Raw genomic sequence first — 113,911 nt, forward strand, 5'->3', positions numbered from 1 at the left:
TTCCAGCAGTTTCAATCAAGTTTGGTGCAGAGATAGGTGGCTTGAACTACTTTTGGCAAACTATATTTCTTGCCCCTTAGATTTGATCAGTTACTCCCAACCTGTCTGGTATGAAATTTCTATTGGAGTGATTGTTTAGGAAATGGATATTGTTTCCTGTAAACAGTGCAATATTTACATTAAATGTTGCACTGTTTACAAGAAACCTACATTTGCCATTTGTTTTCTATGGTTTCTTGGTAAAGATTTCCCCCATCTGCCATGCTCAGTTCAAGTTGTTACTTTGCTACATTTGCTAAAGCAGTAAGTACACAGGACGTATCTTAGGCCTGGTCTACACTTGGGGGGGGGGTCGATCTAAGGTACGCAACTTCAGCTACGCGAATAGCGTAGCTGAAGTCGAAGTACCTTAGTTCGAATTACTTACCCGTCCTCACGGCGCGGGATCGACGTCCGCGGCTCCCCCGTCGACTCCGCCACCGCTGTTCGCGGTGGTGGAGTTCCGGAGTCGACAGGAGCGCAGTCGGAGTTCGATATATCGCGTCTAGATGAGACGCGATATATCGAACTCCGAGAAATTGATTGGCGGGTAGTGAAGACGTACCCTTAAGATCAATATACACTTCAGAGCTTTGGCTCATGTAGGGCTGCTTCAAGTACCTGGCAAGTTGACAAAGCCGCATATCTACTACACACGTGTATGTATTGGTTCACAAGTGTTCATGGGCTGGGCAAGTCTAGACTGAACCAGTGCTGACTGGAGCAGTTAAACTGTCGGTACAGTAGATGGACAGTACTGGTTTTGCTGCCACCCTACGTCAAAGGGTCCTGCTCCTGTACTCAAAGGCTTTGCTTACACTTCCATAACCACTCTGCACCAGTTATATTTGCAACTTATATTCACCTCGTGAGGCATTCTGTGGGATAACTTTAAGACACTTCCCAGTAATCTCTTATGCTTTAAGATAGTTATGTCCAAAATTGACTGAAGAGTTGCAATAGAGATTTCACGTAACTGGGCAACAAAATGGCAGATGAAATTAATGTTGTGAAGTGCAAAGTAATGCACATTGGAAAAAAATTCTAACTGTTCAAACAAAATGATGGACTAAATTAGCTGTTACTACTCAGGAAAGAGAGCTTGGACTCATCATAGATAGTTCCCTGAAAACAGCTTTTGTGACTGCCATTGCATATTGATCAGGTGAAATTAATAGCAAGTTTCAAATAAAAGGAAGTACTTCACACAATGCACAGTCAATCTGTGGAACTCCATGCCATGGGATGTTGTGAAGGCTAAAAGTATAATTGGGTTAAACACAGAATTAGATAAGTTCATGGAGGATAGGTCCATCAATGACTATTAGCCAAGATGGTCAGGGATGCAGCCCCATGCTCCAGAAGCTGGGAGAGGCCAACAAGGGATGGATCACTTAAATTGCCATGTTCTATTCATTCCCTTAGGAGCATCTGACACTGGCCACCATCTGAGGCAGGATACTGGCCTAGGTGGACCATTGATCTGACCCAGTGTGGCTATGTTCAATTAATATACTTTCTCCCTAGCAACTGCTTCTGAGTGCTTCTTTCTCACTCTGCTCCCAGCTCCATGCTAGTCCACTACCTGGTCACCACCACCACTCCCCATGCTTCTTTCCTTTCTACTTTGGAGATGCTCCTCAGCCACCTGGTCTTATTCTCCCCCTGCAAGCCTGACCTGCTTCCTCTTTCCCTGCTCCCCTTGACATTCCTTTCCTACTGGTGACCTCTGTTCCTTGAGGTTAACTCCAGTTTCTTTGTCTGCTCCCAGCTTACAGGCCCCTGGCAGTCATGGAGCCGTAGCTTCTCTGGCTGCAGCTATGGGGCCAATTACCAAAGGCCAGCCTTAGACACCTACAGCTACTAGTAGGGTTCCCAGGTGTGTGGTTTTTGACCCAAATGCCCAGTCAAAAAGGGACCCTGGCGGCTCCGGTCAGCACTGCCGACCAGGCCACTAAAAGTCTGGTTGATGTGCTCTGGGTCCAAGGCAGGCTAGTCCCTACCTATTCTGGCACCATGCTGCACCCCGGAAGCAGCCAGCAGGTCTGGTTTCTAGAGGGGGGGGGAGGGGCTCCACGTGCTGCTCCCACCCCGAGCCCTGGCTCCACACTCCCATTGGCCAGGAACTGCAGCCAATGGGAGCTGGGGCGGGGGCAGTGCCTGCAGGTGAGAGCAGTACACAGAGCCTCCTGCCTAGGAGCCAGACCTACTGGCCACTTCCAGGGTGCAGTGTAGCACCAGGACAAGCAGGGACCCTGCCTTAGCCCCACTGCTCGGGAGCTGCCTGAGATAAGCCTGCGCTCCAACCCAAGCCCCTGCCCCAGTCCTGAGCTTGCCCCCCAAAGCTCCCTCCTGCATCCCAAACCCCTCATCCCTGCCCCACCCCAGAGCCTGCAACCCCAGCCAGAGCTCTCACACCCCCACACCCCCAGCCCAGAGGCCCCTCCCACACCCTGAACCCCTCATCCCCAGTTCCACCCTAGAGCCTGCAACCACTGCCCAGAGCCTGTATCCCCTTCTGCACCCCAACCCCCTGCCTCAACCCACAGCCCACTCCCACACTCTGAATCCCTCTGCTCTATCCCCCAGACTGGAGCCCCCAACTCCCTGCCCCAGCCCAGAGACCCCTCCCACACCCTGAACCCCCTCTTTCTGGCCCCACCCCAGTTGAGCCTTCACCTCCTCCTGTGTCCCAACCCCCTCCCCCAGCCCATGAAAGTGAGGGGGGGGGAGAGAGTGAGCCACCGAGGGAGGGGGAATGTAGTGAGTGGGGTGTGGGGCCTCGGGGGCGGGGCGAGGCCAGGGCTAGGGTGTTTGGTTTTGTGCAATTAGAATGTTGGCAACCCCCAACCCTAGCTACTAGCCCTAGGAATGGAGGCAATTCCCAGCCTGAGCACGTTTGAACCTTCCAGCCCTAGGGACTCAGAGAATCTACTACTACAGTGAATTCTTTCCTAGGCGCTGGCGGGTGAGTCTTGCCCACATGCTCAGGGTTTAACTGATCACCATATCTGGGGCCGGGAAGGAATTTTCCTCCAGGGCAGATTGGCAGAGACCCTGGAGGTTTTTTGCCTTCCTCTGCAGCATGGGGCACGGGTCACTTGCTGGAGGATTCTCTGCAGCTTGAGGTCTTCAAACCACGATTTGAGGACTTCAGTAACTCAAACATAGGTTAGGGGTTTGTTAAAGCAGTGGATGGGTGAGATTGTGCGGCCTGCATTGTGCAGGAGGTCAGACTAGATGAGCATAATGGTCCCTTCTGACCTTAAAGTCTATGAGACTCCCAATGCTCAGCGCTGGCCCTAGGCACCGGGAGACTCTGCAGTTAGGTGCTTCTCTCTTCCAGGCCATGGGTTTAAGTACCTGAGAGGCCCGTCCCATGCACGGCTCAGCTAGCACTTATTCGCGCAGAAGGGGCAGCCTGGATGATTTCAGAGGCTGTTCAGCAGCTCAGCGGGACTGGGGCGGGGAGAATCTCAACAGCCCTGGCAGCTTCTCCACTCCCTCCCTCTCCCGTTGAGAGCCACCGAGGGAATGCTGGGAGATGTAGTTCCTTTCCTGCTCCAGAGCCGGCTCTGCGAGCAAGGAACTGGCCAAGGAACTACAACTCCCGGGGTTCCTGGGGACCGCGGCTCCTGGAGTCCCGGGCAGGGTGCCTGCGGCCCGAGGGTGAGAGCCGGAGCGTTGTGGCCTGTCTCGGGGGGGAGGGGGCTACACTGTATCCAGGGTTCTGATACATTGTATCATACCCGGGGAGGGGGTGGCGGTCTGCCCGCCCCGGGAGTGGGGGAGGGGTGTTCTCTGGCGCTGGAGGCTGGGCGCTATGGTAACCAGGGGGCTCCCCGCCGCGCTTCGGGCGTTATCCGGGGCGGCCCGGTGCCGGGCCATGGAGCCTGAGCCGCGGGGGTGCAGTGAAGCGGGGGAGAGCCCCCCTGCTAGTGGGTTGGTGTCTGAACCCCTGGAAACCCTCCAGCCCTTCCTGCTGCTGGAAGGGGCTTTTCCCTCTGTTCCCCTCCTCCCACCTGCTGCTCTTCCCTCTCCACCCCTCCTCGGTGCCTCTTCCTCTGCTGCTGCTGCTCAGAGCTTTCCCCAGCAGCAGCAGGCTGAGTGACACCCATGCCAGTGGCCTCAGTTTCATTGCTGCCCTGGATAGGGTGACCAGACAGCAAGTGTGAAAAATCAGGACAGAGGGTGGGGGGTAATAGGAGCCTATATAAGAAAAAGCTCCAAATAGCGGAACTGCCCCTATAAAGTCGGGACATCTGGTCACCCTAGCCCAGGGGGTTCTGAAAAGCCCTGGTGGAAATGGAGGCGACTGGAACATGGACGGCCCGGAGCAGTAGCCGGGGCAATGGACCTGTCTGTCTGCAGACTCAGGAAGAGATCACTGATCCGGGGGCTAGAAACCCTCCTGAAAGTTTGCACAAGCTGCTAAACCAGATTCCTCCATTCACCAGAGAAAGTTGCTGCTTGCCACTGGCAAGTGGACAGTGGGTTTTAACTCCTGTGGGAGGCACTTGCCTCCAGTCGAGATGGCAGCAATAATGACTCGAATGAAGTGTGATCCAAATGTTGTCTGCAGGGCCTGTGTTTACTAAAGAGGACATAGGTCACAGACAAGACCAAGGCCCAGCATTCAGGATGCCACCCTGAGCCAAGCTGTATGTGGCCATGTCAGGTCCCAGCATGCAGTGCTCCATCCTGATCCAAGCGGTAGATGCATGTCGTGCTTGGGAACTTGAAGCCAACACCCCTGCTTCCGGGTTACGTGAATCAAGATGGAGCTGAGCAGGGCCTGCTCTATTCTGTGCGTTAAAGGGCTGCTTGGCTCCAGGAGCATCACATGCTGGGACCTGCCGTCTTTTCAGTCCACATCTGTGAATTACTAGACTGATCAGGTCAAGAAGCAGCATTGCATGCTGGGATCTGGAGTTTCTGTGGGCTCTACCTCTTTAAATCAAATCAAAGATGATTATAATCTGCTCCATTTTATACAAATTGAATGTGACCTTCCCGATCCTGGCAAGGTGCCCATGGGATTCACAGCTGAGTGAAGTTTGGGTATGTCTACCTTATAGGCAATCAAAAAAATGCTTAATTTAACGTGAGAGGAAGGATACTCTGGGGTTTTGGGCACAGCAGATAATGTGGATTATATTCCCACCCCTGCCCCTGCCCCTGCCCCTGGCTTGCCGTTTGACTTGATTTACTTAGCACCCAGATATTAGTTTGGTGAGTATTTGACAAGCAATCCAGAAAGATAAGCAGACAGGCAAATCACTGACACACTCTCTGTGCCTAAATGTACATGTATGAAACAGGAATAATCACTTTTACTCACCACACAGGTGTATTTCAAGGTTTAATTAACTTGTTAATGGCTTTGAAGCATTTTATGGTTTTCCTAAGGAAATCACTTTATTCTAATGAGTGAGTTTGAGAAAGCAGAGAGGTCAAAAAGTTGACCTGTCTCAATTGCAAAAGGAATTCCATTTCACAAAGCTCCTGTTGAACATGAAGGTGAATCAGGACGTTTTAACTCTCTCTTTCCCTAGGTGAGGCTCAAGTATATATGAGCGCTGTACTAAAGGATTCTACAGCATGTGAAGGTGAAGACGGAAGGGCTGTATAAACTGAATCACCGGCGAGGGAGAACTGTTGGAAGCCATGAGATGGTAAGGATAAAGTAAACACTATTGGATAGCAGTCTCATGTCCTCTAGAACAGAATCACTTTGATTTCCGTGACATGCACTGGCTCAGGTGTGCTGGCAGGTTTTGATGGCAAATCCTGTCTGCTCAGAAGGAACTATGCTGGTTGCAGTCTCCTATAGTAATTTTTGTTCATTACCTGGTGCAGACTCCATTGAGGAGGATTTCTAGTGTTATTTGGGGTTGTGTGGAGGAGTCTGACTTCCTAGATGGATGACCCAGAGTTCGCTGTGGTGATTGTGACATTTCAGATGTGGGATGAATCTGGCCCTTGAACTATCTGAACTGCAGTTCTGTGAGGCAGAGAATTAACATCTTGCATGAAAAGTCCAAGTTAGACAACAAGTCTTGCTTTCAGTGCTTTTATTCCTGTAACAAGGGAACTTTTCTTTTTCTGTTAGGCTGCAAAACCCAAGAAAGGTTTAAAAGGTATGTACACTTGTGTGTTTCTCACTACGATACCCTTTGGGCTGTTTGAGAAGAGGTGGGGTAAAGGTACACCAATGCTGAGGGGTCACTGACACACCCACAGGTACAAGGGGGAATCCTGGCTACTGGCCTCAGGTTCCTTGTCTCCAAGATATGAACATGCAAAGTGTTCGTATTGCTTGTGCTAAGGCATTGCTGAATCAGCAGTGAAATTCAGCTTCCTCTTAAATCAGGCAACCTTGCACATAGGGGCATGTTTCCCCTCCCATGAGGAATTATGCAGATCCAGTGGAGACTATACCTTTATCAACCTCAACTTGCTCTTTTCCCCCATCAGTCTCAATTCCCTGTTGATGTGACAGAGGCTGGCCCCCCCCCCCCCCCCCGTTGTATGCTGATACAGTACAGAACAGCTTCTGGCTTTCTAAGCCTTTGTGGGTCCTTCACATATTTTAGAACGAGAGCCTCATTAGATTACTTTAATCTCTGCATGTGCCCAGTGGCTGAGTGGGGGGGGGGGCATCTCGCAAATCCAATAAATAAAGAAATCCCCTACTTTGGGCCAGGTGAGGGCAAACTTCTCTGTTGAGAGCCCCATCTGGGCCACACTTTCTTAGGTTCACAAGATATCGGCTGCAAACTTGGCCCCATTGAAGTCAGTGGAAGTTTTGCCATCGACTTCAGTCGGGCCAGGATTTCATCCATCATCTTTAGGCTGACCAGGAGGACCCCCAAACCTTATGCTGATGATGCATATGTGCTTGAGATTGGAGGCTCTCGATTAGACCAAATGCTGTCTGCATGTCTGCTTTTATCCACGGGTTGCCCAGCTCCCCTGATGGGATGGCCTTGCTCTGTTTCATTCTAGGTTCCATCCAGGACATGCTCAGTGACCTCCTGGGAGATGATGGTAAATGCTCTTTCACTGACATTGAAAAGGTGTTTTCCCCACTCTGCCATGTGGATGTAGAGCTGGTGAGACGTGCTGGCTTGGCAGCCTTGGAGAATGAAGCCTTCTCTTTATTCATAGAGCAGCTACAGCACTGGCTGTGGAAGCACAAACTTCCCCTGCCACGGTGCATCAACCCTGTCCTCTAGGGACCCCCTCTGGGTAAAAGGGATGTTTAATTTCCATGCAGTCCATTCAGTCCTTGGCTCCTCAGCTGACATGGACATCCGTGCGGGGGGGGGGTTAGTAGTGAAGGTGGTACTTGAATATATGCAGCTTTTGGAGCAATGGTCTGGAGCAAGTTCCATATTCTCCATGATTTATTTCTAGATGAAACCCCCATTCAATCCAACAAGCCTTCCCAGCACTCTGGGGGCAGTGGAAGGAGACCCAGGGACATCGTCTCCAAAGCCAGCAAAAAGTGAGTACGTCTGAATCACACTATTAAATAAGAGATCGAAGAGGGAGACTTGGCTGCTTGCTGGTGTCCCTGCACCCACGAGCTCCTCAGCCATGTCCTATGTTTCACTTCTTGCCTCTAGTCATTTATTTTGGGACTTTACAGTTATTGCTTTAGGGGCAGATTTTTCAAAGGCACAACTAGGAGTTTGGTGCCCAGATCCCACTGGCTCTCAAATCTCCATCCCTCTGATGGGTGTATTCTTCCCTCACCTGCACCAGCCTACTGAAATAATAGGAACCCATTTAATAAGGTGATGCAGGTGATGCTGAGGGCAGCGTTTACTCTGTCTGAAGAAATAGCATCCTAGCACTAGCATAACTCCACCTACACTCCTCTTGTAAGGGTCAGAATAACTCCCGCCCTGCAGGGATGTCTCCCAGTCTTCTCTCCCTGTGAGTGTCCCAACTTCAGACTGCAGATGGCTTTGGTAGTAACCTCCCGCCTGGCCGCCTTTCTTGGGATTGTGTGCCGCAAGTAGCAGGGCAGTTTCTAATCCTCCTGTGTCTGTTGCAGCTCCGTTTTGGAGGATGGTGTCTTCAGCAAGATGGCTGCAGAGGAAGGTGCAGGAGCAGAGGTGAACAAAGGCCTGGCAGGGGTTGGGAAGGAGGAGAGAGGGTGTGTGAGTGAGGGGAGTTCCTAATCAACACACAGAACCAAATTCTGCCCTGCCAAAATGTCACTGAAGCCAGCTGAGTTCCCATAGGGATTCATTTAATTCTAGGAGTCCCACTGACTGCAGATCTTATTTGGACGTCCCTTTAGTTGTTGTAAAATGGGGATGGATGGAGGGAGAATGAGAAGCAAACATCCTAGTTGGTGCTGAGCTCTGGTGGATGACTTACTTTGTCTGACGAGCATTAATTGTATTCCAATGTATCACAAAGCACTGTTTGGTGATAAGAAAACCTGGATTTTTGCTTTGCTTCCTGGTGTGGTGTCACTTCCACCAATCAGTCAGATTTCAGCAAGGAAACAAAAGTTCCTTGGCTCAAGGATTTCCCAAACACCCATGTTCTCCTAAGGAACTGAAAAATTCCCAAGCCTCAGGAGACGCATAATGAAAGGCTCTCAAAGCACTTTACAAACAGGACTGAAATAGGCCTTACAGTGCTTCTGGGAGTTGGGCGTGTATTATTACCCCTGTATTACACATGAGGAAAGCTGAGGTGCAGAGAGCTGAAGTGGATTTCCCAGGATCACAGTGAATGAGTGGTAGAGTCAGGAACAGAACGCAGAAGTCATGACTCCCAGGCTCCTTGTGTAACTTCTGTAGACACGCTACCTCCACTGTAACCTGGTCAGTCTGAGTCCCTGGTGCTGTATTTTAAACGCAGACAGGACAGCCTGTCTGATTTACTTACTGGCTCATTTCCACTTTGGACTAGATATAGAATAGATGGCATTTAACAACGAATGCAGAGTGTGCCAAGGCAAGTGAAAATACGTAAGCAAAATAAAAACATGCCTTTTATGTGGATTGGGCTTTCTTGAGCCTCCCCTGGTGCTACATGCTTCCGACGGCGTGTTAGTGTGATCTCATCTCTCCTGACTTTGCATGCAGGGATCCGACCTCTCAGATGTAGACCCACAAGCTTTGCTGGAGACCCTGAAGGTAAGTGAATAAAACATCACTAGTCTTAAAACTGCACTGACCGTGGCTGTGACATGCTAGAACTAACCTCTGACTTCTCCCTCTTGGGGTATGCCTCCACTGCAGTCAGAGGGGTGACTGCAGCACATGTAGACATACCCAGGCTAGCTTTGATCTAGCTAGCTCAAATAATGATAGCAGTGAAGCCACGGCAAGGCAGGCTAATGGCTCGAGTACATACACAGGAACCCAGGCAGGCTTGTACAGTCCCTGTTGCCACCTGTGCCCTCACTTCACTGCTGTTGTTACTTGATCTAGCTAGGTCAAAGCTAGCTTGGGTGTATCTGTCTATGCTGCAGTCACACCTCTGATTGCTGTATAGACACGCCCTTGGTCTGCCACCCTGTGTCTGTGTTTAATTGTAACCTCTTCCTCCAAGAGCTTTTCTTCATCGAGACCCATGTTGTGTCCTTGGTTTCTGGGACCTCTTTAGATCAGCGCTTTGAGACCTGGCAATGAGCGTTATGTGTATGCAGAAGACTCGCAGCATTAGGCCTCGGTTTATTTTTCCTCCTTAAATATTTCCCAGCCACATCCAGTTAAAAACCTCCTCACTGGTGAGCATTGAAAAATAGGGAGGCTAGTACATTTGTTGGCGTTGACACGTGCTTTTTGTGGCACAGTCTTTGCCGCGCCCTGTGGCCACCCAAGGTGAAGAATGCAGGCTGGGCAGATCTTCTCTGGGGAGTGATTTGGACTAGAGCTGGACTGAGAACCAGGTATGGGATGAAGGTCCACTGGCCACCCTGTGGATAAATCCTTCCAGAGCGGACAGCAGGCCCTGAGAACACCGTCCCTGGCCAGCAGATCAGAAAGGTGGCACATGCTGCAGCCTAGTTTTAGTTTAAATGTCCATATTCATGTGTTCAAGAATATCATGTCAAAACAAGGCGGTCTTCACGTGCTCTACTGCCTGAGCACCAGGGCATCAGCTCAGTTCTTCATGCTCCCATATATGTGCTTGTTATCCCCAGGAGATGGATGACATGGAAGCTGATCTCCTAGGCATAAAGAAGTCTAGTTCTGGGGCTGGGAGGACAATGGCAAAGGGTTCCGAGAAACTTGACTCCTCAAGTGATCTGGCAAAAACTTCAGGGAAGCTAACGACTGTTGAGAAAGGTGAGTGCGATGAGCTGCCCCTCTGCTAACGCTTCCTTTATACCTGGCCTGGCCGATTGCGAAAGGGCTTTGAATGAAGCGGTTGCCCTCTGGGGTTTGAATATTTGATTCTAGAATATCCTCTGGGACAGGGACTGTCCCATGACCAAAGCTGGATTTGATCTGTTTTACACCTGAACCGAGACCTAAAAATATGTTCAGCGGCTCGCGTTTGTGAACATTAAAAACAAGGAGTTTTGTGTGCCTTCGTACAGCGCCTAGCACAATGAAGTCCTGGGCCATGTCTGGGGCTGCTCGGCACTACAACGTTATAGTAAAATAGTGACAGTTCCCTACCTAGAACCAGACCTTGCTGCTCACTTACGTGCAGTGATAAATCTAGGGGCGCCCAGACTTTGCCCAGCCAAGGGCCACACAGGCTACTTGTCCAGAGTCTGTGGGTTGCACCTTAGTGAAGCAGACTCTAGCTGTCATCCTCTTCAGACACAGGTGCCACCCCAGGAATCTACAGGTCCCAGTATGCAGTGATCTCTGCCTGCATCCAATCAGACAGGCTGCCCAGGCGGGGACGGCACATGGCTCATCGAGACCTGTAGACTGTGTGGCACTGTACACCTGCGTTAAAGATGTGTGTGGCTCTGGATCACATTGTAGCACTATAGGTGGCATACGACCTGCCGGCATGCATTAGCTGTGCCTGGGAACACTTATAATAAAGCTCCATGGAGACTGATAGGGTGGGGCTGCTCCCAAACAGATCGTGTTCAAAGGGTCCTTTTTGAGCAGTATGGCTGCAGCCTACTGTAGAGACAGCTGGAGGCACAGATTATAGTGAGAGACGGACTGGAGCTGCTGCATTCAGCCTCACAGCAGAGCGTTACCCAAGTTGGTGGCCAGGTTTTTGGCCTCACTGGTTACAAAGGATCCGTCTACAAACTAAGGATCAGAACACCACAAGAGAGGAGATGTTTGCATGAAGAGCCCTCGCCAAAGATATTCCACCCCTTGAATCCCTCGGGGAAATTGTCTTGTTGTGTGCATGCTCAGGTTACTGCAGAGAGTAAAATAGGCTCCTAGCTGGAAAGGTTAAACCTGTATTTACTCTGAATAGATTATTTCCATACGTGGGGGGTGGGTGGGGGAAGAGAGCATGGACAGTGAAGAGGTTCTGCCTGTCTGTCTGCAAACCCCCCTATCTGATGGTTTTTGTAGGAGAGTCTGCCACTGGAATTGAAAAGAAACCTCTCTCCACTCCCACCATCCCCCAGCGGCAGTACAAGAAGTTTTCCTTTGAAGGTAGGATTTGGGCGGGTACAGTTGTGCGCTCTCAGCTCTCACGGCTTGACTCTCGCCTTTAATTCACTGGGAAACTAATAGCTCTTCATCTCCTTTAAGGATAAGTTTGCTGCAAGAGTCAAGGGGTAACAGGGCACAGACAGAGTCTTTCTCCTCTAGCTCACCAGTTTAACCCTCCTCCAGCTCAAAGTGCGATGAGGGTGACCTGTGGGAAATGAGTTGCTGATCTCCTACTGCGGTTCCTAATGTGTCCATAGCACAAAAATCAACACTAGGATTGGTAGAGAGGCCAAGGACTACATGGGCCATGAACACCGAGTACCTTCTCATGCCCAACAGTGCCCTCTACAGGTCGGGGTTGAGACAAACTTGGCTCATGGGGCAATGTGAGAATCTCATACATCGGGGTAGGCAACCTATGGCACGTGTGCCGAAGGCGGCACGCAAGCTGATTTTCAGCGGCACTCACGCTGCCTGAGTCCTGAACACCAGTCCAGGGGGCTCTGCATTTTAATTTAATTTTAAATGAAGTTTCTTAAACATTTAAAAAATCTTATTTACTTTACATACAACAATAGTTTAGTTGTATATGATAGACTTATAGAAAGAGACCTTCTAAAAACGTTAAAATGTATTACTGGCACGTGAAACCTTAAATCAGAGTGAATAAATGAAGACTTGGCACAGCACTGCTGAAAGGTTGCTGACCCCTGCCATACATGTTCTCTAGGCACCACTCTCCAGCACTAAATTCACGTAAATCTCGCTGCCAAATGTATATGTGGGGAACATAAGGTAGAAAGAACTCTACAGCAGCTTGTCATGGTAACGCGAAAAAACATGCCACAGAGATAAAGGAATGTGGGGGTGTGAATTTGGCTTCAGTTCATTACTCTGCCTTGCATCTTCTCTCTCCCATTTCTCTTTACTCAACAGACGACGAGGATGAGTCTAAAAAGCAACCACGTAAGAGAATAGGGAACCTGGCTTAAAAAATATCCTATAGTGGGGTGTATGGGTGGGCTCTGGTCTTTGGATGGGATTCCTGGGAGTACCGTATTTAGGGTTTTATTGTCACATGTCTTTTTAAATTATGATCTGTGTAACACAGGGAGATCTTTGTATAGAACGTTTTATAGAAGTATGGTGCTTGACAAGCATTAATAATTTAAATGCCCCCCACCCCTGTGAGCTAGGTAGGTATTATACCAGCTTTATAGATGGTGAAACTGAGGCATAGCACCTGGAAATAGAATCCGTGTCTCCTTATTTTTCCAGTCCTATGCTTTAACCAGGAGGCTATGCTCCCTGTTCTAGGGCCTACTGAAATCAGTGGAAAGAATCCCAGTGACTTCACTGGGCTTTGGATCAGGCTGTCTATGGGGCTGAGATAATGTGAGAACTGGCCTCGTGGCATTTCCATCCCTGGACAGGGCAAGTGCAAACAGAGGGCCCAATCTCAAGTGATTTCAGCCCCATAAATGATCCCTTAAGGGAAGACAATAGGGTAGAAAATCATGAACATACACAGAACTCTTGAGATACTGGAGGTCACCCAAATCCAGAGAGATTCAGATATAACGGGATCCTTGCAGAATCTGAATTCACAGCTGTGTTTTATCACCAGTGGAAGCTGCCATCCAAGAAATAGGCATTTTGAGACTGTCCAAATTCACGACATTGACATTGAGGTCATAGGAGAAATCCAAGACTTTATGGCAAAAATAGGCTAAACTGTCTTTCCCAATGACAATATAGCTCAACCTGCAACTCCAGGTACCCTTAGGAGGAGTTCGCTCCCAAGCACTAATACAAACATAAGAACCCATTGGATTTTACCAGTGACTCCAACAGGAGCAAGATCTGGCTCATGCAGAATCCCCAGTTATAGATGGTGGTCTCGATATTTAGCTCTTTGCAGATAGTCCAGCTCCAAGAAGACAGTTTCCAAATGCCAATTGTTTTTTCCCCTTTTATTCCCATGGGCTGATTGCCAGATTTAGACGATCCTTTGGCAGGGCTTTTATCGGATGAGGAGGAAGATGCTGCTAAGAAGTTACCTCCAACAGGCACCAAAAGTAGCCCTGAAAGACATACTGGACCAGCCAAAGGTATGGAGTCAGGCTAGAATTATACTCTCTCCGCAGAACTAGTTTGGGCTTCTCTGTAATTTGCTTCAGTAGGATGAACACCCTGCTTTTCCCACCTTTTAAATCACTGACCTGTCAATTTTATGGGGACTCCCTGGGTATCAGACATTCTCACTATCAACAAGCAGCACAGTAGATTCATGAACTGACCTTTCACCTCTGTGGACTTGGGTTCAAATCCTAGCTTTAGTCTCACCCTTACTGGATTTTTAATCAAGGCATATTTGGTATCTCTGGGGTGGCCCAGGATTGAGATAGTGAGGGCACCGCAGGTCAAGCTGGGGTTCTGGTGGTAAGGCAGCTGGGAAAGAGGGGAACATCCAGGACTAGTATAGCGGGAGGTGCTGGGAGCGTGGAAACAAAGTCTGGAATAGCCGAGGCTGCCATAGGTCTGAGATGCGTTGGTAGGGCTGGGGGCAGACTGGGGTAGCAGGAATCCTACAAAGCAGGATTGAGAGCCTGTAACATCCTCAGCGCTGGCAAGTGCTAAATAACGTCTCTGTGCTAATGGTCACCAAATTCGTCCAAAGATGCATTTTACAAAAGAGCAAGAGAATGTGCAGCAAAGCAGCGCACTAATGCTTTGTTGCTTCCCAGTGATTTGTTCTTTGGCTGCAAAAGAACCATTTACAGGCGATGGCGTCAAAGATCCCAACAATGGGACGAGCGTCATGTGTGATTTCAACTAGTGCTGTAGACCCAGGGGCCTCTGCTAAGAAAGATCTTCCTTCCGTTTAACAGGGATCTCTCTCTCCTCAGCTCCTGGCCGTGCTGTTGCTCCCATGCGGAGGAGGGAGGAGCTGACATTTGAAGATGATGGGGATGACCTGATGGACGCGCTGGGGTTTGGCGAGAGTCCGAGGGGAGAGCTGAAGCAGGAGAGGAAAGGAGAAGAGTAAGGAGTTGCTAGGAAATCAAGTACAGAGTGACTCATGAGCTAGTCACGCTGGGGTTCAGGCATTAAGTGCCTGGGATTGAAAAAGAGCAGAAGAATATTACAAGTACTTTGTTACCCCAGAGCTACGTGGCCATGAATCACCTGAGCTGAATCACTGCTATGACTATTCTGTGTCGCTGGAGTGGTCTCGAAGGCCAGGTCTGCACTTAAATTAGATCAACCTAGCAACGTCCCTCAGGGCTATGAAAAATTTTGTCCCCTGAGCACCGTAGTTAGGTTGACCCAGCCCCTACTGTAGGCACAGCTAGCTCAGCAAGAGACCTAGCTACTGCCTCTCCGAGAGCTGGATTAGCTACACTGACAGAAAACCCCTTCCCTCAGCGTAGGAAGCGTCTGCGCTACAGCAGCTTTGTTGCAGCACTACAGCTGTGCTGTTGTAGCGCTTGTGCAGACAGGACCGAAGCCATGGACACAGGGGGAAGGGAGAAGGAGGGGCACGGTACCGAAGTTCTGATCACATATCCAGTTCTACTGTGGGATTATCTACTAAAATGAGCAGTGATGAAATAGTTAACTTTGTTCCCATGTAAACTGTTGTGATTGTTAATTATTTATATTGCAGTCGCATCTAGGAACCTCACTTATGGTGGCCCAGGACCCCATTGTGTCAGGTGCTGTACAAACACAGCACAATAGGACAGCCTCTGCCCCAAAGAACTTCCAGTCTAAGTAACACCCTGTTGAGATGAACAGGAGCAAATCTCACCCTTCAGAGCTTTATTGTTTCAGGCTAGCTGGCTGCAGACTCATTCCGGCCGTCCTGCAATGGGTCAGCTTTGGAAATATTTCCTTGCAACTATAAGGGCTAGAAATTTAATTTCATAGATATCTAGGTATTTAAAAAAAAAAAAAAAAAAAAAAGAACCAGAAGCAGCTCAGACTGAGAGAGACATGCTGGAAGGTCATGCCAGCCAGTCCCACGTCAGCTCCTCAGCGCAGCCTCGTTTGCCCGCATAGGGAGACAGACGGTGCTTCAATGATTTCTGCCCCCACCTAGACACTTGTAACTCTTTTTGCTCTCTGGCAGAGAAGAGCTCCGCCCTGCCCGCTCCAAGCTGGAGGAGTTGTTGGGCAATGGGACTGCAGCCAAACTCCTGGAGAGACCGATCACGGGAGAACGCAAGGAGTTCAAACTGGATACAAAATACCAACAGCAACCTGGTGAGTAAGGCCAGAAACCTGCTGGTTTAGCAACACTGTGAAGGGTGGCAATTTTTTGCGACGTTGCTATACTGGTAATAGCCCTAGTGTAGTCACAGTTATAGCAGCATAAAAGTGCTTTTGCTGGCATAGCGTATTTTGCTCGGGGAACCAGTATAAACTATACCAGCAAAAGCACTTTCGTGACTGTAGATCTGCATTCACACTGGGAGGGTGTGACCTACCCAGGGTATAATCTAGACTAATGAATAGCTGTGTCACCCCTGCTCTCTTACCTGGCGTGCCTTTCACATTGCTTTGCTGCTGTCGCCTCCAGGCTGGAGTGCTCCCAAACAGCCGCCGGCATGTAAGTTACTCCCAGCTGCGTCTATCTGTGAGCTGCAGCCAAACAGCCACATCTGGGCTCATACTTGGGCTCATACCAGCCTTGGGTATAGTACAGGGTGACCCCAACTCACTCCCAGTCTTTGATTTTTCCCTAGAAATGTATGTCCCATGCTGCCCAACCCGCTCCTGGACAATACATGTGTATTTAGTCCTTTAACGCTTTAAGATGATAATATGCCAGCTTATTATTTCAAATAGCTTTTCAGACACTTCTATTTAAACACACTGGATTAGATAAAACGGTAAAACAAATGTATTAACTACAAAGAGAGAGATTTTCAGTGAATAAAGTAACGAGGCATAGAAGCCAGAAATAGTTACATGAAAAGTAAAGATAAAACGCAACTAGTGCCTAACCGAACAACCTGTGTTAAATTCAAAGCAAAGTTTTTCTCGCCACATGCGCTCAATAGTCTTACTGGCCAAACTTCGTAGGCCAGGACCCCTTCTTCCGTTTAATGGCTGCATACTTTGTCCCTTCTTGTGCGGTGAATCGATGAGCAGAGAGGAGAGGGTACCTCGGGCGCTTATTCCTCCTTTTTATAGTGTCAATCCCCCTCTTGGAAAACATTTCCTGCTGAGATTCAGGAGACAGAGTATCTATATGTAAGGATATTTCCTGCTGGTTTTCCCCACCTGTTTGAAACTCCCTTTGTCTCTCTTCCTGCTTGATGACTCTGTTGATTGCTTAAATGCAAATTAAGCAGAACACGCATTCCTTTGTTTGAGACAGAGCTGTTTGCTAACCTCAGTTGGAACATGTGTTGTTAACAGCTTACAGGGAAATCTGATAACTTCACATACAATGTTGCCATGCATATTTTATCAAGACAGCATTGACCAGCAAATTATGAGCCTTCAAATGATACCTTACAGGACATCCCTTGTACCGAGATAGTTGCAGTAGGGTGTGGGCATGGGGTATGTTCTGTACTGGTTTGCCAGCATAACAATACCAGTATAGCTAGAACAGCCAACTTTTCTAGTGTCGGCAGGGCCTAAGCGAATTACAGTGAAACTCCCAAACGAGAGCATAGGAGGGGGTGGTGATGCAGCCTGCTTGCCTCCTGGGGACCGACTTTAGTCTCCACGTCTTTAAACAGATAAGGAAACTCTTTGGGGCGATGAGGATTTCACCTTCGGGGCCTACCAGCCCACCCTGGCCTCCACACCCGAGGGCCGGCAGTCAAGACGACAGTCTGTCAGGTATGTGTTTGTATATGATGCCCACCTGTGTCTTTTGCCACACTAATCACCGGGCCGTGCTGCCTCCCAGCAGGGAGCTGCCGAAGTCCTAACGCTCTCAGCTTTAAAAAAAACAGGAGTACTTGTGGCACCTTAAAGACTAACAAATTTATTTTAGCATGAGCTTTCGTGAGCTAAAGCTCACTTCTACGGATGCATAGAATGGAACACACAGACAGGAGATATTTATACATACAAAGCTCTCAGCTTTGTGTGTCTGTGTCTCGCTCCCGTTGCAGGTTTTCAGCCGAGAATATCCATGAACTGAACATGGACCAAAGGTCCAAACCAACCACTCCAGCCACCACGAGCCCCATGCGAGGCAGTAAGACCGGCGCTGACTGGCTGGGCTTGAAAGACGAGGACTTTATCGATTTGGACCCTCCATCTCCGGCCAAGGATGCCGCCAAAGGTAGTCCTGCGGCAGCCCCTTTGAACATGCCATCCAGCTCCTCCGCCACCAAGCAGCCCAGCCCAGCCAGCCAGCTCCTTCCTGGGACAAAGTCAGCAGCAGAGGAAGCAGCAGCGAAACCCAGACCACAGGAGGAGGAGGAGGATAGCTGGCTGAACGACGCCTTGTCTCGAAAGAAATCCCAGTTGCAGGGGAAGGTCAAGGAGAAAAGGGCTGGGCCCTCGGGCTCCCTGAGACAGGATGACGAGGTGGACACGGTTACTGTTACCAGGTAAAGACGTGCCAGTGGGCTGCTTTTCAGAGGTGTAGAGCTCCTGCAGCTCCTACTGGCTTCACTTGGGGTCGCGAGGGTTCAGCACCTCTGAAAGTCAGGCCAGGTTTAAGGGCCTAACTTTAGGCACCCAAATGTGACTATTTTTGCCAACAGAAATAGAAGTGGGATAAGAGATTAGGACTTCCTAGTTTCCAGGTCAATGCGGAGTCCAGACCATGCTGCCTTTCATTGCAGCTGCGAGGGACATTACGCAGGCTGCCATTGTAACTGTGTAAAGGCTACAGTGATTTACTCCGGGAAGCCTGGGTCAATGATCCAGAAGCCACCAAAAATTCAAACCAATTCTGTTTTCTCTTCTGCCTTTTTCTGATTCAATAACTCTTGCCCTTAACTTGTAAGTTACAAGCAATGTTCCTCCACCCTTTTTCAGTTATATGAGTGTAGTTGCTATGGTAATATAAATAATAAGATTAACGAGCATGAAAAATATAACAAAACTAAGGAAATTCCCAGGCAAAAATCTTCATGAACATAGAGTTACAGCTGAGAACAAATTGGCTATGGCTTTTGTTGCCCAAAGCAGGATTGATGGCTATAATTAGGAAGAGCCTGTTAGACAAAAATGAAGTATCTTGGTAGTGTGTAGCCACAGTTTACTGTTGTGTGCATTTGCTCCTTCAGTCTTTGCAATTAAGGACAAGTCTACATTGCGAAATTAAGTTGATTTAATCGACGTTGACACAGAGCCACCGCAGTAATTAAATCGTTTTTGTATGTCCACACTAGCTCCTTCTGTTGGTGGTGCGTGTCTTCACCAGGAGCGCTTGCTCAGTCTGTCAGCGTGGGGCACTGACAGCTGGAGCCCCACTGCCCGGGGCTGACAGACGGAACAGTCTGATGTAAGCAGCACAGTGTCTACACTGACACTGCATCGACCTAACTACATCAACCTAAGCACTACTACTCTCGCGGAGATGGAATTATTAAGTTGGTGTAGTGGGCAACTGACGTCGGCGGAAGCAACATTGTAGTGTAGACGCTTACAAAGTTAGGTCGATGTAGTAAGCTGCCTTACATCGACCGAACTCCGTAGTGTAGATCAGGCTTAAATGTTTCAAACCAAGTGAATGCTGAATACTTCCATAGCTCTGTTAGGACGGGGAGATTGCTTTTGACGGAAGGGAGACCTTCATTGTCTTTGAGGTTGCAAGATAGAGTTGTAGCTGACACTGGAGGATTGCGGCCCCCTCGCTGTCCATTTATATTAATATTCTTTGCTCTTTCATATAAGTGACTCTTGTTTTCAGCCAGCCAGCTCCCTCTGTGAGAGAACCTCAGCGGTCTGCTATCCCAGAAGATAAGTCCACCAGGATGGAAGACTCAGGGTATGACTTCACTATACCTATACCTGCTAATCAGCCTTTTCAACGGGAACTGCTGAAATGAATTAAAATGGTGTCAGACATGAGAGTGGTGCGGGTCGAAATGGGGTAAATAAAAAAACAATTTTAAAAAATTAGGGTTTTTTATATAAATCGGATTTTTAAACTTAAATCAGATGTTTTTGATTTACGTTAAATGCATATTTTTTAAAATAAACCTATTTAAAATTAAATGTGAAACAGATCATTTATGTTAATGCTTAAACTTATAATTTATTAAAATCATTTACATTAAATACAAACAGAATTAAGCAGTACATGTTTGTTGTCAAATTTTAAAGAAAGACCACTGAACTGGTGGAAGTCACTGGCTAAGCGCATGGAACCAGACTTTGTTGAAGTGCTAAACCAGCTTTTGACAGCAGTGTAGCCTCTTCTGCATGTGCAGAGAGAGTATTTTCTTCATTTCAGATTATTCAACTAGTTTAATTCAATGACTAGTTCATTCAAAATTAAGAAACTTTCAACTTTTGGGAGTTGAAAAAACAGAAAACTTGTTTTCCTCTTTCAATCTAGGAATAAAAACTAGGTGTTGAGACAATGAGATCTACTAGTTCTAAAATCTTGCAGGACATGGTGACCAAAAACAGTCAGTTGAATTCACTAAATACAGATAATACTTGCTTTGTTTAATAAATTAGTTAGTTTGAAATGCAAAATATGTTGTGATTTAAAAAAAAAATTCTTATGTATCCAGCACATTTAAGGTCATTTTATTAAATTAAAACCAATTAAAATTCTGGTTTTGCACATTTTTAATTAAATTTAAATTTCCATCCAAACAGAACTTGATACAAATCACAAGTGAAAAATTAATCATCAGCTAATAAATAAGTAATGCATCATTCACCATTTTCTAAGATAATAAAGAAATGTAAAAATTAAGACTCTCTGAATAAATGTAAGTGTAAGCTATATAATTGCTTAACTAAATGTGTACAGATCCTCCTGAGTGGCAAAAAGAAGCACCAAATTTAGAGTCAAGCCTATGCAATTCAATATGTTTGGTTACCAACCAATGAGAATCAACTTTTCTTTAGGAAAATAACGAAGAAGTACAAATGTAAAACATGATTAAAATCAATTATTTAAATCAAAGTTTCCTGCTTGCTCTGATATAAATGGGCGATTTTAAATACTTTCATTTTGATTTAAATCAGTCCACCCTGAATAAGGGTAGGCAGGAAGAGAACTTTGTGGTGGCTTTTGATTGTTGTAAATCTGCGATGTCCATGAACAGTGAGATCGGGTGCAATATGTTTTAAAGAAAAATCACCTTGGATTGACACCTCCAACTTTTGACCTTTGAACACCACCCCTTTGTGACTCCGCATGTAGGAATCCATAGGCCTGGTGCTGTAAAAAACTGCTGATCGATGTTTTGTGAAACTCTCTTCTTACAAAAGCGATGCATGTTAACTGGAAAATACCCCTTTAATCTCTCTTTCCACACACGCCCTGCTGTGGGGCTATAATGGCATTCCTAGTTACTTATCTACTCTATGCATCCCACAGGTATCCCGTTCCATGGCTAACCACTCAGAAACAAGCCTCATCTCTTACATCTGAGTCCAGGAAAGGGGCACCTCCTGGAGACACCAGTAACGCAGGTATGTGTCACATCCCAAATCGGCCCAGCTATTGGGGAGGCAACACACACTGCTGATGCTCCTAGCTGAGTGATCAGGAGCCATAGAGAGACATTGTGTAACCTGGAGGATTCCCAAATTACACTCTCTCCCCCAAGATGGGGAATACAGAGTTGTATCTTTTAAAGTGAAATGATCTCTGCATCATTGCCCTTGAAGGTGAGATGAAAATGGGGAAAAGATGGACCTAGCAAGACTTCCGAATTGTGTATCAAAAAGGTCTCATTACGAAATCCCAAAAGCCCTAACATGTTTGCTGTGCTGTCTGTAGGGACCTTTGAGGCTTGTCCCACAAATGAATGGTAGATGGATGTGTGGCTGATCACACGTTCGTATTCTCTCTCTGTCTCAGCGGGAAGTCTCAGCCCCCTGTCACCCCCACACTCTCTGAGTGTGGACAGAGTCCTCTCCAATTACAGCCCATGGGTGCTAGTTTAGTGTCTGGCATAGCTTCTTTCCATGGCTCCTCTGGTGTTGAGGAAGGGCCAGACCTGTGCAGCCATGCTTTCCTTGACACGCTAGCAGCCTTCCTCAGTCACCTCTGCTCTTCATCCTCCACTTCCACAGTCCGCTCACCTCCTTGGATTACCCCACCTAAACATTCAACCTCATCCCTTCACCGCTTTGCATCCTGGTGTTAGCCCCTTAGAGTATGTCTACACAGCAAAGAAAAACCCACGGCTGTCCTGTGCCAGCCGACTCAGGCTCACAGGGCTTGGGTGCAGGGCTGTGTCACTGCTGTGTAGACATCTGGGCTCTGGCTAGAGTCCAGGCTGTAGGATCCTGCAATGAAACAGCCTCACAGCCTGAGCCAAGTGGGCCAGCCGCGGGTGTCTAGTTGCTGTGAAGACACACCCTCATTGTCCTACCCACCCCGTCACATAGCATGCAGCGCAAGGATGCGGGGAGGTGGGTAACCGTCAGCCATCTGCAGCCACCCCGTTATTCCCATCTCAGTGCCAGCTGTTACAGAGCACTGCCCCCTGTTGGCTCAGATGTGTAACTTTTCTCCATGAAATACACAGTAGAACCTCCGAGTTACAAACTCCTCAGGAATGGAGGTTGTTCGTAACTCTGAAATGTTCGTAACTATGAACAAAACATTATGGTTCTTTCAAAAGTTTACAAGTGAGCATTGACTTAACACAGCCTTGAAACTTCACTATGCAGAAGAAAAATGCTGCTCTTAACCATCTTAATTTAAATTAAGTAAGCACAAGACACAGTTTCCTTACCTTGTCAAATCTTTTTTTTTAAACGTTCCCTTTATATTTTTAGTAGTTTACATTTAATACAGTACTGTACTGTATTTGTGTTTGGGGTTTTTTTGTCTCTGCTGCTGCTCAATTATGTACTTCCTATTCCAAATGAGGTGTATGGTTGACCGGTCAGTTGGCAATTCTGGTGTTTGTAATGCTGAGGTACTTCTGTATTAAAAGAGGTTGGATACTATGCAGTCGGGAAGTAGCAGACAGTGGCCTCAGTCATGTGTCAAAGGGATGACATCAAAGCCAATGGGGATGGGAGGTATTTCCCATTTAAGTGGCCAGGTGATGTTGGGTTGGAGCCTGGAAGGAGCACATAACGTGAAGGGTTCAAAGCAAATACGTGTGGTCAGTTGTGTGACTTAAGAGCAGCAGTGCAGGCTGTGGGAGCCAGATGCTGGTGAGAGCCAGATGCCCCTTTCTCTCGGTACTGGCAGAGGGCTGGCCCGTCGCAGAGGAAACGCACTGGGCTTCTGCATGGAGGGTGATGACAGCTGGTTCAGTCTCACATGAGGTCAATAATCTGCCTCCTGTCTGGAGGGTGAGCACCATGATGAGGCTGGCCAAGCAGGAAGGAGTTCGAGGGGGGAGTGCAGAAATGGTGGCCCTTGGGGTGGAGGGGGAGAGCTTGCTGACTCTGCCAGGACCTGCACTGCATGCCTGGGTCCTAGCCTGATTTCCTAGAGGTGCTGAGCACTTGTGGGTTCTAGTGATTTGAGGGGTGTGTGTGGATGAAAACCAAGCCAGTGCTGCATATCGAGCACCTCTCATATGTCAGTCCATATGCACAGAGTAGAAATCTGCCCCAGGCAGTTCCTTGGCAAGGATGTAGAAAGGCAGGTGAAGGGACGAATGTGCATAAAGCATTCAAGGAGGCACTTGCGGGGTCCAAGAGTTTCATTAAAGATGCATCTTTCTTTAGTGCCTAGAGGACCTTCCAGCCCCTCATGGCTCCACTCTGCCCATGTGGTCTGGAGTATCTGTGCCCCCCCCCCTCCACTGTTTCAGTGGCTGGAGGGCTTATGACACTAGCAGGTTCTCCTCATGCTGAAGCAGCACACCTATGGTTAGATGTGGAAGGGCTTCATTTATTTCTGCCAGGCTTCCAATGCTACTGTCTCACTGCTCGTTACACTGAAAATGCCTAAATCCACTGCCATGTCTGAGTGTTAAATGTGTTGAATTTGCACCACCTACAGCTTCTCTCCAAGGACATCCAGAGGGTCTGGGGTTTCCCACACTAACTCAGGTAGGTGTGTGATGCTGCAACACCGACCATGGTGTATTGGGGATAATACACCCCTACCTGTACAGTCATTTTTCAATGGCTAAAATGCAGGAGTAGAAGTGGGAATCAGGAGTCTGGGTTCTGCTCTCTGCTGTCTCACTGACTGGCTATGTAATGTGACCTTGGGCAAGTCACTTATATTCTCCATGCCTCCGTTGCTTCAGCAGTAGAAGGGGTGAAATAACAAACCCTTACTTCCTTTCCAGGAGTCCTGTGAGGTTTTAATTAGTGTTCACAAAATGCTTTGAGGCCCTTGACTGGCAGTGCTCAGAATACATGTGTGAGTGTAGTAATTAATAATGAGACTTGGATTCTAGGTAATTATTGGGTTTTACATTGCCACGTTTTCTTAGTTTTGAGGTGAAAGGTGTGTGTTTAAAATGTATTTATTTTTTAGCAATTTAAGGGGGGAAATTATCAAAGCTATTAAAAAAGAGTGTGTCCCGCAATCCTTACTTAGCTTTTAAGCCTCACTGAGAAGCTGAAACTAGACCTTCTAGGTCCTTTTCATTTCCTGCCCTCCATTGTGGGTGGGTGTGTTTTAATTAAAAGGAATTGATCCTATTACTCCTGAGCCCATCTCAAGCCATAAAACCAAACTAAACACCGAGTCTGTTCCATTGTCTGCTCTGGGGCAGGTGGGAAGTCTCCTGTCCTGTCCATGCTGCCTTCTGGGACAGGAGTCTTTGGAGGTTTCATAGAGAGAGAGTCTTCTGGGAGAAAGGATCCAGATTTGCTGCGGGGTGAGACCAGAGAAGGATTGGCAAGCCTAGAGGAGGGGCGCAAAGTAGGACCAGAATTAATGGCAGCCATTGTAGGGGTTTCCCAGGCTCAGTAGAGTTAAGATGTTCCCCACAGGGGTGGAGGCCATTTAGGAGGAGAAGGTGGCTGAGCTTTTCCTTGTTTGATTGCAGGTTGCCATGTCTGGAGCTCCTCTCCAGCAGGTTCTATTGCCGCAGCAGGTGAGGACAGGGCGTGGCTTCTGCAGAGGAGGACACTGCATCGTGCTGGGCTGACAGGGTGCTTCTGCCACTCTTCATTCTAAAAGGGCTTGGTTTTGTTTCCCCCACCCCTCGGTGCTCTCCCCTTGCAGCTCCGGCAGGCCGAGCCCCTGGCCCTGAGCTTGCTGAATGCCAGTGAGTACGAGAAGAGGCTGGTGGCTTTGCAGGCACAGCTGAGGGAGAATGCGGCAGGGCACCAGGCAGAGCTGCTGAGTGCCCAGACTCGCCTCGCCGAGCTGGAGAGCCAGGTGAGGGACCCAGCCTGCTGGGCTGAGGGCAGAGGCAGGACTGGTCTCTCTGTATTCACACCGTTCTTTCCACTGGGGCCAAGCTAGGCTAGGAGTGATCGTACTGGGCTGTGATAGTAACAGTTAGGAAGGAAATACCTGGGCTCCAAAGGGCAGCAGGATTAGGGGTGCCAGAGACGTGGTTCATCCCTGCCCAGAGAGGAACTGGGTAGGTAACAGAGGGTCTGTCTGCTGAGGGCCGCAGGGAGGGCTCACAGAGATGTTCTAGCCACACCCCTTGTAGTAAAGCCTCAAGATTCCTGCTTTCTGTGCACACCTGCTGGCTGCCACCCAGTGAGCTACCCCTGCCCTGAGGGTGAATGCTGACGTCCTCCATGTGCACTGGTTTGCTCTGCAGGGACCTGACTGCAAGCCAGCTGGCATCCCCCAGGGTACAGTCTGGACTGTTGAACCACTGGGTCCCTTTAACTCTCCAGCCCCGGGTGCCTTTTATGCTGCTTTGCTAGTGACAAGCAGCCTCTCCAGGTTCTGCTCACATGCAGCCGTTAGCAGGAATGCTCTCCCAGCCACTCACAAATAGCTTACGTACAGGGCAAATTCCCCAGCCTGGTGCCCCAGGAATGTGCATCTGGCACTGCTCAGGAACCTCCACCCCCATAACAGTGCTAGCTTGTGAAAAGTCCGTTATTCCATCAACGGGAATGATTATGCACCAGCCTTTGTTAACCTGAGTAGAGATTCCCCAAACACTTCAATCAAAACACACTGGTTTAGGTAAAAGAATAAAACAAGTTTATTAACTAAAGAAAGATAGATTTTAAGTGAATATAAGCGGTAAAGGCATAAAAGTCAGAACTGGTTACAAAAGAAATAAGAGAAATACGCAAGCTATTTCCTGACCTAAACGTTATCAAGTTAAATCAGATTTGAAAGCAAAAGGATTTCTCTGACCCAAAGCTTTCAGCAGTCCATGCTGACTGGAAAGCCTTCCAGTTTGGATCACTCCCCCCAGTTCAGTGATGGGTCTTTGTCTTTCAAGTGATCTAGCTGCTGTGAGTAAAGATGGGGGAGGAGAGGTGGCCAGGTGCCTTTCCAGCGTTCTTATATCCTGACCCTTTTCACTGGAAAAGTCCTTGCTCATGTAACCCCGGTGGGCAGGATCGAAGCTGGGACCTCTGGAGCTTAGTGCACAAGCCGCTACCGCATGAGCTAAAAGCCAACTGGCTGTTAGCTAAGGCTGTAGAGCAAACTCATTGTATCTCTCTCTAAGTGGTCTCGGTGTCACTAGAACACCAGACCCAGGAGGTGTGTGGGTTACACTGGGACATGGAGCCATGCAGTTCTGTTGCATACGTGCCCTGCCAGCTGTCCTTCAGATGAACTGTAAATACTTTGTTTATAACTCTCCTGCTGGTGAATTTCTAATTGAACAAGTAATGGCCTTTTAGCACCTACCTGGTGTGCCAGTGTGCCTTTGTCTTTGAGAAAGTGGTCTGTTTAATGAAAGTGATGGTCTCAAGAAGGAACTGTTCCCATTACATGGCATTAATTCATATGGCATCAAGTATTACAGTACCCAGTTACCCGGAACTACAGTATATTTCAGTAACAATCCTAAGTAAACTCTCATAGCTCCATGTACAATGCTGATATACACATTTTAACATGACAATGATGTGCAGTAGATTATGCATTTTCAAATGATACCTCCCAAGGCATACTTTGTACACAATATATCATCATCCTATAGAAGTGGTGAGCATGGGGTACAGTGTCTCACCCCAGCCAAGAAGGGTCTTCTTTAGCCCGTCTTGGTGACTTTCCACATCAGGTGCGGAAGCTGGAGCTGGAGAGGAATCAGCAGAAGCTGCTCCTGGAGAGTCTGCAGCAGCGTCATCAGGAAGACGTGGAGCTCATTGAAAATGCACACAGGTATCGTGGGCCTACACCCCAGGTACATGCACACCAGCAACATGGACCTTTGCCCCCACACTCGGGGTCCTGCCTGATGCACAGCGTTCCTGGGGTGTGTAGTGCCCCGCTTACAGCACTTGGCCCAGCGTATAGTTGGAGCAGGGGACCGGGCATCAGGGTGCTACTTCCAGATCTCCTGCTGACATGCCGTGTGACTTTGAGCACGACACGTCACACCTCTGTGTCTCAGTTTCCCAATCCGTAAAAGGGGATTTGATCCCCTTTGTCAAGTGCTTTGGGATCTAGTGGTGAAAAGCGCTACATGCTATATATACAAAAATATAAAGAGCTGGGTATTATTATTTATATACTATTAAATCAGCAGCAGGCACCAAAACTGGCACTTAAATTAGGGTTCTGCATTTGAAAATTGACCCCTAAGCATCATATTTCAGATCAGAACCACCCATTAGTGCCCCAGCCCAGCAGGCACCGTGCAAACAGCTCCTCCAGCCTCCGTGTCTCTCCTCGTGGGCAGGAGCCGTGTGAAGGTGATGGAGGAATCTTCCCGGCAGCGCGAGGCGAGGCTGCGCCAGGAGAACGAGGAACTGGCAGCGCAGTACCTGTCCCACTGCCAAAGCGCAGAGCGGGCCAAGTCGGAGCTCCTGGCACAGCAGCAGCGCAGGCTGGCAGAGCTGGAGCAGGAGAAGGTCCAGGAGGTGGAGAGGCTGCGGGAGCTGCAGCGGTAAGGAGGGCTAGGGGAGGGGACAGCCAGCCTGGCGGGGAGCATCTGGGGTCCAACATTGTTCACCTCCCAAAGGGGCCGAAGCTCTTGGAAAGATATTGAATCTGTGTCTGAGCAGATGGGAAACTGGGCCTGGCCGGGATCATGGTGTCAGAAAAAGGCTAGTGCAATGGTATGAAATAACCCCAGCCATGGTGGAAAGTGATTAAAGGTTTGTCCCGATCTCCTGAGTTATGCAGCTAGCCACGAGCATTTGCATCTGCTTGTGAGGAGGCTGAGTACTCTCACCGGCAGGCAGCAGGCCCCTGAGCACAGGCTCCACCTGGCCCGCATCACCCAAGGCAGGTACGCGTGGGACTGTCACTGCAGGGCACAGGGACTTGCACTGGTGTAGAGTCCTTTGGGGTTCCCGGCCGTTATTCTCCCCCTTCCACCCATGCCTGGGCAGGAATCAGCAGGTTTCCTCTAGGAATGAGTTGTCCCCACGAGCTTATCCAGTGACCATCCACCATCGCCTGCAGCCAGGGGCTGAGATCAGCCGGCTGCTCCCGATCGGCTCTCGCTGTGTGTTTCTCTGGGCTCTTGCGGTGGCAACGAGGGCCATGTGTCTGAGCACCGACTGCGGCATAGGCTGCAGGGTACGTAAATAACTAGACATGGTTAACGGGCTCCTCCCCTCTGGGTCCTACAGGGCGTCCATTCTGGAGATGCGCAAAGACCACGAATTGCAGCTACAGAGGTTGAAACGACTGAAAGATCAGGAGATTGACGCGGTAACCAGTGCTACCTCCCATACCAGGTATCGGCTGCCACCTAGCACAGCCTCCTCGCCTTGGTCCTTCAGCTCCCCACCCACCGCACGTAGACCGTGACAGAGGTTGAGTTCCTCTTCCGGTTCTGAAGGAGAACAAGAAGCAGCTGAGTAGGTTGCTTCTTCCCTTCGTGGCTCGGAGAGTCTCTGAAAAACAGAGCTGCTACAGAGCTGGGACACTCCCTCACAGCAAGCTCCATAAACCTGACAGCCCTCCATGGGACAGCTGGGGAACAGTCACACACACTCAGACTAGACGGTCACAGTGGTCCCTTCTGGCCTCGGAATCTATGGGCACAGTCCCCAAGCAGGGGGCTGTCTGCAGGGGAAGGTGGAGTTGGGGTGTTGGGTGGATCCCAACCAAAGGGAGAACACCCGACATTGGTGATGTGTTTGCACAGAAGCCACTGGCTCAGCAAGTAAATTGCCCTCACCACCTCTCAAGCTCTGTCAGTCAATAAATGAGCTTTGTTTACCTCTGAGTAAAAGCAGCTCCTGTCCTTTGCTGCTACCGAGAGGAGGGGTTAACTGAGCAGGAGAGGTTCAGGACAAAGCTATTGTACCCACTCAAGCTCCTAGGCAAGGTGGTGCATATTTATAGCCCAGGGAACCTGCTGCGGAAGCCACAGATTGGGCTCAGAATCGAAGGTTTTGTTGTAAATTAAATCTTTCTAGCCCCTCGTCACATGAGGATAACATTGAAAACATGAACCCAGTGTGAATCGATGCAGCTACCGCATAACTGTGGCCCCACCCCTTCCTCTTGCAGGTCTCTGAACGGCGTCATTGAGCGGATGGAGAAGTTTTCCAGTAACCTGAGTGACCTCTCCTATAAGGTGGAGGCTACTCACCACAACACGTCGCAGGAGCTTGAGATTGGAGCCCGTCAGCGGGACGAACAGCTCAGGGGTACCTGCTTTTTATTTTTTCTAGCAATCACAGTCATGGGTATTTATTACTGTAGCAGTTAGGGGCCCCAGCCTCAATCAGAGCCCCACTGTATGCACACACAGTCACTGCCCCAAAGAACTTACAGTCCAAAAGGAGATGTGTATTGTGGAAGCATCTATGAGCCCTAATCATGGACCAGGCCCCATTGTGCTAGGTGCTGTACAAACAGAGAGCAAGATGATCCCTGCCCCATTTACGCACAGGGAACTGAGGCACAGAGAGAGATTAAGTGACTTGCCCAAAAGCACATAGGGAGTCGGTGGCAGAGAATTGGACCCAGATCCCTGCCCAGTGTCTTAATCACAAGATCATCCGTCCACTCCAGCAGATGTTCCCATTTGTGGCTCTCCTACGCACTTACCTTTCTGAAAAGAATAGTGCCTTGTCCAGGGCTGTACCTGAGCAAGACAACTGCGCCAAAGATCCTCTGTGCTGAAAGCGGCTCCCCGGTAATGTCCTGTAGCCAGACAACACTCCCAGCCAGCCAGACAGGTCAGTTCCCAGCTGTTGTAAACCAGCGCAGCACCATTGGAGTGACACTGATTTAAATCAGCTGAGGATCCGTCCCTGCAACTTTTTTGCAAGACGGACACAATGGTGGCTTGCGCTGGACTGTGGGATTGGCCTGTGAATGGCTGCAGTTTGCTGCACAGTGGTTTTTCTCCCCTCAGTGCTGCAGGACAGACTGATGCGACAGCAGAGGGACATGGAGGAGGAGCGGAGCCGGCTGCAGGAGGTCATCGCTAAAATGGAGGCCAGGCTGAGTGAGCAAACTCGTCTCCTTGAGCAGGTGAGGCGAGGCCGACAACCTGTGTCTTCAGCCTCTGTCTGATAATGGCTCTGACGCGGGGCGGGCCCTGCATGTTCTGTATCCAGTATGGGAACTCTCCTCAACCTGCGGACAGTCATGGTGAGAGGCCAGTTTTTTTCCACAGGTGAAAAACTGTCTTCCTGCTCAGTGGGGAAAAAATCAGGGCAGGGCCTGAACCTCCAAGGCTCAGGCCCTGCCTTGAAGTCAAAGAAAACGGAGGTGGTGGTGGGAAAATATCGGCTTCAGTTTAAGGCACGATTGTACCATAGGCTCGCGTAACCCATGCATTGCTTTCCCTCTATCTGCTGTCATCTCCGTGCTCTAGGAACGCTGGAGGGTGACAGCAGAACAATCCAAAGTGGAATCTCTACAGCGCTCGCTAGAGGAGCAGCGGAGGGTGATGACCCAGCAGCTGACCATGGAGAGGGAAGAGCTGGAGCGGGCAAAGGTCCGGTGTTGTCATGTTTAATGAACGTGATGGTCTCAAGGAGGAAGTGTTCCCATTATGTAGCATTCATTCAGATGGCATCAAGGCCAGGAGAAAAATCCTTTTGCTGGAGGACAAAGGGCAGGATGGAAATAAATCCCCGTAGAATTCAGCATAGCTCAAGGATATTAATCTAATAGGAGTAGAAGATTGGGGGCAGGAAGCAGTTCCACTTGGAGATTAACCACTTGGGGCTTCAGTGAGGCATCACAGTACCCTACGCTTTACTTGGCAATATCTTGGCCTCCTGCTCAATCAGAACCATAAGCCAGCACGTGAGCCTGTCAGACATCACTTGTCGCTCTTGGGCAAGGCGCATGTGCTCCTGGAGCTGGAGCATTTTGTGTTTGCTGGGGTAGCACCTATCTGCTCTTCCCAGAGATGCGGCACTGTGATCAACAGCGTGAGTGACCGAGGCAGCGTTGGGATGGCACGAGGTCAGCAGGAAGGTGGTAGGCTTGTCCAGGTTTGGCAGACATTGGTTGTTGCACAGAGTAACAATGACACACACTAGGTCACGTGAGCGAGAAAAGCCACAGATTGTGGCTGAAGGCAGGAAAATAATGTCAAGTGGAGGGTACTAGTTGCTCGGTACTTTTAAAACCCATTGCTGTAACACTCCCCTCCTGAAAATCACTCCTGTTTAAACTCTGTAGATGTTTGATAGAGACTTCACCACAGGGTGGTGAGATCTACTGTCACTACCTCTGCTTCACTGCCGTGTTGTGGGAACAGTGCAAAACCCTGCCTCAGGAGTACAGAGAGGGGGTTCCACTGTCTGGGTACAAGAATAATACCCAGTTCCCAGGAGCAGCAGCGGGAATCTTAGTAGCAGGAATCCTTTTCACTCTGAAGAGCAGCATAAGGAACCCCCTTTCCATGCTTTCCTGATGGAATGGGTACTCTCTGTGACCTCAAGCCAACCTTCCCTACATCTCTCTGGTTTGGAGGACTTGGTTGCATCTCTCATGCTTTGCTCCCGCAGAATGTCTTGCTGGAGGAGCAGAAGTCGGTCATGCAGAAGTGCGCGGAGGAGCGTCGAAAGCTCGCCATGGAGTGGTCGGAGTTCCACACCCAGCAGAAGCTGAGCAAGGAGCGGACAGAGCGTGATGTCGACCGCGCCCTGCAGATAGACTCCCAGAGGGAAGGGGCCATCATGACCCTGGCAAAGGTACCCCGGCAAAGCATGTTCCCGTTTCAGTCCTTCAGGGCTTGAATTCAGCTTTGTCAGCTGATGGGCTAGAGCAGCTGGACAGACCTTCGCTGACATGTTTCCTCCCCAGCCACTCAGTGATTCCACATGGTAAGGATGTAAATTCCTTCCTGCATCCTCCCCACCCCCGTGTGGTCCCTGCTCCACCCCCTTTGCGCATCACCATGAGGAAATCTCTCTCTCTCTCTCTCTCTCCAGGTATACAGATGATGGCAGCGTAAGAGCAGACCTGATTGTCGGAGTATTTTATAAATCACTGGGCAGTGACTAATACTATTACTGCCAACAAATGACCAGTATTGGTGCATGTTCTCGGCATCAGGACGTAGCTGCCGGGGCAGGGAAGGAGGAGTGCAGTGCGTGGTGTTCTCTCACCCCACTAGCTGTGGGTTGTTGAGCATCACAGCAGTCTCAGTGCAGCACTTTGCCTATAGCATGTGTTCCTGCTGTAGGAAGGAGTTTTCTATAGGGGGACATGGAGCCCTGAATAATGTAGGCAAAGGGAAACCTTCCAAACCTTCCTCTGACTGGCCCAGATTCCTGAGCCAGCTGTTTTGTCTGGGCAGGGCAAAGGAAACAACCTGCATGCTAATGCTTGGGGACCTTCCCCTGCACAACAAAGCCAGCGCTCTAGTAAATGTACAGCAGGGAACAACCCTCCAGTGGGCCAGAAGTTTGCGGGGGCTCTTCTATCACGGATCTCTCTGAGCACTTGGGATGCGTGCTCGGGAGAGGAGCCGATATAGAGCCACCATTGATGCTCTCTTCCTAGGAACAAGCGGATCTGAAAATCAAGGCCAGTGAGCTGAGGGCTAAGGAGGAGCAGCTGGCTAGAGAAAGGGAATCTGTGGAGCAAGAGAGGCAGGAGCTGAGGCTCGAGAAGGAAAGGGTTAATGCGGCCGCTTTGCACGTCAAACAGAGGGCAGAGGAGATTGACAGCATGAGCAAGGTAGGAAGGACAATGACTCCTCCTCTCTTAACCCCTTGCAGTCAGTGCCCCCACAATCCTTCCCCATTAGGATCCAGGAATGGCCATACAGGAAGTGGAGGCCGCAGTGGTGTAAAGACTTGAGAATGGGACTTCAGTTCCCCGTTCTTCCAGTGACATCCTGCGGTTAACCTTGGGCACCTCAATTATCTCTCTGTGCCTTGGTTCTCCCTGTGTGATGGGGGAGAGCGATATCCCCCTCCCTTGATAAAACACGTCGGGATCTCTGGCTGAAAAGCTATAGAAGTCAACAGCCAGGAGCAATGGTTCTTACATGAATGTTTGTTAGTGATTTAGCACTTTAAAACAAAAAAGGGATACAGAGACCTGCTTCATAATACAAGGATCTGTGTGACTGATCCATAGTGGGGGAGGGGGAGGAGAGTACCCGGATGGCTCAGGAGGTAGGAGATGGGATACAGAGCCCTCCACCTCTGAAAGAGATTCAAATCCAGGCCAAGTCCCTGGCAACCATGAGCCATTCCTATCTGGTGGCTGTTGGGTGGCCTGTGTGAAATGAACTTGGTCTCACTTGAGTTCCCAGTGGAACAAGCCTTGGCAGAGGAACCATGGAGATGGAGTAACCCACTCGATCCTTGAGAGATCCACCCCCCAGGTCCTGGTTGAGACCCATGAATGGGATGGCCTAGGGGAAGCTTGCCCTGCTGCTGCACCTGCCTTACTAGCGTGGTGGGTAAGCAGAGGAGGGGAGTGTCCAGGATGTCGGTCTACAAAAATGGCCTGAGGTTTCCAGAGGCACTTACATGGCTCTTTCTCCTCCCCGCTGAGCACCGTCACACCCTTGCTCCCCCACCCCCTACTCACGCTCTGTGTTGCTGTGTCCCCCAGCTGTCCTCACAGAAGTACGAGGAGGGGGAGAGAGCCCTGCTAGAGGCGAAGAAGGTGGAGTCAGAACATCAGACGAGGCTGTGTACCGTGCAGCAGCGGCTGGAACGGCTGAGGCAGCAGGAGCAGCACCTGCACCAGGCAATCAGATCCTCGCGCTTCCCCTCTCATTTTTTTTCTATGTGCCACAACATGCCAGACCCTATTAAACCAGCCTTTCTCCCTCTCTCTCCTCGGGCGGGGTAGGAGCGCCAGAACCTGGCTCATCAAAGGAGACAGCTTGAACAGCTGCGAGAGGAGCTTCCAAACAGCCCGGTGCAGTTCCTGACCAAGCCCTGGGTGCCACACCCAGGTGCTCAAACCAAGGGCCTCTCCACCACGCACTGTAAGCTGCTCCTCCATGCCTGCCAACAGAAAAGCTCTTGAGTGGTTGTTCTCAGTGATTGCTCTCTGTAAATACATCAGGGGGAAGCCCAGGAAGGAAGAAGAGCTATTTAACCTAAAGGACAACGCTGGCTCTAGAATAAATGGGAATAAACTGGCCATGAGGAAAGTTAGGCTGGAAATTTAGAAGCAGGTTTCTAACCATCAGAGGCAAGGGGTTGGGGAACAGTCTCCAATAGGAGGAGTGGAGGCTAGAAACCAAACTGGTTTTCAGGTGGAGTTTGATAAATGTATGAGCAGAATGACGTGCTGGGGTTGCCTGTGATAGCAGGTGACTGGACTCAGTGACCCAAGAGGCCCTCTCCAGTCCCGTGTTCCTGTGAGCAAGGAAATGAGAGGAAAGGCATGTCTACGCTACAGCTGCTACAGCGGCGCAGCTACGGCACTGCAGCTGTGACACTGTAGTGTAGACGCTTCCTATATCGACGGAAGGGGGTTTTCCGTCAGCGGAGTTAGCGACTCGCTTTTGGAGAGATGGATTAAGTCAACAGAAAAATTCTTCTGTTAGCCTAGCCGGGTCTACACCAGGGGTCAGGTCGACCTAACTACAGTGCTCGGGGCATGACATTTTTTGCAGCCCTGAGCGACATCACTGGGTTGATCTAATTTGTAAGTGTGGACCAGGCCAAAGGGACAGCACCCCCTGCATCTTTGTCTCACAGAGCAGGCGGGGCATCTCTGTGGTTCATCTCTCTGGCTTTCAAAGAATAAAGACCTGAGTTGAGTTCTCAAGTCACCTCTTCACAAGAGGGAGCTGGGCTCATGGTCAGAGCAAGGGATTGGAGTCAGGAGTCCTGGTTTCCTGATTTGCTGCATTGGACAGGGAAAATTGGTTAACTTCTCTCTTTCCCTTCTGTAAAATGAGTCTAATGAGTTGCCTACTCCAGAGGGTTAATTAAATGTTTGTAAAGTGCTCTAGGATCCTTGCATGAAAGAGGCTATAGAAGTGCCACATAATCATTATAATTAATCCCCACAATTTCCTCAGGTCCCAGGCTGGGAAAGGGGACTGCCATGCTCCCCCAGGACGTGGAAACACAGGCACAGCAATAATATTAGGAAAGCTCAGTGGGTCCAACTTCCCTGCCTCCCTCTGAGTGTCTCTGTATAGAATACCCGGATGTCCCACGTTGCTCTAACCGCGTGTGTATCCTGCACTATTGTGCTTTCGTTGCAGATTTCCCCCCTCCTGTTATTGACTTACCTTGGCACAACTCTGGCAGTATGGGGGGCACCCAGGGCACAGCAGGAGCAGGACCCGCTGAATCGTATGCCAGACTAGTGCTGCTGAAGCACACAGCGGAGCGGGTAAGATGAGGTTCCGTAGCATTTGCTCAGATGTAAAAGGGACCCAGCCTCAGGTCTGCTACTGAGCTGGGCTTTGGCTTTGGCACCATCTGGACTCTCCCAGGAAGAGAGACAGCGAGGGCTCAGTGCCACCTGCCGATGGATGGGTTTTTCTCTGAAGGTTGTTGCTGGGCAGTAAAGCTGTTTGTTCCATGCTGCGCTGCGAAAAGGTCACTTTAGAGAACAGACATGCTGGTGTTTCCCTGCTACACTTAAAGCAGAAGTGGATGAACAACAGAAGCAATGACGGTCATAAATTTTTGGCCAACCAGATTGTCAAAGCTCCTCGTTTGCTTGCCCCACTTGGGCTGCTAGTTAACAACCTTGTTCACCACTGGAGTGGGGTGTATGTCCTGCTCCAGACCCAGTTTTCTGAGATCCTCAGATAGAAGGTGCTATATCAGGGTGGTTAATCCTTGTTCTTTTGGTGCTTGGTCCCACTCTCTCCAAATTCTCCCATCACTCACCTGCTCTTCCCCCAACACCCCTGCATAATTGGGATTCTGCGTTGATCCCTTAGAATGCTCATGTTCCTATCTAGGAAAGAAAGGTTATTCAGGTTGTCTGTGTGGATCCCATTCAAGGTGCACATGTACCTCAGGCATGCCTTAACCGGGATCCACACAGACAAGACATTTTGGAGAACCATAGTTACAGTGCTGGTGCACTCACCTCTCAAAGCCTAGGCTCTGACTGCTTCTGATACTTACCTTATGTGTCAGTTCCCAAGACAGTGATTATCTACCAGGCATGTGGGCATCTGTACTCTGCCCTCAGGGAGTTCCAGCCACAACCAGTGATGGCCCTTCCCCCCTCTCTCTGCAGGACCGGGATTTCTTGGAAGACGAGCAGTTCTTTCTAGAGACCCTGAAGAAAGCTTCCTACAACATGTCATCCCAGACAGCATGAGGAGTTCAGCCCCACGCAGCGCTGGTTGAGCTGGCGTTTTCTACGAAGACAATGCGGGATTTTGTCATTTATAATCTTTTTTTAAAAATCCAAAAATGAGTGGCTGGAAAAATATAAATGGTCAGATACATTCAGTCAGGCAGCAGCTAGTTTAAAAAACAAAACAAAAAAATAACCCCTTTGCGTGTGAATTTTTAACTATGTCTGACTGAGAGCCCTACAGCCTAAAGTCTTCCATTACTTCAGCTGTGAGCCCTTCAGAGCCTGGATGGTCTTTTCATTATGCCCATCTCTCTCTCTCTCTCTCTCTCTCTCTGGGTTTTATGCTGTTGCCTATCGCCATAGTGTTGAAGCACCTTCCGCGTACAACAGCCTGGCAACAGTGAAGTCCTAGGGATCTCCCGAGACACTTTGTTTACCTGAGCGTCCGCAGGTGTAGCTGCAGTTCACCATTCCCGGCCAATGGGAGCTGTGGGAAGCGGTGCCCTGGCCTGTTTGGACCCACTGATCTATTGGCTTTCCTTGTAAAGAGGATCCTCCCTGTGTGCTCCTTTCTTGTCGACTTGACAGTCTCTGCAGTAGCATCAGGCTCAGTCAAGCAAATAGACTTACAGTCTATACTGCAATACACAGTGACCAGCCAGAGAGACAAACATTACTCCCCTCTGCCGGGCCAAAATCTGCTTCTCACCTTCTGGTGACCCGTTTTAATTTACATACCTTAAGAATATAGTTTTCAGTACAAATACCTCTTAACTATCCTCCGTACGTGCATTTGCAATGATTATGGTTCCCAGTGGGCTACTGCCTCTCAGTAGAGACCTTACATGCCACCCTTTGGCAAACAGTTATGCGTGTACCTGACGCCGGGGATCCCTGTAAAACTGTGAGTATCCCTTACGCGCACTGCCACTTAGCATCAAGAGGTCCCTGGGTCACAGTCAGGTTTGGGTGGAGTCTGAACCACAACCCGACACTCTTGGGCTTGGGTCAGGGCGTCTCTGATCCCCTTCTCCTGCCCCGGGGGGGTCAGTGCAGCAGTGACTGTATGACCTGCTGCTGCTGGCCACCACCATTGCTGGCTGTGCTATGCCTGCTGCAGAGTGTGTTGATGAGTCCCAGCACAGCAAGGCAGTGTCATGGCACATACAGCTGCGGCTGCGTTCCCGTCCCCGACAGGAGGCAGTTGGAGACAGATCACTAGCCCCAGGTGTGGGGAGGAGGAAGCCCCATCAGGCTGAGCCCCAAGGGCGAGGTTCATGGGAAGGGTTGGGTTCGAATGACTCAGGGTTGGGTCAGGTTCGGGTGACTGTGCTCTAGTCGGGTTCATGTCAGACTTTAGGCCTGAGCAGGCTAGCAGAGATGCTGTGGGGCGCTGGCAGGTTCCGTACCTTTGGAGAAGAAGCTAGTTCAGTTGGGAAGGGGAATTATGTTATTGGGGTTGGTAAAGGCGCATAGAGCCTTCCGATGCTGGGTCGCTGGTTAAAATCCAGCCTAGGACGCTAGCGGCTGCAGAATGTTGTGGATTCTCTCTCAGCCATGCAGGTTCCGATTAGCCTTGCTCGCTGGCTGCTGATGCAGCGTGGGAGGTTTGTGTCTTTGTTGCTGTTGTGAGTGATTTAGTCAAAGAGCAGTGGTGCAGCTCTCACATTAATACCAGAGCCGTTCTCCCACTCTGCTGTAAGAACACAACGACCTTAGATAAAGAACACAAGAGCCTCTTAGCTGCTGACGGAGGAGAAGAGCGCTAGCAGTGCCAAATGTTTTCTGCTTGTCTTAAGACAAGCTTCAATTTTCATTACTCTCAAATGCAGCATGTACCCAAAGGGAGAACTGGTCTCTTTGCATCTGCTCCAACACCACCCCCAGCATTTGCTTTTATATTTTAAATAATATAGTAAAATCTGAATGCCTTGTAAGAAGAACAAAAGCCCTCACCACTGAACAGAATCTAGCGAAAGAACAGCACCGTGTCTTTTTCTTGGCTGCCCTATGAGTAATTTACAGAGGGCTGTGCATTTAACCGCCCTTGTCATGCTCCATTATCATCCATTTGCCAACCCATCAAGGAGAGAAATGCTGCTTATCTGGGCTGCCATTTATGTGCTGAGAGATTGGAAGGAAAGAGAAGCTGAAGATAATGGGGACGGACAGCGCCAAATACCACAGATTGGATTCTTATCTCGTTACATCAGTGTAAACCTGGAGTAATTCAAATTGACTTCAGCAGGATAACTCCAGATTTACATTGGTGTCGGATCAGAATCTAGCCCTGTGCTTCTGTCAGGGAGTGAATTAAGGTGCAGCAGGGGACTAATGGGGCTTGGATAGCACCATGATCAGCTTCTGTGCCTGTGTGTTGTTATCGATCCCAGTCCTCGAGCACTGTGGTGGCACTGGCATTGTTCTGTTGGAGACAAAGAAGGAGACCGTGGGGGGTGGAAGAGAGGAGGATTGACCTTTTTGGAGACAAGGCTGGTTTAATTCAGGGTCTAAATTGTTTCAGTGCCTCCTCCTGTAATTGAGCTATTTGTGGCCTTTGTTGCAAAGATGAGCCAGAGAGGATGTCAGGTGCTGCGCTCGGTGATGTCTGTGCAATGCCACTGAAGACTGGGAGAGGTGGAGTCAGTGGTGGAGCTGAGAAAATAACCCAACGGGCTCATCTAAATCCATGTGCACCAACACATTAAAAATTAATCCAGATGCTACTTTTTGCATTCCGCCCCCACTCCCTTGTGCTGGGGTGCTGCATCTTGCCTGCTACTGCATGCTCACGGCTAAAGGAGGCTGTGTTGCCTAGGAGTTACAGTACTGGACAGTGAGGGAGGCAGCACTCCTGGGTTCTAGTCCCAGCTCTGCTACTGATTCACAATGCGACTTGGCTCCCCTTACATGCAAGAATGTCCCAGTCAGGTCACATCCCCCCCACAGCCTGAACCAATGGCACATCAGGCTGATGCGGTTAAGGCACATCAGTTTCAAAGCCACCACTGCACAAGGAAGTGATGTGATCAGCATCATGCCCACCTGCCTTCAACTGCCCTAAGTCAATGAGTCGAGTACCCATTTTGCAAGTGGGTGAACTGGAGGTGGTCTTGCAGCGTGAGATCAAGTGAGACTCGAACCCATGACCTACAGGCTTGTTGGTGAGGTCTAACCCACTCAGTGTTACCTGAGCTTAGATGGGGGGTTTTCTCATTATGTTTCTGCTCTTTACACACAGCTGAGCTGTGGGAAAGCCCTAATCCCCTGCTCTAGCCCTTCCATGGAAGGAGCTGAGCTGATCCCCAGTAATCCCCTATGGGCTATTCCATGGAGAATCAATGGCACCTCCTCAAAGCAGACAGCAGGCTGGCCTGAATTCCCTTCCTGTTGCTGCCAGGAGACACACTAGCCATCTGAAGCGGTTATATAGGCTAATGTAATCATACGCCAGCCCAACTGTAAAACAAGAATGGGTGCAAAGACGACACAAGCATCTCAGCTGTTTCAGTGTGTAGCTCTGCATGAAGAACGACACTGTACCTTGACATTCTAGCCTTAGGAAGATAGGCATTGACCATGAAAAAGCATGCTGGATACATCTTTCCAATCCTGCTGTCTGGACTGGCTCGCCTTCTCTTCCCTCATCCAGTGCAGCCTCCCCGGGTTCAGCATTCATTTTAAAGTGCTGGGGATCCCACCTCTTCCCAAGGGAAACTAATCCACCCTCTCACTGTTAGGCACGACTTGCTGATGGGCCCCCTAGATTTACCCATCACGTTACAAACAATCCACTTTCATAAATTCAAGGGGAAAGTGGCTGGTTTCACTCAATTCCCCCAGTCCAGTGAAGCAACTGTACTTCTGTCTTTTAGTAGAAGGTTGGAACTGATAATTAGGCTGGAGCGGAGAATGCCTATAACATTGGTCTCTGACTATAAATGCCGTAGTGTGGCCTCTCGCTCAGTCCTTTGGAATGTTCTGTTTGCAATCTGTACCTCTCACTGTTACTGTGCTGAGCCTGGCCTCCTTTGCAAAGCCCTTTGAGATTTACTGATGAAAAGTGCTAGCTGAAAAGTCTTTTCTTCTCTGTGATTCCAGTTTCTCAGCTACCAACGTTCCGGTTCCATTCCTGCTGTTGCACTGACCTCTGGTGGCTTGGGAAGAATTGGAAAGGACAGCTAGCCCATGTCCCTTCTTTCAAAATATTCCTCAACTCTGATTCACACATAAGCTTCTGCCCAGTTCAGGAGCCGGGCTGTGATGATTCCCCTCGGCACCTTGCACAGATGGATGTTCTTGTGTGAGTGGAAGCTCGCCAGCATAGGATGTCATTTTACTAATTCTGGCCCCGATCCATGGGTGTGGACCGCAGCACAGAGCTCCACTAAAATCAAAGGGGCTCTCTGCAGGTGCATGGGTCCCATTTCAGGAGCCTTAGTGCACAGAACTACAAATATAACCACACCGCAGTTAAACTTTGATGCATGGAGGGGACCTGTGTCCCCCTTATTTATTTCTGTAACGGGCCTCAAGGGAGATGGTTTTGCTCTGAGTAGTTCCTCACATTGCTCCCTTCATCTCAATTGACTAACTCTTCATTTAATTGCATCCCTTCCTTGCTCTTTTTATTTCTAATTAAGACAACTTGTTAAGTAATTACAATCATGTTTGTCTTTGAGGCACTCAGTGACCTGGGCCCAGGGCATCCAAAAGATGGGAAAGCTCCAGGATGAAGACCATGGTTGTCAACGGCACTCCTCTGGCTCAATGGTTGCACTCACTTCACATTTTCAAGGTTTTCTTTTGGAAAAAAAGTCACAAGGACTAGAAACTTACTTAAAAAAAAAAAAAGCAAAGATTCTCACGTGATCACCTGACTCCAGCAGTTAGAGCTTTACAAAATATATTAAAAATGGTGGGATTGGCGATACAATCATAAGAGCCAGCAATGCTGGAAATGGCACCATCATCTTTACCAAGCGTATTACAGGCAGCAGCTAGTAGCCCTGCTTGTACGTAAGATTGCCCAGCAGTTCCCTTTATAATATAGCAATGAGAATGGCTCCAGCAGGGTCCCTGGAGTGGTCCCCACCAGCAAGCCCGCTGCCCTTCACTGCAGCCTGCCAGCCAAACTCCTCCTGTGAGTGACACACCAGGCTGCAGCTGTTAATCAGGACCCCATTTTGTAGCTGGCAATCATATTTGCCTTGGTAAAATAAATACATGGCCGCTCGCTGCCCGGGGTTGGAGTCTCTAGTCCTTCACCCCATGATGAGGAGGTACCTCATTTTGAGGTCTATTTTGTAACATTTTCATTCAGGCACTAGCTCGGTCAGCCCTTCCGGGCCCGTCTCTGGCAAACGCAATGCGGGACATGCTGTGGCCCGGGCGGGGCTTCCAGTGCTCGGCGTCGCAGCGCTGGCAAAATGGCGGCGCCCATCCTGAGCGCGGCGCTGTACGGAACACGGGCCGGGCGGGCGTTCGGTACCGCTGGTGGGTGACCGCTCTTACCCCCGGAGCCTCTCGGGCTCGGGCCCCTGGGGCTGAATGGCCGGGCGCAGCGGGAGCACGGGGGCTGAGGTCTCGGATGCCTGGGTTCCCTGCCTGGCTCCCCAGATACATTGGGGGGGCAACCGTCTGTCCTGGGATTCCGGGGTGGGTGGGCTCTCGGACACCTGGGTTCCCTTCTCCCCCGCTGTGTGGGGCAGCTTTGTGTCCCAGGGTTTCAGAGAGGGGCAGCGTCTCGAACGCCTGGGTTCCCTTCCCAGCTGTCACTCGCTATACAGAGCAACCATCTGTCCCAGGGTTTGCTGTGTGGGGCAGCTGCCTATCCCGAGCTGCCCCAGTCCCTACTTATGACAGACATGCAGCTTGCTGGGTCTTCTGGGGCCTGTAACCCCCTTTAGGGCCATGGTGGTGTTAGGCCTGAATAAAGATGTAGCACAAAAACCAGTTATGTCAATCTGACTGAAGTCAGCATGTTTCATAAAGCCCTGGGAAAAAGTGAGATACGAAAGGGAGGTGCATTCCTCAAGTTACCAGCTGCGTTAACTCCTGTCTTCCAGTGTCTGGTGCTTGGCAACTATGCTGATAAAAAAGTTGCTGGGGCATCACAACTTGCTTACATTATAAAGAAAGACAGATGTGCTTTGTTATTAGGGTTTGTTACTAACCAAAGGGGGGTGGGATATGGGTTGTGTGAAGTGAATAATTTATGACGTAATAAAACTGTCTATATAAGCTATACTAAGCTGTAAAGGGGGGGCTGGTTCTTTTCGGATACGAGCTGTTCTTTACTGATACGTGCACTTATCAATAAAGAACTTTTGATCGGACCTTGCTGGTGTTGCCTGGTCTCTCTGCGGTCAGACAACGAACTTCGCTGTTGGGGTTCGAGTCCCCGACAGTGGCATTAGGGTGCTAGCTCAGTGTGGTGGTGACTGCAAGTGACAGCAGTTGTGCGGTGGGATGGGGAACTGATGAAGCATCTCAACACATGGTCACCCTGTTGCTGTGCTGGCCGTTGGGGACTCCCTTCCTTACCCATTTGTGTATAACGAACACTGGCCTGTGCTGCTATCAGTAGCGTTCCCACTTGCCCTGAATTTGGGGGGTAATACCAAACTTACTGCACTGATCCCCTGGTGTGCTGGATCACCCCAGAAATTACTAGGGGCTGAGAATAAGCAACATTGTGTTTTGGCTTTAACATAAATTCAAAGCCCTCCACAGAACTGACTCAGGTTACTGGAGAAACAATCCCTTTCAGTGTGGCCATGACTATCTTCAATAGTTATGTAATGGAAAGGTCCATTTGCAAGCATGAGGAGCGGCGCTTTCTCAGCTGCTGGCCCGGGATGGTGGAATTCAGTCCTGGACCCATCGGAGTGTTCATTTATTTCACTGCCTTGAAAACAATTTTTTTAAAGTGTAAAAGGGAAGAGGGGTAATTTAAAAACACACGAAGGAGAAAAACTTAACCTACTCTTCCCCCAAAATTAAACTGCCCAGGTACCATGGTGATGAGCAGAGTATATAAACCTCAGTAGCGTGTGTTGGAAATGGTAGAAATTTGTCCTTGATTTCAAACAGTTTGCTTTTATTAGCACTCTTCCTTTGAAGATGTTAAAGTACTGTACAAAGATTAATGGATTGAGCCTCGCATGCACTGCTGTATATCATCATCTTCATCCTACGGTTAGGGAAGCTGAGAGAACATAAGTTAAACTGCTGGCCTGAGGCTACAGCAGGCTGGGGGTACATCTGGGAATAGAACCCAGGTCTCCTAACTTTCAGGTCTATGCTGTAGTCACAAAATCATCCTTATACTCTTCGTCCAGTCTAAGCCCCCTCTGATCTTGTCTATCTAGCATGTGATTGTCAGTGTCTTTGTAAAATGAAAACCTCCTGTGTTTTCAGCTGCTCTCTGCAAGCGGGCAGCCCCTCTAGGACCAATGCCTAATGAAGACATAGATGTCAGCAACTTGGAGACACTGGAGAAATACCGCTGCTTCGCTCGCTATTTCAAAGTGGCTGAAAAGGAAAGTAAGAAGACTCCTTGGTGGCAAACGTACAGGAAGCATGTCACACCAGAGCAAGGTACCCAAGGGGAGGGAGATGAGTTACTTTTGACTTCTGTTGCTCGAGGGAAGGGGGAGCTATCTGTAGGCCAGTAGTTATGCATTTAGCACCAAAATGTGCTCCATGAGGGATTGATCAAATACTTGTGTGGGTAGTAGACCCCTTGCTGCTGTAGAAATTTGCAAAGGCTATGCTCCCTTCAGGGAAACTGACTAGAATCTTCCTCTTAAAGGAAAGGGCTTGCCAGATGCAACTAAATCTTTGGCTTCCCTTGACTCAAAGATTAGGGAGGAGAGTAAGGAAGCTATTTCCTGGGGCTCCTGTAATACAAAGGAAAATAAACCATAAGGTCTCCAAGCTCTCCTTTTGAAGTATGCAGGAGTTTAGTTTCTAATGATGTATTATATTTATTTTAATTCATAAAATGGCTAGTAAGCACCCACCCTATATTCTCAGGCCCAGATCCTCAAAGATAGAAGCCGAAATTCCCTTGGGTCTGAGTGCCTTTGTACCACTTAGTTTTCAGTTAACCAAGCCAGATGAGCTGTGTTTCACGATACAATTTAGGTGATTGGAAAGCAGGGAGTGGAAATATCCATGGGTGTATCTGTGGACCTGTTTAACAGGCTTGATACTTAAGCAAAACTCAGTCTCAAATGAGCTTCAGCGAGAGTGCGAAGTACTTTTTATCCTTAGATGTCTCCAAATCTTTTACAAAGCATTGTTAGATACTGGGGTTGTAATGGCTGCATAGACAGAATAGCCAACATGCATGCACTAGCTCCCCTATAGGCAAGAACATCAGAATCAGTTGTACTGAGAAGTCGTGGCTAACGTTCCACTTGAGTTATTCCCTATGTGCTTTCTGGGAAAGTGCCTTGTGATTTTTATCTTGTACGAGAGATTGGCAGAAGGGACCGTGTTCCATGTTCCACTTGAAGGAGGGCCCCTGTAACAGGATTATGCTGTAGTAGTACCACTGACAACACTAAACGTTTCAGTGGTATCAGAGTTACTCACTTGCCAGGCAGCTAGATTATATGGTGTGGACAAAATACTGTCCCAGCCTTGTTATGCGTTCCATGCGCGCACAGGGGTCTGTCTGCACAGAGCTCATTGCAGGATCAGGGCTTATGCCTGTAATTCATCTGATTATTTGTATCCCTCATGCATTTTTGGTTTGTCTGTCACAGTTGCCCATGACTGCTGGACAGAAAGAACAGAACGGGGCTTATTTTAGGTTTCTCACTTACATGATTTTTACCTTAGATGAAGAGGCAAAGATAGACATTGGCCTGCCTTACTACAGACCATCACGGGCAAAGCAACTGAAGGAGAGAAAAGAGATATTGAAACAGAACCGCCTGAGCGTGGAAATGGAAAGAGCATCCCGCCTCAAGACGTGTATGTACCCTGCAGTCTTGGTTTCCTCTTCTTCTGTATCTGTGGTGGCTTAGACAACCCCTCCACGTGTCTCTCAACTCCTTATTTGCAATTGCAGTGGTGATTCCACTTGACGAAGTCAAGGCAGAGTGGGAGAAAACCAATGGCCTGTTGCATAAGCAGCGTGTCGCCGAGCACTACGGGATATACCGCGATATGTTTAATGAAGCCACGTTCATCCCCAGAGTGGTTCTGCGGATAGAATACAACCTAGATGACGAGCATGTCATGCCAGTATATCATGGGAACTTTGTGACACCCACCGAGGTATCTTATACTTGATCACGAGGAAGAATATTAAAGTGTGCCCAAGTTAATCAGAAGCCACACAAGTTTTAACTGGCCTAACAGCACAGACACTTACTGTAAGAGGAATGTGCTTTTCAAAGAAATCCAGTGGAAAATCATATGCTTTGGAGATACTTCTAGTTAAGATAAGGAAACAGTATTACAATGGATTCATTTTTAAATGAAATGGTGAACTTGCTTTTAATAAAACTCCTCTACCTTTCCTGGTGGAAATTGGTTCGCTCTGTGGCAAAGCCAAATTTGATTTGTTCTGTTGGGGCTGTTTTTAATTGTACAGCCAGGTTATGTCTGAGTGACTCATTCAATTTCTCTGTTTTTCAAAAAATACATAATTTTAATGCAAACAATCCTTGGGAGCATTCACGTTCACGACTGTCTCTTTACATTGCGTATTTAGGCTTCCAGTTCCCCAGAAGTGATATATGAGGCAGATGAAGGCTCCCTGTGGACTCTGCTGCTCACTAATCTGGGTATGTATCAAGACTTTCAAGAACTGCCTTAAACTGGCTGTTGCTACCCTCTTTTGTTTTGAAAATCGTATTAGCTTGGGCTGCATAACCTGAGTGATGCAGTGGGGTGGTCATTCCATAGGGATTGTTCAGCCACACCTGCAGAATCACACCAGAAACTGTGCATAGAAGGGTTAGAATGGAAAGATCTGCTTGGCAGAAGGTGGTGGAGCTGGATGAAGGAATACCAATACTCTGCTCCTCTGACCAACCTTTAATTAGAGGGATTAGTTATTTTGCAAAGTGCAGTGTGAATGCTAAATAGTGTCACAATATTCTTTACATACACTGGAGAGTTCAGCCTTGCAAAATTTCTCTGAGGGTGGCAGTACTATGCCCATTTTGCAGGCAGAGAAATAGAGTGGTGAAACGATTTGCCTAGTGTCTGACACACTGCAAGGGAAGCCAGGAAAAGAGAGCTGGTTTCCTGACTCCCAATCTTATGCATAACCACAAGACTGTCCTCCTCTGCGCATCTCATACACAAAGCTTTATATTTCCAAAGTGTTCTTACAAACATTAACTGATTTCCACAGCATTCTTGTGAAGTAGGTAGGTCAGTATCTCTGTCCCCGTTTTGTAGATTAGGGAATCAAGGTGCAGCAAAGTTGAGTGACTCACCCAAGGTCACGCAGTGAGTCGGTATCGACACAGAAGTTGGAACTCGGGGGTTGCCGGCTCGCACCCTTGAACTCCATCCTCTTGGGACTTGTTCCAGTTGTTTTTCTGACACAATAAAGGGTTGGTAGAGAGCAGCTGAGAGGTCTGGAGGCATCATCCCCTTTTCCTGTTGGACTTAGGGAATTCTGATTTTGGAGTAGATCCTATCAATAAAGCAGCAGGCAAACGCACAGTACTTGTCATTAAGATGTGTTTTTCTCTGTGTGCGCGCAGATGGACACCTGCGAGATGCTGATTCTGAGTACATCCACTGGCTGGTGTGAGTATTGCAAACCAATACATCTGCGTAATGCATATGCTTTAGGGACGGCAGCCCCAGCCTCCTAAGCCCTGTGAGAGGAAAAATGGCCAAAGGAATGGGGAAAGAGCTTCCCAACACAGCTTTGAAATGTAGTTGCCACAAAGACAAAATCTGGCAAATGTCGACTTGGCTTTTCCCTGATCATCTGGCCTGCATAGTGCTGGTCAGACATCAGTCCTGAAGCACTGTTATCACTAAAGCTAGAGTAGTTCCAGGAATTGCTACTCTTTTCTGTTTAGCTCTCTGGATGTGATTTGCTGCTTCCCCTGACTAGGTCTGTCTCTAGTAGCTGCATGCTTGCTATGGCAGGGAATAGCCCAAAGCTACACAAGGGGAGAGCATGCCGCAGATCTTCCCACGCACGACTTCAGTGCTATGATTTTGATCAGAGATGTCAAAAAGAAACTAAAGCCAGCCACTTGGATAATGACTGAAAAACGTCTTGCACTTCACAGGACCAACATTCCAGGCAACAACGTAGATTCGGGGACAGAGATTTGCCATTACTTCCCCCCATTCCCTGCCAAGGGAACTGGCTACCACCGCTTCGTCTTCCTCCTCTTCAAGCAGGACCGACCAATCGATTTCACTGAAGATGTTCGGCCGACCCCATGGTAACGTTGAATCTCGAGTCCCTGCCAGGTTCTTGTGCCCTGGATGATCAGAGCGGACAAAGCTGAAAAAATCCTGCTGCTCTCTGAAAACAGTTTACCCCCTGAGATTACTTGTAATAGTAACTGACTGTAACTGAAAGGTGATTTTCCTCTGTTTCAGCTTGTTTCCTTTGCACTTTGGACAGCGCTGGGGGCATCGTCACTTTTGCTGTTTCCCTTGCTTACTTGTTTCCACTAACAAAACAAACCCTTTGCGGGTTTTATGCGCAGCTGGTCTGTGAAGACACATGCTGGTATTACTGCTACCACAGCCTGCCCCGTTTGTTTCACCCACCTGTTATACCTTTTCTTAAGTGAAGGCCCCAGGCCTGCAGTGGGATCAGTATGGAAGACGCTTGCACCTCCATGGCGTCCCATTGATTTTGCCAGTAGAACAGGATGTTAAGAAAATGATTTGCCAGATTGATGTGACAAGGCCAATTTATGTATGGCTGGCATGCTTCCACCTCAGGCTGCCTGGGGAGTTTGACTTTAAATAGCCATGTAGGTTTCTTTCCTGGGGTTTGTTTCTTCTCCATCTCTGCAGAATCTGTGGTGATGTGGGATTGTTAGCCATGGAAAAGAGAGACCCATCCTTTTATTTCTGTCTTGTTTTCAGCCACAGTCTCAAGATGAGAACCTTCAAGACGTTTGACTTCTACAAGAAGCACCAGAACGATATGACCCCAGCTGGGCTGGCATTTTTCCAGTGCCAATGGGATGATTCCGTTACTCACGTCTTTCACAACCATCTCAGTAAGAAACTCACTTTATAGGGGTATGGGGCAGTGCCTGTTGCATGAGGCGGGGGGTCCCTTTCTCTTCCGACCGCACCATCCATAGTCAACCATAACTAAATGTATTCTGAAGAAGACAAAGTCATTTGGTAGGGCCTGAGTTGGGAAGGGACAAGGGGATGAAAGCAGTTTGCTCAGATGTCAGACACACCTGACTTAAATCAACTGTGGCCACGCCGGCTCTCTGTGATGGAGCAGATGAGGGTTCCTGGAGGCATGGACGTGTGAGTGCGGGGTGAATGCAAAGGCCAGTTCTGAATGTCCCCCTTTGGGACAGTTGCTCTAACTGGTTCCTAGTTAGCCACGTATCACTGGCACATTAGTCTGACACTGGGAACATTTACAGTTGAGAATTAGAAGCGCTCGCCTTCGCCTTCAAAGGCTTCAGCGTGTCCATGGCAGTCTAAGGGATCAGCCTTACTCCGGTGGGCTTTGAATCCCATTTCGACTGGACGCTTTAAAATAACAATGGGAGAGTACGTGGTGGAGAGAACTACATGTGTGTTTTTGATCTATTGTTCTGCCCGAGGAGGGAGACGTGGTATCTTTGGAACGACGGAGAGTGGGCAGGACCTGGTGGGTTGGTGTGCAGGGTTAGGTTTTGAGCTGTGTCTTGGCTAACGTTCAGCATTGTCCCTTTGCAGACATGAAGGAGCCAGTGTTTGAGTTTGTGCGGCCCCCTGTGTATCACCCCCCTCAGAAGAAGTTTCCACACCTGCAGCCTCTGAGGTACCTGGATAGGTACAGGGACAGCCACGAGCCCACGTATGGCATTTACTAAGGAGTTTGCCACCTCTCCAGGAGCTCCAGGCCATTGGGGCAGGAATACTCTACCTTCTCCAGATGCGTCAAATGACTGTACTGTCTGGGATGCTCCATGTCTCCGGGAGAAGGGGAGTGTGGACTTTCGGAATCACAGCATGATGTGATCCAAGCTCGGTTTCATTGACAATACCGGAAAGGGTGTAACTGAGGTTCGCAGATATTTCTGCTATTGGCAGTTACCTGGTCAAAAGCCTTGTTAATAGAGGGTATTTATGGCCATGAGAGCGTATCCATCTCCGCTCTGAAGGAGCCAGATGCTAGTGGTAGCTGAATGGCCCAGGGTCCTCCAAAAGCACCATGTCTCACTTCACTGCAGGAGCCAGAGTTCTAAGCATAGGTGGGCCAAGGCTGACTCGATCTGGTTAGCCAGTTCAGATCATGTATCTGTGCAGTGACAGAAAAATACCCTCCTCTAAATCCAACCCAGTGATCTGTGCAGCCTGGCAGAGGCAGAACTGTCCATCCGGTGTGTCATCTCCTTCCCCTGCCATGGACTTCCCAGGGCTGGGATCCTGAGCGGCATCCTTCATATGTTTGTACAGATATTTCAAAAATCTGAATAAACACTTTCCAAGCGAAGCTGGTGACATGACTGGGTGTGAGTCGCTGAGAGCTTTGGGGAACCCACAGGGATCCTGCCAGCAGCTAATGCAGCAGTTCGAAATGTATCGGGCTCTTTGTGCATTTCAGGATTGGTGAGATCAATGCTTTATGCTGAAGGGCGGCTTCCTGCTGCTCTGGACCCTCACTCCCCCACCCCTGCTGCTCACTGCCATGTGGGTGGAAATGCGGGCACAGCGGAGGCTTGAAATAGAGGTCACATTAGGATGACCAGGCTGCCTCGAGTTGGAGAATGGGTGTGAAGGGGTTGGGTCCTACCCCAAAATTAAGAGAACACAAACTCCAGGTATGGTCCAAGCTCACCTCCTTCCCCGTACGTCATGGACAAGGTCTGTATGTTGTTAGTAGATGTGGATGAAAACCAGAACTCAAATCTGCCTGGGTCTAGGCTGAGACACGTTGGCACGGCAACATACAGCACAGGCAGCACTGCATCTGCGGTGTAGAGACACGGTGCCTTCCAATTACCAGTGCTCTGACTCAGCACCTATCCCCAGCCTTAAATTAACCCCCACATAATATCAGTACCCCTGCTCCAGCTCTCCAGCACTCCAGCAGTGTATTCCCTGCAGTAGCTCCTGTCACTGTATCTGAGGCGTCCCTCTTGTTAAAGGGGTAAGAGTACCAACAAAAGACGTTTAGTGGGTCAGTATCCGCCCTTCTGCTTGACTCCTTCTGTGCCACAACAATGGATGCACCAACTGCCTGGGATTTCTTCTTTCTGCCGCCTCAGGCAGGCTACAACTCTCTGCTCAGAGTGCTATACCTCTCTGAGGGCGGGACACCTCTGCTGAGGGAGAACAGGGAGTTTGTTGGCCACTTTCTGTCTGTAATGGGATAACGTTGGCCTGATTTTTTTTTCCTCTCAATCAAACCACCTGGTGCTGCAGGGAGAGTACAGGCAGCAACTTACTTGATCTGTGGGGAGTCTCTGTAGCCTGGAGTCTTGCAGAAATAAGAGCCTTAGAGGGAGGTCTTTAGGGGGGAGAGTGGAGGCCTGGGGGGAAGAGTGGGGAGCAGGGACATAGAGGGGGTAGGTGGGGAGGGAAGCAGCCTCCTAGAGTGAGGAGTGGGGGGGGATCAGGGTCTGTTTATAACAAACTCTGGGTTTTTCAGCTCAATCTCTGCAAATACTGACCCCGGAAGGAGAAGGACTGGGGGTCTCTGTCCACGGCGCTGCCACTGGTTTTGCAAGCGGCAGAATTCTGGCTGGGGCTGGAGCCAGTCACCCCTAGATGTCAGATTCTCCAGCCCAGTTGTGCATTTGAGACTTCGGATTGGCTGCCTGTCCCCATTGCCCAACCTGGAGCTGAGCAGCCACTCAGAACCGCTGCAGGCCGAGCTCTTTTCCCCCTCCAGCAACCCCAACATTCTGGGAGGAGGGAGCAGAAAGAGACTGGCAGGCCAGGTCCCCCCTTCCCCTCCTTTGAGCAATGGGGACAGCTCCTCTGGTACCTCCCTGCTATCAGCCGCTCTTGGGCAAAGGCAGGTGACGAGAGCCCCTGGATATGCCCCATCCCACCTGCAAGCACCCCAGGCCCGGGAGGGAGGAGTGAAGAACCTCAGGAGGAGCAGAGCAGAGATGAGGCTGGGGACACAGGGGTGTGAACTGATAGGGACCGAATTAATTGCCGAGCAGGAGGTGGGTTAGATGGGCAGGAGGAACTCCTACACAAGGGCCAAAATCGCCTGTCCCCATACATTTGGGAGGTGGGCAGCACTAACTGCACGCGCGCGCACACACACACACACCCCCACACCCCGGGCAGGGGGAGTTCAAGTCAAAAGATGGGACAAAACATTCACAATACCGTAAAATCTTCTTTAAAAAAATCTCATGTTTTTTGATGTCCTGAGGTTGGTGTAAGGAGCCCTGGGTTTTTCAGCTCAGCCTCTGCAAATACTGACTGTGGAAGGAAAAACACCTGAGGGGGGGGGGGGCTGTGATTCTCAGCCACAGCTTGGGTAGGGGTGGGGGTGGGGATGGAGTGTAAACTCCTGAGCCAGATGAAAAGGGGGTGGGGGCAAGTTAATGGTTACGTGGAGGGTAAAGGACAAAGCAGCTAGCCTCGGAGTACCATATAGAGGTAACTGGCTTTTTATTATTTCCAGAGCAGTGTGTGCAAATACACCCCTACCCCGATATAACACTGTCCTTGGGAGCCAAACAATCTTACCGCGTTATAGGTGAAACCGCATTATATCGAACTTGCTTTGATCCGCCGGAGCGCGCAGCCCTGCCCCCTGGAGCGCTGCTTTACCACGTTATATTCAAATTCGTGTTATATCGAGTCGTGTTATATTGGGGTAGAGGTGTATGAGGATTTTATAACAGCAGCCCCCTCTGACCCATCTACCCACCCTCCCACTCCCTGGAGACAACTAAAGTGGTAACAGCAGAAAGGTCATTGGGTCCCAGTACGGGTGGGTGGGACCCTGCTTGATCTCCCATGATGGAGTCACAGAAGGGCAAGAAATGGACAAAACCTTAAAGAAACCTTAGGTGGTGATTTGATTCCACAGATGAGCTTTGAACTCCCAGCACACCAGCCTCAGACTGCAGCCCTGGGCCCCAGATATTGGAGGTTTCATTCTCAGCTGTGAATAGGATGACCAGACAACAAGTGTGAAAAATCGGGATGGGGGTGGGGGATAATAGGAGCCTGTATTAAAAAATAAAATAAAATTGGGACTGTCCCTATAAAATTGGGACATCTGGTCACCCTAACAGTGAATCGACATCCTTCATTGGGTGCTTAACGTGTTTCCGTATTGCCTTTCCCTGGTAGGTTCTCTGGGAGAATACAGGCTGTTTTGTTACCTAGGATCAGTAATTCCACTTGTTAGTGAATTTGGGGCTCACGCTCAGTCGTGGCAGTGGCCTCCGGGTTAGTGATCTGCACGGCCGGGCTTTGTTATTATTGGGGGCGTGTTGCCCCTGAGGTTAGGCTTTGCAATGACCTCCTAAATGCATGATGCAACCTTTTGCAGGAGTTCTGCCTTCCCGTACTGATGGAACACAGGGAAAATGCAACATTCTGTTATGAAGCTGCATTGAAACATGTTACATTTCAGCTTTGCTAGCAATCCCTCCCCTTGGGTCAAGACACCTGACCAGTGCTAGGGTTATGTATGACTAGAGCTGCTCCGTGCAGGAAACTTGGTTTTGCCAGGCTCAGCTTCCTCACACCAGCAGGTGGCAGGAGTGCTGCATCAAAAACCGCTGGAGAGTGGCTCGGGTAGGTTCTCTCTGGTTTGCCAAGGGCTCTGGCCGGGGTATTCCATCCCAGATTGTGGTCCCTGTAACGGAAAAGTGGGTGGTGAGGGGATGCAGGACTCTGCCCGGTTTGTACAGGACATCCCTGTCCCTGGAGAAAATAGACATTCAGGTTGAAAGCTGAGAAGCCCGTCAAAGGCTAAACAGAAAACAAGTGATTCCAAAAAAGTAGCCAGCAGCACGATGCTGAGTGAAGGCAGCCTTTTACGTCACCCAGGCAGCCGGCAGACTGAGGGGCTGTGGAGTTGGGGGAGATGAAAACCACAACACCCCCTTGAGAGAGTCGAGAACATGCGTTGATAAACCATGATGCAGCCGGCCTGCGTGTCCCTTTAAGAGTTTGGTTGGCTCTGTGCCATCTCTGTGCCCGTCCCTCCTCTCTGTGATACGTAGCTCTAGCCTAGTCTCCTCGCATGCTGCTGTCTGTGATTTCCTTCTCTACCTCAGCTGCTCCCATCCCAGGCAGGATGGCCTCTCAAGGCCCCCGGAAGCTGGAGGAGAAGCTGGTCTGCTCCATCTGCCTGGAGATGTTTGGGACAGCGGTGACCATGCCCTGTGGGCACAACTTCTGCATGAAGTGTATCAACAACCACTGGGACAAGGAAGAGAAGGAGGCTCCGCCAGGCGAGAAGGACTACACCTGTCCCGACTGCAGGAAACGCTTCGCGAAGCGGCTGGAACTCAGGAAGAATGTCGCCCTTTGCAGCGTGGTGGAGCTGGTCAGGTCTGGAGAAGTGCAGGCCTCCAGCACCGAGAGGAAAACCCCCACCAATGGAAGGAGGTGCTGCTCCAGGCATGGGCGGCCCCTGGAGCTATACTGCCAAGAGGACAAGATGTGCATCTGCTGCGTGTGCACGGTGAAGGAGTGCCGGGACCACCACAGGGTCCTGTTCGAGGAGGAGCGCAAGAGAAAGGAGGTAGGTCTGGGCTGTGTCTCCCCTGTGATCTGCTCCCAATCTGCAGGGCCATGGCGAGAGAGATCAGCTCTCCTGCCTGGCTCTGTGTCAGTCCTGCAGGTGGGTGGGTGGGCGAGTGTGCTCTCCTCGTTGAAGCAGAAGTTTGGCACCCGGGGTGCTATTCCTGCCCCTGGCTTGCTGTGTGGCCTGGCTAAGTTGTTTACCCTCTGCATGCCTCAGGTTCCCTGTCTGTGAAAGAGGCAATGCATCCATGCCCCTCTCTGGTGACCCTTGGACGGAAGGAGAAATACAAGTACAAGGTATTCACGTGTTTAACTAGACCAAGGCTCAGCAGAACTGGCAGATGTTGCAGCGTATTTGGACACTAAATAGTTAATAGTGTCATACTGCTGTCTGGTGACCAGCTCCTGGAGTTCCTCCCAGCCTTCCTGTGTGCGCGCGCAGCCAGTCCTGAGCTGCACAGGGAGACCCAACAGACCTTAGAACATCTGCAGCACCTGCTCCCCCACAGCAGCAAGAGGGGCAAAAGGCGACAAATGTCCTTCCTCTGATGAGGTGGCTGAGAAGGTTTGACTATGACGAGATGTGAAGTCATGGCCAAAGGAATGAATTGTATTTAGGGATCAGAGTCCTCTGCGGGTTGGCTGCACCTGCTGCCCAGGATATCAGGGGAGAGACCCAGCCTTGCAGAGGTGGAAGGACTGCGTCCAAATTCCTATCGCCTGGTGCTGCCTTTTAGCAGCCCAGTGCTGTAGCCGTCACGTAGCATCCAAGCTGAGCGGTTTCCTCTGAGCGTGTGTCTACGGTGGAGCTAGGAGGATTTGCAGAAGGGAAATAAAAGGGTTTCCAGGTCAGGTAGCCCCCTCCAGAGACCTGCATTCTGTTCCCATGTGACCCAGGACAATGCTGTCCCCTTCTGTGCCTCAGTTTCCCCTGCTGTAAAAGTAGGATGCTGATACTTACCTTCCTTTATGAGGTGCTTTGAGACCTGTGCACCCAAAGTGCCGTATAAGAGCTAAATATCCACATTGCTCAGGAGGGTGGAATAAAGGAGGATGTGAAAGGCTGTGGGAGCTTTTGCTGGGGAGTGGGGTTTGCTGGGGGTCTGTGGAGGGTATATGGATATTTGTAGAGGGGATAAATGTTGACTAGGTGCTGAGGGTGCCCAGGGTGGCAGGGACACGTATTACTCTGTGCACACTGATGGATAGTAACGGGGGGTTATTGGAAGTGAGCTGGTCAGTGAGGTAAAGTTACTGTACTGCTGTGGTGGGTTATTAGAAAGTCCTGTTTGAATGTATTAGTGTAACTTAATGGGGGGCTGTGGGCAGGGCACACAGGAAAGACACACAACAGAGCCTGGGAGCAGCCCCGGGCACACACTTGGAAGACACCATGGCAACCTGTTAGCTTCATGGATCCTGTCCATGGGTGGCAGGCGAACCGCAGGCTTGAGGAGACTAGCCCCCCGCCCTCCCCTGGCCCGGAGTGCCAGGCAGGCAGCACGCCCCCCACCCCCAGCTAGAGTTGCCAGGTGTCCGGTTTTTGACCGGAACACCCAGTCAGAAAGGGACCCTGGTAGCTCAGGTCAGCGCCACTGACCAGGCTGTTAAAAGTCTGGCCGGTGGCACAGCAGGGCTAAGGCAGACTCTCTACCTGGCTCCACGTGGCTCCCCGGAAGTGGTGACATGTCCCTCAGCTCCTAGGCAGAGGCGCTGCCCCCACCCCAAGTGCCAGCCATGCAGCTCCCTTTGGCTGGGAACTGCGGCCAATGGAAGCTGCGGGGGCGGGGCCTGCAGGTGAAGGCAGTGCGCAGAGCCACCTGGCCATGCCTCTGCATTGGAGCCGAGGGACATGTCGCTGCTTCCAGGGAGCCGCCCGAGGTAAGGACTGTCCGAAGCCCGCTTCCTGCACCTCCTCCCATACTCTGAACCCCTCATTTCTGGCCTCACCCTGGAGCCCACATCCTGAGCCCAGAACTGGTATCCCCTGCCACACCCCAAACGCCTACCCCAGTCTGGAGCCCCCTCCCACACCCTGAATCCCTCATTTCTGGCCCCCTCCTGGAACCCACACCCCCTCCCATGCCACACACCCCTGTTCCAGCCCTGAGCTCCCTCCCGAACCCAAACTCCCTCCCAGAGCCCACACCCCCTATCGCACCCTAACCCCTCATCCCCAGCTCAGAACCCCCTCCCACACTCCAAACCCCTCATCCCCGGCCCCACCCCAGATCACGCACCCCCAGACGAAGCCCTCTCCCATACCCCGGCCCCTTCTGTACCCTGAACCCCTCGTTTCTGGCCCCATCCTGGAGCCCTCACCAACTCCTGAATCCCAACCCCCTGTCCCAGCCTGGTGAAAATGAGCAAGTGAGTGAGGGTGGGGGAGAGTGAGCGACGGAGTGAATGGGGGTGGGGCCTCAGGAAAGGGGTGAGATGGGGCGGAGCCTCGGAGAAGGGGCGGGCAGGGGGCAGGGTAAGGGTGTTTGGTTTTGTGCAATTAGAAAGTTGACAACCCTGCCCCCAGCCCGAGCACTGTGCAGGCGGCACAGCCCCAAGCGCTGGAGCACCAGGCAGGCGACACGAGCCATCCCCTGGCCCTGGCCACAGGCCATCCCCCACTAGCACCAGCACGGGGCCCTGGGGACAGAAGAGCTGCAGCAGAGAGTGGCAGGAAGCGGGAGAGGTCTGGGGGTGAAGGGCCTGGTCTGAGAGGGGGAGAATCACGTGATTCCAGGTGACGGGCACGTGGAGAGATCAGAGGGGCAGTTTGCCCAGTATTGTGACACTGAATATTTGTCTCACGTTACACTTTGGGATCTGGCCTCTTTCGCAGGTCCTTTTAGAAGAGTCTCTGGTGAAAACCCAGGAGGAGACAGTAAAGACCGAAGAGGAGATCCACAAACTGGAGGAACAAACTGGCACCATAAAGGTAGTGAGGCAAAGGCAGTCACCCCTCCCCACAGCTGGGATGCAGGGGGCTGGCGACGAGTCCTGCTCCCTCTGGACAGGGCTCGGGGAGGAAGCCACCCAACTGCAGTCACATCAATTCTTTGTCTTGTCATTTCCATTGATTTTTTTTTCTCTACCCAGGATTCTTCAGAGAGGCTGAAATCGGGGATCTTGCAGAAGTTTGCCCACCTGATGAAAGAGCTGGAGGAGTGCCAGAGGGGGGCCGTGGACAAGATCGAGCAAGAGCAGGCCACTGCCCTAGGGCAAGTGGAGGAGAACTGGAGCCAGCTGCAGGATCATCTGGCCATGCTCACCCAGCACCAGCAAAAGGCCCAGGAGCTGCTCACCTGTGTGGACGACATGAAATTCCTAGAGGTACTGGTGCCCGCCCAGCCATGAGTGGGGGAGCTGCGACTACCCTGTGGCCATTGACCTGGCCACCTGTACTCCAAAGGCAATTTCATTCTCTGTATAATGCCCTGTCCACATAGGCAGCTGAACCAGCCTCAACGCTAGCTAAGAGGGTGCATAACATCTGCTCAGGAAGAGAGCCTCAGGTGTATGGAGGATAGGTCCATCAATGGCTATTAGCCAAGATAGGCAGAGATGCAACCCCATGCTCTGGATGTCCCTGGCGTCTGACTTCCAGAAGCCGGGAGTGGACGACAGGGGATGGATCACTCATTGATTGCCTGTTCTGTTCATTCCCTCTGAACACCTGGCACTGGCCACTGTCAGAAGACAGGACAGTGGGCTAGATGGACCATTCATTTGACCCAGTAAGGCTGTTCTTGTGTTCTCTACACTGTGTCCAGCCAGAACCATGTTAGAAACGACGCCCCCCACACACACACCCATCTCTCCCTTCCCTGCACGCACACAGTGGAAACTGAGTCTATAAAGTGGCTGGCTGGCAATTTTAATATTGTAAAGTATGGACTAGAGATGGGCCTAATCCAATTCCTGACCCTGAAACATTGGTGTGCTCGAAACGTGACCCTGGGCATGGACCAGCGGTTTATCAATAGCCCCCATTTTCCCAATGAGCGAAAGTCTCATCCAGTTACAGAACAGCCCTGCGCTTTTCAATCAGGATCCAGATTCTACATTTGCAGCTGAAAAGGGCCCATTGTCAGCTGAACCCAACCTTTCTCTGCCCTACTCGGTGGTTTGTAAAGGACTCTTGTGCCCGGGAGTGTGGAGTGCGGGCAGACCCGAAGCAACCCCACGCTCCCAAGCATGCTCGGGGCCTCCTCAGCTTTGCTGCAGCCATTACTGGGGAACACCTTCTTGCAGGAAGATGGTGCACGTGAGCTCCCCCTAGAGGACTGCATGAGGCATTGAGGCATGCAAATTATGTATCTAATTGCATCGAATGCCATATTACAAGGTGACAACGTATCCTTGCTTGGGGAGCTGTGATCAGTTTGTCTCCCTCCATTCCCAGGCAATACAGAAAGATCCAGATGAGGGCAATGGAGATAGTTGGAGGCCTGTGGGGGAAGGAAGAGGATTCATTTTAGGGTTGCCAACTTTCTAACTGCTGGAAACTGGACATCCTGCCTCACCCCTGCCCCGCCCCTGCTCACTCCTCCCCCTGTTCTGGGACTCCCCTGCCGCTTGCAGAGCTGGGCTGGGAGGAGCTGACATGGGGCCTTCCCGCCTGCTCACCTGGGACGGAGAGGGGAAGTCGGTCCCCAGAGCAAGGGGCCGGGGTGGGGAAATGGGGTGCACACTCATACGCACCACCCTCTCTGCCAGAGAGCTGGAGCTAGCCGAGAGCAGCCAGACACTTCTGTCCATGAGCAGCTCCGCCTGGCTCCAGCTGCAACTGCTGTGCGTCCTGCCCTGTGGAGGCAGAGGCTGGTTACTGCGGGTAACAGGACTTCTAGTGTCCGGTCAGCACTGCTGACTGGACACTGCCAGGTTCCCTTTCCGACCCGACTTTCCAGCTGAAAACCGGACACCTGGCAGCCCTAATTAGACTGTTCTACCCTGATGCTACTCCGTAAAGGCCCCTGTACAGAGGAACATCACCCATTCTGACAGTGCTAGGAGCAGTGGGTGCAGCTGAACACCGCTGAGCTACAGGCATAGCTCAGGACAGGCTGTTCAGCACCGTGAAGCAGCGGCGTTACTGAGGGTCCCCGGAGCAGATGAATTGGGGAAGCAGATGCAGATGACAGGGGACATGATGACTGTGCCTTCCCCTTTCCATAGGGAAGGGGGTTTCTGAGCTGTCGTGCCACCGAGCCTCCGATCTGAATGCTGGTATGTGCTGCATTTCCTCTCCTCTTCCTGTCCCGTGCAGGAATTCCTGCTGCTCCCTTCTCCAGGCAGCCTGGGAGTTTTGCCAGCTGTTGAATTCAATGTGGCCAGCACGGTGGATTCCACTGCTAAGATCCTCACCGAGGTCTCTAGACTTTTGCTGGAGGATTTGCCCAACTCCCTGAACCCAAAGGCGGCTGATGCTGAACCCAAAGGTAAGTTCTTCCCTTGGGGACCTTCCCCCCACAGTCCAGCTGGACACCAAGTCACTGTCCCACCCCCGCCTGTATAAGTCACCTCTCTGCAGTGGAACTGGTGTAGATCTGCTGGGCCAACGTGCAAGGGGGCGTGGGGGTGGGGACGTCTCACCATTCACATCCCCGTCTGCGGGAACCGTTCCTTCCTTGTTTCTAGAGCTTTCCCTTTCTCTTTTGCTCTGCAGAGTCAACCAAGCCAAAGGCGCTTGCTGAGATGAAGGCAGGACCATCCCTTCCCGAGTGTGAATTAAGAGTGGAGCTTCTGAAGGGTGAGGCAGTTCTGGGTCTGAATAACTCAGAATAACACGCGCCAGGAGCCAGCCATGCGGGTGGGTGGGAAGAGTAGGAAAGTGTGTCTATAACCTATGAAGGGGATGGGTGGTTCCTTCTTGGACTAGTAACAACATAGCAATTTAGCAAGCCAAGGCCATGCCTCAGGGATCTGAGTTACCATTTTAGAAGAAAATCTGCACTCCCTAGGCAGGATGGTTTTGGGCTTGGCTACACTTGCGAGTTACAGCGCAATAAAAGAGCCTCAGGTGCACTAGCTCACTACCCGTCCACACTGGCAAGGCACGTAGAGCTCTGACTCCGCGGCTACAGTGCTGCTGGGACTCCACCTTGGCGAGTGGAATAACGTTTGCTGTGCCTTGGCTACAACGCCCGGGCGTCAGTGTGAACGAAGTGTTGCGTTACTGCACTCTGATCGGCCTCCGGAAAAGTCCCATAATCCCCTTAAGTCAAGTGGCCACTCTTGTCATTGTTTTGAACTCCTGGAGGAATGCGGAAATGCCCTTTCAAAGCTCCGTTTCTGACAGCCGGCATGCAAGCCGTCACTGTGGAATGTTGTGTGTGAGAGACAGAGGCGGAGGGGGAGGTCTGCTGCTGTCTGCACTTACAAGACAGCATGCTGACATTGCGAGCACCCACCAGCACCGGGGAAAGTTGGCGCTTATGCACACAACACACTCCCTGTCATACTCCACCCACCCCTCCCATTTTAAAAGCACATTGCAGTCACTTGCATGCTGGGATACCTGCCCATAATGCACCACTCCCAATGCCGCTGCAAGTGCCGCAAATGTGGCCACGCCCGTGTGCTTGAAGCTGTCAGTGGACAGATTGCAGCACTTTCCCTACTGTGCTCTCCGAAGGCTGGTTTAACTCAAAGTGCTTTTCATCTGCAAGTGTAGCCATGCCCTGAGTGTGACTAAAGTGATCTGGAGTCTACCCCTGCTTCTGACACGGGCTTCCTGGGTGACTTTGGGCACGGCTGTATCTCAGCTGCCCTAACAATACGGGATCAGAATACTCCGTTGCCTCAAGGGGCGTGGGACTTCAGCCATCCATGTGTGCAAAGGGCTTTGAGATCTTCAGATAGATGTTAACATTGTTAGTAGCTTACAAGGCGCAAATACCTCAGCTACCATTACTTAGGCCGGGTCTACACTACACGCCTATATCAATATAACTACATCACTAGGGGTGTGAAAAGTCCACGCCCCTGAGCGACATAGTTATATCAACCTTAACGCCGCTGTGTAGCCAGCGCTCTGTCGCGGGAAAGCTTCTCCTGTCGACATAACTATTGCCTCTCGGGGAGGTGGATTAACTATGCAGACAGGAGCAGCGTAGGAGCGTCTACACTAAAGCAGTACAGTGGCACAGCTGCACCGGTGTACGTGGAGACAAGCCTTTAGTGGACCCATTAGTTACAAGGGACCCAATTCTCCCACTGCAATCAGCAGGAATTCCTTGTCCCCCAGGGTGGGAGAATGGGGGCCAGGGTAAGTTGTAGAACCAGAGTAATTTCAGAATACCGCCCGTGGGTGGGAATCCCTCTCTTATACTTACACACACACTCTCTCTCTCTTCCCCCTCCCTCCCTCCCTCCCTCCGGCAAGCGTCAGGTGCCTGCTCCCGCCCAGCCATATTTAGGCACAGAACTTTCCATGGGGAATGCTGAGAAGCTTAATCACTGCAAGCAGCTGCCAGGCTCCTGGCACAGAGCAGGGATTCATCTGAACTGCACGTCTCGTGGCACAGCGTAGAATTGAAGTGACGGGGCAGCCAGTCCACAGAGAGCTGCTCCAGCCATAGGGGGAAGAGGTAGCACCCTCCCAGTACATTTGACCCACCCAGCCCCAAATCTGAATTGATCCGGGCAGTCTCCTGGACTCTGCTCCCTTGTTTTAAGAACTTCGTGTCTCCCTGGATGTTATTGCTTTACATCTTTTCCCATGTCTACCTCTCTGAGCAACCACCCTGCTGGGTCTATCAGATGGTCTCCAGTTTGGCTTGGTTAGCTCCTGCTTTCAAAAAAACCCAGCCCTTTGAGACAGGGGCATAGCCGAGTGGTCTGAGCAAGCGGCTGAGAGCCAGGAACTTCTGGCTTCTAGTCTCAGCGCTGATGCCAATTCCTAGAATACCCTTTTAACCCTCTCCACCCCGGCTTCCCCATCTGTAAAGCAGGGGTGTTAGTATTTACTACATACATTTCTAATATACCCATCACCACAGTGCCTGGAAGATCAGTGCAGGGCTGTTACGGGGATTGGTTAATGTCTGTAAAGAGACGTATTCATAAGCAGTGCCACAGAATGTTTGAAACATTAATTGTAATCATGTTAGTCATGATTAATAAACGAAGGTCCATAGGCGCTAACTGAGCAAGGTTATCTCCAGGCAGGACTCCAGTGACTGGGGAGCAGTAGCACCCCAACAGAGGTCAATGCATCTGCTGGGAAATGCTGTGGATAGGGGAGAGTGGGAAATAGTTCTTAGGACCAGAACAAAGACGGTGCTGGCAGAAGGCCGCTGGCATCCTCCTCCTCCTCCTCCTTTCAGAGGATCTCAAAGCACTTTGCAAGAATTCATTAATTTAACCTCCTGATACCCCCATGAGTATCTCTATTCCCATTTTACTGCTGGGGAAACTGAGGCATGGGGCGGGGACATGACCTGCCCGAAGTCGCACAACATGCGCATGCAAGAGCCAGGAACACAACCTAGAGCTCCCGACTCCCAGTCCTGTGCCTTGCCCTCAAAATCACCCTGTCACCCAAACTTCCTTTGCGTTTTCTACCTTCAGAGAATTTTACATAGCAGAGTGACGCCTGGGCTGTATTCCTGACATACGCAGGGGGTGGGGGTTGGGGGAGGAGGAAGGTTAAAGGAAAATTAAATTGTTCTTGCCCCCGTGGTTTACACTGTGGATGTCCATGTTGCCCACAGATCATCGAAATTTGACCTTCGACCCGGACACAGCCAATAGGTACCTGCAGCTGTCCAATCAGAACCAAAAGGCCAAGCACACCCATACTCCTGATGGCCTTTGTCAGGATCATGCCGACAGGTTTGAGCTGTGGCAGGTTCTGTGCAGCCAAAGCTATAGCCAAGGCCGCCACTACTGGGAAGTCAGGATCTCCAGCCACTCCGTCATCCTCGGTGTAACGTACAAGAAAATCCAGAGGAAGAAGCGAGCGGGTCGCTCCTTCAGCATCGGACTGGATGGACTGTCCTGGGGGCTGCAGATCCGGGAGGACTGCTACTTGGCATGGCACGAGGGCCGGTCGCATAAGATCCAGGCGCCCTTGTACAAATGCCTCGGAGTCAGCCTGGACTATGGCACAGGCATCCTGTCGTTCTATGGCATCGGGGACGAGATGAGGCTCCTCCACTCTTTCCACTGTGTCTTCACTGAGCCCCTCTACCCAGTCTTCTGGCTCTGCGAAGGCAGAGCCGTCACCCTTTGCCAACAGAACTGAGCCAGCAGCTGGGCTGCAGAAGCCAAGCCACAGCCAGCGGGGCGTATCCCACCTTGCAGCCAGCTGCCTGGCTTTATTCGGTGGGCAGCCGACTAAAGCTGCAGCCAGGACCGGAGGGGTCACAATGCAGCTGGTTCGACAGGGCCCAGGTGATGGGGTTGCAATGAGTTAAACACGGGCAGATGAGGCGGGGACCCTGAAAAGCAAAGAAACGTGGCTGGAATGAAAATTGCCGAAGTCGTTCAGCCATATGTAAATTAGAGTTAGGTGGCGGGAGACCTGCTTCCTTACCTGTCACAAGGATCCCCTGCTGGAAGAGGTGAAGCTACTGGGATTCAGAATGCACCTGGCCTCAGTCTTGTTGCTTGTGGAACGTCATTGCCCGTCTCCAGGCCACGTGACGTAACAGGGAGAAGTTAGGATCCTGTGGTGGCACCAGTGAAAGGGCTGCTGCTTGGGAGGCTCCGAGGGGATGGTGGCAGGAGGGGAGATAGCACGGCTTGGTGTCCCAACCCCCATTTTCTCTGCCTCCCAGAACCTTGGACAATCACCTCCTGCTTTTTGTTCTGAAGAGCAGTTGCTATCAGAGAGGTGTCCTTGCATAGGCGCCGACTCCACGGTGCTCCAGCCCCGGAGCACCCACGGAAAAAAAAATAGTGGGTGCTCAGCACCCACTGGCAGCCTCATGGATCAGCTCTGTCTCCTCCCCCTCCCTCCCAGTGCCTCCTTCCCACCTCGATCAGCTATTCAGTGGCCTGCAGGAGGCACTGGGGAGGAGCGGGGGCAGGCAGAGACAGGGTGGGGGTAGAATGGGGTGGGAAGTGGCAGGGTGGGGGAGAGGTTTGGGGGAAGGGGCGGAGTGGGGGTCCATCACCCCCAGAGAAATCACAAAGTCGGCACCTCTGTGTCCTTGCTAAGACACTCTTAGCTCATTGGAGGAGATGCCGGTGGGACAGGCCCTTCACTGACGTGCTGTCGAGGGCTGAGGAGGTGGTTACTCTGGTATTGCAAACTCTTAAACCACCCATGTTCCGGGATGGTTCCAAGAAGAGATTCCAGGGTGGCCCCTTTCTAGCATGCGGGGCTGTTCTGGCGCCAGGCCTCAGAACATTCAGAGTACAGTGGGGGTGGGGCGATGGGAGGGGAGCCGACTTTTTCCTCTGCTCTGCAGACCGTCAATTCCCATGGTTGGGTTCTACTTGTTTTTAAAAGTTCCCCTCTGGAATAAAGCTCCGTTTTCTTATGCTGTGAGAGTTTGCCTGGGAGCTCAGGTCTGGGGAAAGGTGCTGGATCGACAGGAGGAAGTTGTAGCTATCCACAAAACAGACCCAGTGTGGGCAGCAGTAGGGGAACTTCCCATCCGCCTGGCCTGGCCATGTGCCTCCCCAGGGGTCCCGTCCCATCCCTTTTGTGTGTGTCCTGGTCTCCTGTGATCGAGTCCCCTACGGAGATGAACGTGTTTCTTCGTTTCAGCCAACGTGGTTTGGAAATGTAAGAGTTTGAGGGCGGGGGGGGGAAAAGGACCCTTATACCCCACAACCCAGCTCCCCTCTCCAGCCGCCCCTGCACTGGGCAGCCTGGGGCTGTTGCTTTAACTGGCCAGGGCTTTGCTCTTCCCCATCACTCAAACTAGTCTGTGCTGAAGGGTGACGCTGTGCCTTGCTGGGTGGCAGGGGAGTGTCATGTAGCACCGGTGCTGTTACCCTGCTCTGACGGGCCACAGGGAGGTTGGACGCAATGGCCGACCATGCCCAGTGGTCCTTAGCTGTGAGCCTGCCTGCCGCTCAGCCCAGTCTGCCAAGCTGTGCTCTGTGCCTGCCCCCATCCCCATCCTCCACAGCTCCCTTCCAGCCTGCACAGCTGCACCTCCCAGCCACATGGCTGAAGTGACCCCTCGCGGGCATTGTCTCGGTAGCTTGTCCAGGATAAAGATTTGTTGCTCTCCTGCTACTAGTGGGTGTCTGGTACCACGGCCCTCGCTGATGCTCAGCAGAGAGGCTCGTGGAAGTATTGATGCACTAAATCTCCAGGGAGGTCCCCTGGCCCACTTCTGCTGTCGCTGCTGGACTCTCACAGGTAATTGGCCTCTCCAGCTGCCCTGTTTGAAATGAGTTTGACCCTGATCCAGCGGACAGGTATCCACAACCACATCCCAAATTACCACCACCGCAGCTGGCTGACTTGGTGCCCGTGTTGGCAGCCTCACTGGAGATGGTGAAGGCCTGAAGCCTGAACACTATCTCCCCCCTGCCTCACCTCACAGTGGACAGAAGCACATGAGTGGGGAAGCCTGCATTGCCGCTCCCTGAGCCATGCCATGGCTGTGTATAAATACAAGGCAGCTACGCCCCGTCTCCTAGCCCCCAAACGGTCCATTATAACCCCCCTCTGTCCATATTCCACACACACCTGTCTCAAACCCATCCCCCGTGGCTCTGGGGCCATTGATCACCCCCTCGCCCGACCCGCTTGGCCAACGTGTCCTGCTCAGGAAAGATGCCTCCTGGGCCACAAGCTCGTCCCCAGGCAGCGCCACTCTGAGCCCTGGCACTACCCCCTGGGCTGCTGCCTGCCTCAGGGCAACTCCTTGAACAGCCCCGTGGTGTGGGCCAGTGAGGTGGGTTTGCAGACAAAGCTGAGACTGAATTCAGATTCCTCCCCTTGCCTCAGCTTCCTTCTCTGACCAGCCTGATTCCCCCACCCATTTCCCTCTCGGGTTAGTGCTCCTTTCTCCCCCCGACATCTGATTGTGGAGATGGAAGCATCTCACTGGATCGGCATGGGAGGAAGGGAGCCGGCAGGAAAAGGGTGACGAGTGAGATGGTCACTAGGCCCCTACTGCCCCATCTGTGCCCATGTCAAGCAGCCCCCGCTGCAAACCCTTTCCTCCCCGGCTTTCCATCCACCGTCATGCTTCCATGTCAATGTCCGATCACTCCCTCGCAGAGGTGGGCCTCAGGGCTGGGTGGGCAGAGCAGAAGGGAGAGTAGCAAAGACTGTCCCATGCAAAGCTGGTTGCTGCCGGCCAACTGCCAGGCTGGAGAGGCAGGGCTGCCTGACTTGGAAGGAAGCTCAAAGACTCAGGTGGGAGGAAAATGAGCCAGCTACAGTGAAGGCTGGGAGGGAGGCTCTGTCCTCCAGGGAAAGCTGGGCTGCAAGGGGGGAGGAGTGGCAGAATTTCGGGAACCCAGGTCTCCATATACAGTAGCTTTTATTTTTTCCCTGTTCAGGAGGACAAAAGTTAGGTGGCAAATCACCCAGCTCCTTAGCCTGGGTACTGCTCTAAAGCTGTGGCTCTCCACAGAGCCCCTGCCCAACTCCCTTCACTTGGGCAGCATCTGGAGCAGCCATGGAAGGGGGCACCTGATACTGGCTGGCATTTGCCTCCTGCCCCCTGTTGCGGATGCACTGTCCCCTGTCAGCCCGGCTCCCATGTTCTGAAGAACATGAATAGCAAACGGCCATATTCAACACTGGCGGCCTAGTGGCTTCAATGGAGCAGCACCCACCTCTGCCAGCAGTGATTTTGGCCTGGGGCATGCGAGGCGGCAGGCCGGGGGGGAGGGAAGGAATCTGTCTCACCCAGTGGCCAGAACATGCCCCTAGCAAGAAGGGTTTGGGCAACAGGAGAAGGAAAAGGCCTGTGTCTCATTGCTCTGCTTGCTTTGAAGCCAGCCAGGGGCATGGCGTTTTCAAACCTTAAAAGCAAACACACATAAAACTGACTGTCCAGCAAAAGATATTTATACAACTGACCTGATACTAGAGAAATAAAAATGGCCGGCTATCTATGGCTGGCCTAGTCACTGGAATCCAGCACATAGAAATCACAGACTGGCACTGTGTAACTATACTACCCTGGGCTGGGTGCCAACCTTGCAAACTCTTACACACATGAGCAACTGGAGGCATGTGAGGAATCCCATGGGCGACTCGGTGCATTGCTCCCGGGGCTGTAGGTAGGTTGATGCAGATTTTGTTTTAATGGGCTGAAAATGGTGGATTCTGAGCAAGCAGGTGTGAGTAGATGTGTCCAAAACCCCATACACAACCCCGAATCCTACTAACACTGATGCCCAGGCCAAATCCTCCAGAGGGACTGCTCACAATGTGTGTTTGCCGGGGCATGGCCTCTCTGAGTCACCATGACACTTGCTGCTATTATTTGTATTAAGGCAGCACCTAGGAGCCCAGTCATGGCTCACAGCCCCACTGTGCTAGGAGCTGTATATGCATGGAACAGAAAGACAGCCTCTGTCTATGACAATGGGCCTGTAAATCCAATGTGCCCCAGATTGCTCTGAAACCCTCCTTTCTAGGGGAAGGAGAATCACTCATCTTTGGTGATGGGGGGAGGGTTTGTTGGGGAGGAAACTTGCTCTGTTTTTTTTTTTTTTAATTCATAGACTTTAAGGTCAGAAGGGACCATTATGATCTTCTAGTCTGACCTCCTGCACAATGCAGACCACAGAATCTCACCCACCCACTCCTGTAACAAACCCATGACCTGTGTCTGAGCTACTGAAATCCTCAACTTGTGGTTTAAAGACTTCAAGGTGCAGAGACTCCTCCAGCAAGTGCCCCGTGCCCCGTGCTGCAGAGGAAGGCAAAAAACCCCCAGGGTCTCTGCCAATCTGCCCTGGAGGAAAATTCCTTCCTGACCCCAGATATGGTGATCAGCTAAACCCTGAGCATGTGGGCAAGACTCACCGGCCAGCACCCAGGAAAGTATTCTCTGTTCTGACACTTAAAAGGTCAGTTTAATTCCTCCCCCCCACCCCATGTTGTCAGTGAGTGCACTGTGGGGGGGGGTCCCTGCTGGAGGGGGCTGTGCCACAGGTCACTTTTTCCTGGGGATCCCTGCTGGGGGGTGGGGGGTACCAGCATGTCACTTACTCTGGAGGATCCCTAATGGAGGGGGCTATTGCTATTCCCCATGTCACCTTCTCTTGCGGGATCCCTGCTGCAGGGCGTACCCCCATGTCACTGTCTCTGAGGGAATCTCCACGGCAGGGGCACCCCCAGGTCACTGTCTCTGAGGGAATCTCCGCGGCAGGGGCATCCCCAGGTCACTGTCTCTGGGGGATCCCCGCTGCAGGGGGCACCCCCAGGTCACTGTCTCTGAGGGATCCCCGCTGCAGGGGGCACCCCCAGGTCACTGTCTCTGAGGGATCCCCGCTGCAGGGGGCACCCCCAGGTCACTGTCTCTGGGGGATCCCCGCTGCAGGGGGCACCCCCAGGTCACTGACTCTGGGGGATCCCCGCTGCAGGGGCACCCCCAGGTCACTGTCTCTGAGGGATCCCCGCTGCAGGGGCACCCCCAGGTCACTGTCTCTGGGGGATCCCCGCTGCAGGGGGCACCCCCAGGTCACTGTCTCTGGGGGATCCCCGCTGCAGGGGGCACCCCCAGGTCACTGTCTCTGAGGGATCCCCGCTGCAGGGGGCACCCCCAGGTCACTGTCTCTGAGGGATCCCCGCTGCAGGGGGCACCCCCAGGTCACTGTCTCTGAGGGATCCCCGCTGCACGTGCACCCCCAGGTCACTGTCTCTGAGGGATCCCCGCTGCAGGGGGCACCCCCAGGTCACTGTCTCTGCGGGATCCCCGCTGCAGGGGGCACCCCCAGGTCACTGTCTCTGGGGGATCCCCGCTGCAGGCGCCTGCCCCCCACGTCCGTTTCGCTTGGGGAGTCTGCGCCCCCCGGAGCCGGCCCCCGGGCTGCGGCTCTGACACCAGTTCCTGTTGGGCGGAGCTGGCCGCCCTGCTCCCGGCTGGCGCGTCCCCCAGTCCCGCGCACTCGCAGGGAGCAGCATGGAGAGCGGCTCGGCCGGCGGCAGCCTGCCCAGCCCGCTGGACTCCCCCTTCGGCTGCCCCATCTGCCTGGACACCCTGAAGGACCCGGTCACCATCCCCTGCGGCCACAACTTCTGCCTGGGCTGCCTGGGGGCGCACAGACACCGCCCGGGGGCCGGGGCGGGCGGCGGGCAGGGCGCCCCCCGCTGCCCGCTGTGCCAGGAGCCCTTCCCGGCCGACCTGCAGCTGCGCAAGAACCACACGCTGTGCGAGCTGCTCCAGCTCCGCCAGCCGCCGCCCGGCGCCCGCAGCCCCATGGCCCCGCCGGCGCCCCCGGAGCCGGGGGAGCCCGGCGGCGCCCCCCCGCGGCAGGAGGAGGGGGTGCTGTGCGATGTCTGCCCCGAGGGCGAGCGGGCCACGGCGGCCCAGTCCTGCCTGGTGTGCCTGGCCTCCTTCTGCCCGCCCCACCTGCAGCCCCACCTGCGGAGCCCGGCCTTCCAGGGCCACCGCCTGGTGCCCCCGCTGCGCCGCATCGAGGACAGCCTGTGCAAGCTGCACCTCCGGCCGCTGGAGAGCTTCTGCCGCACCGACCAGGCCTGCATCTGCCAGCTGTGCCAGGGCCAGCAGCACCGGAGCCACGAGGTGGTGGCGGTGGAGGTGGAGCGGGAGCACAAGGAGGTAAGGTGGGGGTACAGAAGGGGTTGGGAGGGTCTTTCTACCTCTCTGAACAGCCCTGGCCACGCTGGGTGCCCAGACTCTTGTGGGGTTTGCTCCCCAGGGCCAGGACAACAGGGAGTGTTGCATTGAGGGGCATCAGGGCTGGGATTGCAGGGGGCTGTGGGTCTGGATTGAGGAGCATCGGCGGAGCTGGGGGGGAAGCACAGGGGTGGGATTGCAGGGGGCTGTGGGTCTGGATTGAGGAGCATCGGCGGAGCTGGGGGGGAAGCACAGGGGTGGGATTGCAGGGGGCTGTGGGTCTGGATTGAGGAGCATCGGGAGAGCTGGGGGAAGCACAGGGGTGGGATTGCAGGGGGCTGTGGGTCTGGATTGAGGAGCATCGGCGGAGCTGGGGGGGAAGCACAGGGGTGGGATTGCAGGGGGCTGTGGGTCTGGATTGAGGAGCATTGGCAGAGCTAGGGGGAAGCGCGGGGCTGGGATAGCAGGATGCTGTGCATCGGGGGGCATGGGTAGAGCTGCAAGTTTGAATAGCAAAGAGGCTGTGGGTCAGGGTTGAGGGGCATCAGCAGACCCGTTTAGTTGATACCAGCATTGAGGGGTGGGGTCAGGAATGAAGGACGTCACAGAGCTTTTTTGGGGAGGCATCCCAGGACTGGAATATCAGTGATGTTGCAGGGCAGGATTAAAGGGCGTCGGTAGATCTGTATGCAGGGAGCCCGGGACTGAAATATAAATTGAATGATCGGCTAAAGCTTGGGTTGGGGAGGGGGCTGTCTGTTTTCCAAGCTGGGAACACAGTTTGACCCCTTGCACACATGTAGGACCAAAGCCCCCAACCCTGTTAAATCACAGTGCTATGGCATAGTCAGTTTCATAGTATAGTGCTTAACAGTCAAGGTAGGATTTTGCCAGTGGAGGGAGAAGGAAGGGAAGAAAGGTGTGAAGATCCCAGAACACTCTGTGCTTGTTAACTTGAAAATGGTGCTCTGTTCTCTGCAATTCCCTGGAGCTGCAGCCAGGCGGGGGGAAATCCGCACTGGAAAATCCACTGACAAGATGGTTTTAAGTAAAAATAACAGTTTAACCGGACTGCTACAAAGGGTTCCATCTGGGCTGCCAGATTACACACATGCAAGAGATCTGGTAATGTAACTGATTATGTGTGGGTTTGGGGAGGAGGCGGCAGAAACAAAAGTCTGGGGGTATACAGGTTCCTTTGGGAGGTACTGGGCCAAATCCATCCCTGGCCTCACTCCGTGGCCTTCACTTGAATTAAACCTGGGAGCAATTTGTCCACTTGCGTCTCTTTCCCACAGTATCTTAAATCAGGTCCTTTATTTCTTTTGGCTGCACTCCCAGATTCCGTTCCTTGCTCCAGTCGTCTTTTGTGTTCTGTCGGCGGGGATTTTTCCATCACTCCCGTTCCCAGATGGGCCTGACTCACTACCAAATTCTCACCCACAAGGTTTCCTTGAGCTGTCAGTTTCATTCTGGCTCATCTGCAGTAGTTGGGAGAGGTTCCCAAAGCGAGAGAGGAGGGGCAGCTTTGCCAGGCGTTGCCATGACCTGGCTAATGGCCACTGCCCTCTACTGGTTAGAATCAGAGTTGCTGAAGTGTCTGTGTTATGGCTCTTATACTGCTAACACTTAATGGGGATTCTCCTTCAGCTCAAGTGGCTGGGGGGGTCTGTGCTATTGCAGCAGATGGAGCTGAGTCTGATTCCCGCTGGTGCTAGGAAGCGCTGAGTGGGCGTAGCTGGTAGAGGCAAACCTAGGTGATCACAGACCTGATTTCTAGTGGGGAGTACCGGGGTGGAATTAACACATGCTATTTCATCTGGTTCTTGCGGCCACCCTCCTGCTGCAGAGAAATCCTCCTGCCTGAATGCCATCGGGGTGATCTGCACTGTGGAGAACACACAGGAAGGCAGAATCTCCAAGGAGCTGCCAGCCTTAGGCAAACAGTACGCTGCCCACCCGATCTAGCATGCTGAAGGCAGATCATATTGGAGGCACAATCTACTGGACAGCGTTGGCTCATTAATATTAATGTAACTACTCACAGTGGATTGGCTTGAGGGATAGGAAAGGGGGCCTGGTAATGCTAAGGATCCTGCTTCACCACCCCCCAGGCATCAGGAAGGTTAGTCCAAGATGGTACCTGGCAGTGGAGGAGGGTGGGGTCAGCTTCTGGGGGAGGAGGTATCAGGCAGCTGCATTGGGATCTGAAGTTGCCGTAAACAGCCTGGACCGTGTCAATGTCAATTGCGTTGACCCTCCCCGCTCCCTCCCATGGGGTTCTGCAGTTTCCCAGGTAAGATCTCTCTTATGCTCTCAGCCACTGGCGCGTGCCGTGCTGTTGGTGCGGTTTGGCGTGTGGCTGGCTTTTTCCCTTCATCGGGCGACAGCACAGTGTGCCTTGCTCTCAATGCGCCTCTCCCAGGCCGATGTTTATCCAAACCCCATGAACGTTGCTCATGTGCATCTGTGGCTGCAGCCACGTACTGTGCCCCTCGCAGCCTTCACGAAGGGCAGAGCCTTCTTCCCAGAACTCGAACCTCAGACACCCAGGAAATGTGGAGTCAAGGTCCCGCCCCCTCGCGCCCTTTACAAGTGCGTTGGCTTGAGGACACAACACACTCTTCAGCCGTTAGAACACCAGGCCATGCAGAGTTAAGGTGATGCTTCCAACACATCCAGCACAGCTGCACATGTTCTAATGTGTGTTGTGGTGAAGCTGACACTCTTGTAAGGGGTGCGCAGGGGCCTTAACGCAGCTTTCCTTGGTTATCCAGCCTTTGAGGTTCGGGAGCGGTCCTCTCCCCTTTGGAAGGGTGCTGGGGAATGTCACATCCCTGCTCTGGAAGGGGCTGGGGAGCTCACTACACTGCTGTGAGGCTGCAGCCGTTGCTCCGTGTTTAACAAAGTTTTTGCATTTGAATTTCTGTTGTTGTTAAAGTGGGAGGTAGCAAAGGACGGGGGTGGGGTCTAAGGGCGATGGGGCCAATAGGACACTTGGAACAGAATGACTCCCCTGTCCGGTGAGTCCTAGCGGGTCTGTTGGGGCAGTGCTAGTGCCCTCTTGCTTTCTCCTGCTCCTTCGGCACCCACCTGCCCCCACCCCCCTTTCCCTCATACGCCACCATAGCCCGGCTCACCCTGGGGGGCTCAGGTTCCGAATGCAGCTCGGGTATAGCAGCTAACGCACCTTTCAGCGAGGCTTTTTTCATCCTTTTTGTTTTCAAGGCCCAGCGACCCAAAATCCTGAGCTGCGTGGAGGACCAGCTGGACGAGCTGGGAGTCACCGTCGCGCAGACCAGAAAGACTGTGGAGCTCATCAAAGTAAGATGACGTTGTCGTCACCTTGCCCAGGGCTTGAGCTGAGTTGGGAGCATTTCCCGCTCTCTTCCATCTCCCCTCTGAACTGCGTCTCCTCTAACAAATGCCCTGGAGAGCCCCCCTAGAACCGAGAGCAACTTTGAGTTCAATCCTTGAGGGGGCCATTTAGGGAACTGGGGTTAAGAAAAAAAAACCAAAATAACTGTCTGGGAATTTGCCCTGCTCTGAGCAGGGGGCTGGACTAGATGATCTCCTCAGGTCCCTTCCAACCCTGATAGTCTATGATTCGGAGAGACTTCTACTAGAGGCAGCTCTTCCCAGTTCGGGAGTGCTCAGTGCTTTGGGAAAGCATGGTGGCCACCCGGCCTGCTGGCATCTGACTTCCCCAGCGGCCGTCTGACCCGATACATGGCCCCCAGTCTGGAATGTTGCCAGGATAGGAAATACTGCCCCTGAGGAAACCGTTTCTGGGACTGAGGTTGCTCCCCTGGAGGAACTCAGTTGGGGAGGTATTTCCCTTAGCCCTATCAGTCCCCATGGCAGCCACATACCTAAGCTTTCAGCAGGCTGATTATACCCAGGCTTGCGTGTCTGTCACCCATTCGCCTCTACGGTTCACCTAGCTTTCTGCTCCCATTTGGGGTGGCGTCCTGCCTGCTCGCTGCTTTGACCACATGCCAGACTGTGGATTTGGCATTAACTGCATCTCTGCATGGGACAGCAAAGCACAGCCTGAGCGAAGGCGCTGCACTGCCATTTCCTGTGGAGAAAGGTGGGGGGAAGTGAAGGGAGAGGTGATCAAAGTGAAACAAGCTGGACAAGGGCAGCCATGCTCCATGGAAATGCAAAGGGGCACAGTTCTACACCTGTCTCTGCTACTGCCTCCCTGTCTGACCTTGGTTCACATCACCTCTCTGTGCCCCCGTTTCTCCTTGTATAAAATGGGGGCAGTAACACCCGCCGACCTCAGAGGGGTGAGGTGTGGCATAGATCTTGTCTGCACTGCTCGGAGTGCATTTTTTGGCACCACTTCAGCTGCACCGTGCAGACCCTTCATGTAAACACGGTGCCCTAGTACAAGTAGTGGTTTGCTCCAGTGCAGTCACATTGGTGCCAAAAACCCCAGTATAAGAAAGATCTTAATGAACTGCTGCTGTCTGTAAAGAGCTCTGAGATCCTTCCATGAACTGAGCTATAGAAAGAGGAAAGCTGATTACTAATAATGCAGATGCCCATCTTTGTGTGCGTAGAGCGCCGCCCTGAAGGAGAAGGAAAAAGTCAGCAGGCTCTTCGATGAAGCATCCAGAGCTCTAGTGACCTTCCGGAAAGAGGTGACTGGCTTCATCGAGGATGGCGAGCGATCCATGCTGCTTGAGGCTGAAGAGGATCTCCGGCAGAAGGAGGAGAGGCGTGCCAGGCTGGCTCAGTGCAGGCAGAACCTGGAGAGGGTTCCGAGCACGGATACCATTTATTTCCTACAGGTGAGCAGGGACTGATGCCAGGAGCTTAGCAAGCGCTGGGGCAGGGTTAAAAATCGCAAATGACCGGAGGTACTGATCTCTGCTAGCGCTTCCTGGGGAGCTGGAACCAGGGCCGGCTCCAGGCACCAGCGCAGCAAGCAGGTGCTTGGGGCGGCCAACGGAAAGGGGTGGCATGTACGACTCTTCGGCGGCAATTTGGCGGCGGGTCCCTCAGTCCCTCTCGGAGGGAAGGACCTGCTGCCGAATTGCCACTGAAGAACGAAGCATCAGCAGTAGAGCTGCTGCCAAAGTGCTGCTGATTGCAGCTTTTTTTTTTTTTTTTTGCGCCGCTTGGGGCGGCAAAAACGCTGGAGCCGGCCCTGGCTGGAATGTGACACTTCCAAGCCCCTCTCCCTCCAAACTGCAGTGCAGTTCTTGGCTAATCCATGGTTCAACCAGGATCTGACCCAAAGCCCACTGAAAGCAACAGGTGTTTTTCCATTGCCTTCAGTGGGCTTTGGGTCAGGCTGCTAGTGAGCAATTTGCCCACACTCATGTTGCAAATGGAAGACAGACGAACACAGGGAGCAGATGGAGCAGAGGTTCCCTGTCAGCAACGGGCGCTGGGAGTGGCGGGGTGCTGGGAGCAGCGAGACGCTGGGAGTGCATGTTGACCTGCACCAAGTACATAGCTAGATACTTACCAAATTATCGTTAGCACTGAACCTTCGTTATAACTGAGGGCATGACTCTGTGAAGAACAGGGGCCCAGGAGCTGGCAAAGGTTAGACTATGCCAGCGATCCCTGCTGGTATGTGACAGCGCATGTGTAACCCACGCAGCACCTGGGTGTGGTGCTCTGTCCCATGTAGTGGCATCCGGACCACTTAGAGATTAATGAGTCTGCTCTACAGCCTTAGCTAACAGCCATGTGGCTTTTAGCTCATGCAGTAGAGGCTCATGCACTGAGCTCCGGAGGTCCCAGGTTCGATCCTGCCTGCTGACAGTCAGGGTCTGTTGGTGTTATACATGCATAACAGCGGGTTCAGATCTGCAATGCAGCAGTGTGGGGACAAAGCCTGTAGACTTGTGCCTCCTAATGGCATGTTAATTGGGTAGCAGGTGAACGGAAATGGGAGGTGAAGAGGATTAGTTGTTGGGGGAAAAAACTGCAAATGATGCCCTTGGCTCAGGCCCGTAATTAAAGGTCACTACAGTGAGTTTGATACTAGGTTTTTGGGTTGCATGTGAACTAACTTGCCTCCTGCCACTCACTGGAAAGTTAAAGGGGGGGGGAAATAATGGGCAGCTATTGTGGGCATGCACAAAGCAGCCCCTGGCACGGAGGCAATCTCTGCAGAGCGGGCGATCCTCAAGCACCTCAGCCGTGGAGCTGGGGCAATGGTCCTTGGTGGGAGGAGATACTGTTGTACGTGATATTCTTGAGTCAGATTTGAAACTGACTAAGGAACACATGGCCAGAGAAGTCGTTCCCTCCGTGTTGCATGTCTGTCTTCACGCTGGATCCTGGGAACAATCACTGCACTAGTGTTTTGGGAAGGGGTGTGGTGGTGGAACAAGACGCAGCCCAAGATTCTTGCAGGCTCTTGATCCCTGTATCCTTGGCTCAGGAGTTCCAGGCGTTAAAAATAGCAGCTGAGGAAAAGAGTTCCCTGTGTCCAAGCTTCCAGAAGGAACTGAGCTTCACCAAGTCCAGCCAGGCTGTGTGCGCCGTGAAGGAGCTGCTGGTGACTGCATGCAAGAACCAGTGGGACCAGTTGCTGGGGAAGGGGTATGAAGAGTCTGGTTTCCATGGGATGCAGGAAGGTGTGTATTTAGCCACCATGGGCTAGCCCCTTGTTGTGTGGGCCGAGGTTTATATTGCTCCCCAGCGTGCACAAGGAGCACTGAGGCTCTTGAGCGTCCCCAGTTAACTTTTATAACTAGCAAATGGATGTGAGAAGCCAGCACCCCCAGGGCAGAGCCGTGAAGAGCTCCCTACCCCTCCCGACAGCCTTGGAAACTGTGCGATTGCATAATCAGCCTCTGCCGTCTGGGCTCAGGCCTCGCTCGGGGGGGGGGTTTATGAAGTTTCCACAACGACTAGAAAGTCAGAAGGCAACAAACAGGCTTGGAGCTAGGTGTGGCCGGGCGGTTTGGGGAACTTCCCCCAAGAGGCTTCCCATGAAAGGGAGACTTGTCTCCTCTGAACACAGACCGACCGCTTCATTCCCGGCCTCTCTGTCCTGGCGGGGGGAGGGAGCGGGGAAGCTGAAGCTGCTGGTTGAGTTTCAGACAGACTCGGGCAGCTCCATTTTAGCCTTTAATGACTGGTTCAACTCCCTGTTGTTTGTAATTCTCCTGGAGACCCATCAAAATCATTCCCTTCCCAGCCACGCCCGTCTCCTCCTGCGGAACACATGTGGCCATTGCCTGCCGTTAAGCCCAGTCCAACAGGGATCTGCCTTGTATTGTGTATACTGTGTACTGGCCTCAGCCTGCGGGGTTGGGTTGTTAGTGCCCCCTGTTGGCTGGCTGGCAGTGCAGCAGCAGGACCATCTGTCGTAGGACCCTGCATGAATGTTGTAGAGTCCCAGGGACGTTCCTTTTTTGCTCTTGGAACTGGCTGCTCCAGGCGCCAGGGCACCAAGCGTGTGCCTGGGGCAGCAAGCTGCAGGGGTGCCCTGCCGGTCCCTGTGAAGGCAGCAGTCAGACAGCCTTCGGCAGCTTGCCTGCGGGAGGTCCACCGGTCCCACGGATTCAGCGGTAATTTGACGGCGGGTACGCCGAATCTGTGGAACCGGGGACCTCCCACAAGCAAGCCACCGAATCCGCGGGACTAGGGACCTCCCACGGGCAAGCCGCCGAAGCCGCGGGACTGGGGACCTCCTGCAGGCAAGCCGCTGAAGGCAGCCTGCTTGCCGTGCTTGGGGTGGCAAAAAAGCTAGAGCCGCCCCTGGCTCTTGGTTTTATATTTTTTAAAGCAGGAGCAGCGTGTGAGGCTCAGGGCTTTGCACCTCCCTCTGAGATTCACACAGCATCCGTTCACAGGGGCTTTGTTGCCTTTGCTGTTTATGTAGCTCGATGGTGACGCTTTTTATTCCTCTCCTTGCAGCAGTCGCTGAGCCCCAACCTTCGGAGAAATCAAACAATCCAGCCTGCTTGGAGACAAGAGACTATTTCCTGAAATGTAAGACCCTGACCTTTGTTTTGGCTTCTGTTGCTAAGGCCAGTTACTGTATTTCCCCTTTCTGCTCAAAGCACTGACAACATGTAAACTTTCTGGGCCGGCAGCTGCATTTGTATGTCTGCTCCCTGGCAGGGTCCGGTGCATGTTGTTGGGATAAATACCATACAGCTAATAAAGAGAGTCCATTTGCCTTCCAGCTAACGTCTTAAAAAGTCAGCCTATGTGTAGCTCTGCCAAACTAGTTCTGGGAGATCTAGCCAAGACGCTGTTGCACATAAAGCACTTTCCACTTCATTCAGTCACAGATGAATTTGATCCTCTGTTTAATTAGCTCGGACCCTCTGGAGTCAAATAACTTGTAATCAGACTAATACTAATTCCGCGCTCTGTTTTGAACCAGTTTGATGGCTTCAGGCAGGTGGATAATTCGGTTGCTGAATATATAAATTGTTAAAGCCAGACAGAATTCTGACTCGGAAGAGCCAGGCGAACTGAAGAGGTTACAATGAAAAGTTGCCTGATTCAGACACTGTGATTGATATTCAAAGCACTGTGCGGAGCTTGGCAAGCTGCCAGACATAGACCAGCTGCAGAACCAAAAGGGCTAGAAAGAGGCTCCAGCAGCGCGTGGTGGAGCACTAGCTCGCCGAGAGAGATTGAGCTTGAGCCACGTCTCACCTGTACACTACCGTGGGTCTCTGCTTTCTTCCCCCGGCTTTATTTTCTGCTCCTCGCGTGTTCACGCAGACACGCGTTTACTCACAAATCCAAGGGCGATTTTCTAGTGCCTGTCAACAGTCTTCTTGGAGACAGGTTTCAGAGTGGTAGCCGTGTTAGTCTGGAGGGCCGGCTTTAGGCCAATTCGCCCAATTCCCCGGAATCGGGCCCCGTGCCTAAGAGGGCCCCGCGTCAGGGCCGCGCCTTAGACGCCTTTTTAATTTATTTTTTTTTACTTACCCGGCAGCGGTCTGGGGCTTTGGTGGCATTTCGGTGGGGGGGGGGGGTCCGCTCCAGGGGTCTTCGGTGGCATTTTGGTGGTGGGGGGGGGTCCTTTGGTGCCGCCGAAGCCCCGGACCACCGCCGGGTATTCGAGTTGGGCCCTGCAGTTAATAAAGCCAGCCCTGTTAGTCTGTATCAGCAAAAAGAGCAGGAGTACTTGTGGCACCTTAGAGACTAACAAATTTATTTGGGCATAAGCTTTCGTGGGATTTAGCCCACGAAAGCTTATGCCCAAATAAATTTGTTAGTCTCTAAAGTGCCACAAGTACTCCTCAGTCTTCTTGGAGGAGCCGCTGTTGGTCACGCTCCCCAATGGAAGACGGGCCTGTGCAGATATGGATCCAATCCATGAACGCCTCATTCAGCTGGAAATTCAAGGACCTCCTGTTCCCCCTGACTCCTCTGCATCTGAAGCTGGATCCCCTGGGCTTTGTGGATCTACACCGTGGCTTATTCCTGTGCATGGGCGGGTGGCCAGTACTCTATCCCAGCTGAACGCCTGTTTTGTAAATACCCATCAACAAGGCCCCAAGCCATAACCCTCCTTCTGACCAGACAGAAATTCCTTGGGATTAGCTAGTATCCTTCTGGGGCCAATTACTATATTCAGTGGTAGGAGCCCCATTGCCTCCATGTCCCTCCAGCTTCCTGCTGCCCTAGAGAACAATACCAGCCATAAAGATCAGTTGCTTCTTTCAAAGTCAGTACCGTGGTGGGTACCTGCTCAGCTTCTCAGTGCAAGGGCGTGTGGTCAGTTTATTTGGGGGTAGGGCTGAGTCTGTGCATTTCTCTGCAGCATTAAGAAACTCTTAATGGATAAATCTGCTGCGGGGTAAATTCAGAATATGCCTCTTAACCTCTCTGCTAGACCGAAAGAGCCAGTCTTCCCTGTTGTTTCTGGCCCTGCTAATAATCTCCTGCCTTAGTCTGTAGCTAATCACCTTAACACGCACCATCAGATCAGACACTGCATGTTAGCTGCAATTAGGGTGACTAGATAGCAAGTGTGAAAAATGGGGACGGGGGTGGGGGGGTAATAGGAGCCTATATAAGACAAAGCCCCAAATATCGGGACATCTGGTCACCCTAGCTGCAATCAGCAGGAATGCTTTTGCTTTCTGTATTCAGGGTTGAATTCCTAGAGGGGTGGGGGTGGCGGGGAGTTCTCGGGGCAGGGCTCTCTGCTCTGGAATTCTCCTGATGATCGGACAAAGGCGAGATCCATCCAGCAGCCAGTAGGACACAGTACTAAGGGCGTGTCTCCGCTGCAAGTGAAGGTGTGATTGTAGCATGCCCGTGCATACCCGCACTAGCTTTACTCCAGCTCGTACGGCGGCATGGGCTAGCAACCAGGCTCCCCAGCAGGCTCCTGCTTTAGTAGCTAGCTTGTGTTGAAGCCTGGGCCGTCACATCTATGTTACTACAGTTACCTGTGCTAGCTAGAGTAAAGCTAGTGCGGGTATCTCACTCCCGTATGCTACAGTCATACCTTTGCTTGTAGTGTAGACGTACCCCAAGACACATCTCTTTAGCTTTGCTGATTTGGGTCAATAGCTGGGTGGGTGTTTATTGCTGTTGGGCCGGGGGTGGGAAATGCCTCTGCCCAGATATTGGAGAGCGATAATACAGAAACAGACCTGATAACGTTAGCCACTGAAACTCACCGCTTGGGGCTAAAGGGGAAAGGGATGCTCTGTGCTAAATTCTATTCTGATTCTCTTTTGTGTTTGCTTGTCCCCTCCTGCACAGTTGCCTTCATCATCGATTTGGACAGCGATACCGCGGATAAGTTCCTCCAGCTGTTTGGAACCAAAGGGGCCAAACGAGTGTTGAACCCCATCGGCTACCCTGAGAGCCCAACCAGGTTCATCAACTGTGAGCAGGTGCTGGGCGAGAACCTGATGAACCGAGGTAACTACTACTGGGAGGTGGAAATCATCGACGGCTGGGTGAGCATTGGCGTCATCGCCGAGGACTTCAACCCGCGGGAGTCCTACGACAGAGGCCGCCTAGGGAGAAACGAGAAATCCTGCTGCCTGCAGTGGAATGGACAGAACTACGTGGCCTGGTTTGGTGGCTTTGAATCTGTTATCCAGCAGCCCTTCTTTCACACGATCGGGGTGTACCTGGAGTATTCGGAAAAGGCACTGACCTTCTACGGGGTCAGGGACGCCAAGATGACGTGTCTCCAACAGCTCAAGGTTGCCCGCTTCAAAAAAGGCCACTTTGACCCCTTTCAGAATAAGATCAACCACCAGTTCTCATCACTGTTTGCTTATAACCTCAAACCAGCTTTTTTCCTTGAAAGCGTAGATGCCCATATGCAGATTGGGCCGTTGAAGAAAGATTGTGTTTCAGTGTTAAAGCGGAGGTAACTTGCAGAGAAGACCCAGGAGTCTCTCTTGTAATTGTTTACCAGCACCGTGGCTTATATAGTCTTCTCTCTGGAACAACCCTGCCAACCCACTCTAGCCCTGTGCTGTTTGTAATCCAGGGATTAACAAACAGAAGTCACCTCTTAATGGATAGAGCCCTGGACTGGGACTCAGGAGACCTGGGTTCTGTTTCTGGCTCTGCCATTGGGTGACTGTGGATAAGTCACGTCACCGCTCTGTGCCTCAGTTTTCCCATCTGTAAAATGGGAGTAGTTATACTAACCTGCTTTGTAAAGTGCTTTGAGATCTACTGAGGAAAAGCAATAGATAAGAGCTAGCTATTATTATTATCTTTAAAAAACGGGCATTTTATGATGGCCTATCCCTGCCAGCCCTCCATTCCTAACCAAGGGGATATAATCTTAGTGACCACTCCGACCATGTGATCCCACAGTTAATCTGCTCTGTGCCTTATTCCACACTGTAAATGCAGGATGGTCGCTTAATACGTGTTAGCCCCCCCGACGCCTTTAAAATCTGCTTTCTGGGCGAACGCCTCCTAGACAATGCTTTAAAAGCAGCAGGTACAGCATGGGCTGTACAAATACAATGCTCTACACAGCACGAGTACAACTGATCCACCAGCGTGCCTCAACCTTATTCTGGAGGGACCATATCTAAGAGTGAGAGCGTCCCCTTCCGCCTCCCCAAGCCATGCGGGTGCTGCGCATAAAGACACCTCATGTCCCAAAGCAGGGAGGTGATAGACCAGCACCAATGAGATCACACCTAGAATGCTCAACTGAGTCCAACACACCTCCACACCAGAAAGAGGGAGACAGGAATTCAGGGAAAACCAGCAAGAATGACTACAGGTGTGGGAGGGATGGGTTGGTTGAGGAAAGATTAAAAGAAGCCCTGGATTGGCTGCAGGATGACGCTGGGACATGACTCCGATGCACAAGGATGTAACCGCATTTAAGTAAGAATTTTTAGGGGTGGTAAGTAGGGCTATAACTAGGAGGAATGGGATGAAATTAAGGAGAATGAAAGTTGAATATCGGGGAAACTTCTTAATGGCGAGACCTATTCTTTTGTGGAATAGTCTCCCAAGGGAAATGGTGGAAGACGCCTGTGACGGGTTGGCTCACAGAAACCCCCTGAGGCTGCCAACTGATGTGCCAAGACTACTTCTGCCCCTGCTTTCCCTGCCAGCTTGGGACTCCAGCACCCTGTCTTGTTGAGCCAGACATGCTAGCCTGCTCCAACACAGACCCAGGGTCTGAACCACATGCCCCAAAGCTGCAGATTTAACTGAAAGCAGCTTAAGAAGTGTTCCTGTCTTTAACACTCAGATGCCCAACTCCCAATGGGGTCCAAACCCCAAATAAATCCGTTTTACCCTGTATAAAGCTTTTACAGGGTAAACTCATAAATTATTCACCCTTTATAACACTGATAGTTATGCACAGCTGTTTGCCACCCCCACAGGTATTAATACATACTCTGGGTTAAATAATGAGTAAAAAGTGATTTTATTAAATACAGGAAGTAGGATTTAAATGGTTCCAAGTAGTAACAGACAGAACAAAGTGAATTACCAAACAAAATAAAATAAAACCTGCAAGTCTAAGCCTAATACAGTAAGAAAACTGAATACAGATAAAATCTCACCCTCAGAGATGTTTCAATAAGTTTCTTTGACAGACTGGACACCTTCCTAGTCTGGGCACAATCCTTTCCCTGGGTACAGCCCTTGTTCCAGCTCAGGTGGTAGCTAGGGGATGTCTCATGATGGCCGCCCCCTTATTCTGTTCCACCCACTTATATTTCTTTTGCATAAGGTGGGAATCCTTTGTCCCTCTGGGTTCCCATCCCTCCTTCTCAATGGAAAAACACCAGGTTAAAGATGGATTCCAGTTCAGGTGACATGATCACGTCACTGTAAGACCCCCCCCAAGCCTTCATTCCTCCCAGCCTGACTCACAGGAAGGCTGCCTGCCAACAGAGCCATCCAGTCAATTGTCCTGGATGATGGGAGCCATCAAGATTCCAAACCACCATTAATGGCCCACACGTTGCATAATTACAATAGGCCCTCAGAGTTATATTTCATATTTCTAGTTTCAGATACAAGAGTGACACATTCATACAAATCGGATGACCACACTCATTAGATTATAAGCTTTGTAATGATACCTTACAAGAGACCTTTTGCATGAAGCATATTCCAGTTATATTATATTCACTCTCATTAGCATATTTTCATAAAGTCATATAGGGTGCAATGTCACAACCCCATCAGCTGAATTATTTAAAAGTGGTTTGGATAAAGGACTATAAAATATACTGTGCAGAACAATCTCGCATTAGCCAGGAGATGGAGTAGATGCACAAATGCTGCAGAACTTACCCCTCTCTAGCTTCTGTGAGAGGTTCATTCAGTTCTTGGCTTCTTCGGTGAGACTGCCAACTAGCCCAGCCCCCGTTGTCATGTCACCTGTCCACTAAAACTGGTCTGGGACCACCAAGCTCATTTTCACATAGTCCACCAAGTAACCATCCAGATGGTAGCAGCTTTCAGTATGGGATGGATTTGAACTGGTGACACAGAGATTAAATGTCCCAAATCCCATTGCCAGTCCCTTGAACAAAGTGACGTTCCATGTAAAGGGAAACATATGATCTTTGCGATCATGCAAACCATTTATATATGCATCATGAACATCATCTTCTGCAGGTACTTTGAATGTTGGTCTGTTGCATTTGGGAAAGCAAAATATCCCTGTGGGCATTATGAGGCCAGTCCTGAACCCTTTACTTAGGCTAAATTCCAATTGATTTCCACTGAAGCAGCTCTGGGCCCTCAGTCTGGCTTCCCAGTACTATAAAATATCCCAGCCAGTGGGATGAAATAGCTGCTAGTGAGAGACTCCAGCACCGTTCACTGGCAGGAGATCCTGAAATAGCAATAGCGGGTTTTATGAAAATTCACTTTTAATAGATAGTTTCTTATCCGGGAACTATTAATTTAGTTAATGAAGGCATCACTGCAGGTTTCCTTTTCTGTTATAATCACATCCCTATTTCCTGGGAACTTTAGTAGCATTAAAATCCCCAGCTCCTGAAAGACTCCAGTTAGTGCAGGTCCTTTTTAGTTATTAATGTACCCCAGTGTAGTTTATAAAGGGTTTTAAATGATTAATAGATGTGATAAGTTGTAACAGATATAAACAGTATGTGTTATAGAAGATGGTTATAAGCACATCAGTAGAAGCTGTTCTAGATGGTTGTAAGCCCTGGTTATAAACAGCCTATTGGATTCTGACAATCTGTAACCTTTCATTAACTATATATTAAAACATCTGTTAATTATGTATTAACCATTTATAAATGTATCCTTAATATAAAGGATGGTGAGGAATCCCTTCTGAAAAAGGTGGAAAGGAAAAGAGAACTTTCAAGAGCACATTTCTCAAGCCACCTTCTCAAATATGCCCTGGAGATATACAACAGCTGGAATGAATTACTGTCACATCTATGCACTGCAGCAGCTTCATCTCCTACCTGTCTACATTGCTATGAGTTAATTTTCTCTGATATTAGTTTATCACCTACCTCCTAGAGCTTGCATTATAAAAAAAAAAAAGAGAGAGAGAGACCTAGTGAACTGTATTTATGTAGAGAGAAAATAATTGGGTCAAATTCACCACCGATGTAACCCACTTCCAGTAGGGATGAATTTGGCCCATCAAATGCTAAGATGGAGTTAAAGCTGTAAATACATAGAAATATATTCATGGAAAAAACCTTAATAAAGTGCTGTAATTAAAAAAGCAGTCCAAAGGCCAGGAAATTCACAGTTAAAATTACAGGTACATCTCCCAGCATGGAGGCCTGGTGAAATGCACCCACTCACCTTCTGAAAATAGTCAAAGGCTCCAGTCCTCTGAAGGCCAACAGCATCAGGAGATCTGGGTTCTGTTCCCAGCTCTACCAGAAGCCTGCTGGATGACATTGGGCAAGTCACTTCCCAGGTCTATACTGTAGCTTCCCCATCTGTAAAATGGACATAACAATCCTTACTTCCTTTGTAAAATACTTTTGAGATCTACTGATGAAAAGTGCTAGATATAGATATAGATATAGATATATATAAGAGCTAGGAATTATTATTATATGGTGATTTTTGAAATATTATGAGCTAGAAAAAAAAATTAGCAAATTCTTCAAGAAGTGCAAACACCTTGGATGAAATCTTGACCTTGTTTAAAACTATTGGTATTTTGCTATTGATTTCAATGGGGACAAGTGTTCACTTCTTATGTTTTTAACTCTTATTTCTGAAACACTCTGTCTTTTTTGTGTCTGACTTTGCATAAAATCTCTAATGTGGCATGAGACAATATTTGTGCCATTTCATGTGGCTTTCTTTAGCTTTGGCAAAGCTAGAGGTGATTAGGACTGGAAATGGCTATATAAGCAAAACGCTAGATTCAACCTTCACAGCAGAGAAGCTATCCATAATGTAGTGAGAGGGAAAAATAAGATATTAATCTCTGTACTTCTGCTTAATATGTGCAGTAAGGGCTCTAGGACACTTGCTTAAGTCTTTATCGGCTAATATAACTTTCTCTCCTGGGCCAAATTCTGACTGTGTTACTCGAGCAACGCTCCCATCAGCTTCAACGGGAGTTTTGCCCGAGTGTGGGCTGCAGGAGTGGGCCCCTGGTTCCATTTGTGTATCAAAGAAGATGACTTAATTCCTTATTGGAATAAATGTGTCTTTGGCAGAGGGTTCGTTATGCAAAGGTGGGCATTCCCCATTCTCCCAGTTGCCTATAGCAAAGGTGTATGTCACACCCCCCTGTCTGTGGTACTCATTCAGGAGATTAATCAATTAGGCTGATCCTAAACTTTTGTCTTTCTCCTGTGTATCTGCATAACTTTTCCCCGATCCTGGGCTTCAGTGGTGAAGGCAGCGTCAGTAATCAGGAGGCAATGATGTCTAGCAGTTAGAGCAGGGAATTGTGAGTTGGGAGAATTGGATTCTGTTCCTAGTTCTTCCACTGACTTGCTGTTTGACACTGGGTGAACCACTTAACCATTCCAAGCCTCCTTTTCCCAGTTTGTGAAATGGGGATACTAATACCTGGCTTTAGAAAGGGCTTTGAGAACCACTGTTGAAAGGTGCTATAAAAAAGGGAAGCATTATTATATTACCCTCCTCATGGATGGAAGAAAACGCTGATGTAAGACTTCAGAACCACTCCATAAGCAGCCACAAGGGTAGTGCAGAAATGCAGTGCATGGCAGGAAGCTATTGACACGGGCCCTTCTCAGCCCTGTGATAAGCAGTTGCAACTTCTGTTGTAGCTGGTATACCTGCTTATCTCCATGCCTGAACTCGGCCTATTCTTGCCAGTCTCTGGCAGGTTGGAGAGGATGAGTTCCAAGGTCAACCATGAAACTAGTGCCCTGCCCTAACCCTAACGCTACCCACTAGGCCCCAGAAGTAATTGGTATGTCCATGACATGAAACAGTAGGATTTTTACAGAGAACCTGCGGTTAATGATCTTCCACATTTGCCTGCAATAACTTGTAAAAGTAGCTTTAATAAAAGGCAGCCGTTGAGCTGATTCATTTTATCCCAGCTGCATTTTAAGATGAATATCCCCTGCCTATTCTTTCAGTCCATTTGGAAGAAAGATAAACTCTCATGGTTCAGGGCACAAACCAAACTCTATCTATCAGGGACAGGAAGAAAGTTCTGTCAGCAGTTTATTCAATAACTTCCCTCTTTGAGATTCCTCTGGTGCATCTGATAGTATTTGGAGACAAGGTACTGAATTCGATGGACCACTGGCCTGATCCAGGATAGAAATTCCTGTGTTCCTAACATGCATGGGGTGTAAACTGGAATGATCAGGAAATTCACACTGAACCAAGCCTGGATCTATCCTCTACTTTTCCATAAGCAACAGGATAAATCCAATAAGCGGCTGTTTAAACAACATTGTGCAATTCTGAGTGTCTGTTTTTTCCTGAGCAATTTTCACCTCACATAGTGATCATCTTTTTACTTAGGATTTGTTTAGGTATACAATTACTGTATTAAAGTGTGTGAGGAAACTGTAACAATAATATAGTGCTATTAAATAATGTTAACTACCATTAAACAGTGTACAAACATCATACTGGATTGTCTTTCCTTACAAAACAAAACGACTGAATTATCTGGTTATCTTGTCATTGATTGTTCACTGTTTTTTTAATGCTGGATAAGACAATGGAGATTTGTTTCCAAGTGACAATGGTTATCAGCAATCATCTTGCAGCAATAGGGACTGACCACCATTTTGTCCATAATGCAAACAGGAGCTTTCTCAGCCTGCTCCACCAGTCATCTGAATTCTGATCCAGGCACCAGCTAGGAATCAGAAATAGCTCTGTCTCCATTTTATCTCAGTCCATGCTCTGCTCTCTGGTAGATCCTGCCAACGACACCAAATATCACTGGTGGTTTTGCAATGTGATGTACAAACAGTTCTCACTTATGGGATTGTAAACTGGATGTGAGCCCAGAAAATATGAGTGTTTTTGCCACTACTGAGCCAGCTAGGAAATTTCCTTAGAAAAATCATGGCGTGAACCACAACAAAATACATTGGTTCAAAAATAACTTGTAACTCATATCGTGCCAAAGCGCTTTACAAACCTAAATGCACACCCGCGAAGTGCAGCTGCTCAGCAGGGCACAAGCAACACCGCAAATCATTTTAAGCAAGGACGAGTGCAGTGTCCAAGTGAACCATTTCTTGCCAGTTCAAGGGAGCTCCAAATCTGGTCAGAAGCAAATGTTAGCAGAAGATATTTATGTTTCCAAACATTCTTAAGAACTGTCCCCAAAAAGATGAGAATAAATCATTCGATTATACTTACTACTATAATATAGAAAAATATAGACCCAATGGGGTTTAATAGAAAAGAGAAAATCTGAACTGCTTTTTTAGCTCAGTTCTCTGTTGAGGCTAGTGATGGTTAAAAGCTAACAATTTGCCTCTTGTTCCCAAATTAATCCTGTGGAGAATTTGTGGTATATAATATACCCAGCTCTAACCAGTCCTCTGCTCCTTAGTTCCACAAAACAGTGTCTCAAGCACACTGAGGCTGAGCATCTGAAAGAGGAATTTGGAAATTAATTTCTTGTTCATTTAAAAAATATGTTATGCTCCAGCAATTCTATTTGTCCCTCCACTGCTCTGAGTGGAGGAACTTACTTGTTGCTGGGGAGAGCAGTAGTCAAAAGAGCAAGACCCACAAAACAGATCTAATCCAACCTTACCAAGCAACTAACTTCTCCTTTATATTTAATACTATTTCTGAGTTGTTCACTGGTTGTTTTCGTTCCTCCCAGTTCCTTCTTCGTTGGTGACACTTGTTTTTAGTAAAAGTAGTAACAATTTATTTAAGTCTAGGTTAGGGTGACCAGATGTCCTGATTTTATGGGGACAGTCACGATTTTTGGGTCTTTTTCTTATATAGGCTCCTATTATCCCCCATCCCCTGTCCCGATTTTTCACATTTGCTGTCAGGTCACCCTAGTCTAGGACCATAGCTCCCTACGGGACTTTTCAGGCTGCAATGCTCCCAATGTGATGCAAATTCGAGTATCTCAGCATTGTGTTGGTGCAGCCTTGTGAAGTCCTGCACACCCAGGGTCAGGCATTGATTTAATTAGATGTACCTGAATATTTGGATGCTAATTTCTAAATTGTATTGTTAAATTTATTCACCTAAATTTTGGTTATTGCTGATTATGTACGATATGTATCTTATGACTTTTAAAACAAACTTTGTGGATAATCTAAGCACTATACCCAGATGTACAGGCACCCTTTTCTTAATCTATATATTTAACATTAGCGTTAATAATATTTTAAGGGACAAGCATGGTGTCATGATGGAGATGTTTGTGGCCAGAGAGTTGTTTGTGCCAGTCTGCAGGGTGATGGCGCATCACAAGACGCTGACTCCTCCGTGTGGGGTCCTTCTGTGCAATGTGATGGGGCAACATGTTGACTTTTTATGGGTCCATAACTTGAGATGTTTTTGGGGCCAATGAGCGGTGGGTGCGAGGTATGGGGCCATGGGCCCACGAGAGGAGGGAGATCCCAGCCCATTTGGATGGACAAGACTCCTACAAACTACAGGGCATTCCGACATGGCCATACCCCTGAAAAGCACCTTCTCCCTAAGAGTGCAAGAAAGACCCCATGCAACCCCACCCCATCGGCAGCCTTGGGGAACGTGTGCAGATGGGGAAGCAGAAGGCCGGCCTAAGGCCACCTGCTACAGACCAGCATGCCATGCTCCATGTCCCTTGGAGCAGACCATGGAGACTACATGCAACAGCCCATCTCTGAGGTACCCATAGTAACTACATATCCCAGCATGCAACACTTTACCGCTAAGAGGCCCATGGGAACTACAGATCCCAGCATGCAACATTCCACCTCTAAGGGACCCCTGGGAACTAAAGGTCCCAGCATGCCACGCTCCCGCCTTCGTGCCGTGCCGCTTTGCATGCTGGGCGATTCGGTCTCCGCGCACATCCCACCCCAGTGCTCTCTCGTTGCGCAGGCGCAGTGTCTCATCCCTTGGCCCGTGTCCGGTTGCAGCGGGAGGCCCGGGAGTGAGCCGCGGAGGCCGCCATGGCGCTGAACAGGAACCACTCGGAGGGCGGCGGCGTGATTGTCAATAACAGCGAGAGGTGAGAGCCCCCCCCCTTTTCCTGGGGGGCCGTTACCAGTGGGCAGCTCGAAGCGGGTGGGGGTGGGTCACGTGGTCCCCCCCCCGTGTGGCTGGGTGAGACCAGAGCCCCCACCCTGCGAGCAAGCGCCGCGTGGCTCACCAGCCCGTCCGCCCCCCTGCTGGCACCCGCCCCATGGCAGCTCCATCGCCACCCCCCGCAGCCTGGCCCCCGCTAACCCGCTGCCACGGGCCCCAGGGGTGTCACCTGCCCGCCATGGCAGCCTGGCCCCCACTAACCCGCTGCCACGGGCCCCAGGGGTGTCACCTGTCCGCCATGGCAGCCTGGCCCCCACTAACCCGCTGCCACGGGCCCTCGGGGTGTCACCTGCCCGCCATGGCAGCCTGGCCCCCACTAACCCGCTGCCACGGGCCCTCGGGGTGTCACCTGCCCGCCATGGCAGCCTGGCCCCCGCTGCCACGGGCCCTCGGGGTGTCACCTGCCCGCCATGGCAGCCTGGCCCCCACTGCGGTGTCACCTGCCCGCCATGGCAGCCTGGCCCCCGCTGCCACGGGCCCTCGGGGTGTCACCTGCCCGCCATGGCAGCCTGGCCCCCACTGCCACGGGCCCTCGGGGTGTCACCTGCCCGCCATGGCAGCCTGGCCCCCACTGCCACGGGCCCTCGGGGTGTCACCTGTCCGCCATGGCAGCCTGGCCCCCACTAACCCGCTGCCACGGGCCCTAGGGGTGTCACCTGCCCGCCATGGCAGCCTGGCCCCCACTAACCTGCTGCCACGGGCCCTCGGGGTGTCACCTGTCCGCCATGGCAGCCTGGCCCCCACTAACCCGCTGCCACGGGCCCTCGGGGTGTCACCTGCCTGCCATGGCAGCCTGGCCCCCACTGCCACACGCCCTCGGGGTGTCACCTGTCCGCCATGGCAGCCTGGCCCCCACTAACCCGCTGCCACGGGCCCTCGGGGTGTCACCTGTCCGCCATGGCAGCCTGGCCCCCACTAACCCGCTGCCACGGGCCCTCGGGGTGTCACCTGTCCGCCATGACAGCCTGGCCCCCACGAACCTGCTGCCACGGGCCCTCGGGGTGTCACCTGTCCGCCATGACAGCCTGGCCCCCGCTGCCACGGGCCCTAGGGGTGTCACCTGCCCGCCATGGCAGCCTGGCCCCCGCTAACCTGCTGCCATGGGCCCTAGGGGTGTCACCTGCCCGCCATGGCAGCCTGGCCCCCGCTAACCTGCTGCCACGGGCCCTAGGGGTGTCACCTGCCCGCCATGGCAGCCTGGCCCCCACTAACCTGCTGCCACGGGCCCTAGGGGTGTCACCTGCCCGCCATGGCAGCCTGGCCCCCACTAACCTGCTGCCACGGGCCCTAGGGGTGTCACCTGTCCGCCATTTCCCGGGATCGGCCCTGCCTGCAGATACCAGCCCGGGCATTCCGGGCGCGTTGCCAGCTGCCCAGTATTAGGGGCTCAGGTTCATCCCTCTTGCCCTGTTCCTTTGGGAGCTCGCGGGCTGCCATGGTGTCCTTTGGGCAGCAGCAGGAGTGGAGCCCCAGCTCCACTCTCACTCCTTGCAGAGTCTGCACCTTCTCATGGTACTGTGCTGCTGGCGCTGGCTGGGCAGATTCACCTGTCCAGAGCTCGTGCTGGTGCTGCTGGGAGCTATGCTCTTTCCTGGGTAGATCATCTAGTGCCAATGGCATGGACCCCAGGCAGCATCCATCTCCCACCCCCTCTCCACCTGGTCAGGCTGTTAGAACTCAGACTCTAGTGGGAATTAGATCTGTGTATCCCTCTTTGCCATTCAGCAATTTCCTGCCCTTCGAAAGTTGCTCTTTCCTTCTGCTTTTGTTATTTTGTTAGTGGATGTTGTCCCTCTCTAACACAGAGAGTACCCTGTTCTGCCACAGCAGAACAAGGCTCCTGTCCTCTGGGACCTGTCCAACACTCAGTTTTTCTACAATTTTTCTGCTGAGGCCTGTTCAACACATAGATTTTACTACTTCAATTAGGAGCGGGATCTCACACCAATATAGTTTAATCCAGGTAACCCCCTGCTATAGTGGACGCAGTTATACTTATATAAAGGACGTATAACTGCATCCACTCTTGAAGTTGCACTGATGTAACTTACCAGTTTCTAAATCAAAATAGCTAAATCTGGGAGCTCCGGGGTCAGTATGTGGAGCCCCCTGGCTGCCCCTACGCGTAGAAGTTGGATGGGGGACATGCCACTACTTCTGGGAGCCGCGTGGAGTGGGATAAGTCCTGGACCCCGCTCCCTGGCGGGAGTTTGAGGGCTGCATTAAAACGTCTGGAGGGCTGGATGCGGTCCCCGGGCGTAGTTTGCCCACCGCGATACAGGCCATCAAATTTACACAAACTGCTCCTCTGGATCAAGTCCTAATAATATGCCTCTTCTTTCCTTTGCTTGTTGGTAGCATTTTGATGACCTATGACCACGTAGAAATTGCATTCAGTGATATGGAAAACATGCCAGATGCCTTTAAAGGGACCAAGAAAGGAAGTGTCTTCTTGACTCCATTTAGAGTAAGTAGTTTTCATAATGGGATCAGACACTTTAATAGAGAGTGGCAGAGAAACCTTCCTGGTTCCTGAAAGTATGGTTATCTAGCAGCCCTTGAAAATGGATGATCTTTGGACCTCAGCAGCATTATGAATGCATTGTAAATCCTTTGTCAAAAGACATAAATTTGATTAGTTCCTGCAAGCAGCTATGTAGCCTGCCAAGGATCATCAGGAGCTGAAAAGCAAATGCTTAATGCATCAGTTAAACTAATAATCATAACCATCTGGAGAGCAGCAAGCTGACTAGAAATCAAGAGGAGAGAGATCATAGCTAGTGTATGCTTCTAGAAGGCACTTCACATTATTGCCTCATAGCCTCAGCTTTCAGGCGTCTTTCTGCTGTTCTGGAGATCTTGTGACCTGCAGGGCTGATTTAAAGCTCCAGGCGTGGGAAGCAGTTTCAGCACATTGAGCTCCATTTTCTCACAGTAAATTGTCTCTATGCTTCATGCTTGTTTCAAATGTCACTTACTATGAGTTTGCTCTTTTCCCCTGCAGGTTATTTTTGTGTCCAAGGGAAAGGATCCTATGCAGTCTTTCATGATGCCCTTTTATTTAATAAAAGATTGTGAGATTAAACAGCCTGTCTTTGGAGCAAATTATATCAAGGGGACAGTGAAAGCAGAGACAGGAGGTATGCAATTTTTGGTTACAGTAATGCTAAGATAGTTGCATAGCATCAGATTCAGAGAAATATCAAGTTTAGGCATTGAGCTAAACTGGGTGTTATCCAAATGGCTTAGTATTCAATACTATTAAAATGTATTTATTTAAAAACTGTAACGAAAAATGACTCTCCCTTCCCTTTCTCCCTGTCCAGTTACAATGAATTGGTCTGTTCCAGAAACTGATCTAATTTCCGCTGTCTGTTCCGAATGTTAAAGTTCAATTGGCCAATGAGCTCATTGATGAAACATCTTTAAGTGGCTCATAACAGAGAGAAGGTCATGCCGGCAAAGTTCTAAGGGATGTCGATAAGCTATGGCCTGTTGAGATAACCCGTTCAATTCCTGTCCAGATGATTCTTTGCTAAACTTCTTCTTCTTCCTAAATCCACGTTCACTTTCAGACAAGTTACCAGAAACAGTTGTCCATCACAAATCTCTTGTGTAGCTCAAGGAAAGGTTGTGTTATTGCCACAAGATACCTTAGTAGTCAAAACCATCTCATGTCACTTTATTTTAACAGGAAACTGAATAAATGGGCATTACGTGTTCTATTTCAGGCTTGAAAGGGAAGAAGCAATCTTGAAATTGGGGAGGCTGGTTTTAAAGGGGAACTTACATACTTGAGTGGACCTGGAGAGACAGGGGAAAGATTTGTACAAATACGTATTTACCCAGTACTACTTGTGTTCCTCCTTTCACTGTTGCTGGAAACCTGTAATTTGATAACCTCTCTCTCTGATCTCCAGCTTGATTTCTTTTGCTTACTCTGGCACTGAAGCAGGGGTGGCTCCAGGCACCAGCGCTCCAAGCGCATGCCTGGGGCGGCAAGCCACAGGGGGCGCTCTGCTGGTCGCTGCGAGGGCGGCAGCAGGCTACCTTTGGCGGCACGCCTGCGGAGGGGCCGCTGGTCCCGCGGCTTCAGCGGCACACCTGCGGGAGGTCCACTGAAGCCGTGGGACCAGCAGACCCTCCGTGCTTGGGGCGGCAAAATGTCTAGAGCTGCCCCTGCACTGAAGTCATAATCCCGTGCTTAGGACACCACAGTCTGTGATCCTGGAAATCAGCATTATAGCTTCTGTGCAGGATCAAATAGGACAAACCAGCCTGTGAGGGGGTGCACACAGTGAGAACAAGCCCTGAAAACCATGTCAAAGGCAAAAGGATTTGCCTAAAATCTGTGTGGGCCTTTCCCAGAGGAGTTCCCCTATAATAGGAATGTCACTATAACACACACAAGCATCTCAGGTTTAGTTCACAAAGTAATTTAATTTTCCTGTTCTGCCACTGACAGTGATTCATCTCTGGTGTGGTGCTGGGACATTTGGGCTGTTCTTGTTTGGTTGGGTTTTTTTAAGCCTGAAACCTGGGATGTCACTCATATTTTTATTTTTTTATCCTATCCTAGAACATCTTTCTTGGACTCTGTAGTAGCTTTAAATTGCCCACATCTTTCCTACCATTTATGCTCTTTGCTCCATTGGGTACTCAACACCCCTGTCTAATTTATAGCTAGTGACTGACTAGCTGTAAAGGCTTTTTAGCAAACTGGATTAACACAATCCCTGTTTTCTGCACTAATCCTGTACCGAGCCAGAGCAAATCTCATGCTGCTGGTGTCATTGCCAACCACTGACAGACTATGACAATAGGCACAACTTCAGCAACCTCTGATTGATGCTCCAACTTTAGGTACCCCTTGACCTGAAACACCCATGGCCAACGTGTATTTTTCTAATCAGAGCATAATTATGCCGATCCTGTCATTTTACTGCAGGCTTTTAAGGTATTTGGGACAAAGCTAAAGTACTTTAATGTTGCATGTGAGGGATCTATATAGATACACCACAACAATTGCCTCATAGCAGGGAGACTAAATAACATTGAAAAAGATTCTCCTCTTTCAGCTGATTTATTTTCTCCTCTACAGGTGGCTGGGAAGGATCTGTAACATTCAAAATAACTTTTTCAGCTGGGGGCGCGATTGAGTTTGGACAGCGTATGCTGCAAGTGGCATCTCAAGGTACTGAAAGTTTCAGTTTTAACCACAAGGCTAAATCGGGTAATGGTAGAGGAGGAGCTGGCTCTTTTGTGTGGGCTTGTTACAAGCATAGGGTGCATGTGTCCTTCTTAGAATAAGATATGGCAGGATGGGTTAAAATATTTTTGAATTTCAGCGGGTAACGGGATTTCACTTGCTTTTAAAAAAAAAAAAATCATTAAGTTTACTCATCTGGTCAGCTGTAGATCTGCTTAGCCTATTGCACCCGTCTCCGAGTTTGTCTGATTTACTGCTGTGAAGAGGTCCGATCTGTCCTGACCTTGATTCAGTCCTTGTGGATCTGGTAGAATCAACTTGCTTTTGTTTTCACAGCCTCTAGAGGGGAAGCTCCCAATGGAGCATACGGTTATTCCTACATGCCGAATGGAGCTTATGCCTTTGCGCCACCTGCAGCCAATGGCGTGTATGGTCCCCCTCCGCCAGGATACCCCTACCCACCACCACCTCCTGGTGAGTCTGTGAACTGAATAAGGAAATCTTTCCAGTGACCAAATTAAAGCAGGTTAAGGAAGAGGGGCAGGTGGATGTATGTTTGGAGGTAACGTCTGGCTTGTTTTCACATTTGGTTCAGCGCCGTATGCAATTTAAGCTCCTGAGCTTATTTAATTGTATTTAGTTTTCAGACTTGTTTTGGCTGTATATGGTCCATGGCTGACCCAAAGGAGCTGTTCCTACAATATTTTCATTTTCTTTCTTTCCAAGCAGAGTTTTATCCTGGTCCCCCCATGATGGATGGAGCCATGGGTTACATGCAGCCTCCACCACCTCCTTACCCTGGGCCCATGGAGCCTCCAGTCAGTGGCCCAGACCTTCCTTCCACTCCTGCAGGTAAGAAGTGTGTCCAGTGGATTAGATCAGACCTCTGCAATGTTAGTAGCATCGGTCACTGAGAACGAGTTGATCTACTACATTCCAGTATAATTTCTCTTCTCTCTACGATGGCCATGTAGAAATATGCAGCAAATAGTTGTCTATAGAGCATAATGAATATGAGCAAAAGCATTAAAATGTGATTCTCCTCTGAAAAGTAACATTTAAAAGTGGCATAATCAAGGTTTCATGTACATCATCTTTTGGTACTTTCAGAAACAACCTGCTCCATTTACAAGTTAAAATATATTTTTTTCCTAACTGCCAGTCTTGCAAACTCAGTTCAGTCTGACGGCCAACCTGGGGTCTTTTCAACAAGTTCATCATCAACAAAAATTCTGCAGTTGGATCAATTCTGTTTCTGTGTCAGCCGGAAGAGTATCCAGCTTGTTTTCCAATAGTGATGTTCATTCTGCAGGAGTAACAAAACAAAACAGCAGTGTAAAGCTTGTATTAGTCAGCAGATCTGACTCATAGATGCAGGAGTAGATTTGATGAGTAAGAAGGTCTTGGTGAGAACAGAACGCTTTTCAGAATAGAAATGCTCTTATTTATAAGAGCTTTCAGCTACAGCAGGTCAATCGGAATCAGTCTGACTGTCATTCAGTGAAATGGAACAATGAGTGAAGCATGGTAGAAATCCATAGAGTTAAGCAGCATTTGTTTGGCACGGCTCTACCATTGTTTGCAGAAAGCCAGAGGACTAAGCAGAACAAACCTTGTTAATCTTAGCTGCCCAGCTTTCATCTGACCTGCCCATACTTCCCTAATTGATGAAATTGGATGGGAGTCATATAATAGAAATGGGTCTGAAGTCAGTCATAAAACTCAGACTTGTAGTTTCAATTAAATGAGGTTTCTCAAAGTGATTTGGGACATTTTCTCAAGTTCTTGCATTTGAAATCGCTACAATCATACAGAACAAACACTAAAATCACAGGAAGCGAATGCTAAATAAGTGACATTTTTAATACTGCTGGATCTCGGGTCTTTAAAGGAATTGGGGGTGGGTTTAGCACACCTCTAGAACCTGAATCCATAGCTGTTCAGCTCAGGACTGGCACTTGGAAAAGGTGGTGGGTCCATGGGGCTGAACACAAGACTTCAGAGTCAGGGGCAGCCACACGATCCAGGCTGCTCTTGTGGATTAGCCTTTTCTAAGGAGTGAGTTCCCCACAGCTGCTATTAAAGCCTCATTTTTCTATTGCAAAAAGTCTTTGGATCGTTGCCTTCGGGGAGCATTGCCTGTGATCGGCTGGTCTTCAAAAGCAGCTGTTAGCATTTGTTCCATGGACAGAGCAAAACCCTGATGGCAACTGCAAGCTGATGTGGCAGGATATTATAGCTCCTTCAGTGCTGAGTCCCACAGGACCTGGTGATCTCCCTGGCTTCTTACTGGGCAATACTATAATGACTTCCTCACCCTCTGCCGTTTGAAGGGGTCCCACTAAGTATGTAGCTTTGTGTTGTTGTTGCCACTTTGTAGATCAAGTGGGTACAGAACTGAGGGTTGGTCTAATACCTGGTAGGCAGAAACATGCTGGGCTTTTATTGGCTGATAGACGTTCCCTGCAGTGTCACCTAATCTTTAACCTGTGTTTGCTTGCAATAGCTGAAGCGAAGGCTGCAGAAGCTGCTGCCAGTGCTTATTACAGTCCAGTCAACCCTCATAATGTCTACATGCCCACAGTAAGTTTCACGCATTGTTCTATATGTAATAAACAACTGTATGTTGACTGTGTAAAGGGGGGCAGAGTCACTCCAGAGGGAATAGTAAATTTCACAGGAAATTAGATAAAATGTTCATAATCTGGATAGTGATCATGTACGGGATAGTAGAGGGTCAAAAGCAGCAATATTGATTGTGTTAACAGCCATTGTTCCTGTTGGAGAAGCAGGGTTTGTTTGAACTAATTGATTTCCTAGCTGTGGATTTATGTTCCTTACATATTTTTCCCCTCCTATTTTAGGACCAGCCTCCCCCTCCTCCTTACTTCCCACCAGAGGACAAGAAGACCCAATAAGCTGAAAAGGAACCTCTCCATGATGCATTGCTTCCTTATTTTCCATCTAGCTGAATCTTGGGGTGGGGTGTACAGCTTTAAGGAGTCATAGTCTTCCCTCGAGGCAGGTAGACACACATACAGTGAAGGAAGAGATTTAAAATGTTTTGCACTATCACTTGCAACCCTGAGGGTTTGTTACTCCCTGCTGTCAAATTCCTGCTTTCCCTGTGCCCAGTGATAGCTAGAATATCCATGACAGTTTCTCTTGCATCCCTTCTCCACCAGTACACTTAATATAGTCCTCCTTTGAATGAGGTGACTGTTCCAATTTTAAAGCTAACAGATCCCTAACACTGAAACAAGACTTGTCTTAACTCTAGAGAATTCCCTTCAGCCTGGCGCATCTCATCTAGCTTTCATCTGCTCCATAATTGCATGTGGGAGGCTGCGGAGGGAGCTCTGGGCTTCAGAAGGAAACTGATACCTGTTGCACTTCTGTCCAGTGCTTAGGAAACTTCCCTCAGCAGGGACACCTGAAATATTGCTGTACCCCCACAAAGTGCACTGTTGCGTCCTATCTTGGTGCAGTCAAGTTTGATCTTTTGAGGAAATGTTTGACTCTCGTTACAAGGCTGTGTTGTGGCACCTACCTATACCTTGGGTCTGTTGGGGCATTAGAATGTCCTGCTGTCTCTTTCCCAGTAAGATGTGGGTCTTAGATCAGTAATCCTGACCATTCCTTTTCTAGTCATTGATGCACCTTGGGTTTTGTTTTTTTTTCCTTTCCAATAATGGAAGCTGCATTTTCTGGCCAGTGACGCATCTTGCTGCTGTGATGAGACTGTTCAGTTGAGGTGGGTGTGGAGATAGTTGTGTAAACTCCACCCTAGAAGGATTTGGGAATTGTGTGTGTCGTTCTGACTTGGATGGGAGAGCATTTTCCCCCTGACCAAGTGGAGCTGAAACATCATCATACTCTGCTTTCCTGATGCTTCCACCCACCCCTGCAAAATGGTTCCCAGATGCATCCTCTTCTGCTAGTGTAACCGGGAGCGTGTGGGAAAGAGTCGCAGACGGATGACTCTGTTCTATGGTTCATTCCCTTTGTGAGACTGAAGACAGTCTTGTTGCACCATGGAAAGACTGAAGGCCTGATTCTTCTCTCATGTTGGTTTTAACTTCATTGTAATGTCATCAAATTGGTTACTGCTCATTTTTCCAGAAGGGCGATCAGAATCTGACCCCGAGAGGGCTGCGTTTCCTAGATTTCCTTCAACAGAAGGAAACACAAGTGCTGAGATTCCTGGTCTCTGGAGTGCCGAGTTACCAAGCCAGCGTCTCTGTAGTCACTGACGGGAGGCCCTCCTCCAACACTTCAAAACTGATTTGATTCCTGAACGTCCTGGCTTGTTTGGCATACTCCAGCTGACTTGAGCTCCGTGATGAAAGTTCACATGCCAGTCCTGTCTTTCCGAGTTAGCAGCAGTTGTAAATCACCTCCCATCACTATAGCAATGGCACTCCAAGCAGAAGTATGTAGAACAATGTGTTCACTTGCAGTTGGATTTAATTTTTGGAACTAGCGCTGCGGTGCTGGTTATCCAGGAGAAAGCAATGTAGCACAGCTTAAGAACATTCCTTTTTTTCATCACTGGGCCATTGGTTAGTGCTCCCAGACCAGCTATGAATTTAATTATAAATAACACTAACCTTGTGCTTTCACCTGAGCTTTTCAGCTCCATTAGAGATTCAAGCATGCTTGTTCTATGATGTCATTTTTTATATTGATTTCAGTAGCAGTCACTGCAGGACTTGGAACCTCTGTGGGACTGATCAGTAACCAGCTGTGGGAGAATCCTGCAGACTTGCATATGAATCAGATTTGTAGAGTTCCTTTGGGAGAGCCGTGCACAGCTCTTCCAAGCAAGTGTGCTGAAAGATCATGTGCTAAGGAAGCTTGCTGAAGTTTACTGCATGCAACATGCACGAAAGACAAGGCCCACCTCCTGTTTTCTTTTAGTTTGATCTCCTGAAAGCTTTCTAGCTGACTGGTCATATTGCTGCTCTGTGCACTGACTTTTCTAGATTTGCAGTTGAAATTGCAGTGATGTAAAGAAATGGGTATTTTAAAAAAAGTATTTATTTTGAAGTTGAATTAATATATAAATGTTTTAAAAAGTTCTGAATGCAGATTTTGTTTTGCTGAGACTGTGAAGTAAAGATAAATTCGCTTGACGCTCTTTGTGCCTGTGCATTTGTGTGTCACGCTGGCCTCATCACAGGCAGTGGGATGGAAGGATTGTCTTACATTTAAAGCACAGGGCTGGTGGTCAGGAGACCTGGATCCTATTCCTGGCTCTACCACACATTTCCTGTGTGATCTTGGGTGAGTCACTTAATCTGTCTTCAGCTTCCCTGTTTCTAAAATGGAGATGATGGGTAACATTTTCCAGAGGGCCTGAGTCATTTAGGAGTCTACGTCCCATTCCCCTAGATTGTTTAGGTGCTATTGGCCTTTCCTGGGCCAAATTCATTCATTAAAGTGCTCTGTGGTCCTTAGATGGAAGGTGCTGTAGAGTGACAAAGTATTCCAGTGAAGTATTAGCATCGTGTCTCCTCAGGCTTTGGGGACCCTGAATTCCTGGGATGACCGTTTTCACCCCTTTGTTCTCTAGGATGCAGTGACTTAGTCAGCTCCAGCTTGAAGAACCAGTGTGCTCACTTAGGGCCAAATGCTGTGAGATGGTGAATGCCTCCAGTTCCCACTGAAGTGAGTGGGAGTTGAGGGCATTCAGGGTCTGGTCCATAGCAGGAAACCAGGAGCCTCAGCCCTACTCCTCTTCCTTCCTTCCATGAGCTGTAACAAGCCACTTTAACACACCTGATACTCACCCACTTACTGATATGACCATCTTCCAAACCCAAGTTTCTAGCTAGTGCATATTCAGCTCTGGCAACCTACCAGGCTATATTATTTATGTGACTTGAACCAGAGGCTTGCTTAGCTGTTGGCTTTTTCCCTAATGAGATGAAGATGGGGAGGGGTGTGAGACAAGACGAAACGGAATCTTATAGCACAGCAAGATCCTGGTAAATCCTGTTTTATGGATTACATTTGTCATGAGTCTAATTTCAAAGCCAGTAATAGCTTTTGCTAGCTTCCCGGAGTGTAGCCTTGGAGATGCCTCAAAACACTTCCCGTGGCTCTAGCAGAGTGCTTTGTACTGCAGGGCTCCTACACTTGGTTTTTATGCCCTTCTGTGATTTCCTTTTGCCCAAGCACAGAAAATCCCAGGGAATTTACGGTTGGGTACGGTGCTGCCTGTGCTCCTGCCCCCTGGGTCTTTCCCTGCAGCTCTGGTATGTACTGTGTGACTCCACAGCCCCGATTAATCCCGCCTCTGCTGGATGTGCCCCAGAGAAGAAACACGGACACGGGGCTCTGCTGACAAGTGGACCCGGTGCTGAAAGTGAGTGTCTTCCCTTGGGCCCTTTGCCAGCTCACTAAAGGCACTCGCCTCTGAAAACTGAGCGGGGAAGGTGTCTCCTCCCAAGTCCAGTCCAGTGGAGGTTCTGAGATAAGCAGGTAGAGAGTCATGGCTGCTAACAACTGGATGCGCTGCAGGGGGACGGAGTGAGTTGGGACCGGACAAACGTTTTCCATCTGAAGAGTTGAAATCAGTTGGCTAAATCAGCGGTCTCTACCCCTTTTCGTTGCAGTTCCTCTTGCAATAGGTTGGAGAACAAGTACGCTTCCCTCTCACCGTGCCCTGGCACAGATGTGAATCTGATTGAGGGGGCAATAGGGTGTGAGTGAAAGGATTTATGGAGCAGGGAGGGGGGTGGATCACGGTCATAGCTGAGAAGATTTTTGCAGCAGTTTTGAATAGACTGGGGAGCTGTGAAGCAAGTGGGAGGAAGGCCCAAGGTGTAGAGGATGCAATAGATGAGCCGTGAGATGATCAAGGCTTGGACCAGGATATTCAATTCAATGGAGCTGCCTGGGTTTAATTGGGGTCAGATTTAATCAGAATCCATCAGATTCCGCAGTGAAATCCACATAGAAATGGAGCCTTGTCTCTACACATGAGTAGAACAAATAGAGAACACCGTACAGACCCAGTGATAGTCAGAGCCCTTTCCTCTAAAATGGCTGCTAACTCAACAGACTGAGAAATCTTCCTCTCTCTTCCCCCTCCACCCCCAGTGGCCACCAAATCTACAAGCTACTGGGAAGCCATGTTGAGTATTATGGCACAAGAAGAACACCTGCAGCTGCCTGCAGGAGACAGGGTGGCCTAGTGGATAGATCTCTAAACTGGGAGTCAGGAGACCTGGATTTTCTATTACTGATTCTGCCCCTGAGCTATTGTGTGACCTTGAGCGAGTCACTTCATCTGTGTTTGTTACCCCATCTGGAAAGTGGGGGTAATGGTCTGTCTTTCCTTTGGAAAGCACTTTGGTAGCTGCAGATAAAAAGCTCTAGGGAGAAGTTGTGTCTTACTGTTAAGGACCTGATGCAGAGGTAAGTGGCGTGGAAGCACTGCCTCCACTTGGAAGTGGGAGCAGAGGGGCAGGAAATGGCATAAATTAATATGTCGCCAGATCTAGTTTCAGCATGTTGGCTCTTTAATTAGTTCTAAACCAGCGCTAAGTCAACATCATGTGATCCTAAAATCATACCATTGCAATGTGTCATTGGGACAGTCTTGTATTTTATGTGGTGTTTTTGTCCCTACTGAACCAATAAAAAGGTTTTTAAACACCCCCCCCCACACACAGATTTTAGGAGCTTATTAGATCGTGAAGTCCGTTAAGTGCTGATGGGAAGATAGCAATAACAGAGGCATCAGTGGTTACAGCACAGGACCTGGAGTCAGTAGTTCTTCACCTGGCTCTGTTGCTTATTCTCTATTTGAGATTGGGTAAATCACTTAATCTCCTTGCCTCCGTTTCCCCATCTTTAATGTGGGGATATTTTCCCTGCCTCACTGGGGTGTAGTGAAGCTTAGTGAATGTTTCTAAAATGCTTTGAAATCCTCTGATTAAAACTGCTACTACAAGAATTCTGAGTACTGTTGATTAATCCTCTCCCAACACCTTTGAAATATACAACTTTCTACAGCTCTGCTGCTGCCTTTTGCCTGCTGCTCTTGTTCTAATTCTGTGGACATCGGAACTAATCTGTGGTACCTCTAATGAGCCCATCCCCGTAGTAGTTACTAGCCAACTAGATGAACCTTCCAGTTATCGAGAATGGGGAAACTAATTGGCTGAACTTCTGACTTGCTATTTGAATGGTTCTGGTAAGTGCAGATGCTTTTACTTCAAGGTCCATTCCAACTCTGACAGATGCCCGCAGGAGTTGGTTCAGGCCCTCAGTTTGAAATGCTGGCGTTCGTTTTTGTTCGGAAAGTGGAACACTGGAAGCAAGGCAGACCGGTCCCAGCATGCGCGCAGTCCTGCTGAGATCATAACAAACACACTGTTGTTATCCTACCGAGCAGAACTCCTGGTAATAAAATCTGTGTTTTGCATTAATTTACTTCCAGCTGGAGCAGCTGAGTCATGTAACTCTGTCTCTGGGATTGCAGCGGAACAAGCCTGGCTAGCCAGCTACCCCATTCATATCCTGCATGTAGTTTTCCTTCCAGTGCCTGCAGGGTTGCTGCCTGCCTTCCTATAATCAGTAACTAATGGAAAAATGCAATTGATGATGTCTCTGGTGATGGAGGTGGTCTGATCTATAGGCAGTCACAGCTTGGGAAGCAGCCTCTGTTAGCAAATGCAAATTGGGACAGCAAGGGGCAAAGTTCAGCCTGAAATATTTGTGGCAGGCGTTGCAGGAAGTGTACCTGTGAGTGAATCTCACCTGATCCCCTCAGGTAAACGGGTTTGGTTGGTTTGGCTGCGTGTGTGTTTCCTGAGAGAGCAGCTGGAAAAAGGTTCGTATCATGCACATATATGTGTGGGATTGAGACAGTGGGCGGGCGTTGGTGTGTTTGTTAAAACTGACTGGGACTGAGGGCTAGTTCCCAGGCTTGAGGCTTGGATTGAATCTGTGGAAGGAGGCTGATACGCTGGGGGTGGGTTTGAAATGGCTAGAGATGCACACGAGCTTGGAAAAGGGGGGATGTGAAACCTTGGGGCGGGGGCTTGCAGTCCAGGGGCAAAAAATTGTGTGTCAGTATATAGAACATTGTATGCGATTATATTTTATCCTTTAAAGTTGGGGGGGTGCAAAGAGTGGAGCATGTAGACCTACCAACAGTCTGGAGGGTGGCAAATACCACTCCTGTTGCTGGGCACTGCTCACAGCTCCATTCACTCGTGAGTCAGTTCTGTTACATGGGGCTGATCATGGGATTCTGATGCTATCTGTTTGCTGCTGTGGCCGGTCATATGCTTAAATACTACTGCTGCTGCTGCTAATAGGTGGATGTGAAAAAGGGCTGGATAATTGTATGAGCTATAATGTACAGTTATGCCAGCCAATGGGGTGATCAAATCTCATGCTTTAGGGTGTAACCGATCATTGGGGGAGGGGGGTCAGGAAGGAACTCCACCCTACCCACCCCCATCTCCATAGGCAGCATTGAGTAATTGGCCACTTGTGCAATAGGATGCTTTCACTGAAGCAGCAGCTGGAATTGCTACTCTGGAGCAACAGGTATTGGCTCTTTGTGGAGTGGCTATGATCTGGTATGGAAAACCCCACCTTTCTAAAACTTCCCTTTACGCCGTTCAAAGGTAACTTTCGACTCTCCGCTGTGGGTCAGTGCAGTTAGCCCTGTAGGGCCTGGGTGCTGGCTGGCTGAGGGTATGTCTACACTGCGATAAAAACCCTGGGGCACCAAGTCTCAGAGCCTGAGTCAGCTGAGTCGGGCTCATGGGCTGCGGAGCTAAAAACGGCAGTGTAGACGTCTGGGCTCAGGCTGGAGCCTGGACTGTGGGACCCCGCGACATGGGGGAATGTGCCAGGCTCCAGCCTGAGTCTAGGTGTCTGCACTGCCATTTTATAACCCCACAGCCCAAGCCACACAAGCCAGACGTATCTGACCCGGTCCAGCCATGGGTGTTTTATTGCAGCGTAGACATACCCTCTGTGTCTTGATCTGTATATCCAGGGACTGCTGACAGGGCCTGCCTTAGGGGAAATGGTGCCCTGGCCAACCCTGCCCCCCCATCACTCCTTGCATCTGCTGCCTCCCTGGGCTCTCCACCCATTGCCCCCAGTCCCACTGCCTCTCCCCATCCCCCATTGACCTGAATTCCCTTCCATGGCTTTGAACCCCAGGCCTGCCCTGCTCCTCGCCTCTTGACCACATCACCGTGGGTGGTCACCCACAGCGTGCCCGTAAGATCTCAGTACGGGGCTCTCGGCTCTGAAATGTGCTTCCTCCACTGGCCCAAGTCTGCCACTCTTTAGGGCCCATTTCTTTTCTCAGGCTCTCTCCTGTGTGGGGAAGAGGTGATTGTGGGGTGAGTATGTAGTTTGTGGGTGGGAGTCTCTCAATATTGAAGCTGGTCAATAATCTCATGTATGGTGCTTGGGCACATATAGTAGGCATGTTGGGTACATTCATACATAAAATACCTGGTTGCCCAGGCAACATGCTGAGTCTGGATCCCAGATGTGAGTTCAAACCACCTGACGTTGCCTTTCTCAGAAGCATCTGACTTGATCTCAAGGGGACGCTGATGCGTTTTAGCATCTAAAGGCTCTAGAACGGTGTGAAATTGGTGAGGGAATGGCCTATGAACTCTGAAGTCTCCTTTCCTGCCCCTCCAATAGCAGTGAAACAATGACTGTTCCCCTGAGTTGTGCTATTATGGGTGCTGCTACTGCAAATATATGGAAGTGAATGAACAAAGGGGACTGAGGTTGAATTCATCTTAATGGGAAATGCACAGGGAGGGAAAAAAGTAACTTTGCCACATGTATTAAAGATTAAATTAGTAGAGAGAAAATGTTGTTTTAAGCTTCTGAGGAGAATTGCAAACTGAACAAATAAAATATCCAATTTTAAAAATATTGGACAAAATAAGCCAGAGGCCACTGAAAGTTTGTTAAATCTAATTACAAAGAAGCATGGCTAAATTATCCAGGGCAGTAACTGGAAAATTTAGCAGGAGGAAGGAAAAATCAGCCAAGGTCTGAGTCTGAAACCACTGGGCTCTCCATTAATTCTTTAATCATTGCTGTGTTGGGCTTGTCTCAACCCCCTTGCTCTCCAGAGGAATGCTGGGATAATGTCCAGTATGGAAGGGTTTTACCCCTTCATTGCCCCTGGAACCCGCAGTCCTGAGGAGGACACTTAGTGGTGGAACGTCCTGTCCTGACCTACCAGGTAATGCAGCCCAAGCTGGAACAGCTTGTTCCCTGGCATGTTGTGCCATGCCAAAAAGGTTATTGTGACAACCTCTAAGAATTTCTGAGCTGGTCTTGAAATCGGCCCCGGTACAGAGGTTATGGAGTGGGTCCGTGTCCAGTGCGATACTAGGTGCTCATGTGCAGCTTCTCTATGGCACAACCAAATTAATGTTATTGGAAAAGGCCAAGAGAGAAACTTGTTAGTTACACAGTTTGTTCACTAAAAAACATTCCCGTATCTTCAAGAACCCTGCATCTCTGTGGCTTGGAGGAGACATGATCACACGTTGTCTTTTGATTGGGAGCATTTAATGTAAAAACTCTGCACCCTGCACTGTGGTTCCCTGTACATGTGAAAATGTGTGGTATTGTATTCTTAGGATCAGAGCTTAAACAAAGCTCCTGTCTGTCCTGCATTGGCATTAAAAGTCCCCAGCACTTCTTGTAAGAGTAGGTGTTTGCCCTGGTGTCCAAAATTCCCTAACCATACTGTGCACTTGCAGTTTCTTGTCATCCAGCCCAGAGGTGGCTGCTTTTTTGCAGAGCTGTAGTTGAAGCAGTCTGGGGACCCCTCAGGATGGAAGACTTTCTCATATTTCTAGGCAGGATACCAATAATCGTTGTCCTTCTACTCCTCTTGGCTGTGTGTGTAGCTAACAGAGGGCAGCACAGAGACGGGGTGCGTTGTGGAAGAGAGAGGAATTTGATTTGCATCCTATTCAAGGCAAGGAGTGGCAGCCAGCAGAATGCACTGAACATACACTCCTGGAGAGACTGATGCTGGGAGGCTTCGTCAGGTGATGCGCTGACTGAGCCCAAGGAGAGCAGCATTATCTCAGAGACTCTGAAGAGGAGGAGAAGGGTATGTTATGATTGCATGATGAAATTTCTTTCCGTTTTTATGCTGTAGCCTTCTTGGGTTTTTCCTTATGACTTGTCAAACAGTAACAGGCAGGGCAGAGTTTTGCATAGTCATTCGACCCAGCCTCCTCCCTAGCAGCCCCTTGGGTGTTAAAAGGAGAAGTAGTGGGACTCGTGTTGAAATCATTTTTTCAACTTTTCATGTATCTCCAGCCCAGCGATCAAGATAAGAGTGAGGAAAGGCTGTGGGCACGCCAGCAGGATAACCAAGCCAAGAGGTAGGAAGACAAGCTGCTACTTACATTTACTGAGAATTGCTTTTAACACTGGGTTCTCTTTAAAGGAGAAAATCCCTTCTAAAGTGACTTTTGTTGATCTGTTCAGTTTTCTCTGAAGACTCCCATGGCAGTGAATATACCCAGGTCACTCAACTGTGGCATCTCATTTACCTTGGATGCATTCAATGCCGCTTTAAAACACTCTTTCAGAGGACTCCACTATTTGGTGCAACATACTCTAGTTTGGAGCACACCCAAGTGGCCCAGATTTCAAAAGTGACTTTGGGATCCCAGTTGGAGATGCCTGGAAGAGGGTCTAATTTTCAGAAAGTGCTGAGGGTGTCTTTGCAAAACAGGCCTTTGAAAGTGTTACTCATACTTACTTTGTAAAATCTTGGCCAGTATATTATAGCAGAAATTTCCATTGCCATTCTCTTTGGGGTGCTCTACCAGTCTCTTGACCTGGGTTTTCTTGAGTGGTTTGCATTAGTCTGGCTAGGTATCTGTGCTTTGGTGGTGGAAATTGTTCAGAGGAATTGAACAGGGTAGCTGAGATGCACAATATCAAGAAGCTCATAAATCCATGGTAGGAATCAGGAAGGGCAGAGATCAAGCTACCTGTGAACGTGCTGGAGGTTTTATCTTCCCTAGCAGAAGATCCATATTCAAAAATCACTGCCCCAGAAAGTTCATGCGAAATTCATGGTACTGGATTTTGGGAGTGGGGGAAGGACAATTACGTGTGTGTAACCAGTGCAATCTCCAGGTAGAAATACAGTAAAATCAGATACTTTATCATACCGGTGTCTGATATGATTGTCACACTCTTACTTTTGGGAGGAGCCCAGATGCAATGGCATAGGCTGCCTGAACGAACCCCGGGCTGGATGGAGAGATCACATGCCCAGAATTCAACTGATCCCTAAGTTCAGGACCAGCAAGGACCTCTCCCCTACCATGCATACACACTAGGGTTTGTGCACCTTCCCTTGCAACCCTGAGCAGGGTCAGCTGTAAGGTGCAGGTCTGCTTAGAGAGGGCATTGACCACTGTGATCATAATTTTAAAGTAGGTCAAATTTTGTATTTAAACTACTTGTGTCCCCTGCCCGAGCCATGTTTCCAAAGAGCACTGCAAAACCAGGCTCTTGTGCATAAATGCAATGACCAGCTCAAACTTTTCAAGTTTAAAAAACCCCATCTCTCGCATATTTAAACTGCTGCTTTCCATGTTTCTAATTTAGGAGTCTTTTTAAATGATAAAACCACAGCATTGTGGCTGGTCTGTGACTGAAGAATGTCTGTTTCATTGTGTGTTTCTTTTCAAACCGATTTTGATGGATTGTATTTCTTGAGCCTTCCAAAGGAAGGTGAAGCTGATACAAGGGCTAACTAAACTCTTAAGTCATCCTCTCTGTCCGTTTAGGGATAAGAGATTTCTGTGAGTTTTGTTACTTGACATCTGCAAGAACCCAGTGAAAGGTGCTATCCGCTCATGGAGAGAGAATGGGTGTCTGTGTTTTATGCCACAGCTTCTTGCACCTCGTGTGAGCTTTGCTACATCAGATCTTGCGTTTGCAATCACAAGCTCTGTTGCCTATCACACGGCACCTAAAAACGAAGATGAAAACAGTTTCCAAACTCATTTTGCCTCTATATTGCTTCATTATTCAATTATGGTGCACTGGCTTCTGGGCATATTGCAAAGCAAAACACCAATAGATTCTGCCTATGTAGGGAGTAGGGTGACCAGATGTCCCATTTTATAGGGACAGTCCCAATTTTTGGGTCTTTTTTCTTATATAGGCTCCTATTACCCCCTCCCCCCCACCCCATCCCGATTTTTCACACTTGCTGTCTGGTCACCCTAGTAGGGAGTAATAAAGCTGTCTGACCAATCATTCCAGTCCAGCATATGGGAGGTCAGGGGGGAGAAACCCTCCATCATCTAAGCCCAACATGAAGCAAATACTTGGCTGAAACTCCTGAAGGCTGGCAAACTCAGGTGGTGTCTACGCCAGAAGTGTTACTGGTGAAAGAATGCCAATATACTATACCTGCAAAGTACTTCTAGTGTGGATCCTGCTATACTGCTTCGCTCCAGTCGAGCAAAACCATCTCCACAAGCAAAACAAGCTATACCCGTAAAAGCACAGCTTATAACTGGGGTCTACACTAGGGATTTTTGCTGAGACAGCTGTGCCCATCAGGGATCACACCTCATCACATCCCTGACTGCCCTCGCTGTTCCAGCAGAAATCCATAGTGAACCCATGGTCTCAGACTCCGTGGGCCACCTAAGAGAGTGTGATCTGTACCGGGGATCAACGGATCAGTCAGTGTGACAGTGGAGAGGGAGAGAGGTGGCCCCTAAAGCTGAGCAGTGTAATGAACGTGAGAGGAAACAGCGCTGCTAAGGCATCTCCTCCCTGAACGTCTGGGATAGTAGCAAGAGGGGAGGATTACAAAAGAAGGGTTTCCTCACCACAGTTCCTCCCAGGCTGTTGCAACCTGTGCATGGCACCCAACTGAAACTCTCATTGGCATGATCCCCCTGTGCAGCCCTGAATAGGAAACAAGGACCGAGACCTGTGGGCGATGCAGACAGGTCCGTGCTGCAGTAGGAAGGGGAGGAAGGGGTTTCTCTCCTGTGCTGTTAGGGAGCGTGCACGCTCTTCCCCAGGCACTGTGCCCTGGGCATTCATTGCTGGCCCTTGCAAATGGAAACCACTTGTCTCTAGCTGGAAAGGTTTGGCTTTCCAGAGCTGGGACTGAAAGCAGATGCTATTGGGAGCCCTTGTGAAACCGCGAGGGAGGTTTGCAGGGTCATTGGATGGTTATGAGCAGCTTTTAACGGGTAGAACTCAGCCCTCCCGCACCAGTTGTGTCTCTACCCTCTGATCAATGGACTAGCATTAAGCTCCACTTGGAAGGTCACTGGAGAGAGAATGTGCTTATCCTGCCACTAGGCAGAAGGTCCTGGCCCAATTGTATGTCAGTAGGGGTGGGCAGAGGGGATGAGATGTAAAACTAGTGTCTGCTATGAGATGCCTTGGACAGCCATTTTTCACAAGAGTGAGGGCTGTTAACCCACATCCTGGCCAATTTTCTCTCTGCCTACTTCAGCTCCCCCCCTGCATTTTCAGCTGGAAAGGAAATCCCTATCTCACCCAAACCCAGCTGTTTAATGGTTTATTGGATGCTGTTAAACAGATGCTGAGTTTCACCCCAGAAGTGGTCGCAACTCAGAAGGTGCCTACACTGAACTAGGAATGGTTGCAAGGACATCAGTTGGATGAAATGGCTAGGAGTCTCGGCCCTTGTATAAGTGTTTTTGACATCGTCCAGGCACAGCATCCCTACCAGTGTTTTCTGGGACTCCGAAAGTACTAGCCCATAGTGCACATCACTGCTGCACAGAACATGCTCTCGTAACCAGCCACTGCATTATAGGATGGAGTTAGCAGGACCAGCTGAACTGGTGCAGCTGCAACATTTGTGGCTTCCTGTCCCCATGGGGGAGAAATCACTGTGGATTACACAGCTTCAGCAGAGCAGGGTCAAAGCCCTCATCCTGTGTGCTGCCAACTGCGGGTACAGCCAGTGCTTTTCAAATGCCAGAGATGGCTGCTGTGTAGACACCACTCTGTGCCCGATCTGCAGAGGATGAGTCTGCTACAGCCCCAGCTATGGAGCCTGTCCTCTTTAGCTCAAGCTGTAGCAACTCATGCTTTCAGCTCGGCACATCCCTGGAATGTCAGTCCAGATGGTGCTTATTACGCTCATGGGCAGTGAATGTGTGACGTGCTCCTGGCTAAAAGGCACTGTTTAAATGTAAGACCAAGCCCATCCTTATCTGCATACACACCACACATACATTAAATACATAGTACCCAGAGCATCTTCTCTCCTTTCCTTTGAGATTTCCTAGGCTGCTTTTCTTTCTGATTGTGGGGTTCTCTGGGTTTCCCATCCTTCCCTCTCACACATCAAGTGAACAGGAATTCAGATCCTTTCGATAGGCCAGGGTAGGCAAACTATGGCCTACAGGCTGGATCCCGTCCATGAGCCATTTTAAGCTGGCCCATGAGCTCCCGCTGGGGTGCCAGGTTGGGGGCTGCACCACGTGGCTCCTGGAAGCTGTGTCATCACCCCGCTCCAAGGATCAGGGGCCGCTCCACATGTAGGAGCCGGAGACGGGACATGCCACTGCTTCCGAGAGCTGCTTGAGGTAAGCGCTGCTGGGATCCTGAGCCTCTCCCCACACCCCTGCCCCAGCCCTGATCCCCCTCCTGTTCTCCCAACCCCTAGATCCCAGCACAGAGCACCCTGCACCCCAAACCTCTCAGCCCCACCCCAGAGCCTGCACCCCCAGCCGGAACCTTCCGCACCTGTGCCCCAGCCCTGATCCCCCTTCTGTCCCAGCCCAGAGCACCCTCTTACACCCCAAACTCCTCATCCCCAGCCCCACCCCAGAGCCCCCTCTCTGTCCCAAACCCCAACCCCAATTTTGTGAGCATTCATGGCCCTCCATACAATTTCTATTCCCCAATGTGGTCCTCAGGCCAAAAAGTTTACCCACCCTTGCGATAGGCATCTCTTGAAGGGGATGGCCGTTGCTGCTGCTAACTCATCTGTCTGGTAATTTGCAATCAGATAAACTGTTTATGAGAGTGAAGAGTGATGGTAAAACAAAACTTGTAACTCTGCTTCCCGTAACTGGAGAGGAGCTGCTTCTTTGAAATCTGCTCCGCCCGGTCAGAAACCCCTGCTGGAGAACAGCCATCTCAGCGCGTCCCTTTCCAGCATTAGCACTTTCCTATTTACTTTCTCCACACCAGTCATGATTTTATAGACCTCTGTCATATCCCCCCAATAGTCGTCTCTTTTCCAAGCTGAAAAGTCCCAGTCTTATTAATCTCTCCTCATACAGAAGCTGTTCCATACCCCTCATCATTTTTGTTGCCTTTTTCTGAACCTTTTCCAGTTCCAATATATATTTTTGGGGATGGGGCAACCACAGCTTGTATCTATTGGGTTTCCGGGAAACGGGGCGGGCAGAAGCCTGCCCCATGCTAACGGAACCCCCCCCCAGCCTAAGGGGAGGATCTACAGGACCTCAGAAACCCACTAATTGCGGGGGACAACTCATAAAAGAACAGGGACAGGAGTGCGGTCAAAGGGTCATAAGAAGGGAGCCTGACGGGAACACCGAGCAGAGAACCCCAGAGGATAATTCCCTTATCCATTCCAGCAATACAGTGGGAGGACTAGCTCTTTCCAGTGGCCTAAGTACAGAGCTGAGCTGCAGAGACTGGAGTAGGCCCATCTTGACCTCAATCAAACCCGATCACCTGCACTCGAGTGACATTTCTTATTCCCCATCCCCTCGGGTGCAGACAGCTTCTGCTTTTGACAAACTCTCACGGGAATGGAGTCTGGATGATTCTCTCCTGCGCTGCGTTTGAGTGTACAGTGAACTCCACCCTCTAAAGCCCCACAGCTGGCTTCACACCCCGGACCAGGCCCTCAACGCCACATCCTCGCCTTCGACACTGTGCATGGCTCCGACTCTGCCTCATCTTCACACGTGGTCTGTTCAGTTCCCCGTCACAGGCCCTGTGCTCTGCCATCTCTCCCTGCTGCTCCCTTCTCATTCGGCCCCCACACCTGAAACAGCGTTTTACTTCCCACCCATTAACAATCGCCCCTTTGGGTTCCCACTCCTTTTGCAAAGCCTTCCCCGGTCCATCTTATCCCTGACCCCTCTGCTTCAGAGCCTTTCTTGCTTCAGTTGCATTGCCTGGGTCTGAGTTGAACTGTAAGGTGCCTCCTGGGGTGTCTGTAAACAGGGGCGGC

At 50.2% G+C, this 113,911-nt stretch overlaps 5 protein-coding genes across 13 annotated transcripts; all 5 read left to right on the forward strand.

Moving 5' to 3' along the window:
* Positions 1 to 2,868: 2,868 nt before the first annotated feature.
* On the forward strand, positions 2,869 to 36,767 carry FBF1 (Fas binding factor 1). 8 transcript variants are annotated; one of them, XM_044982389.1, is made up of 32 exons: positions 2,869 to 3,007; positions 5,595 to 5,714; positions 6,152 to 6,179; positions 7,048 to 7,089; positions 7,459 to 7,549; positions 8,105 to 8,165; positions 9,153 to 9,203; positions 10,217 to 10,361; positions 11,574 to 11,657; positions 13,655 to 13,768; positions 14,549 to 14,702; positions 15,793 to 15,926; positions 17,417 to 17,519; positions 17,798 to 18,241; positions 19,552 to 19,629; positions 21,202 to 21,296; positions 23,800 to 23,849; positions 24,803 to 24,850; positions 24,982 to 25,137; positions 26,969 to 27,069; positions 27,590 to 27,796; positions 28,488 to 28,595; positions 29,377 to 29,516; positions 29,949 to 30,050; positions 30,230 to 30,348; positions 30,695 to 30,817; positions 31,842 to 32,027; positions 32,842 to 33,018; positions 33,907 to 34,044; positions 34,150 to 34,288; positions 35,525 to 35,655; positions 36,520 to 36,767. In XM_044982389.1, the coding sequence occupies exons 2-32, from the start codon at positions 5,712 to 5,714 to the stop codon at positions 36,601 to 36,603; spliced, it is 3,636 nt and encodes a 1,211-aa protein (XP_044838324.1). In that variant the 5' UTR covers positions 2,869 to 3,007; positions 5,595 to 5,711; the 3' UTR covers positions 36,604 to 36,767. The 8 variants fall into 8 exon arrangements, with proteins under 8 accessions (XP_044838324.1, XP_044838323.1, XP_044838326.1 ...); XM_044982388.1 differs by lacking the exon at positions 2,869 to 3,007 and adding an exon at positions 3,564 to 3,708; XM_044982391.1 differs by lacking the exon at positions 2,869 to 3,007 and adding an exon at positions 3,564 to 3,708 and having other exon boundaries at positions 14,567 to 14,702.
* Positions 36,768 to 41,925: 5,158 nt separating this feature from the next.
* MRPL38 (mitochondrial ribosomal protein L38) lies at positions 41,926 to 50,266 on the forward strand. 2 transcript variants are annotated; one of them, XM_044982396.1, is made up of 9 exons: positions 41,926 to 42,081; positions 44,008 to 44,187; positions 45,439 to 45,573; positions 45,671 to 45,879; positions 46,319 to 46,391; positions 47,325 to 47,370; positions 47,868 to 48,026; positions 48,685 to 48,821; positions 49,507 to 50,266. In XM_044982396.1, exons 1-9 carry the CDS (start codon positions 42,015 to 42,017, stop codon positions 49,641 to 49,643), a joined length of 1,143 nt encoding a protein of 380 aa, XP_044838331.1. In that variant the 5' UTR covers positions 41,926 to 42,014; the 3' UTR covers positions 49,644 to 50,266. The 2 variants fall into 2 exon arrangements, with proteins under 2 accessions (XP_044838331.1, XP_044838332.1); XM_044982397.1 differs by lacking the exon at positions 41,926 to 42,081 and adding an exon at positions 42,150 to 42,168.
* A 3,711-nt stretch (positions 50,267 to 53,977) lies between these two features.
* TRIM65 (tripartite motif containing 65) lies at positions 53,978 to 64,991 on the forward strand. The gene is made up of 6 exons (XM_044984456.1): positions 53,978 to 54,502; positions 57,341 to 57,436; positions 57,598 to 57,831; positions 59,768 to 59,939; positions 60,167 to 60,250; positions 63,216 to 64,991. The coding sequence occupies exons 1-6, from the start codon at positions 53,999 to 54,001 to the stop codon at positions 63,746 to 63,748; spliced, it is 1,623 nt and encodes a 540-aa protein (XP_044840391.1). The 5' UTR covers positions 53,978 to 53,998; the 3' UTR covers positions 63,749 to 64,991.
* A 4,566-nt stretch (positions 64,992 to 69,557) lies between these two features.
* Positions 69,558 to 82,845, forward strand: TRIM47 (tripartite motif containing 47). The gene is made up of 6 exons (XM_044983504.1): positions 69,558 to 70,217; positions 73,464 to 73,559; positions 74,807 to 75,037; positions 76,648 to 76,843; positions 78,132 to 78,206; positions 80,955 to 82,845. The coding sequence occupies exons 1-6, from the start codon at positions 69,558 to 69,560 to the stop codon at positions 81,578 to 81,580; spliced, it is 1,884 nt and encodes a 627-aa protein (XP_044839439.1). The 3' UTR covers positions 81,581 to 82,845.
* Positions 82,846 to 90,153: 7,308 nt separating this feature from the next.
* On the forward strand, positions 90,154 to 100,775 carry WBP2 (WW domain binding protein 2). Its single transcript, XM_044983579.1, has 8 exons — positions 90,154 to 90,354; positions 92,790 to 92,898; positions 93,436 to 93,571; positions 95,533 to 95,625; positions 95,977 to 96,114; positions 96,370 to 96,492; positions 98,147 to 98,223; positions 98,505 to 100,775. The coding sequence occupies exons 1-8, from the start codon at positions 90,296 to 90,298 to the stop codon at positions 98,556 to 98,558; spliced, it is 789 nt and encodes a 262-aa protein (XP_044839514.1). The 5' UTR covers positions 90,154 to 90,295; the 3' UTR covers positions 98,559 to 100,775.
* Positions 100,776 to 113,911: the final 13,136 nt, after the last annotated feature.

The sequence above is a fragment of the Mauremys mutica genome, chromosome 12 (assembly GCF_020497125.1).
Source record: "Mauremys mutica isolate MM-2020 ecotype Southern chromosome 12, ASM2049712v1, whole genome shotgun sequence".
Taxonomy (NCBI): Eukaryota; Metazoa; Chordata; order Testudines; family Geoemydidae; genus Mauremys; species Mauremys mutica.

What these genes read in the sequence shown, in the direction of transcription:
- FBF1 (XM_044982389.1), top strand. An exon ending in TCAAGACGACAGTCTGTCAG is followed by an intron (nt 17,520 to 17,797) that starts GTATGTGTTTGT and finishes CTCCCGTTGCAG; the next exon opens with GTTTTCAGCCGAGAATATCC. An exon ending in TGGAGACACCAGTAACGCAG is followed by an intron (nt 21,297 to 23,799) that starts GTATGTGTCACA and finishes CACCACCTACAG; the next exon opens with CTTCTCTCCAAGGACATCCA.
- MRPL38 (XM_044982396.1), top strand. Translation starts at nt 42,015, where the DNA reads ATGGCGGCGCCCATCCTGAGCGCGGCGCTGTACGGAACACGGGCCGGG. An exon ending in AGCATCCCGCCTCAAGACGT is followed by an intron (nt 45,574 to 45,670) that starts GTATGTACCCTG and finishes TTGCAATTGCAG; the next exon opens with TGGTGATTCCACTTGACGAA. An exon ending in GATGTTCGGCCGACCCCATG is followed by an intron (nt 48,027 to 48,684) that starts GTAACGTTGAAT and finishes TCTTGTTTTCAG; the next exon opens with CCACAGTCTCAAGATGAGAA.
- TRIM65 (XM_044984456.1), top strand. Translation starts at nt 53,999, where the DNA reads ATGCTGCTGTCTGTGATTTCCTTCTCTACCTCAGCTGCTCCCATCCCA. An exon ending in GGCTGATGCTGAACCCAAAG is followed by an intron (nt 59,940 to 60,166) that starts GTAAGTTCTTCC and finishes TTTGCTCTGCAG; the next exon opens with AGTCAACCAAGCCAAAGGCG. An exon ending in AAGAGTGGAGCTTCTGAAGG is followed by an intron (nt 60,251 to 63,215) that starts GTGAGGCAGTTC and finishes TGTTGCCCACAG; the next exon opens with ATCATCGAAATTTGACCTTC.
- TRIM47 (XM_044983504.1), top strand. Translation starts at nt 69,558, where the DNA reads ATGGAGAGCGGCTCGGCCGGCGGCAGCCTGCCCAGCCCGCTGGACTCC. An exon ending in TGGAGCGGGAGCACAAGGAG is followed by an intron (nt 70,218 to 73,463) that starts GTAAGGTGGGGG and finishes TTTGTTTTCAAG; the next exon opens with GCCCAGCGACCCAAAATCCT. An exon ending in TTTCCATGGGATGCAGGAAG is followed by an intron (nt 76,844 to 78,131) that starts GTGTGTATTTAG and finishes CTCTCCTTGCAG; the next exon opens with CAGTCGCTGAGCCCCAACCT.
- WBP2 (XM_044983579.1), top strand. Translation starts at nt 90,296, where the DNA reads ATGGCGCTGAACAGGAACCACTCGGAGGGCGGCGGCGTGATTGTCAAT. An exon ending in AGTGAAAGCAGAGACAGGAG is followed by an intron (nt 93,572 to 95,532) that starts GTATGCAATTTT and finishes TCTCCTCTACAG; the next exon opens with GTGGCTGGGAAGGATCTGTA. An exon ending in CTACCCACCACCACCTCCTG is followed by an intron (nt 96,115 to 96,369) that starts GTGAGTCTGTGA and finishes CTTTCCAAGCAG; the next exon opens with AGTTTTATCCTGGTCCCCCC.